The sequence below is a fragment of the Aedes albopictus genome, chromosome 2, assembly GCF_035046485.1.
Source record: "Aedes albopictus strain Foshan chromosome 2, AalbF5, whole genome shotgun sequence".
NCBI classification, from domain to species: Eukaryota; Metazoa; Arthropoda; class Insecta; order Diptera; family Culicidae; genus Aedes; species Aedes albopictus.
The window spans coordinates 421,149,924-421,272,165 of record NC_085137.1 but is presented as its reverse complement, the minus strand read 5'-3'; the positions used below and the strand labels follow the sequence as shown (position 1 = coordinate 421,272,165).

Here is a 122,242-nt window from a genome sequence, read left to right as displayed (position 1 = left end):
GATTCGCTGGAAGAATTCAAAGAAAGAATTGCGGGTTGGAATCGAAAGAGAAATCCCAGATGAAATGCAAGTGAGGATCGTAAATAGTATTTTTAGAGAAAATTCGGAATGCCGAATAAATTTCCGAGTAAATTCTTTAAAAAATCTTTTAAGGAATTCCTTTTCCCCTGAAACAGTTGTTGAGATCGCATTTTTCTCAAGAGTTAAGTGTACGTCTGAATAGTCAGGATAATCGATACGACTAGTTTGGGTCTAACCACTCAAAACTTGCAGTGGATATTACTTTTATTCATACTTAATGCTTTGCTTGTAGTGTAGCAAACTCGTTTTCATTCGTACAAACATGTTCCACACATTGTAAACTCAAGCTAATACTTGAAATTAGGTCGATCATATTTTAATACGTGAATGTAAGTATACAACCTATTTACTATAAGCTTACCATTGCTCAAAAAAATATCTAAAAAAATATATTTTGTAACTAAACTATTGATTTCAATCTACTTTGCCATACAAACACCCGATTAATCGTACCATTTGGTTTAAATCTGAATTTTTGTAACACTTCTCATATGAAAACGTGATCTTGTTGGCTGCCTCCAAATCAAATAGAAGGCATTAAGGCTAGATTCCTCTGTTTATGAAACGAATAATTAAACTCAGTGTTCCTTCATGTAAGTGTACATATGCGTACTGTTGTTCGTTTATTTATAGTGGAAAATTTTGAACATAGATTTAACAATCGCTCCTCTCATCTCCCCAACATCAATGCTTGATTGCACACTCAACGGAATGTTTCAACTCTCGGATAACCGCTGCCTGATCGTCGGCCCGGATAATTGCCGTTCCTGCCACGATCATATTCGCTCCGGCCTTCGCACAGGCATCAATTGTGCTCGGCCCAACTCCACCGTCGACCTCGATGTCCAAGTTTGGATAATTCTCCCGCAACCATTGCACCTTCGGCATCATATCGTTCATAAACTTTTGTCCCCCGAAGCCGGGTTCCACCGTCATTATGAGAACCATATCAGCGAGCGGAATAAACTCCTTCACCGTCTCGACCTCGGTGCCCGGTTTGAGTGCAAGCCCCACTTTCATTCCGGCTTCCTGTACCTTGCGGCAAATGTCCACCACACTGTCCATCACCGGCTCGATATGGAACGTGTACTGATTCACGCCGGCATCGGCCATCGGTTCGATCCACTGCTGCGGAGCCTGCACCATCATGTGCGTTTCGAAGAAGGCATCCTATAAACGATTTTATTTGTGATGAAATAAGTTCTTGTTGAGTTCTCTGAAAGACCGACAACTAACCTTAATCTTGTTCCGAAGGCACTTCACGACCGGGTGACCGAAGGTGAGATTCGGGACGAACGTGCCATCCATCACGTCCAGGTGCAGATAGTCGGCTCCATTATCGAGCAACCGCTGTGATTCCTCGTGCAGTTGCGATAGGTCCGCGTTCAGGATCGATGGGCCAATTTTCGCACTAAGGGAAGACATTATGTTGATGGAGTTTCTAAATTGTAGATTCAATATTTGATAAAACCAGAAAAAAAACAATGTTGTAAAGGAATGAATTAGTAGCGGCAACGGCAGTGATAGCAAGGGCGTAGCCAGCTTTTCGGCCAGGGGGGGGCGAGCACCCTTACACTGAAAACCACTTTGCAGTAACAAGGAGCTCAAATACTTCATCATTTAAATAAAAATAAAAGTGAAGTATGAAATATGGGTGATTAACAGGAATGGTTCAATGGAAGAATCATATATGATTATAATTTTGAGGAATTTCTCAAGATATTGCTTCAGGAATTTTTTAACAAATGCCATCATGAATTTGAATTTATCCAACAGTTTCTCCAGAAATTTCTTTAATACTTTTCCAGGTTATTTTAATGTAGATATTCCAGAAGAAACTACCTTCGGAAAACTTGCAGTAATTCCGTTGGGAATACCTTCAGAAATTTCTTCAATAATTCCTCCAGAAGTTTTATTACAAATTTCACCATGCATTCTTTTGAGAATTTCCCCAGTAATTCTTTACAAATATCATTCTTAATTCCACCAGAAATCCGTTTGAGAAGCTCCAGAAAATACTTTAAGAATTTCTCCGGGAATTCTTTCAAAAATTCCAATCAAACTAAGATTCCTTTCCTTGAGGAATACCCTAAAAATTTTTTGGAGAAATTTCTTCGAAAAATCCTTTAATGAATTCCTTCGGAATTACGGGAAAAAATTCGTTGAAAATTTCTAAAGGAATTCCTTCGGAAATTCCTGGAGGAATATCTTTGGAAGTTGCTAGAGAAATGCATTCGGAAATTTTTAAAGGAATCAATTAAAAAATAATTTCAGGAATTTATTTCGAAAATTCATGAGGAATTCCACCTGAAATTCCTTGACAAATTCTTCAGAAATTTCTTGAGGAATTCCTTCATTTCTAAAGCTCCTTGAGAAATTCCATAAGACATTCCTTCGAGAGTTCTTCTACGATTTTCTTTAGAAGAATTCTTCGGGAATTCCTTGAGGAATTTCTTTGAAATAGATTTAGAATATTCCTTGAGGAACTCCTTCGGAGTTTTCGTGAGGAATTCTTCTGAAAATTCCTTGAGGAATGCCTTCAAAAATTCTTGGAGGAATTCAAACGGAAATTTCTGTGAGAATTCCTCCCAAATTCCTGAAGCAATTCTTTCGAAAATATTGAAAAAAAAAATCACTAAAAGTCTTTTGAGATATCCCTTTTGAAATTCCATAAGGAATTTCTTTAAAAATCTTTCAAAACTTCCTTGAAAAAATATTTCGGAAATTCCTGAAGAAATGCTTTTTGTGATTTTTTATTTCCTAGAGGAACTCATTCGAAAATTCTTTGAAGAGTTACTTTAAAAATGCCTTGATAAGGAAAATTCGGAAATTGTTAAAGGAGTTCGTTTGGAATTTTTTTTTACATGTGTCTGAAATGTCTTATGGAATACCTTCGGAAATTTTGTGAGAAATTGTTTGATAAGTTCATTGAGGAATTTTTTTCGGTTTTTTTATAAATCTTTACGAAATTCCTCAAGGAATTCCAGCGAAAGATCCTTGAGAAGTTTATTCGGAAATTCCTCAAGAAATTCTTTCAAAAATGTATTGCGAAACTCCTACGAAAACTTGAGAATCTTCTTCAAACATTCCTTCAGAAACACGTTTGGGGATTATGTGAGAAAATCCTAAGGAAATTTTTTGAGGACAACCGTCAAAAATTTTTGGAGGAATTCATTCGGAAATTTTTGGAGGTATTTCAAAGCAAATCCATAAGAAATTTCTTTGGAAATTCGTAGAGGAATTCCTTCGAAAATTCAGGAGAAAATCCTTTGAAAATTCCAGGAATTCCTGGAGGAATTCCTACGGAAATTCCTGGACAAGCTCGTCCGGAAACTCATGGAGGAATTCTTCGGAAAAATCCTGGAGGAATTCCCTCGGAAATTTATGGAGGAATTCCTTCGAGAATTCGTGGAGGATTTCCTTCAGGAACTCCTGGAGCAATTTCTTCGGAAATACCTGGAGATATTCCTTCCAGAAATTTCTGGAGGAATTCCTTCGGAAATTCATGGAGGAATTCCTTCAGAAAACCCTTGAGCGATTCCTTCGCATAAGTCCTGGAGGAATTCCTTCTGAAATTTATGGAGGAACTCCTTCGGAAATTCGTGAAGGAATTCTTGGAGAAATTCTTTCGAAAATTCCTGGTGGAATTCCTTCGGACATTCATGAAAGAATTCCTTCGGAAATTCCGGCAGAAACTCCTTTGAAAATTCCAGGTGAAATTCCTTTGAAAATCCCTGGAGGAATTCCACCGGAAATTACTGCAGGAATTCCCTCGGAAATTCCAGGAGGAATTCCTTCGGAAATTGCTGGAAGATTTCCTTCGGAAATTCCTGAAGGAATTCCTTCGGAAATTTATGAAGGAATTCCTTCGGAAATTTCAGAAGGAATTCCTTCGGAAATTGCAGAAGGAATTTCTTTGAAAATTCCTGGAGGATCTCCTTCGGAAATTCCTGGAGGATTTCCTCCGGAAATTTCTGAAGAAATTCATCCGGAAATTCATGGAGGAATTTCTCAGGAAATTCCTGGAGGAATTCCTTTGAAAATTCGTGGAGGAATTTCTTCAGAAATTCGTGAATGAATTCTTTCGGAAAATTTCTGGAGCAATTCCTTCGGAAATTCATGGAGGAACTCCTTCGGAAAATGCGTTAGGATTTCCTTCGCAAAATTCCTGGAGGAATTCCTTCGGAAATTCATGGAGAAATTCCTTCGGTATTTCCTGGAGGAATTCCTCCGGAAATTCCTCGAGGAATTTCTTCGGAAATTCGTGGAGGGATTCCGTCGGAAAATTTCTGGAGGAATTCCTTTGGAAATTCATGTAAGAATTCCTTCGGAAAATTCTTTAGAAATTCCTTCGCAAAATTCCTGGAGGAATTCCTTCGGACATTCATGGAGGAATTCCTTCGGAAATTCCAGGAGGACATCCTTTAAAAATTCCAAGAGGAATTCCTTTGAAAATTCCTAGAAGAATTTCTTCGGAAATTCTCGGAGGAATTCCTCCGGAAATTCCTCGAGGAATTTCTTCTGAAATTCGTAGAGGAGTCCCGTCGGAAAATTTCTGGAGGAATTCCTTCGGAAATTCATGGAGGGATTTCTTTGTACATTCATGAAGGAATTCCTTCGGAAATTCCAGGAGAAAATCCTTTGAAAATTTCAAGAGGAATTCCCTTGAAAATTCCTGGAAGAATTCCTTTGGAAATTCCTGGAAGAATTCCTCCGGAAATTCCTAGAGTAATTGCTCCAGAAATTTGTGAAAGGAATTTTTCCGAAATTTTCTGGAGGAATTTCTCCGGAAGTTCCTGGAGGATTTCCCTCCGAAATTCCTGGAGGAATTGCCACGGAAATTCCTGGAGGAATTCTCTCGGAAATACATGGAGGAATTCATTCGGAAAATCCTACGCAAAATTCCTGGTGGAATTTCCGACAGAATTTCTCCTGGAATTTCTGATGGAATTCTTCCTGGAATTTAAAAAAAAATCCTTCAGGAATTTCCAAAAGAGTTTCTCCAGGAATTTCCGAAGGAATTTCCAAAGGAATTCCTCCAGAAATTTTCAATGGAATTCCTCCGGGAATTTTTAAGAAATTTCTCCAAGAATTTCCGAAGGAATTCCTCCAGGAATTTCCGAAATAATTGCTCCACGAATTTCAGAAGGAATGCATCCAAGAGATTCCGGAGGGATTTCTCCAGGAATTTCCGAAGAAATGCCGAAAGAATTTATCCAGAAATTTGTGAAGGAATTCCTAACGGAATTTGTAAAGAAATTCCTACATGAATTTTCGAGGGAATTCCTCTTGGAATTTCCAAAAATAAAATCCAAAAAGACTTTCCGAAAAAAATCACCAGGAATTTCCGAAGGAATACCTCCAGGAATTTCTGAGGGAATTCTTCCAGTAATTTCCGAAGAAATTATTCCAGCAATTTCCGAAGCAATTCCTCCTGGAATTTCCAAAGGAATTCGTCCAGTAGTTTCCGAAGAAATTCCTCCAGGAATCATAAAAAAACATTCCTCTAAGAAATTTAAAATGATTTTTATTCCAGGAATGTCCTAAGGAATTCATCCAAGGATTTTCTCAGGAATTTCTCTATAGATTTCTGAAAGAATTCCTCCAGAAATTTCCGGAGGTATTCATCCAAGATTTTTCGAGGGAATTCCCCAAGGAATTTCCGAAGGAATTCCTCCAGAAATTTTCGAAGGAATTCCTTCAGGAATTTCCGAACGAATTCCTTCAGGAATTTCCGAAGGAATTCTTCCAGGAATTTGCGAAGGGATTCCTCCAAGTATTCTGAAATTTTTTAAGGAATTCCTCCAGGATGCTTTGAAGGAATTGCTTCACGAGTTTCCAAAGCAATTCCTCCCGGAATTTCCGAAAAAATTCCTCCAGGAATTCCATAAGAAATTCATTTTGGAATTTCCGAATGAATTCCTCCAGGAATCTCTAAAGGAATTCGTCCAGCAATTTCCGAAGGAATTACTCCCGGAGTTCCTGAAAGAATTCCTCCAGAAATTTCCGAAAGTATTCATCCAAAATTTTTCGAAGGACCTCGCCAAGGAATTTACGATGGAATTCCTCCAGTAATTTCCGAACGAAGTCCTTCACGAATCTCCGATGGAATTTCTCCAGAAATTTCAGAAGGAATTCTTCCAGGATTTTGCGAAGGGATTCCTCCAAGAATTTTGGAAGGAATACCTCCAGGAATTTCCAATGGAATTCCTCCAGCAATTTCCGATGGAATTCCTTCAGGAATTTCCGAAAGAATTCCTCCAGGAATTCCCAAAGGAATTTCTCCTGGAATTTGCAAATGAATTCCTCCGGAAATCTCCAAAGGAATTCGTCCAGCAATTTCCGAAGGAATTCCTCCCGGAATTTCCGAAAGAATTCCTTCAGGATTTTCGGAAGGAATTCTGCTAGGAATTTCCGACGGTAGTTCTCCAGGAATTTCCAAAAAAAAATCTAAAAAGAATTTCCGAAAAAAATCCTCCAGGAATTTCTGAAGGAATTCCTCCAGGAATTTCCGAAGGAATTCCTCCAGGAATTTCCAAAAGAATTCGTCCAGCAGTTTCCGAAGGAATTCGTCCAGTAATTGCCGAAGAAATTATTGCAGGAATTTCCGAAGGAATTCCTCCTGGAATTTCCAATGAAATTCGCCCAGCAATTTCCGAAGGAATTCCTCCCGAAATTTCTGAAAGAATTCCTCCAGGAATTTCCGAAGGAATTCCTCCAGGAATTCCGCTAAGAATTTCCGATGGAATTCCTGCAAGAATTTAAAAAAAAATCCAAAAAGTATTTCCGAAAAAAATCCTCCACGACTTTCCGAAGGAATTCCTCCAGGACATTCGGAAGGAATTCCTCCAGGAATTTCCAAAAGCATTCCTCCTGGAAGTTTGGAATTATTTTGTCCAGGAATTTCGTAAGGAATTCACCTAAGGATTTCCTCACGAATTTCTCTATAGATTTTTGAAAGAATTCCTCCAGGAATCTCCGAAGGTATTCATCCAAGATTTTCCCAAGGAACTGCCCAAGGAATTTCCGAAGGAATTGCTCCAGGAATTTCCGAAGGAATTCCTTCAGGAATTTCCGATGGCATTCTTCCAGGAATTTGGGAAGGGGTTCCTCCAGGAATTTTGGATGGAATTCCTTCAGGAATTTCTAAAGGAATTCCTCCAGGTATTTCCGAAGCAATACCCTCAGGAATTTTCGAAGGTATTCCTCCAAGAATTTCCGAAGGAATTCCTGCATACATTAAAAAAATACGAGGATGCAGGAGAATTTTATTTTTACTAGTCAAAAACAGCTCTGATCATCTAAGTTTTTCGGTTAAGTTAAAATATAGTTGATCGGTCAGGGGGGGTGGGCACGCCCCCTCCCCCTGCCCCCCCTGGCTACGCCCTTGAGTGATAGTGCGGTTTGAGTGGTTTGAAACTGAAACTGATGGCTGATGTTTATCAGCGTCTGCACATACATCTATACAACAAAAGTGCAGCAGAAGGTCAAACAGTTCATTATTGGGTTTGGAAAAGTATTGTTATTCGATTAGAATGACCCAGTTTTAGCATATGCAAATATTTGCGAACAGTTATCGGTAAATTTAAAATATGTTCAAAAAAACCATTATACAGGGGATAGACAAAATGATCGAGACAGGCAAAATTTTTACTTTTCAAAAAATGTTCAACTAGCTGTAACTTTTCTTAAAGTGCATCAAATATTCTCAAATTTTTACTGTAAGTTCATCAACTAGTTGTGTATCAGTGGTCCAAATTTAGAAAAGATCGGACCATTCTTTAGAAAGTTATAAAGATTCTTGAAGAAGGTAAAATTATCCGATAGCCAACTTTGAGCTGTTATATCTCCGGATTCAATGGACCGAATGCAATGCAATTTTGACCATTTATGACTTATATAATGAGCTATGAAAAACCGTTGACTTAACTTACAGTTCTGAACACGGAAGAAAATTAAAACGATTAGATTATTTTTATAATAAAACACAAAATTATCCAAAACATCAACATCGTTTCAAAATTCAAGAGGCAAATTTTAGTTCATTTAATTTCCCTCTGATTGATTTATATATAAATGTGTTTTGAAGGAAAGTTACAACATAGCCGCCAATAAATTGAAAAAGTAATGGAATGCATATTAAAAATAGACCAATTAGCTAAAATTTGTCGTGAAAAAAAAAATAAATCGCTATAACTTTTTCTTCTGTTAAAAATTTCAAGTTTAGTCTAATGTTTTCCAGAGTTCATCATATGGTCATGAATGGTCAAAATTTCATTGCAATCGGTTCATTGAACCCGGAGATATAACAGCTCAAAATTGGCTATCGGATAATTTTACCCTTTTCAAGAATATTTATAACTTCGTGAAGAATGGTCCGATCTTTTACAAATTTGAACCACTGATGCACAACTAGTTGATGAACTTACAGTAAAAATGAGAATATTTGATGAATTTTTCGAAAAGGTACAGCTAGTTGAACATTTTTTGAAAAGTGAAAATTTTGCCTGTCCCGATCATTCTATTACCTGTATATAATTTTCCTACAGCCAGAAACATTGTCCCTTCCAGGAAGAAGAAAAACAAGATCATTTCGCCCCCTTAATGCTAGAACTAGGTAACTCGTTTTGGAAAATGCGGATAAAAATGGCTGGTAAAACTTTTCCTGGTACAAAACAAACTCTTTGTTGGTCTTAAAAGTTGAATTATTATGTGTTTCGGATTTTCAATTGACAAACTTGTGTTTATTGTGGTGTACGTTCAGATATAAATAAATTTCTTGCGATTTCGCAAAACCAGTTACCTAGTTCTAGCATTAAGGGGACGATTTGTGGTGTATCGTTAATTATAAAATCAATAACATAAATAATTAAAATAGTAGGGTAAAAGCACTAGACTTCGCCACTGCTCTAGTCTTCGCCCCCTCCATACAAATTCCATTTTTTATGTATGAAGTGGCGAAGATTGAAGCAGAATTTTAGGGGGGCGAAGTCTAGTGTTTTTACCCTACATGATACTTCAAATTCGAAAACTCTAGAAAATTTCAATATTTTATAGCATAAAAAACACAAAATAAAATAAATATGCACCTTAAATTAATAGTACGCAATTCATCAATACATTTACAGCACAATATCTACGTAATGGTATTTTAGGTGTTTTCTGAAGAAAATCAGTGGCACTATAATAGTGAGCATATGAAGTGAAGGTAGGGTGCCTGCACCAATTACGGCACTACCTAAGGAAAACTATTTGTAAAAAAATATCGAGAAGACCAACGAATGTCATCAATATGGCCAAAGATAGCTTAGTTTTCATACTTTACAAGAAAAATATAGAAACTGAGCCAAAACTACTGTTAGTATTGCTTACAGCGTGTGCCTGCACCAGTTGTAAATTCATTTCAAACTTCGGTTCCGTTTTGCACTATATTTGCATGAATTCCTTATGGGGCTAGCCATACAGGGTGCGGCAGGAAAAAATGCGAAAAGTTCAAGGCACTATTACACGCTAAATATGGGATATATATGGCTATTTTTTCATGACAGTGTATCAGTCAATGTCTATATTCTAGCACTGAAAAATAAAAATGAACATATTTGATGTTTAACATGTGATAATGTAAGCCTAATAAGCGGGTATCAATAAACTGCGCGCCCAATGGTCTTTAAACAAAATGACTATAACAGTAACAAAATTAGCTTAAATTCAGTGAACAACCAGACCACACTAATCCAGAGACATGTAGTTTCACATACTAGATGAAATAAGTACATATATTTGATGATATTGTAGAGAAAATTAAAAATTTTGTTTTATCAGATGCGAAATTTAGCGACCTGTGTACTTTTCTGCGGTTTGAAAATTCTGATTGTCTTCAGCTTCAGGCGCCGCCCTGTAAAGGATAGTGACCAAAATGGAATAATTTTCATTAAACTTTTCAGAAAACTAGCCTATTAGAGATCATGGAACGTTGAAACATAGATTAGCTAACGTCAAATGGACGAAAACGAGGTTTGAAGTTGAAAAACACTTTCGCATTTTTTCCTGCCGCATACTGTAACTGGTACACTATGGCGTAAAGTACAAGTATTTATTTTTTTTTTTAATTTTAGCTCTATATAGCATACAGAAAGTTTAAGTCTTCGCCTAATTTGTTCAGCAGGCCGTTGAGATCGAAAGGTAAATAGTGGTTCAGAATTCTGTCGTTAGTGAGCATGTGTAGTTGAACATTTTCATCTAGTTACCTACAAATTTTAACAAATTTGAAAATTCATTTTCAAACGATTAGGATTAGGAAGAAGGACAAAGGACATAGAAGTATTACACACATATGTATACATATATTATATTTAGCCTAGTGACATAAACATGTTTCATCAAACTCGATATATTTTGAAATTATGTGGTTTATTCAACCAAACAATTTGGTCAATCAAACTTAAAATTTTTATTTCTCAATCTGTTATTTTTAAAATATTTCAAAAGCATTTCCAAAATTCAATATATTTGTCTTCATGTACAACATTTTTGTCTGGGAAATTGATATACCATCAGTCAAGGCAAATAGAAATTCACACAAATTTAGCATAATATGAAAAGACATATCACACTTATATGTGTATTTGCGTTTATCGATCCCTGAGTTCCACTCTGCGAGAAACACGCATGTCAAGTCAGTCTCACTATGGCGTGTTTCATTTTCATTCGTTCGTCTTATACCGGTGGAACAACAAATCAATACAAAGAATATTCAGGAGAAGCGCGTATACAACTAGCAACCACTCACAGACAGAGGACCCGCTCCGTTTGGCTACGTCATTCGCAGTTCAGTTTAGAGAGAGTTTAGAAACTAGAAGTAATAGGACAAAACATCAGTATAATTTGTTTCAGCACAATTATTTGATGAGCCAAAGTTACTGAAGAATCAATTAACAATGAACGATAAACTCCTGATCGTACTACTGATTGCCAGCTTGAGCTGTTTCGTGGGAGCGAAAAAGTTCAAAGAAGGCGAAAAACCGGCTTGGGCCAAGAAGGATATTCGTGATTACACGGATGCTGATCTGGAACGTTTGTTGGACCAATGGGAGGTAAGTGCTATCCACATCCAACATCAATTTCCTTAACGTTTTACTCAAACAACTCACCCTCAATCAACAGGAAGATGAAGAACCCCTCGAGCCGGACGAACTGCCGGAACACCTCCGCCCATCGGAACCGCTGGATATGTCCAAACTGGACATGGCCAATCCGGAAAGCATTCTCAAACAGTCCAAGAAGGGCAAAACGTTGATGGCCTTTGTGACGGTCAGTGGCAGTCCTACCCGGGCGGAATCGGAAGACATTACCAAGCTGTGGCAGACGAGCCTGTGGAACAACCACCTGCAAGCCGAACGGTACATGATCGATGATAATCGGGCGATTTTCATGTTCAAGGATGGTGCCCAGGCGTGGGAGGCAAAGGATTTCCTGGTGGAGCAGGAACGATGCCTGCAGGTTACCATCGAGAACAAAGACTACAAGGGGAAACATGTCAAGGAGGAGGAGGAGAAGGAAGACGAGGGATCGAAAGATGAGTTGTAAATTTGTGTTCGATTTTTTTCGTGCATTTTTGGAATGATCTGAATTGTAGTTTTTGACTTTTCAAATACATAGTTGTATGTAATTAGGAAACACTTGTTTCGTAAAATACTTGTCCATTATTTATCTGCAATTCTATGAATTTGTTAGTAGTCATGATTGCAATCAATGTAACCTTCAGTAATATTTCTAATATTGATCAGGTCTTGAAATGAAGTGTATTGTGCTCTTGAGATAAATAAATAAAATTGAATAACTTGTGTAATTTTGTTTCCGTGTTTGTGTGATAACATACAAGGAATAAACAAAAAAATCAGAACAAGCTCTCTCTGAATCACTCTAACTTAGCCCAATCTTGTCCGAATTTCGATCATAAATAATCAAATAATTAATCAACTAACAGTGAAAATTTGAGAATGTTATGAGAACTGTTATTGCTAGTTAACAGTAATTGCTAGTTAAACATTTATAAAAATTGATAATTGTACCTGTCCCGATCAGTTTGTCTATCCCCTGTATGCAAATGCCACGTCTGCACTATGGCGAAAATGTATGGAGTACATTGTTGGAATCTGTTCCAATTGACGAATTAAAATAATTTTTACTTAAATTTGACAGTTCTCCTTAGGAAATAATTATGGAACTGTCAAGTTTAAGTGAAAATTAATTTTAATTCTTTAAATGGAACAGACGCTTAGTAGAGGCAGGCGGGGCAGTATGGACACCCTTAATATTTTCATACATTCGAATTCTTTTGCACTTTCAATGCAGGGAGCATATACCCCATTTAACCGCAATGTAGTATCAGCAGAGGAACATTCGAAATTAGAATTATATCTAACTTTACACAAAAAAGTTGTGTTGGGCAGCATCCATTTATTACGTAACGCTAAAATCGGCATTTTTTGACCCCCTCCCCCTCGCGGCTCCGTAACGCTTTTTTGGATAGCGCCTTGCTTGTATCGATAAAGAACAGCCTATATACAAAAGAAGGAACATTCCCCTTTTGGAAAAAAAATAAATTCATGGAAGCAAAAGGTTATTTCAGAAAATGAGAGATCCAATATAATGCACCACTAACAAGTTTGCCTTTTTTCCATTGAAGGCTGTTCTTTATTTTTTTCTCCAGAGGGAAAATATATTTCTCATATGCTTTATGTCAAACGTCCTTTGTGCCAAACGTCTTTATGCCAAACGTACCAGATCCGTATTTACATACTTAACCTGTTTATATTTACTTATTTTAAATTAAAAAAACCCGATTTAATCCATCTATGGTGAACTGAACCCTTGTTACACTTATTAAAGTTATTGTTGTATTATTTGTATCTATATATATAAAAATGCAGTGGCATACGTGGGACCGCACATAACTCACGAACGGAACGTCGTCTTTGTTTGTTCTGTTAGTTTTCACCCAAGGAAGGTTTATGAGGCAAAAAACATGGAAAATTCGATCTTTCATACATTTTGACCAGGGATTTGGGCTTGGCTAGAAACTTGAAACATCAAAAAACGCAGTTGGCAAGACAAAGTTTGCCGGGTACAGCTAGTTTAACATATTTATTTTGTGTTATTGACCAAAAGTTCTAAAAAATATTGTGGATTTGACATCTAGTGGATTGATTTCCAAAATAGCATCTTGGCCATGGACTAAACAAATTTTAATCTTGCTATTTTCCAGTCTGGTTAATTTAAATGCAGGATCAAGATTTGGTTTACTTTTTTTTACTGTTTTTTTGTTTATTAATTGTTTTTTATTCTTTTTTTTGTAATTTGTTTTTCACTGCTAATATACCGTTTGTTTCAGAGGAATGCAGGTAAATTTGTCCTATGTGTAAATAACACAATTTACAAAAAATATAACTGTTGTGAACGTATCACCATTCAATACCTACTATTTTTTATTTCAGATTTACAAGCAGCGATCAAAACGGCAAGGCATCTCTTTTTTAAAAAAGATTAAGATTACCGTACGATTCAGTGGCAGGTAGACCACGGTATCCGCGTCGATTTCTTCGAGCCGAGTTTCGTAATTTCGCGTGTTCTGTTTCTTCGAGTACAGTTTCGTAATTTCACGGGTGTTGATGTGTGTTTCTTCCGTTTCTTATTTTCGCGAACCTCGTTTTACGCAAACTATTTTTGATATATAAAAAAAAATGAAATGTCTGGAAGCCATCCGGTAGTTAAAATATTGTGCGTTTAGTACTAAATTGATTTCCGAAAAAACTTCATTGACTTCCGCTGCCTTTCCTATGCGTTAAACATAACGTCGGAAGTAGTGCGCTGTACAGTAAATCTGGTTTTCTATACAGCGCACTACTTCCGACGTAATGTTTAACGCATAGGAAAGGCAGCGGAAGTCAATGAAGTTTTTTCGGAAATCAATTTAGTGCTAAACGCACAATACAGTGATCGGGGCGTGAGTGTGGTATCCGGGATCAGCCGTACGACGCCAGCTAGCAGTAGATGCAGTTTTGTTTTCTCGAATTGATTGTGCGGTGGACATTATTCCCTGACATGTCGCGTATGTGAGGACGTATTCAATTTTTCGCGAGTGCATCGTTCGTAGCAAAACAAAAATCGGTCTGGTGATTGTAGCAATTTGTTTACCAAAACAAAGCCCCTAACAAATCATCCTTCCCGTATCCAAACTCCTAGTGATTACTCGTAGTAACGCAGAGAATTCCTCGGTTATTGGCCTAAGCGAGAATCACGTCATCACTGCCGGCGCTGGTATTGCTTTTTAAAAAAAGTATTGGGATGCCAGCATTTACACAATGAGGAGAAGGCTAGTCCCAAGCATTATCTGTTGGTTCATTGTGTAAATGCAGATGTCCTTGCAATAACAGAGGAGCAACCGCGGGCGGTCAATCATGCTCATGCTCATCTCTTAACCCTCTACTTCCCATGGTTGCTCTAGAGCACCATCGATTTTCGACGAACTCGAGACAACCGGAATTAGATGCATATGATGCAAAAGTTTTTAGAATATGATTGTAATCTCATTAGGTAAACCCAACTGTCAACTACTTGTTTCAATAGTGGAACTATTGATAAACAATCAAAATACTATTGATTTACAACTAAAATTTTTTTCGTTGATTTCGAAAAATTAGGCCAATTTGCAGTAACTTTTGTTCCAGCACTTTGTTCGGAAACGCTTTCTTGGCATAGAAATCGTTGTTCAAAGTCGTGGGAAGGAAAGGGTTAATCAGTCGAATAAATTAGCTCCGAAGTAAATACCGTCCGTGTACCAGTAGCCGCTCAGGACCCAATAGCCGCTCACTGTTGCAAAAATCAAGTTTACACACATAAATACACTCTTTTCGGTGCTGATATTCTTGGACAATATAAATTATACGAGAGCAAAGCCATTTTATGCAATATTTACCGGATAACATAAATTTTAAAAACAAAACAATGAAATTTTTTGAGCGGCTATTGGGATTAAAAAAGCTGTAGGTAATTTCATGTGTTCCAATAACCGCTCACGCAAAAAAATACGTCAAAATCGTAAAATCTAACGATTTTAGAACACAGTGTGTTTAACCCCTATTATACACTCCTACGGAACAGGAAAAAATAATTGTAAAAACATAGAGTTGCAAAAATAATGCACTTCGCAAAAGTCTATTTAAAAAATGGCATAAATTTGTTCGTGAGCGGAATAAGGACCACTTTGGTCTCACACCAAATGTAATAAAATCATACTTTTATGAAAAGTTCTACATAAGTCTTGATTTGCATCTGATTGTACTTAGATTGAACTAACATAAAATGGAAAAACATTACAAATTGGCTTAACGGTCATTCAACAGATGATGTTTTTCTGCGAAACTGGCCTTAGATGAGCGGAATCTGGTACCCTGATGGTACTTGGTATTCATGTTTATGGTTTAAAAATGATATTTCTACTATGTAAATCATTTTTGGCATTAACTGGTTATTTTGGGTGTCCGGTTCTTGCATTTTTCCCACAATATATAAATTGAAAGCTTTCATTTAACGTATTGTTAGTTTTCATAGAATTCCTGTTTATTTGTAATTTGTTATGTATAATTTTATTAAAAATAATAACCAGCTAGTATACACATTATATGAAGTCAGCATTATTTATAGAAAAATAATTTTCCTCAGACTGGTCAAAAGCTCATGCAAGATAACAAGCGAATATAATAATAAAAACCTGAATTAATCCACCTATGGTGAACAGAACCCTTCTTACACTTATTAAAATTATTGTTGTATTATTCGCATGTATGATTGTGTATTTTGGTCATTCTCATTCTGCTTTCCATAATAAAATCATCGACCATGGGCTCAACTACCAGATTTTTTGTCTCAAAAGCGTAAATTTTATTACTCCATAGTACTCCTGGAAAGATATCTCGGAAACAAAATGTCCAAACGGCATGAAATTTAATAGCATACTACTAGGATGCTGTAGCTTTCATTTGGTGCTGAGAGAACTCAAATCGATTGACACACGGCTGATTCATTTATTATAAAGCATTTTGTCAAAGACCTCTTAAAAAGTTAAGTTTATTACTCCAAAGTACTCCCCGAAACATATCTCGGTTACAAAATGTCCAATCGGAATGAAATTCAAAAGCGTCCTTCTAGGATGCAGTAGCTTTCGTTTCGGGCCTTAAGAACCCGAATCGGTTGATAGACGGCTGAGAAATTTATGGTGATACACTTTGTCAAAAATATCTAAAATAATTAAGTTGTACTACTCCCTAGCACTCTTTGAAAGATATCTCGGTAACCGAACGTCCAATCAAAATAAAATTCAATAGCGTTCTACTAGGATGTAGTAGCTTTCATTTGCTTCCAAGAGAACTGAAATCGGTCAACAGACGGCTGAGAACCGTGAGTGACATTTTTTTGTAACATACATACACACACACACACGCACATACAGACATTTGCTCAATTCGTCGAGCTGAGTTGATTGGTATATGTGACTCGGACCTGCGGGCCTCGGATCGAAAGTCGGTTTTCCAAGCGGTATTTATACCCTTCTTATGGGTGTAAGAAGGGTAAAAAGGCTTTTCCTACATACATTCCGTGATATTTTTGCTACTGTTTATTAAGCTCAAATATTACAAAGAGATAGTAGCTTTTATGTATTTGATGCAATTGAATTTTCATGTATAACTAACTTGTGTAACCAAATATGATAATAAAAAATCTGTTGACAGACGGCAGAGAAATTTATTATGATACATTTTATCAAAAATCTCTCAAAAGCGTAAATTTCATTACTCCTTAGTACTCGTGGAAAGATATCTCGGAAACAAAATGTCCAAACGGCATGAAATTTAATAGCATACTACTAGGATGCTGTAGCTTTCATTTGGTGCTGAGAGAACTCAAATCGATTGACACACGGCTGATTCATTTATTATGAAGCATTTTGTCAAATACCTCTTAAAAAGTTAAGTTGTATTACTCCAAAGTACTCCCCAAAAGATATCTTGGTTACAAAATGTCCAATCGGAATGAAATTCAAAAGCGTTCTTCTAGGATGCAGTAGTTTTCGTTTCGGGCCTTAAGAACCCGAATCGGTTGATAGACGGCTGAGAAATTTATGGTGATGTCAAAAATATCTAAACTTTGTCAAAAATATCTAAAATAATTAAGTTGTACTACTCCCTAGCACTCTTTGAAAGATAACTCGGTAACCGAACGTCCAATCAAAAAAAAAATTCAATAGCGTTCTACTAGGATGTAGTAGCTTTCGTTTGGGGCCTTAAGAACCCAAACCGGTTGATAGACGGCTGAGAAATTTATGGTGATACACTTTGTCAAAAATATCTAAAATAATTAAGTTGTACTACTCCCTAGCACTTTTTGAAAGATATCTCGGTAACCGAACGTCCAATCAAAATAAAATTCAATAGCGTTCTACTAGGATGTAGTAGCTTTCATTTGCTTCCAAGAGAACTCAAATCGGTCAACAGACGGCTGAGAACCGTGAGTGACATTTTTTTGTAACATACATACACACACACGCACATACAGACATTTGCTCAATTCGTCGAGCTGAGTTGATTGGTATGTGACTCGGCCCTGCGGGCCTCGGATCGAAAGTCGGTTTTCCAAGCGGTATTTATACCCTTCTTATGGGTGTAAGAAGGGTAAAAAAGGAATTTATAGAAATATTCTACGAAAGATATCTCAGTAACCAAATGTCCAATCGAAATAAAATGTCAGGGCCTTTTACAAGGATATTGTACATAGCTTTCATTTGATGCTAAGAGAACCCAAATAGGTTGACGGACGGCTGAGATATTTATTATGATGCACTTGGTCAAAAATCTCAAAAAGTTGTATAAATCCTAAGTACTCTTTGAAAGATATCTCTGTAACCAAATGTCCAATCGAAATTAAATTTCTGGGTGATTTGCTAGGATGTTGTTGCTTTCATTTGGTGCCAAGAGAACCCAAATCGGTTAACATACGGCTAAGATATTTAATATGACACATTTTGTTAAAAATCTCGCAAAGTTTAGTTGTATAACTCCTAAGCACTCTTCGAAAGATATCTCAATAACCAAATGTCCAATCGAAATAAAATTGCAGAGAATTCTACTAGGGTGTTGAAGCTTTTGTTTGGTGCTAAGAGAACCAAAATCGGTTGACAGATGGCTGAGATATTTATCAATATGCTATATGTCAAAAATCTGTCAAAAAGCTAACCTATATTACTTCACAGTACTCTTCGAAAGATATCTCGGTAACCAAATGTCTGATCGTAATAAAATTCAATCGGGCACCGTCCACAAATTACGTAACGCTCTAGGGGGTGGGGGGGGGGGGGGGGTGTCGTATGGCCGAGCGTTACGGTTCATACAAAAAATTTAGGAATTTCATACAAAAAAGCGTTACGAAGGGGGAGGGGGGTCAAAAAATGTCGATTTTAGCGTTACGTAATAAATGGATGCTGCCTAGGGTTCTACTAGGATGTTGTAGCTTTCATTTGCAACTAAGAGAATTCAAATTGGATATCAGACGGCTGAGAAACGTGCGTGACTTTTTGTAACATACGCAACACACACACACACACACACACACACACACACACACACACACACACACACACACACACACACACACACACACACACACACACACACACACACACACACACACACACACACACACTAGAGGTGGGAGCTAGGGGCTTGTTCCCTAGCGCCAATGAAAAACCACCAGTTGGCACTTTCTCTGCCCCCTACACCCTCTAGGAGGTGGAAAAGTGACCGAGCGCCTAACTCCATAGGTGGCTCAAAAGAAGGCGTGCCGCTGAGCACATTAGGACCGATACCAGTTAGGTCCTAATTACGGTATACTGGCTGCAAAGACTAGGATTTCCCAAGGATTTAATCAACACGACGCTATGGAGCTGGTTTGCGTATTATTCCACTTCCTTACTAAGAATGGGTGACACCGTTCTGAAACGGCATTTGGGCTAATGGTACGTTTGCCCCCGTCCCGTTAAAACCGTGGCAGGCCTCCTAGTACGTTCAAAACTCGCCACCTTAGCTGGTGGAAAGTAGGCTCAGTTGAAGATTCCTGACTAGCGTCGATCGGCTCTGATCACGGTACCCCATGAAGGACCGTGACAACCTTATCATGGCCTCCCTGTTACATAGACAACCATGAGATCAATAGACGACTACTTACGACGAGTGGAGATAGCGGCTCGGAGGGGGGACCCGAAAAGCATGGATAAAGATAACGACAACAACAACATCAACGGCAAAGGTGCGGAGAATCCGTTCGCAAGAAGCGGTCTGGCGAGGTCGCCGACAGAACAGAACCAGCAGATGCAACAACAGCAGCTGGAGCAACAGGAGCGGGAACAAGAGCTGCACGAGCAGCAGAAGCGAGAGCAGGAGCTGTGTGACCAACAGCAGCGCGAACAAGAACAGAACGAGAAGCAGCAGCAACGGCAGCTGCGAAGCGCATGGAATGTGCTTCCAAAACAATCAAAGGTGGAAGCTGCGAAAACTGTAGCGGACGAACTCCGTGAGTTCGTTGACAAAAGGCACAACGTGCACAAGGATATCAAGGACCTCGTTGCAAGGATCCAAGGTAGCCTTGGGTCAGCCATCAAAGACTGGAGAAGGCTGTTACAGAGAGCGGAAGCTGCTGAATCCGAGTTGGCGGCGACTAAGAACGCCCTGGCAGCAGCGGTACTACAACAGGCGAAAACCGGAACAGCCCCCGGTAGAGGTACCAAGACGAAAGGAAAGCCATTGGGGATGGATAGCACACCAGCATTCACCCCAAAGAGAACCAGATCATCACCTGGAGATGAAAGGCTCGCAGCACCCAAAAAACAAAAGAATGCGGATGCAAGACCGACGAACGAAGTGATTAGCGGCGGAAAGGGTGATTCCCCCTGGCGCGAGGTCCGGAACAGGAAGGACAGAAACAAAAAGGATAGCGCTAAAACGCAAAAACCTATCAGGAGGAGGAAGAAAGGTGAAGCGGTCATCGTAAAAACCAGCGAAGACACGTACGCCGACGTCTTGCGGGCCATGAGAACGGATCCGCAACTCAAGGAGTTTGGTGATGACGTCCAGAAGATCAGACGAACCCAAGCAGGAGACATGATCTTCGAGTTGAAAAGAGACTCGAAAAACAGAAGCTCAGCGTATAAAGAGCTTACAGAGAGAGTAATGGGCGAAAAGGTGCACGTGAAAGCCATGTGTCCCGAAGCGACGCTCCAATGCAAGGATTTGGACGAGATCACCACCGAGGAGGAAGTGCGACTCGCCATGAGGGATCAATGTAACTTGGAAGGCGTGGAAATGACGGTACGCTTGAGAAGAGGACCGTTTGGAACGCAGGCAGCGTCGATAAAGCTTCCAGTAGACGCAGCCAACAAAGCGATGACAATCGGCAAAATCAAAGTCGGTTGTTCAGTTTGCCCACTGAGGTTCTCCCAGCGACCGGAAGGGTGCTACAGGTGTCTGGAATACGGCCACCTGGCGCGGAACTGCAAAGGAATCGACAGGAGTAAGCTGTGCAGGTGGTGCGGTCAGGAAGGTCACAAGGCGCAAGACTGTAACAACGAGCAAAGATGTCTGTTTTGTGTCGACAAAAGTCGCAACAGACACGCGACGGGAGGCCCTAGATGTCCGGCCTTTAAGCAGGCGAGAGGTACTAAACCGCAGTGGAGGTAACTCAACTAAACCTCAACCATTGCGACACAGCACAACAGTTGCTGTGGCAATCCGTATCGGAGTCGAAGTGCGATGTGGCTATCCTTTCTGAGCCGTATCGTATACCAGCTGGAGACGGTAACTGGATCGCAGATAAGGCGAAGACAGCTGCTATATGGACGATGGGGAAGTATCCCATCCAGGAAGTAGTGTACCAGGCAAACGAAGGCTTCGTGATCGCCAAAATTAACGGAGTTTTTGTTTGTAGCTGCTACGCACCTCCTCGGTGGACTACAGAACGGTTCAACCAGATGCTAGACGAGATAACCGACAAGCTAGCCGACCGGAGACCAGTCGTAATCGCCGGTGACTTTAATGCCTGGGCGATTGAGTGGGGCAGCCGCCTCACCAACCCAAGAGGGCGTGTTCTGCTAGAAGCGCTAGCAAAGCTCGACGTGGACTTGGCCAACGTAGGAAGCACCAGCACCTACCGAAGGGATGGTCGAGAATCAATAATCGACATCACCTTCTGTAGTCCCGTGCTGGCGCGAAACATGAACTGGAGAGTTTGCGACGGATACACTCACAGCGACCACCAGGAGGTCCGGTATAGTATTGGATCACGGCCAGGGAGTACACTAACTGGCAGTCAACCTCGCGATCGAATGTGGAAGACGAAGCAGTTCAACAAGGAGCTGTTCGTCGAAGCTCTCAGAAGAGAAGATCCGGGGTCGAATCTAAGGCCGGAGGAGCTAACGGCAGCGCTGGTGCGTGCGTGCGACACAACCATGCCTAGAAAGTTCGAGCCGAACCATAGACGTCGTCCGGCATACTGGTGGAATGGAGCGCTTCGGGACCTCAGGAAAGCCTGCCTCAAAGCCAGGAGACGAATGCAAAGAGCTAGAACCGACGGCGAGAGAGAAGAACGTAGAGTAGTGCTGCGAGCCGAAAAAGCTGCTCTGAAGGAGGAGATCAAGCGGAGCAAGAAAACAAGCTTTAAGGAGTTGTGCCGGGATGCTGATGCAAACCCATGGGGAGATGCATACAGAGTGGCGATGGCCAAAATCAGAGGCCCAGCGGTACCCGCTGAGACATGCCCAGAGAAGCTGCAAGTTATCGTCGAAGGGTTGTTCCCTCAACACGAGCCTACGATATGGTCACCGACTCCATACGGCCATACAGGCGAGGAGAGAGTGAGTATCACCAACGACGAGCTGATAGCAGCGGCCAAGAAAATGAAGGCGAAGAAAGCGCCCGGCCCGGATGGTATCCCCAACATAGCGTTGAGAACAGCTGTCGAGGCCAACCCAGATATGTTCCGGACTTCTCTGCAGATCTGCCTAGATGAGGGTTGTTTCCCGTCTCAGTGGAAAAGGCAAAAACTGGTACTGCTACCGAAACCAGGCAAGCCACCCGGTGAACCAGGTTCATTCCGGCCGATATGCTTGCTGGATACGCTCGGCAAGCTGCTAGAAAGAGTCATCCTCAATAGGCTGACAACTTTCACGGAAGGAGAGCATGGTCTGTCGGGGATGCAATTCGGATTCCGAAGAGGGAAGTCAACGATAGATGCTATCCAGGCGGTTGTTGCTACAGCCGACAAAGCAAGGACGAAAAAACGACGGGGTAACCGCTTCTGTGCCGTCGTCACGATCGATGTGAAGAATGCATTTAACAGCGCAAGCTGGGAAGCCATCGCTACAGCGCTGCACGAGATGAAGGTTCCGGACTACCTCTGCAGGATTCTCAGTAGCTACTTCGAAAACCGGACTCTGTGCTACCATACTAGTGCAGGGCAAAAGAACGTCACGATAAGTGCAGGCGTCCCTCAGGGGTCTATCCTAGGTCCGACGTTGTGGAACGCAATGTACAACGGGGTGCTGACACTGCAGCTACCGACAGGCGTCAAAATCGTCGGATTCGCGGACGATATCACGTTGGTGGTAGTTGGCGAGTCCCTAGAAGCAGTGGAGATACTTGCTACGGAGGCGGTAGATGCTGTTGAGAGCTGGATGCAGATGAAGAAACTATCCATAGCCCACCAGAAAACGGAGCTGGTGCTGATCAGCAACTGCAAGGTGGTGCAGAAGGCTGCAATCATAGTCGGGGAACATGCCATAGACTCCAAGCGGGAATTGAAGCATCTCGGCGTTATGATCGACGACCGGTTAAATTTCAATAGCCACGTCGATTATGCCTGCGGAAAAGCAGCAAAGGTGATCACAGCATTGTCGAGGATCATGCCGAACAACTCGGCAATCAGCAGTAGCAAGAGGCGGTTACTAGCTAGCGTGTCCACATCGATCCTAAGGTACGCTGGTCCGGCTTGGGCGACCGCAACAAAAACTAGGAGGAATCGCGTTCAGCTCTGCAGCACGCACAGACTGATGGCCATGAGAGTGGCGAGCGCCTATCGCACGATATCATCAGATGCGGTGTGCGTGATCGCCGGAATGGTCCCTATCGTCTTCGTTCTGGAAGAGGACAAAGAGTGCTACGAGGCCAGGGGCGCTAGAGGAGCTCGGAAGGCAGCGCGAGTCGTCACGATGGCGAAGTGGCAACACGAGTGGAATACCACAGCGAAGGGAAGGTGGACCCACCGGCTTATTCCAAATTTGGTAGAATGGGTAAACAGAGATCATGGGGAAGTGAATTTCCATTTGACGCAGTTCTTGTCAGGTCATGGCTGCTTCAAGAAATACCTGCACCGGTTCGGACACGCAGGGTCGCCGTTCTGCCCTGAGTGCGGAGATGTCGAGGAATCGCCGGAACACGTTGTTTTCGAGTGTCCACGTTTCACTGTGGAGCGCAGCGAGATGACAGCAATCTGCGGTGCTGGTATAAGGGCCGACAACATTGTGACTAGAATGTGCCGCGACGAAGCCTGCTGGAACGCGGTGAATGCTGCGGTGGTAAAGATAATGTCGTTTCTCCAGCGGAAATGGCGAGAGCAGCAAATGAATGATCGTAGAGACAATCCGGGGCAAGCGTAGTAGTTCCGTCCGCGTGTGGTAGATCCGCCGTCGGGGACTACCGGTGTCGTGAGCGATTAAGGTGTGGAGCTTACTGGCTCTCGGTCGGTATTCGGGAGAACTTCCTACGTCGGGGAACTCTCTGTCGGAGTAGGATAGATCCACTGCCGGGGAGTATCCGAGTAGTGCGCGTGAAGTCATTGTGCTCAATGGCACACGGGCGGTAACGGGAGAACGTCTTTCGTCGGGGACTTCTCTGTCGGAGTAATACAGATCCACCGCCGGGGACTGTCAGAGTAGAGCGATCGGGAAGAAGCACCGGAGCATGGTCGTCAGGGCGCCTGTGAACCGGAAGCCGTCTCCAACCGGAATCGCAGGACTGACCTTGGCATCTGCCCGGGAAGTCGGTTGCGGGAGAAGTTTCAGTGTCGGGAAACTCTTCGTCGGGTAGGATATATCCACCGTCGGGGACTATCCGAGTCGTGCGCGGAAGCCTCGAGTGCTGATTGGCACTCGGGCGGCACCGAGAGGGCATCGTTCTTCGGGGCACATCAGTAGGAGCCGATGAACTCAGCGTGGCTTTAGAATAACAAATTTGTGGTACTAACATAGAGTTTGCCGCTCAATGGCGGTACGTTAAGCAATAACAAGCTAACAGGAGCCGAAAGACTAAGAACGAATTAGAATAACAAATTTGAAAAATAGCATGCATGTCGCTTAGTGGCGATACTGTAATATTAACAGCATACTAATGAAGCGGTGCGCATAGCATGAAGAAAACTAGGATAACGAATTGGTGATGGTGCACAAGGCACATAACGCCTCCCCTCCGAAGAAATACTGCATGGTGGTACCGGAGGGGAATTTAAGGTGGAGGTGAACGAGGAGAGTGTTTTTAGTGGGTAGGCGCACATTCGAATCCCACACAGCGTCTTTAGAAGATTTTTGGACTCCTAGAATAAAAAAAAAAAAAAAAAAAAAAAAAACACACACACACACACACACACACAAACACACACACACACACACACACACACACACACACACACACACACACACACACACACACACACACACACACACACACACACACACACACACACACACACACACACACACACACACACACACACACACGCAGACATTTTTTGCTCAGTTGATCGAGCTGAGTTGATTGGTACATATATGAGACTCGGCCCTGCGGGCCTCGGATCGAAAGTCGGTTTTTCGAGCGGTATTTATACCGAAGATAAGAAGGGTAAAAACATATTTTTTTTTTTCGGAGCACTTGCAAAAAATTTAAATACCATGTGAAATTGTTCAAAATAATTGACTATATTTGTAGTTCACTGTCAAAATTTTAACTCAATAATATCATATGAGTCATATGGTCATATGAAATCAAAGTTATAGCAAGTCAAAGTTGGCCATTTAGTATGCAAATTGTCTTTCACTGCCATTTTATGAACACAATTTATTGTATGTGTTATTTGAATTTTACTGCTACTTATTAACATCTTATTTCAGGAGGATGCAGGTAAGTTTTATGTATGGATAAATGCTAACCATACATTCTGCTTTTCAGATAACGAAAAGGTAAGAATGTTCTATTATATAATAAACAATCAAACTTATACACACCACACACACATATCCCATCATATATGGGGGAATGGTCCCTTTAGGACATCCGATTGAAACGATTCAGACATGAGCCTGGGACTGCCTCCTCCTTGTTGTTAACATTTCGTAGATTGAGGGCTGGCTCTTCGATCCCATCTATTGGGAGTATTCTGTCAATCGTCTGCTTGATTTTGCAGTGGTTCGTGAGAACTTTCTTTCGAAAGGATTTTTTTTCCCCCCTGACGTGGGTTTCGCACAAGTGTCTCTGCTTGCGGGTCCGCACAACCCTTTTTGGCCCTTCATACACAACTAATCGCGTTCGGTATTTTTTACCGAAATCTCAACCGCTGAGCGTTCGGTAATGGGTTTGCAACGAAATTCTGTAAAAATAAAACAAATTTCGGTAAAATGTTATCGTTTATCTGTCAAACTCTAACGAACTTCGGTAAAAGTTGCTACCTTTACCGATTTTTTCCTGTAAAGCAAACTTAACGGTTGAGATTTCGGTAAAACATTACCGAAGTCGGTGATTTTTTCTAACTGTGTACAGGAGAGTGACTGATCACTAACAACAGCACAATCGTGATCAAATCGCTTTTCAAATTATTCCAGTAGTGCTATAGGCAGATTCTTTTGCTACCTTGTGTACCCTGCAGTACAAAACCGAACACTGTTTTATTTAGTTTTATATTTTTCACAGTAACGTTTTCACATATGAAACAATTTGTGAAAGTTTCATGATGATCACAAAAGTTTTCAAATCATGAAATTTTTTTTAAGTTTTACAAGGTTTCACATAGAAGTTGAATTTGAAAACTTCAGAGTCCATTTTCTCAATGCCTACTTTTTACATATGGGACTGACTTGCGATTCACGGCAGCATAGTGGCTCAGAAAACGTTGTTCTTTCGTATAAAATCGAAAAATTAATACATTTTTCACAATTTAACAATCCAATAATACAATAATTACAGCTTTTTTTCTCTAATTTATTACCTCTCACATCAAATTATTAAATTTTAACGAAAATTTTAACGAACGCTTTCTCTTCCAGCCCTCTTTAAATACCGTTCGATGCAATCCGCATGGCCCACTGTCAGTGTCCACTACGCACGCCTACAACGGTACTCATAGTACTTTTCATTCATGCCGGAGCACATGTTACTCACCAACACACAGGCCACGAAGCAACAAGTACCGCTCGTTCGGGTGTTTATTTACCAAACGCCGGCCTCCGATTGGTCGCTGGCCGTCGTCGCCAGTGCTTATCAACAAAAGTTCGGGCCACCGGCGACCGACCATGCGGTTTGTTTACGGCGACATCGTGGCTTACTACGCAACATCTCGCACCCGATCGCACGAACACCAACGGACCGATCCGTGTGACATCCGTCCGCCCAGCACCAAAACAGTTACTTTCGCTAGTCGCTGTCATCAGTTGTGAACGAGAATCGCGGTGTGATTGTTGTGCAGCTATTTTCCTGTCTTTTCAGTAGGTTGACGCAGAAGAGTGTCAGATTTTTTTTTTCTTTTTGCGCTGTTTAGGCAAAGGTGAAGGTGAAACCACTGCCAGCGGAAAGTGAAGAAAAAATGTGATTAGGTGCCATTATCGGGGGCATTCGCGTCTGTATTGTTGATTAATCGTTTATTCGGTAGTTCCGGTAATCGCTGGAAGTGGAAGTTATCGCAATAGATAGTTGGGGAGGTGGTTTTTCGAGCTAGAGAAAAAGTGGATGAAAATGATGTCATCGGCCATGATTATCGCCAGTGTTGTTTTCTTCTGAAAATGATGGTTCAATGCAGTAAAACAACGTAGTTGGGTGGCACTGATGTGGCTGTGGCATGCGGAATGTGTGGATAGTAATAATAATTTGTGATTTTTACTAACGGATGGTAATTACAGAGTGAATATTGTTGTTGAAAAAACGATACCAAAGGAAGAGGATGAGAATCTTGTTTTTGTTGCATGACAAGGTGAAACATGTGGAAGACGTAGCTCGTAGTGTGTAGATAAAGTAGCACAACAGCTGTGTTTTACTCGAATAGTGAGGTAAAAATAGAAGCAAAGTACTAAGCGAAGTGATTTACATATTGAACCCAAGTTCATCTTCCTGGTGATTCAATTTGGATTTATCAGTGCGACCACAGTTAGCGGAACGTCTCCACGATGGTGTTCGAGAGCATCGTCGCCGACGTTCTGAATCGATTTGTCGGCGAATATGTGGAGAACTTGGATAAGAAGCAGCTCAAGATTGGAATATGGGGAGGTAAGTCTTTGATAGCTTCTCACACTTAATAAAATAAGTCTTAGTACATATTACCTTTGTACACAATGATAAATATCGTTGCCACTACAAACAACAATTGCAAGTAAAGATAATGCAAATAACAATGTTATATCACTCTCATTAGACTGTGGTGTGGCCCGTATATGTGCGGCTAGTTGTGCGTGCGTGCGAGCTTCATTGAATACCAATGAAAGTGAATGTCCATGGGGAGAAACAGGTTGACCGAGTTGCCAGGCCTTGAAGGTTTTAAAATAAAATCATCTTATGATTTGTTTATTTGAAGCACATTTTCTTATAAACATGTAGATTTAACTGCATCGTGGATTGCAATGACTCATCCATGTATGTTTCGTTCCAGATGGGTAGATGCGAACGAAAATGTGTATACGTATGCACATACTGTCATTCTATGGATAGTTGCCCATGTATAATATTAATTTAAATAGAACGATTATTATGCGAAGAACCGTCGTTTTTGCTTCAGCTGAAGTTATGCTATGCACTATTGTTAGTAGCGCCAATCAAGCGTGGCAACATACTGCATCCGTCTTGCCATAATCTCTGTAAGAACGTGATTCGAAAGAATCATGTACATAAATCAAGCATAACTTTTCAATCCGACGTAACTCGAGAATGTAAACAAATCCGGGTTTTCAGCTGTATGTATGATTCATAAAGCAAATTAAAGAATCCACATCACTGTTTGATGATTTATTGCTTAATTTGTTTAACTAAGCATATTATTCGAAACGACGTATCTAACTATTTTGATGTTTACAACTTTGATATATGAGAAAACCAAACGACGTATCTAGCCAAAATCAAAATCAACAGATACACCAAACTGGCACCATACAAAAGCGACGTATCTGGCATGACGTATCTCTAACCAACCCGGTGTATGTGTATTTTTGTCAAAATTCATTGTGAAAATGATATGGAATGAGTAGGTTTTGTTTCTTACCTAGTGCGTGCTATATCCCTGGTGATGTTAAGCACAAAAAAACTTATGAAAAGTATTTTTATAAAAAAACTATTTTAGTGAAATGGTCGTCAACATTGACCATGAATTTATTCAGATCAGTGAAAAAGTTAGATACGTCGATTTGAAAAATTATGCTTGAAATGTGTGAAAAAAAGCTAGCCTAACTTGAAACATCACAGTAATTTTTTGTACAATACATTAACCTATCTAATAGAGCTACCGCCGTATGTGGAATCTAATTGCCATTTATATGAGATGGTATGTAGACTTGTATGTAGATATGGAAAGAGTCAGAAGGTACGGGTCACAGGGTTTCCTGAATATTGTCTAAGAATATTGAACAGCTCATGTTTTGGACGGTGTGTACAATGGAGAACTCTAAAACTTTCTTGGCACAACTGGTTGTACCCTTTACCCTATAATTCCAGTAGTTATGTAGTCCTCCAATCGCCTGGGTACTCTAGAGTATCTGGTTGGGCCGTTGTCAATACGTTGAGATATTAGTGCTAGTGATGGATGCAAACACAGTTTGCGTTTTTGTTCGTATGGTCTCAGGCTATCGAACGAGTCATCACTGCTAGACTAGAGTTGACTGTAATTTTGATTTGTAGTATTTCAGTGATTCAGAAACGGTGAAACAGTAGCTGACAATCCCATTTTTTTTTAATATGTCCAAGTGTAACGAAAGATGATTGTATTACTGCTACTCTTCTGGAATGCCATTTTCAGTTGATTATATTCGTTTGGACCTGGGTGATGAATAGGCTCTTGTTCATGGCGATATGGCACTAATCTTGAAATGGAGGAAAACGTGCCTCTGGAGCCGACCTACTGATATCTGATACTATCAAGTGCTGAGAATGTCCTACTGATCACCTACAGCTCAATTCAGAAGCTGAGCGTGAAACTATAAAACAGCGCAAAATTTTTTTATCTCAAGAGCAAACTTTTGTGTCTCTGACATATTTTAGGCAGCTGAATCCGAATCTGGGCTTGGATTTGTTCCTGCACGTCACAATTTTGAGCTATACCTCAATTTATAGGGCAAAATATGTGGTTTGGGCGTTTTTAACTGCACGCCATTAAGCATGGAACTATTTTTTTTTAACAATCAAAGGGTAAATTGGTCAACCTTATTAATGACTCATGCAAAATATTTCGTTTTACCAAATCAAATTTGACAGATTGAAGCATTTTATGTTAGTATCAGTGAAGAGAATTGTCAGACAAAAGAGGCACAAAACAAGCAACAAAAAAGGTGTGGCGATTACTCTTTATCCCTACTGGTAACAGATAATGACATGATCTCGAAAATTTTTGTTGCAGATAAAACCATTTGGGCAGGGGGCCTATTTTGGGTAATTGTTGCTATAACTCAGTCAATTTTTAACCGATTGACTTGATTTTTGGGACACAATCAGATACGTACAGTATCTAGCCTTGATCAAAAATTTAAGTCAATCGGATTGATATTGACTAAGCTATAGCAACAAGTGCCCATAATAGGTCCCCCTCTCCAAATGGTCCCAGACCCTAATTAAGGTCATCGACTGTCGTCGAAAACGCCAATTGATATTCTTTAAATCAGATCGTAGTGTGGCATCGTCATATCTTCACTTTAAGCTAAGAAAGAACTTTTTAAAGTTCGATGTCCCTTATTCTAGTGTATTATGTAATATGTAAGAAGATGGTGTCATTAGAGCTAAGTCTGATAAAATGTTCAAGGCTGTTCGATGATCGAGACGTTTGCTTACGTTTCCTTACCTAAATCTCCAACGAATCGCGATACGCCAAAGTTGGAAGCGGTGCTTCCGTCAGTCAATTATACGTAGTAAATTGAACGATAAATGAGTTGGTACAGATTAAGCTCCCTTGTCTGATAATGTTTACCGATGATAATCATCCATATGTGTACACTCAACTTTCTTGACTCATTTAGCACTTTTTACTTTTTGCTTTTTTTCCTGATAACACTCCAGCCATCACTGCCAGTGTCGTCGTCGTCGCCTGTGTTGACCGGCCTTTGTTATCAGTTTCGAATACCGCTGGAAAGCGCTAACTAGTTGAACCACACCAATTTGCAGCGTGCTATTGAAGTCGATTCCGTTTTAAAACAAATCCGTAATAATTAGCGAAAAAGCCGTAACCAACAAAATGTACACAATTTGAGTAATTGCAGGAGTGAAAAGAAGCTAGATTTGTCTTCTAAATGCTCACAAAGTTTCCTTGATATCACTTTTCTAACTATTGAAAATCACTGATTGAGTGAAAGGCGTAATCCCATTCTATTCCAAACGAACAAAAACAAGAATTACGCCTTCTACTCCTTTGTTTTGTTTGGTGTTTTGTTTACGAAAGTGAAAGGCGAAACTGAAATCAACACGTAAACACGGCGATAGTAGAAGGCGAAACTGAAATCAAAACGTAAACACGGCGAAAGCAAATGGCGAAATTCTGTCAAAATCATAAACAAGGCGAATAGTAAAAGGCGATTCTGAAAATAATATCGATTTGAGGCGCATAGTATTGGGCGAAACTAGCATTCTCAGGTATCAATTCAGGCGTAATTAAATGAATGCAAGTGCAAAAAATATCAAATTCGTGCAGTGTTCTTAGAAAAACAAGAAACTATGTCAGGACTGTATCAATTAACCTTATTTAAGTTGAATTATTCTGTATTACTTCTAAATAGGAATTAAAATTTGATCAGCAAAATTCGGTTGTTGTTTTCGCATTGTTATTGCTTTGTTAGTTACGCCCTATTCGCGAATTACTCCCGAAATGACACAATTTGCCGTTGTTGACATTGTTGTTGTTTTTCCCTAACATAACATTGTTAAAATTTGCAATCATCATGGCGGGAAGTTATCGTCGCTGTTGACTGGTGGATGGCTGAAAACGACACACGGTGAGGTGAGCCAGTCTGAGCAGCAAAGAATTTATATGGCTTTGTGCCCCCTAAAATGTGTGCTGCTGTGCGCTCAGCTGCAATGACATACAGCATTCTTTCTCGCTAGAATCGCTGTTTGTTTTCCGTGCTTGGATGAAACCTTAGTCAAAGTTGTCAAACAGCCGGACAAATACATTGATCATTAGAATTGCTTCACCGCCAAGTTTGTCGCTGTGGATAAACTTGGTATGTATTGCATCAGCGGAGAAGCGAAGATAATTACACAAAAACGCGTGGAAGAACGGTCATCATAAAATATAAATCAATACTATTGGTTGACAAATTTATATCAATCACACTCATTCCTGATCGTAAATTCCGTATTCGAACGTAAATCGTTGGCATTCCCGTTTACGCCAGCAAAATCAAATGAGTTACGTACGGAATCGAACGAATCAAATACGTTCGAAAGTTGATACGTCCGTAAACACAAGAATGAGGGTGAATATTACAACTGTTTACGTTAGCGGAAAGATAAAATTTCGCATGGCTGGATTTTTTACATTTGCGAAGCTCCAGTAGATTTTTCGTCGAATTTCATTACGTCATGGCGGACCTCAAAATAAATTACTCATTATTGTTCTATTGTTAAAGGTCGTAGAAAGTAATGTTTGAGATTGTTGAACACCATGCTTGATCGTATAGGGGAAGACGGAGTAAGAAGGTAGCCCAACTCAAAATTGACAAAGATTTCCACTATTTAGAGGGTGCATAACAGATGATTCTGGGAAACGATTTATTCAGGGGATTGCCATTCGAAGGAAAAGTACCTAACGAATATTGGTCCTTCGTTTTTTTATAAACTGCAATTTAACTAGAACTTAATATCTTGGCACGGTAAAGGCTGGGTATGCTGCGCAATTCAGATCCCGTTGTGATCCACTAGCCTCTGCCCAGCAACTCCTATCCCTACCTCCACGCGGTACCGGCCGGAAACTATGAGCAACCTTAGGGAAGATCGGGTAACCAACCCCGGTGGGAACTTTGGTCGTAGGCTGACAGGGAAGGGGGGGTTTGCTTCGGCAAACCTGAGCGTCTGTTCTCCAGGAGGAGCGGCTCACAACAGCGTCTGATCCCCATGTTAGGGGCGGCTGATCTACGTCCGAGTGCCAGGGAAGGACTCTAAGCTCAACTGTGCACTATGGTCCTCCGGAAAGTAGGGGGTTGGTGTCAGGCCCTACGAGCCAGCCGTAAAAAACCATTGTAACGGAAAATCAGCAACAGAATAATACGAACCGAGACCAACGGCAACGACCCCAGCGAACGAAAAGGACTTGCGATTGGAAACTCGGTACGTGGAACTGCCGATCTCTCAACTTCATTGGGAGCACCCGCATACTCGCCGATCTACTGAAGGACCGCGGGTTCGGCATCGTAGCGCTGCAGGAGGTGTGTTGGACAGGATCCATGGTGCGAACGTTTAGAGGTAATCATACCATTTACCAGAGCTGCGGCAACACACGCGAGCTGGGAACAGCTTTCATCGTGATGGGTGATATGCAGAGGCGCGTGATCGGTTGGTGGCCGATCGACGAAAGAATGTGCAGGTTGAGGATCAGAGGCCGATTCTTCAACTTCAGCATAATAAACGTGCACAGCCCACACTCCGGAAGTACTGATGATGACAAGGACGCATTTTACGCGCAGCTCGAACGTGAGTACGATCGCTGCCCAAGCCACGACGTCAAGATCATCATAGGTGATTTGAACGCTCAGGTAGGCCAGGAGGAGGAATTCAGACCGACGATTGGTAAGTTCAGCGCCCACCAGCAGACGAACGAAAACGGCCTACGACTCATTGATTTCGCCGCCTCCAAAAATATGGCCATACGTAGCACCTTTTTCCAACACAGCCTCCCTTATCGTTACACCTGGAGATCACCACAGCAGACGGAATCTCAAATCGACCACGTTCTGATTGACGGACGGCACTTCTCCGACATTATCGACGTCAGGACCTATCGTGGCGCCAACATCGACTCCGACCACTATCTGGTGATGGTCAAACTGCGCCCAAAACTCTCCGTCATCAACAATGTACGGTACCGGCGACCGCCACGGTACAACCTAGAGCGACTGAAGCAACCGGATGTCGCCTCAGCATACGCGCAGAATCTCGAAGCCGCGTTGCCAGACGAGGGCGAGCTCGATGAGGCCCCTCTAGAGGACTGCTGGAGTACAGTGAAAGCAGCCATCAACGACGCAGCCGAGAGCACCATCGGATACGTGGAACGGAATCGACGGAACGAATGGTTCGACGAAGAGTGCAGAACGGTTTTGGAGGAGAAGAATGCAGCGAGGGCGGTAATGCTGCAGCAAGGGACTCGACAGAACGTGGAACGTTATAAACAGAAGCGGAAACAGCAAACCCGCCTCTTTCGGGAGAAAAAGCGCCGCCTGGAAGAAGCGGAGTGTGAAGAAATGGAACTGCTGTGCCGTTCCCAAGAAACACGGAAGTTCTATCAGAAGCTCAACGCATCCCGCAACGGCTTCGTGCCGCGAGCCGAAATCTGCAGGGATAAAGACGGAGGCCTTTTGACGGACGGACGTGAGGTGATCGAAAGGTGGAAGCAGCACTTCGATCAGCACCTGAACGGCGTGGAGAACGTAGGCGCGGGAGCCCACGGCAACGGAGGAAACGACGACGTCAGTGCAGCGGAGGACGGAAACGAACCAACTCCCACGCTGAGGGAAGTTAAGGATGCCATTCACCAGCTCAAAACCAACAAAGCAGCTGGTAAGGATGGTATCGCAGCTGAACTCATCAAGATGGGCCCAGAAAAGTTGGCCACCTGTTTGCATCGGCTGATAGTCAGGATCTGGGAAACCGAACAGCTACCGGAGGAGTGGAAGGAAGGGGTAATCTGCCCCATTCACAAGAAAGGCGACCATTTGGAATGTGAGAACTTCAGGGCGATCACTATTTTGAATGCTGCCTACAAAGTGCTATCCCAGATCATCTTCCGTCGCCTGTCACCTAAAACAAATGAGTTCGTGGGAAGTTATCAAGCCGGCTTCATCGACGGCCGGTCGACAACGGACCAGATCTTTACCGTACGGCAAATCCTCCAGAAATGCCGTGAATACCAGGTCCCAACGCATCACCTGTTCATCGACTTCAAAGCGGCATACGACAGTATCGACCGCGCAGAGCTATGGAGAATCATGGACGAAAACGGCTTTCCTGGGAAGCTGACTAGACTGATTAAAGCAACGATGGACGGTGTGCAAAACTGCGTAAGGGTTTCGGGTGAACTATCCAGTTCATTTGAATCTCGCCGGGGACTGAGACAAGGTGATGGACTCTCATGCCTACTCTTCAACATCGCCCTGGAAGGTGTTATGCGACGAGCCGGGCTCAACAGCCGAGGAACGATTTTCACAAAATCCGGTCAATTTGTGTGCTTTGCGGACGACATGGACATTATTGCAAGAACATTTGGAACGGTGGCAGAGCTGTACACCCGCCTGAAACGCGAAGCAGCAAAGGTCGGACTGGTGGTGAATGCCTCAAAAACAAAGTACATGCTGGTAGGCGGAACCGAAAACGACCGGATCCGTCTGGGTAGTAATGTTACGATAGACGGGGATACTTTCGAGGTGGTGGAGGAATTCGTCTACCTCGGATCCTTATTGACGGCTGACAACAACGTGAGCCGTGAAATTCGGAGGCGCATCATCAGCGGAAGTCGGGCCTACTACGGGCTCCAGAAGAAACTGCGGTCGAAAAAGATTCACCCACGCACCAAATGCACCATGTACAAAACGCTAATAAGACCGGTAATCCTCTACGGGCACGAGACATGGACCATGCTCGAGGAGGACCTGCAAGCACTCGGAGTTTTCGAGCGACGCGTGCTAAGGACGATCTTCGGCGGTGTGCAGGAGAACGGTGTGTGGCGGAGAAGAATGAACCACGAGCTCGCTGCACTTTACGGCGAACCCAGCATCCAGAAGGTAGCCAAAGCCGGAAGGATACGGTGGGCAGGGCATGTTGCAAGAATGCCGGACAACAACCCTGCAAAGCTGGTGTTTGCAACTGATCCGGTTGGCACAAGAAGGCGTGGAGCGCAGAGAGCACGATGGGCGGACCAGGTGGAACGTGACTTGGCGAGCATTGGGCGCGACCGAGGATGGAGAGCGGCAGCCACGAACCGTGTATTATGGAGAAATATTGTTGATTCAGTTTTATCTTGAATTTGATGTAATACTAAATAAATGAAATTAATATCTTGTCATCGAATAATGTTAATTAAAATGAATCGTTGGTGATGTTTGTAAAATCTACTAGATAATATTATGATGGAAACATTGATAGACACATTTTTGACCATTCTTCTAGAATTCTAGAAATTTTGGTAGGGTAAATCTTCAATTGTTGAACGGTTAGTACTGATCTTTTTTTGTGCGTAATTGTACGGTACTAGAAAAATCGAGGGGCGATTCACTCATGTATTTTCGATGCAGCCCTGTGTATTGAAAATCGAATTGGTGTATTTTTGGTGCATTAATTTGTATTTTTTGTATTTTTGCATTTTCCTGCACTTTTTTGAATAAAATGGAATTGATATGTATTGATGCAATAATTGAGCATTTTTCGAACAATTGTGTATTTTAAATCGATTTTCACATTTTGCAATTGGGGCTATGTCAATATGCTGCATTTTATCAAAATCCCAAACATTATTTATTGACAAAACTGACAACCGTTCCTGACCGAAGATTCGAGGAAACAAAGAAGTAGGAAAAGTTTATTTTGAGCAGCGATTTTGAGATTCCTCCGGTACTGAGGACTTCTCTAGTTCTTTTTGGGATTCCTGCATTTTTTCTCAGATACCTTGTAACCTACGTACCTACTACTGCTGGCCTCGCGTGAGTTTGATTGTAACTCTACAAGGTCCACCATATGAAATGGAAGTTTAAATTCTCTTACCATATGTAAACCACTACACTCACAACATATACAACAGAACACATCTGCGGCTCACCGGCTCGAAAAGATTGGATTGCTTACGTAGCCATCAACGCATCATCATCCAAATAACCATAGTCAAAACAGCACACTGATAGCGAGAACGTTAGGCCGATCGTTCTACTCATGCGCCGATAAGAGAGCCATAATACCTTATCAGTAACCCTACCTCTGTATGAAGATGCTCTCGCACTATCTCATCTCTCAGGCTAACTGCGAATTGCTCATTATCGCCACCCACTTCTCAGAGATGAAACTCGAATCTGCACCATTACCTACCAATATAACTGAGGCAGAAGATAGATTGATCAGTAGTCAGTTAATTATCAAGCAGGCCACAAGGTGTACCTGACGTTAGTGAAGTTTGCCTGACTGACAAAGCGGGATATAAGTGAAGTGCAAATTAGTGCAGAGTTAAAGATCTTTAGTTCCAAAATGAGCTCGATAAAGGGTAAACTGTGAAGTGTCTGGATAAGGGTGTGAATACTCATTTAAACTGCTTTTCTCAGTTCAGAAGATTCACATGGGTGTGATATGAAATCCTAATAAAGAAGCGGCATGATGGAGTAGAGTTTTGGTAGTGATGAGATCGGTAAGCGCTTAGGAAATGGTGATTTCTAATACCAGTCCCAAATCCACCCCAATAGTGATGGACTGTGGAATTAAAGTGCCCTTTTTGTGTGTTGTTCAGGCCTTTCTATTTGTGCATCCAACATGACGGTGGCAGCCATCCATTGGTCCACTGTTGAGACCCTGGCATCTGTGCACGACGTAGCCAGCGATGGAGAAGCCGGCATACCGCTGGTCATTAGTCTGTCCGGGCAGGCTCGGAAATGTGCAGTCGCCGTGGGATACACTTCCTCACACTGACGCCCACACAACAATAGGATTAAGTATTCAACTAACAAGTAAGTAATAAACCATTTAACCATCATGCATGTAAAATCTAAGCTTTTGATTTCTCCATGGAAGGACCCGAGTAGTCTTTTTTTTGTTGGTTCCACTAATTCGAACCAGATTGTTGGTTAGTAAGGTGGATACTTGGGAAACCAATTCCTCCACAGCTCTTTCAATCGTTTTGTCCCCGTCTCATGCGACCTTTCTTTAGAGAGGTGACAAATGGCGCCCAACGTAAATGTAACTGTACAGTGGATTACCAATTTTGACGAAGTTTTTCTATCATGGAGTCATTCGCTTATAAGAAAGCAACTTTTGAATTTTCATATGCGATGGTGGATGTCTTTTGTAAATATGTACATAATAGTTTTTTAGATTTCTTTAGATTAAGTCCATTTTGAATTTTATACTGAATTTCTGAAATCGTCATTTTGAAGAAATTAGAAAATGAATTCTTGCAATCCTTTTAAATTTTTGGCAAGAAATTGTACATATGTAAATAGAATAATAGTTTTAGCACAATGAATTGAATATTGAAATAAGCTGAATTTTAAACAGATTTTATCAATCATGAATTATTATATTTCGTACTGAATTTCATTTATATTTCACTGAACTTCCTTACATTTTTAACATTTTACACACACACACAAACACAATTTTTAGGATAGTGAATAGATTGGCCGATCTCATATACCATCGTTTAAGTGATTTCAAAAGTAATCGTTTTGGATATTCGTTAATAGAGAAGAAGAAAGTGCAATTAAAGTGAAAGGACACTAATGGAGCAAAGCGTAGAAAGTGATAATACGAATAAGTTAATTGATTTTGATGAAGAAGAGGATATTAGTCCGGTTATGAGCATTAAGAAAATGAGTCAACGCGAAGTAAGAAGGCTCACAATCTCTCCCACATTTAGGGACAGATTGAATGAGGTGTATGAACAAAAAGCGAGACAAACTACGGATTCGGTAATAGAAAATGAACGTGATAACCGCGCGCGCAAGAATAATGTTGAACCTGAGAGGCAAACGATTCCTCCTCCGCCGCCGCCGCCGGTAATTCCACGCGAAAACGTAAATCACGGTGAAAATGTTATTACTAATCGCGAACAAATGAGATCGCTTGAAAAGTACACGGGTACTAAGAAAAAGATCTCCACCGATAAATCATCGGTTAACCAAATGCAAAATGGTGCTCCTGATTTGGATTTAAATTTCGATCCTAATGTGGTACTAATCGAGGATGAAAATGATTCGGTTCAATTTCTTCCACCGGGATTCAACATAAAATCTCAGTTTTCGAATCCTGCATTGTCAAATAATCCCTTATTTTTCAACCTTCCAAATAGTACTCCGAATAGTAGGAAATCACTGCCAGTTTCACAATGGCCAATCAAATATGCCGGAAATGACAATGGAATTGGATTGAATCTTTTTCTTCGAAGAGTGGAATTCTTTGCACATTCTGAAAAGATGTCAAAAGAGGAACTTTTTGAATCAGCCCATTTTCTATTAGTTGGACCTGCCCAAGATTGGTTTGTTGCAAAATGGCCGACCTTACGCAACAAAACTTGGGATTACTTCATCCAGGCCTTGAGACACCAATTTTTGCCGAGTAACATTGATCATTACGTGAAAGTGCGTTCATTTTCAATGTTCCAAGCTAAATCTGAACTATTTTCGAACTTTTTAGTTCGAATGGAGCAGTTCTTTTTGTGCAGAACTACTCCCATGTCTGAAGAAGACAAATTTGATATAATGTGGCACACAATGAGGCCCATCTACCGAGACCGACTGGCCTTAGTAGACGTCAAGGATTTGCACACTTTAGAACAACTGTGCACTCGGATTGATAATAATAATGAATCGATTATGAACAAATTTGTGCTTTCATTTGAAAACCAAAAAATTAATGAAGTAAATTTCAATAATAATCCCAACAATTCCAATGTCAGGCTACCAGCAACCAACAATAGTCACAATAATCAACACCGAATTCAGCAACCTAGTCAAAGCAATAGTAGAAACAATCAAAACAGCTCACAGCAAAATTCAAACCCACCGAACAATAGACCAAGAAACAATCCCAACTACAACAGTAACCAAAACTTTCAACAGGAATATCAGCCAGATTGTGGATGGAGGGAGTTGTCCTTAGATGAGATTCTGAGGCATTACAGAGTTCCTGATCGACGAGTTTGCTTTAATTGTAGAAGATTTGGTCATCATTTTACAAAATGTTTTTCAAGGCGCAATGTATTTTGCTGCATATGTGGACTTCCTGAATTTCATTACGAGGAATGTCCATTTTGTGAGGCAAAAAACCAGAGAAGGGGAAATTAAAGGAGGTGATTTTCCCAACCTCAGAAATTCCTCCAGGTTTGAGTCAGAATACACAAACCGCAAACATATTTCAACAAATCATTTCGGAATTTGAAACCAATACAGATTGTACCATTGAGAAACATGAAGGTGCTGATCCACTTAACTACACTGGTTATTTTCATAAAATTGAAACTGTTTTTGTAAATTTAAATAACGATACCAGATATTTTTTGAAATTTAGTGTTTTAGGATTTCAGTTGCACGGATTGTTGGATAGTGGAAGTAATGTGTCATTAGTTGGAGAACACTTTGGAAATTTAACCAGCTTTTTGCAAATTCAAGATCTGGACAAAGACATCAAAATTTCAACTGCCAGTGGGGAACCAATGCAAATCAATGGATTTGTTGACGTTCCATTTACAGTCAACCAAACAACAAGAATTTTGCCCTGTTTAGTTGTCCCTGAGCTTGGAACTCGTTGCATTTTAGGAATGGACTTTTTTAAACTTTTCAACATCAAGCTAACTTTTGATGACGTTGAAGGGATTGATAAATTTAACACTTGTAATGTGGAATCAAGTAATGAAATTCAGCCAGCTTCTCACACCCTCGATGCGGAAGAGACTGAATTACTAGAATCAGTGAAGAAAAGCTTCAAAGTATCAGAGCCTGGCACTCTAGAAGCTTGCAATGTTATGGAGCATAGCATTGAGCTCACTGATAGCAACGCAATTCATTTGAACCCCCATCCATGGTCTCCTACAATCCAAGAAAAAGTCAATGTTGAAATCAACCGTTTGTTAGACTTGGACATCATCGAACCGTCAAATTCTAACTGGGCTTTGCAAGTGGTACCAGTTACCAAAGAAAATGGCGATATGAGGCTTTGCCTAGATGCTCGTAAACTTAATGCTAAAACTGTTCGAGATGCATATCCTCTTGCCAGCTCAATGCGAATTTTAAATAATTTAGGCAAGAATCGCTACTTTTCGGTTCTGGATCTTAAGGAATCTTTTCTGCAGGTTAAGCTTGCGGAAAGCTCAAAAAAGTTCACGAGTTTTAAGATTATTGGCAGGGGTCTTTTCCAATACAAAAGGCTTCCTTTTGGACTTATAAATAGCAGTGCTACAATGTCTCGGATCCTTGACAGAGTTTTGAAAGAAGGACTCTATGAACCATTCATTTTTTCCTATCTGGATGATATTATTATTGCAACCAGAACCTTCAAGGATCACATAAAATACCTCAAAATTGTTGCAGATTGCTTAAGAGAAGCCAACCTTTCCGTAAATTTAGCCAAATGTAAATTCTGCCTGAAAAGAATAAAATATCTAGGTTTTATTCTTTCAGAGAACGGTTATCAACCGAACCCTGAAAGAGTTACTGCGATCTCCAAGTTTGCTCGCCCGCAAACTCCAAAGGAGATTCGCAGATTCTTAGGGATGGCGGGATACTACCGCAACTTCATCCCGAACTTTAGCGGTATATCAGCTCCTATCTCTGACTTGTTGAAAGGCAAGCCCAAGAAGATTAGGTGGAATGATAAAGCCGAACAGGCATTTATCAAACTGAAAGAATGTTTGATCTCGGAGCCGGTCTTAGCCAATCCAGACTGGAGTAAAGAATTTACCATTCAAACCGACGCCAGTGATGTAGCAATTGCTGGCATACTGACGCAGGAGTTGGATGGTAAGGAACACATAATTGCCTACTTTTCACGAAAGTTGAGCTCCTGTGAAAAGAAGTATGGGCCCACCGATAAGGAAGGATTAGCTGCTCTTGAGGCGATCGAGCATTTCAGATGTTACGTGGAAGGCTCACACTTTACACTGATAACTGACTGCTCCGCAGTGACATTTATCTGCAATTCAAAGTGGCGTCCGAGTTCGAGGCTGTCACGATGGTCAGTAAAATTGCAGGAGTTTGACATGACTATTAGACATAGAAAAGGGAGAGACAATGTAGTTTGCGATGCGCTTAGTCGTGCTGTTTGTGCAATTTTTGAAAATTCAACATCTAAATGGTTCAATGATTTGAAAAGGAAAGTTAGTGACGCTCCAGACAAGTACCAAAATTTCAAAATTGAAAATGGCGACTTGTATAAGTTCGTCACTTCCAGATCCCCTTTTGATATGGGACGACTGGAATGGAAAATGGTTGTGCCACCTGACAAGATGGCGCAACTAGTTGAAGATGAGCATGCCAAATTAATGCATCTTGGGACAGAAAAGACCCTAGAACGAATTAAGTTAAAATATTACTGGCCTAAGATGAAAGTCGATGTCAAACGAGTTTTATCTAAATGTGGCATTTGCAAGCAGTCGAAGCATTCGACTATTGCCACAATTCCTCCAATGGGAGAGCAAAAGAATGCTACTCGCCCATTTCAGATGATTGCTATGGATTATATTAGTGGTTTTGTCCGTAGTAAGTCTGGAAATAGTGATTTGTTAGTTTGTTTGGATGTGTTCACTAAATATGTTCGTTTGTTTCCTGTTAGAAAGATTAGTGTTGAAAGTTTAAGTCAGTTAATTAAATGTGAATGGTTTTTGAAATATGGTGCTCCACAAGTGTTAATTTCAGATAATGCTGTAACGTTTTTAGCTAATAAGTTTCAAGATTTGTTGTCTAAATTTCATGTCCATCATTTCAAAAATAGCAGAAGACATTGTCAAAATAATCCTGTTGAGCGAGTGAACAGAGTTATTTTAGCTTGCATTCGCTCATATTGCCAGGACGATCATCGTGTCTGGGATTCTAAGATTCCTGACATTGAGTTTGCTATTAATAACACCAAGCATTCGTCTACGGGATTCACACCCTTTTTCTTGGTGCATGGTTATGAATCGATAGTTGATGGAAGGGACCATCTGCAAGATAGGTATACTTCTGATCCATCAACTGATCAGTTTATCCAACGCAGGAGAGATGCTATGGGTTCTGTATACGAAGAAGTAGTTAAGAATAATAAAAAACAGTTTGAAAAGTATAAAAAGAATTATGATAGCAAACACAAGGGTTTACCACCCACTTTTAACATTGGTCAAAAAGTTTACAAAAAGAATTTTAAAATTTCAAGTGCGGTTGACCACTATTCAGCCAAACTTGGTCCCGTTTATATTCCGTGTAAAATAATTGCTAGAAGAGGAGCTACATCATATGAGCTGGAGGATGAGGAAGGAAGAAATTTAGGAGTGTTTGCAGCGCAAGATTTGATTCCGGAATAAGTGAGATTTAATTTTAGTTGCGTGAAAATGTCGTCGGGTAAATGCTTTTTGTGTAATTGAGTAATTGTGAAATACGTGTTTGTTAAGTAGTGAGATCGCGTGCGTGATTGAGGGATTTGATAGGGGAATTGAATGTCCGAGGAAATGGTGATCACCGAGAGTTCGCGTAGATTAAGTGTAGAGTTCGTGTATAACCGAGAGACTGCGTAAGATATAATAGGATTCGTGAGCGTTTGAGTGTGTAACTTTGTGACTATCGGGCACTTGCGTACTAATAAATTCGAATGTAGATGAGACTCTCGATCGAGTAATCGCGTTACTCAATCGATACGCGTGAAAGTTCGTATGAGAGAATACGGATAAAATATCTGTCTTTGAGTATGTTGATTGAGAAGAAATAGTGTGAAGCATGTGTAGATTTAGAATGTCTGGATAAGTAAGTGAAATTTTTGTTGAAGTTTTTTTTGTATGTCTGTAATTTTGATTAACTTCCTTTCTCCTAAACTTAGAGGCTCCTCAGCTAAGCAGAAACACAACCTTCAGTTGTCTGCGAAATAAAAGAAAATAGAGACCCAAACGTAAACTAAATCTGTAGGGCCACATCGAATGACTGCGAATGGTCACAGATCGGTTCCTGGTTGATGTGAGCCACTATTGTTCAAGCAGATATTGAGCTGAAATCGAGCCAGTAAAACAATAGCCTATCTGGTAAACAAACGTCCATCAATATATGAGATATCAACATTTTGCCTTGACAAGAATGTTCTTTGTGTGGATTAACTGATTACACTTGACGACACCTAACACTACTTTACTAGGTTGACAATTGTCGATCGTGTGAGTGGATTGCTCATGGTAAGAAAGAAACTGCTATATTGGGATGGTCTCCCATATTGCAGTCTGGTGTGGGGGTATTGTAACCTACGTACCTACTACTGCTGGCCTCGCGTGAGTTTGATTGTAACTCTACAAGGTCCACCATATGAAATGGAAGTTTAAATTCTCTTACCATATGTAAACCACTACACTCACAACATATACAACAGAACACATCTGCGGCTCACCGGCTCGAAAAGATTGGATTGCTTACGTAGCCATCAACGCATCATCATCCAAATAACCATAGTCAAAACAGCACACTGATAGCGAGAACGTTAGGCCGATCGTTCTACTCATGCGCCGATAAGAGAGCCATAATACCTTATCAGTAACCCTACCTCTGTATGAAGATGCTCTCGCACTATCTCATCTCTCAGGCTAACTGCGAATTGCTCATTATCGCCACCCACTTCTCAGAGATGAAACTCGAATCTGCACCATTACCTACCAATATAACTGAGGCAGAAGATAGATTGATCAGTAGTCAGTTAATTATCAAGCAGGCCACAAGGTGTACCTGACGTTAGTGAAGTTTGCCTGACTGACAAAGCGGGATATAAGTGAAGTGCAAATTAGTGCAGAGTTAAAGATCTTTAGTTCCAAAATGAGCTCGATAAAGGGTAAACTGTGAAGTGTCTGGATAAGGGTGTGAATACTCATTTAAACTGCTTTTCTCAGTTCAGAAGATTCACATGGGTGTGATATGAAATCCTAATAAAGAAGCGGCATGATGGAGTAGAGTTTTGGTAGTGATGAGATCGGTAAGCGCTTAGGAAATGGTGATTTCTAATACCAGTCCCAAATCCACCCCAATAGTGATGGACTGTGGAATTAAAGTGCCCTTTTTGTGTGTTGTTCAGGCCTTTCTATTTGTGCATCCAACATGACGGTGGCAGCCATCCATTGGTCCACTGTTGAGACCCTGGCATCTGTGCACGACGTAGCCAGCGATGGAGAAGCCGGCATACCGCTGGTCATTAGTCTGTCCGGGCAGGCTCGGAAATGTGCAGTCGCCGTGGGATACACTTCCTCACACTGACGCCCACACAACAATAGGATTAAGTATTCAACTAACAAGTAAGTAATAAACCATTTAACCATCATGCATGTAAAATCTAAGCTTTTGATTTCTCCATGGAAGGACCCGAGTAGTCTTTTTTTTGTTGGTTCCACTAATTCGAACCAGATTGTTGGTTAGTAAGGTGGATACTTGGGAAACCAATTCCTCCACAGCTCTTTCAATCGTTTTGTCCCCGTCTCATGCGACCTTTCTTTAGAGAGGTGACAACCTCCTGAAACTTTTTCTGAGATTCCTCCAAGAGTTTCTGTTGTGATGCCCCCGTCAGCTCCTCCTGGAATCTAGCCTAGAATGTCTTCGGTAGTTCCTTCGCGGATTCGTCCAAAAGTTGATTATGCGATTCATACAGAAATACTTTCTGTATTCTCCACGTATTCTTTAAGGGATTCCTCCAAGAGTTCCTGTTCAGACATCTCCAGAAGCGCATTCTGGGACTCCTCCAGAATTCCTCTCTTGAAATTCCTTCAATAGATCCCTTCTGAGAACGAGTTTGGGATGTCTTATAGGATTTATGCGCAAATTTCTCTTGATTCTTTCCCGAGTTTTTTTTTTCTAGGAAAAACTGCAGAAGTATTTCATGGATTAATCCCAGGAGGCATCTCTAAAACCACTTATGGAGGAACTTCCGGAAGGATCTCCTAGAGGAATCTGAAAAGGAATTCCTAAAGAATCTGAAAGATGGAGTTCCCAGAGGAATCGAAGAAGGAATTCATGGAGAAATTTTAGAGGAAATTACTGAAAGAATTTCTGGGGATACACCTCACATAATTCTGATTGAGTGCCTTGCGAATTCTTGAAGCAACACCGTTGAAATTATCTTGAGGAATAGCTGAATAGGCACCGGAAAGAATTTCATCAGCAGTTTTAGTGGAGGATAACCTTAAATGCACAACTGGAAATCCCGGTCCGACTATCTCAACGAATGTGAATGAAATGAAAAGAAAAAAAAATAATTCCGTAAGGGATTCTTGGGGCAATCTTTGTAAAAAATCTTCTTAAAGGAATTACCAAGGGAATTACCACAAAAAATACTGTTAAAGGAATCTTTCGGAGAAATTTATTTAGTAGAAAATCCCTCCAAGAAGAAAGACATTCACACCAAAACAGAAAGAATTGGAGAAATCTTCGGAGGAATTTCCCTAGGAATTAACCTGGAATTAATCCTCGATGGAATTTCACAGGGAATAATATGCGTTGGACTTGCTTTGGAGCAATCTCGGGAGAAAACTATCATTATCCCTTGCTTTGGATAAAATATCCGAATACTCTCTGCAGGCCTTCCTCTTCCTTCCTTCCATCATTCTCCGGAGTGATTCCTGTCGTATGTAATCCGGGAAACTAGCAAACTCTACCTCCAGCATCACGATCGGCAATCTTCGCATAAGCTCAACACAATGAATTACCTACATCGGCTGTTTCCCTACTCTCCGCATCGACCAATGTGGCGCTAGCTTCTATGCGCGAAAAATCGCTAAAAGTAAATCGCAAAAATATTGTATGGCGAATAGCATCTAAAGGCAAATTTATCAAAGTAGAATACATTATTCGAAAAAATATTTGGTAGTGGTTGTGCACAATGGTGACCACTATTAAGCCTACCAAATATTTTTTCGGGAAAAGCTTTGTATTTCAAGTAATTCAAGTTTAGATGCATTTCGCCATACAAAATTAAATTGATTTACTCCTGCTGATCAACTGTGGCTGCGCGCAAAGCGGGTAGTCCATTGCTTTTTTGCTACTTTGTTGAGTTTGTTGAAGGATTGTGCTCAGGAATGTTCCGGAAGTTTGGATCCTTCCCCGCGTCAGGAATCGTCAGGCGTCCAGTCCCGGTGTTTGAAAACATCAACATCTGCTAAATTTTCCATGTCATTTCACAATAACAACGTATTTTCCCCGAATTCGTGTATTGAACAATGAATTCTACCGTATTTGTGCATTTTAATCGAATTTGAACTATTATTGCATTTTCCGTGCACTGGAGCATTTTTGCATTTTTATTTTGAATTGGTGTATTTTTTCGAATGTGGCGTATTTTTATTTCATTTTTCAATTTATCGTGTATTGATGCATTTTTGTGTATTTTTTTCATTCGTGTATTTTCAAATCAGTAACGCAGTACAGTGAATCGCCCCTCGAGAAAAATACACAATGATCATCTAGATCCGGCCATTACTCATACTTCCCATTAAATTTGATTTCCTGTAAATTCAGTTATCTAAGAGAAATTAGAACATTTATATATGTTATCTGAAACCCAAATGTTGAACGTATCCTTAACCCTTCTAAGATGTTAGGTTTTTCGCACCACGATGGCGTAGTGCACGTTCAGCCTGTCTGTCTGGGTCATATTGATTCCAACATCCTACTAGGATTAAGCTAACTCATCCTAATGTTGACCGATGCTCGTTAATTGTTGAACGGTTCACTTCGGTAGTCGAAATTTTAAATTATCTCTAACAAATTTATAAATTTTTTATTTTATAGTTGCATGGAAGATTCAAAAAGGATTCAGAGGAGTTCTTGGAAGTCGGGAGAACATGTACGATGGAAATGATGAGAGTGTTACACCTGTTTGTTAGTTTAGTTATGCCAGTGTTTAACATTTCGATCATGGATACATAATGAAAATGTAATAAAAAAGTATTTATTAAAATAACAATGAAAAATTATTATAAACAATTTTAAAGGACAACCTCCCAGTTCTTGTAACTATCATCTGGCTTTGTCTGCAAAGCTTATTTCGTAACAGCAATTCTTTAAACTCAGTTTAAGGAGCAGTTTTTGTGCCATCAGCACTGCGAAATTGTTATTCAATTGGTAATATTATAATTTTGTAACCAATGTCGTGCACTCATGTATACGCATCTACATCAGTCGTTTACGTTGAGCAAGAATTACTTTAGTTCGATTTATAATACAACTAAGTATCCCGAAATCCACCTGCCCACTGTGTTTTTTGACATACAGCTCTATAGGAACGTCCTCCACTAAGTCATCTGTATGGGAGCCCCCTTTCTAGAGATGGGAGAGGTCGCACACTATGCCAAGAACCTTCCCCGGCCTCAAAAAAGGTAGTGGTGTTCGTGGGTAGTGGACGCCAGTGCGATGGTGCATCTAAAATAATGTGATTTTTTAGTGCTATCGCTTATAAACAGTGCCTCGGGTAACTGGTTCAGTGGTGTTGAATCACAGTCTTTGCGGGAAAAGTGAAGTTCAGTGGCTCATACCATAAATAGTGTTATGAAATATTGTGAAATATATTTCTAATTCTAGCCATATCTGCCATCAATTTGATGTTAGATTTTCACGTACGTGTATGATATGTAAGTGCTTGTGTATGTGACTCTCATCTCCTCTTCTGGTGAGGTGAGTATTAACTCAGTCAATCTCTTCATGAGAGTCTGAGAATTCTGCGTTCTGTTACCACCCTGCGGTAGGTAAGTAAACGATAACTTGGGCTATGCTTGTATAGGTATGCCGGGTATGATGTTCTTCTGGACATGCTCTTCTGCGTACCTGATTACGCGTCTATACTGCGTAGATTGTTGAAAATTACAATATGTTATTTGTTTTTCAAATTTTATCACAATCGCAGTTCTTATATTTGTCATAGGAGCATGAAGATATTGCGAAGTAAACATCACCTCCACAGATAAAGCTGGTGATGAAGTACTAGATTACTGCAAATTCTGCGGTGCTCTCGTTTCGTTCTGTAGAGTATCTTCTCTGCAATTAGCTTGAGTCAGTATGCTCATAGTGAGAGAATTTTGTCGACGTACTCTGTTCGATTATGTCGATAGTTAGCTCGCTATTAGAGGTGTGTACTGACAATTAGTGTTCAATACTATCAAGACGGAATTGCGTGTGTTCTATAAACGTATGCAATGTACATTTAGGGGAACAGCGTTTCCCAAATATATATTTTGCGGTACCCCAGTCAAACGGTAGCTCGCTTTATCTTTACTGATTTTAGTGTGCTCTTTTTTAACTGGTGAACCGCAAAATACGTGTTTTAGGAAATGCGGAATTTTATGGTCACTATACAAACTTTTCAACGGTTGTATTGATTATAAGACCTATTTCTGTATGTGCAGATTTTTTTTTTAGCGTGAAACGCTTTTTGTTTTAACAATGGTAGTATACGTTGGAACCTTTCAGATGCACAAACTCTGTGTATTTGGGATTCCATGTGTACCGCATGTTGAATAAATGATCTGTGTTTAACACGCTATATATTTACTTCAAAGTCTCCAAGCTCTCTTTGCAATTAATTTGTATTGGTGAGCAAGCAATCTGGCTTAGGACTTGGAGGTTATTCTGATTTCAGATTATCATTCTTTTCCTTTTCGCCGCCTCCGACTACTGAGCGTTTTCGATAAACCGCATCGTCAAAATGGCTGAGCAAGTAGGTAATACTGTTGCTGGTTCAGGACTGCAAGCTGAAGATTCCTCAAAAGCATCTACTGGACGTGCAAATGAAGATATTCAGTACGCTAGAAATGGACCAGCAAATGCAAAACCGTCTACTTCTGCTAATGGCGGAAGTACCGGATTCAACGTAAGAGGTAAAAATTACTCTAAGAATCAGAGAAAGAAGCACAACCGAAAGGTGGCTTCATCTGGTAAAAAACTTACCTTGGATGCAGAGGTGAGTGATACTCGTGCTTCATTGCGTTTTCAAATAAAGTTGTTGAAAGGTTTATTTGATAACACATTGAAGGATGAGTTATTAAGGGACCTAAATGTCCTTCTTTATCAAACGTCGCCAGGCTCGTTCATTCCATCATTCTTTGGCTTCGGACTCAGATTTGGAAAGATCTGGTTTTCGCCCGAAAACCAGGAAAGCCACGACTGGTTGAAGCAAAAGCTGATGGTAATCAACGAGACGGCGAAAGATGATTTCAAGTTCGTTATAGAATCTTTCAATCTTCATCAGAACAGCATTGGCCTGAACATACCTTGCAATGCGAATGAAGATTTATCTCAGAATGATATTCTGAATAGATTGAATTTTCAAAATCCTACTATGCAGGTAAACTCCTGGAGGGTTAACAAAATCAATCCAATTGAGAAGGGTCACCGCCTGCTTTTCTGCAGCATCAGTGATGATTCTCTCAATCTTCTGAAGCAGCAAAATTTTATGGTCAACTACGGCTTCCAGAAGATTTTCGCTCGCTTTTCATCAAAGAAATGAGCCCATGTGTGCATTTCTTCTATTTTTCTCAACGTCTTTCGTAACGAACGTCCAGTTTTGGGTTGCTCGGTTTTATGGCAGATGTTGAGATATTTTAATTTATTTCCAGTATCCTTTCGGGGGTGCAAGAAGTAAAGAATCATATAAGTATCCCATTAGGGGTGCTTGTATGAAATTTAGCCTCTCTTATCCTTTTCTACGTTTTCCTTCTTTCAAAACCCTTCTTCTCCCTTCCCTGATTCCTCTTTTCCTTTCGGGTAAGTGATGATTGGCTATGAAGTGCGAGGCACAAATCTCCCGTTCGATGGAGAACGTGCCGCCTGAGCCGTATATCTGATACCTGATACCTGATCCCGAAATCCACCTGCCCACTGTGTTTTTTGACATACAGCTCTATAGGAACGTCCTCCACTAAGTCATCTGTATGGGAGCCCCCTTTCTAGAGATGGGAGAGGTCGCACACTATGCCAAGAACCTTCCCCGGCCTCAAAAACGTTCGCATACCAAATTTTACGCCAATCAGTCCAGTAGTTTCAGAACCCATAAGAGTCAGAAAGACAGACAGACAGAAATGCATTTTTATATATACCTAGGTATAGATTTCCACAAACTGTTCAACATTTGGATAGTGTTCAACAATTCATGTTTTAAAAATAATATTGTATATTAAGTACAATTTGCCATTCATAATATAATCGAAGTTAACGAAGCTTATAAAACAGTAATCAATACTCTGGTATACAACCTTGTGTGAAGAGCTTTAGTGGTAATTTGAAGCAATGTAATACGCAGGCAGCCAGTTGATACCATATAGATAGATAGATAGATAGATGTATGCTAGATTCAATAGGACGTAGATAAACAAATGTGAACAAATAGAGCACAAAAGAATAATACTGTAAATATTTGAGTATCGATAGAGTAGTATGCCCACTGATAGTGGTAGACATTCGTTTAGCCGAGGCATATTTTTTCTATTTTTTTTTCGCAACTGTAATAATTTTATTTTCTTTTTTTTTTTTAATTTTTGGAGGATCTTCTAGGTAATTTGCATTAATCAATGGGATGAAACAATATATTATTTATTTTTTGGCCGTAAAATACAAGAAAAATAGAAAATTTGCCTAGACATTCGTTTAGCCGAATTGTACAATTTTTTGAATTCTATAATAAAATCTATCAAATTTCGAAAAATATTCAACACGGTCATTTTGTATGGTGACCTGCATTATAGACCAACCTGTAAATCATGAATTTGATCGTTTTTGTAAGTGTTGCAATATTACTTTTACATGTATCTCATACAAATATGTTATCATATTGAAAATGTTTCCAAATTCAGATTTGTTGTAGTTATTTTCATCGGAAGTGGTTTAAAAGATTCTAATAGAAGTAACACGACGAGTGCAGGTTGAAAATCTACAAAAAAAAAACAATGTTTTAACAGAAAAAAATGCCGCAAACCATAAACAAAATCACGCATTTAAGTATTGTTTTGATGGAATATAAAGGTATCACTTGCATAAATCACAGCGTTTTCTACTTTTACGTTTTCTTATAGCTCCTAATATCTTCTCTAGACTGTATTCTGGCTGAAATAACATACATTGGACGCCTCACATTTTGAGAAATAGCACCAAAATTATTCAAATTTCTAGCATGAACTAATTGTATCATAATATAGACATTCTTTTCAAATAAATCGTGTTAAAAATGAATGTGATTCAAATTTAAGACTCATTTATAATATATTTTTTCAGATTGAATGAAATGAGGCAATGTTTTGACCATGTCATGCATTTTTGTATGAACATCTGCTGTAAAATAAACAGGGTTCAAAAATTCCGACTCTTCTAGCATTTCTTCCACTTGGCAGTCTTCTAATTCAGTTATATTTCAGAGGCAATACGATACGTCTTTATTTCTACACAGAACTATTTATTTTAGCTTTTATGAATCTTATTTTGATGTTTAACCAACCGAAAATCTATACACTTAATTTTCTCTCGACATTTTATGCAATAATTCAAACATTTTCAACAATAATTTTGTGCCATATTTTCAAAACAAGTGATCTAGCTTACATTATAGTGTTTACAGAAAGTATTTTCCATAAATAAAATTATTTATCATTGTTTCTCCTTATCGGGACAATTTTTTGTAATATTTCTTTAAATTTCACAAACAAAAATACTTTTAATGTCAATTATCTAGCTAACACGTCATAAACTAAATGCCTTGTGGTATATTCTCAAAAAATATTCACGAAGTTACAAAATAAAATCTATCGAAAACCAATTTTTCATTTACCTCGGCTAAACGAAAGTCTAGGCAAAAAATGGCATTTGAAGGGTTTTTTCCCCTCGTTTTTGTTTCAGTGTATATGAAGGGGTTAGAAGCAAAGGGGTGTAAGTGACAAAAACTCACTTTCGAGTAAATGAGGTTTAAAGTTTTTGATCAATTTTTCATCCCATACAAAATGTATGGAGTTTAAAAATCAACCAAATTTTCTCTGATTTATTATATTTTTTCTCTGATTTATTATATTTTTTCTAATAAGTGTGATGTATCATCTTTTCATAAAACTGTACTAGATATACTTTCACTTCAATAAAAAAGTTTTACCATAAAATCTTTTGTGTGATCTTCCCGACACTTTAACCCTCTAATACCCAATCCCGCCTTTAGACGGGGTATAGTTTGAGCATTTTTGTAATTTTTGTTTCGTGGAAAATCAATTTTTTTATATTTTTGGCTGATATTTAGGACTGTTCTGTATATCTCAAAAATGTTTTTTATGTATTTTAAAGTGTATTTACATTTTTTAAAAATCATTGAAAAATTGATGTTTTAGTCACCTTTCAGAAGTCATTGTTTATTTTGTATTTAATCGCTACAATTAACATATTTTAAATTTTTCCCAAATCATTCTATCCTTGTTTAAAAGTTTAAGGAAATCGAAAACACTCTAAAATTATTTTCCCTAAAATTACACGGAAAATAAAATTTTCTGTGAAAAAAATTTAAAATAATAATATTTCAACAATAATCATTAAATTTCAAAATGTTTTCATCTCAAAAAATCCGTTCCCCAAATTGGCTTCCAGGAAAAATATAAAAGTGTGGGGATGTTCAAAAATAAAAATTTGAAAATTCAAAAACTGAAAATCACGAAATCGAGAATTGAAAAGAATCATCTTCCAAAACATGTTTAAATCGATTTTAGATGACGAAAAATGATATTTAGATCAAAATCAAAAATTTGGGTATTAGAGGGTTAAAGAAAAATTTTGGGCCTCGGCTAAACGAATGTCTATCACTGTAGTAACCTGACAAGATGTATTTCAATAAAGGGAGCCCTCGAGGTAGCCTTTCTGTTAAACGTGAACAAAAGTTTTCTATAGTGGTTTCAACTTTAGAAGTTTCACACATATTATAACAAAACGCTACATAAAATATGAAATAGTGTATCATTGACTTTTCCGGCGCATTTCTGGCGAAGTCTCTGGGAAATTCTGATGGGATTCTTCTGATAAAGTTTCTGAGGAATTTCTTGAAGATAATCTTGATGTAATGCCAGGAGAAATTCATACCTAGTGAAAACTACTTTTTAACCATTTTTTGAAACCTCTAGTGAAATGCTTTAAAAATTCATGTGATTTCAAATAGGTATACCGTAAGGTATACCCTTAATTCGTTGAAATTATTCGGAAAAACAGATTTCTTGAGTAATCGCTGTAGGCAGTACTTATTAGATTCTGGTGGTATTCCTCGCGAGCAATTTCAGTGGAGTTCATGAATTATTTTGTAGTAAAATATCTTTAATAAATGTCTGCCGTTTTCTTTATAGTTTTATGATGTATTCTTGGATTTTCTGTTGAATTTACGAAACTTTTTGGTGAAGCGTTCACATGAACTACTGGTGATATTCCTGGTTTACTCATAACTAAATTCTGAATCATTCATAGAATACGTTTCAAGTTAAACTACCAATTGAAATTCTCGAAAGAATTCCAGTGTGTCAGTGTGGAACCAATACCGGTATTATTTTCAGAAGAATTTCTAAATAATTCCCTACTGAATTTCACGAAAAACTCTGTCTTCTGAAGAAATTCCTGATGTAACATCATATAATGCCATCTAACGCGCTTCTGAAAATTTCATAGAATATTTGCTGAATTGTTATTCAAATCAGATGCTAGGCGCTTACCTACAAAACACTGCTATGCTAGGAAAGCATCTCCGAAAAAAGTGCTCGAACAAAAGTTATTGCAAAATAGCTATTTTTTCGAAATCAGCGAAAAAAATAGTTGCAAATCAATAGTATTTTGATTGTTTACTAGCAGTTCCACTATTGAAACAAGTATTTGGCAATTGGGTTCACCTAATGAGATTACAATCATATTCTAAAAACTATTGCATCATATTCATCTCATTCCGTTTGTTTCGAGTTCGTCAAAAATCGATGGTGCTCTAGACTCTAGAGCAACCATGGGAAGCAGAGGATGAATATCTACTCTAAAACATGACATATAAAAAACGGGAAACATTTTAAAATTTCTGGAATTTAAATACTTTTCTGAATGGCCACCCTGCACTGAACACCAATTTTGCTGGGTGCGGTCATACGAGGCAGAGGCTCGAGGTGGAATTAAGATGAAAAATATAATTCGAGCTCGTTCCATACTATTCGGAAAATAAATAACAGTAGGGAATTATTTTTCATAAAATTCCCAAAAAATATTTTCGCAGTACAAGAGTGGAACAAACTACTCTTAAGCAAACTTCAGCTTAAGAAACTGTTATTCAGCTAGTTCTGTTACTTGGGTTATCAGCAACACTAAGTACGTCATATTTTTAGGTTTCTATTTTGGCCAATGACGTATTACATGGGAGGGTCCGAATTTGAAGGATCCTGGCCAGATTAAATATATAAGATCTAATTGTTTGAAGAAAACTATTGTTTCTCTCAATTCTATGGTTCACCTGTTAGTTCTAAGCAGATATCTCATTGGTTCCTTATGTGAGTTTGTGTTGATCTGGCCATACCGGAGAAGTAGCTACGGAGCTGATCGATGATCTATTGATCTATATGTTAGATATTCCCGGTTGGGTTAATTGGCAGAGTCCACACAGAATTCATTTGTAACCAACACGAACAAACTATAATTGTATGTGCCATATATGGGTATAAAAGACAGCCTGAATAAACCCAATGATCAGTTCTTAACAGTAACTTGAAAGTGTCTCTATTTTCATATCGAAGAAACTACCTTAATTAAATATAGTTCTAAGTTTTGAACAGTGGCGGCGAGAAAAAAAAAAATAAGATTTTAAATCTGTGCAGTGTTAGTGATCGAGTCCGACCAGTGATCAAGCCACCAGCTGCTTTGCGGCATATTGCGTGCTTCAATTGTGCAAAAAAAAAAACTATTGTTTCCAACGCCGAGTGTGATGTGTAAAAGCCCGATCAAGCGTAGGCAAACTGTATGCTGAAACGTAGTGGTACAAAAGTAGATTAACTTGTGCAAACTTTACCTAAATTTGTGGCTCATTCGAAGCGGTAGTGGAATTAGCAATTTTGCAAAACCGTGTGCGAAAAACACTTAGGTGATAAAGTTAAGCAGTGAGCAGTGCCGAGCGCGTACAATTTGAGTACTCTGATTCGAGTGGACCGGCAAGGACTCAGTAACCCAGGACTACACTATTGAGTGGGTATACTCAGAGAAAAGCGTAAGTTCAATTTCCTCATATTTTGTCCCTTTCTTATTTCACTCAGAGAATGTCGGCTATGGGAACGTTGGACCACTATGTGGCGGGAACTCCTTTTACCAACTATGTTGAGAGATTGGAGAGTCTTAGCCGATTTAACAAATGGGATGAAGAGAATAAGAAATGTGTTTTAATAGCTCTTTCTGGTTCGGTCGTATACGATGAATTAAAATTAATGTTTCCTGGTGTAGAACTGCAGACTTTGAGATACGATGACATGATTAAAAAGTTGAAAGAACGTTTCGACAAAGTCGAACCAGACATGATGCAGCGATATCGGTTCTACAACCGTTATCAACGTCCCGATGAAACAGCTGAAAGCTACATTCTGGCTGTTAAGTTGCAAGCTGAGAATTGTGACTTCAAAGAGTTTAAAGAAACCGCAATTCGAGATAGGCTTGTTATGGGACTTTATGACAAAGAGTTACAGAAAAAGTTATTGATGGATGAGGATTTGAGTTTAGCTGCGGTGGAGAAAAAGATTATTAGCAGTGAGGTAGCGGGAAACCAAGCAAACTCCATTTTCGGGCCGGAGAGACGAGAGTCATCTGAAATCAGCTCAATAAAGAATCGATTAGGAAAAAAAGAGTGGAATAGGAACCCCAGAGATTATGAGAGAGAAGCCAGAGGTTACGAGAGATCACCCAGAGAGTATTACGGGCGGTCTAGAGATCGCAGTCGGAACGTGAGTGAGAAAAAGCAAGTGAGCTTTCGTGAGAGATCGACTTTGAATAACAGAGATGCTAATCCGTATGCAAATGCAATTTGCAACTTTTGCAAAAAGAAGGGCCATTTGAGACGACAATGCTATTCCTATCGTAACAACAACTCTGTTAGGTTTGTTGGATCCGACTCGGGTTCAAAAACTGAAACATCTTATAGCTTTAAGCGCGACAAAGAGCACAGTGCATCTGAGGTAGAATCGGACGGTATGGAGTGCTTGTTGATAACCGCTGTAAACAAAATCAATGAGCCGTGCATGGTTGATGTTACGATAGAAGGAAAACGAATGCAAATGGAAATAGATTCAGGAGCGGCGGTGTCGGTAATTAGCGATATAGATTATTTAGACTTTTTTGGAATGGTTCCGATCAACACCTGTGAAAGACAATTATGGTGATAAGCACCAACGCGTATTAGCCACGATTTAATCTAGGATTTACCAAATCCGAGATTTAATTTAACACCCCGTTCGGTAAGCACCAAAGAGTTTCAAGAGAGGATTTAGCAAAGAAAGCACGCAGCCACTTTCTCTCTCGTGATTGTCCAGCTCGTGGAAATGTCAATTTAGTTTGCATCAGCATCCAATCAGCTGGTGTTTATTTACTCTTTTTTGGTGCAAAAAAAAAGTTTGTTATTCCTGCGTGATGGACCATGATCGGTGGGCAGAAATTGCGCGATGAGCGTTGGATGCATAACGCAATCCTAAATTACCCAAAGAGGATAAGTGGACACTATCAGACACCCCACCGCTGTTAAACACAATTCACCGGGATTCCTCGAGAAGCTCTTTCCCAGATGTTTTCCCATTGCTTCGGTAGATCATGCCTGAAATCTCTACACAAAATTCCTCCTTATTCACCAAGAGATTACAAAATTTGCCGTAAAATATTTTTGTGGAATTTCAACAAAAGTGCCTCCAAGAATTGCTCCAGGATTTTCTTTGGAAGTACATAACACGAAGCGTTCATCCAGCATTATTTTCTTTAATTAGTTCAAGGATTTCTTTAAATCGAAATTTATGTAAGGTTTTTTTAGCAGAAACTCATGTGGATCAAAATTTTGGAATTACTTCAAAACATCCTCAGGTAAAATACTAACACACATTCCTACGAAAATGCCTCCGGAAATTCATTCACGAATTCCTTCTGGAATTCATAAGGGAATTCCTCAAGAAATTCTTCCAATAATCCTTCCGGGAATTCAATTCCTCCAGAAATTATTTGAAAACTTTTGCAGAAAATCTTCCGGGAATTAATCCAGACATTCTCAGGAAATTCCTCCAGGAATTCGTCCGGTATTTCCTCCAAAAATTCCTGAAATTCTTCCAATCCACGAATTGTTCCAGAAGTTCTTTTGGAAGTTATTCGAGAATTTTCAATGGCAATTTGTCCAGAAATCGCTTGGAGAACTACTCAATAAATTCCGAGAAATTCCTCCAAGAATTGCTTCGGGGATTCCCCCAGGAATTCTTTCTTATTACTCCAGGATTTCTTTTGGAAAATCCTACAGGAATTCCTTCAGGATTCCCTCCAAGAATTTCTTCGGAAATTCCTCCAGGAATTCCTTCAGGAATTTCTTAGGCAATTCCTCCAAGAATTTACCCGGGATTTCCTTCAGCAATACCTTCGGAAATATTCTTCCAGGAATTCTTCCAGAAATTCTTTTGGTGATTTCTCCAGGAATTCCTTCGGGGATTCCTCCAAGAATTTCTTCGAAAGTTCCTCCAAGAATTTCTTTGGACATTCCTCCATGAGTTTCTTTGGGGTTTCCTCCAGGGTTTTCTTCGGGAATTTCACCAGCAATTTCTTTGGAAATTTTTCCAGTAATTGCTTCGGGAATTCCTCCAAGAATTTCCTTGGAAATTTCTCCAAGAATTGCTTCGGGATTTACTCCGGGAATTGCATCGGGGATTCCTTCAGGAATTTCGTCTGGAATTCCTCCAGGAATTTCTTCGGGAATTCTAGAATATTCCTCCGGTGATTTCTCCTTGATTTTTTTCGAAACTTCGTCCAGGAGTTGCTTCGGGGATTCCTCCAGGAATTTGTTCAGGAATCGCTCCAGGAACTTCTTCGGAAAATCCTCCGGTGATTTCTTCAGGAATTCTTTTAGGGATCACGCCAAGAATTTCTTCGGAAATTCCTCCAGGAATTTCTTCGGGATTTCCTCCAGGAATTGATTCGGGGATTCCTCCAGGAATTCCTTCGGGCATTCCTCCAACAAATTGTTTAGGAATTCTTCCAGGAATTTCTTCGGGAATTTGTTCAGTAATTTCTTTGGGCTTCCCCCAGTAATTTCTTCGGAAGTTTCTCCATTAATTTCTTCGGAAATGACACAACGAATTTCCTTGGGAATTCTTCCAGGAATTGCTTAGGAGGTTTGCTCAGAATTATATTCAGGAATATTTCTCCAGAAATTTCTTCGGGTATTTCTCCAGAAATTTCCTCGGGAATATTCCTCCAGGAATTCCCTCGGGGATACCTCCAGGAATTTCTTCGGGGATTTCTTCAGGAATTTATTTGGAAATTCCTTCAGGAATTTCTTTGGAAATTTCTCCATAAATTTCTTCGGGCTTTCCTCCAGGAATTCCTTCGGGGATTCTTCCAGGAATTCCCTGGGAAATTTCTCTGAGAATTTCTTCGGAAATTCCTCCAGGAATTTCTTCGGGAATTCCTCTAGGAATTTCTAAGGAAATTCTCCCAAATTTTTTTTGGGAATTCTTCCAGGAATTTCTTCGATAATATTCCTCCAGGAATTCTTTCGGGGATTTCTCTCGGAATTTTCTTGGAAATTCCTCCAAGAATTTCTTCTGACATTCCCCCAAGAATTGCTTAGGGGATTTCCTCCAGTAATTTCTTTGGGGATTCCTCACAGATTTTCTTCGGGAATTCCTTCAACAATTCTTCGGAAATTCCTTCAGGAATTGCTTTGGGATTTCTCCAGGAATTTATTCGAGGATTCTTCCAGGAATTCCTCCAAGAATTTCTTCGGAAATTCCTCTAGAAATTTCTTCGGGAATTCCTCTTTCGGGAATAAGGCCAGGAATTTCTTCGAAAATACTCCAGAAATTTCCTCGGGAATATCTCCAGAAATTTCTTTGAAAATTTCTCCATGCATTTCTTCGGATATTCCTCCAGAAATTTCCTTGGGAATCTCTCCAGGAATTTCATCGGATATTCCCAAAGAAATTTCTTGGAATATTTTTAGAATTGCCTGAGAAATTTCTTGAAATATTTTTTGAAGAGTTTCCGATCGAATTTCTGCAAAAAAAAATCTGGAGAAATACCCGGAAAAATTGTGGAGGAATTTCCGAAGAAATTTCTGAAGGGTTTCCTCCTGAGAATTTTTAGAAGATTTTCTGGAGGAACTCCCAGAAGAATTTATAGAGGAATTTCCGAAGAAATTTCTGAAGAGTTTCCTCCTGAGAATTTTTAGAAGATTTTCTGGAGGAACTCCCAGAAGAATTTATAGAGGAATTTCCGAAGAAATTTCTGGAGGAATCCCCGAAGAATTCCTGGAAGAATTCCCGAAGCAATTCCTGGAGGAATTCTCGAAGGAATTCCTGGTAGAGTTCCTGAAGAAATTCCTGGAGGAATTTGTGAAAACAAATCTTGGAGGAATTTTCAAAAAAAAATCCTGGAGGAATTCTCGAATAATTTCTTGGAGGAATTCCCGAAGCAAGTCCTGGAGAAATCTCCGTAGGAATTCCCTACGAGATTCTTGGATGAATTTCCGAAGAAATTCTTGGAAGAATTTCTGAAGATATTCTTGGAGGAATGTCCGAAGAAATTCCTGGAGGAATCCCCGAAAGAATTTGTGGATGAATCCCCAAAGAAATTCTTGGAGGAGTCTACGAAGGAATTCCTGGTCAAATCCCCGAGGATATTACTGGAAAAATCTCCGAAAAATTCCAGGAAGAATCCTCGAAGAAATTCCTGGAGAAATTCCCGGAAGAATTTCTGGAGGAATCCCCGATGAAATTCTTAGAGGAGTCCCTGAAGACAATCCTGGAGGAATCTACGAAGGAATTCCTGGAGGAATTCCCGAAGAACTTCTTGGATGAATCTCCGTAAGAATTCCTGGAGCAATCCCTGGAGGAATACCTGGAGGAAATTCGAGAAAACCCCGAATACTTTTAAACGTTATGTGGCCAGCAAACTTTTTGGCTTTTTTCTACACCGTGTATTTTAAATGGGTGCTGGGTACCCGGGTACCCTGCCGGCCACATAAGGGTTGAGAAAAATCTCCACAGAAACAACTGGGAGAATTCCCGAACAAATTCCTGGAGAAATCCTCGAGGGCATTTCTGGTGGAATTCCTAAAGGAACTACTGGAGCAACTCCTGAAAGAAATTTTTGCGGAATACTCAAGAGAATAGTAGAAGGAATCCCCTAGAAAATACTGGAGGAATTACCGAAAGAATTCCTGGAGAAATCGCCGAACGAATTCCTGGAGAAATCTAAAAAACCCTGGAAAAATTCCCAAAGGGATTCCAGGACAAATCCTTAAAGGAATTCCTGGTAGAATCCTTGAAAAAATCCCCAGAGGAATTTCAGAAATAAAAATTTCCTGAAGAAATCTTCGAAAGAATCCCAGGAACAACTTTTGAAGGATATTGCGATTGAAATCCTCACATGAATTCTTGGAGAAATCCCCGCAAGAATTGCTTGAGAAATTGCCGAAGGAATTTCTGGAAACATCCACTGAATTCCTGGACAAATCCCCAAAAAAATGCCAGGAGGAATCTTTGCAGAATCCCCGAAGGGATTCCTTAAATATCTCCGAATTCCTGAAGGAATCTTTGAAAGAAACTCAGAAGAATTTCTCAAGGAATTCCTAGAGCCGGAGGAGTTCGTGGAGGAATCCTCGAAGGAATTCCTGGAAGAATTCTCGAAAGAAAACTGGAGAAATCCCCGAAGGAATTCCTTGAGAAATCGCGGAAGGAATTTCTGAAGAAATCCCCTGAGGAATTTCTGGAGGCATTCCCGGATGAATTTCCGGAGAAATGGCTGGAAAAATCCCGGAGGAATTCCTGGGAAAATCCCAGATGGAATTCCTGCAGAATTATCTGAAGAAATTACTGAAGGAATCCCCGGAGTGGGGTGCAACTCTGATACATATTCAATTGAAACTTAACGTTAGCGAGCAATCCTGCTGTCGATTCACCATGTGCCTGGCCAGCAAGCAGCAATCCTACGATTATGCCTTCGAAAACATCACTGATCGTACTACAATCCACGATGCTCGTTCCCGTAGCAACATTGAAACTAACGTGATCTCTGGCGTCGTTTCCAATCACATGTGAGGAGAAAACTTTGTAGTCACTGCCTTTCAAATCTCCTCTGCACATCCAACGGGAAAGAAATTTCCCGGTTGAATTGCTAATCACGGCGCACGTCCACGTCAATTCTCAGGAATATTTGGAGGGTTCTTTCCGAAAGCATCGGTCGGCAGCACAAACTTGTTGTTTTTTAAATTTGTTTTGTTTTTCTTTGACGTTTCTATGCGATGGCGTAGTATGCGGTGCCAATTTATTCCCGCTCGCAGCCAGTTCTTGTAAATCCGAGATTTAATTTCGGCGTACTAAAGATAAATCTCAGATTAAAATCAAGGATAATACCGTTTAGTACTTAAGAAAATCGTGGATAATACGTGATTGGCGTCTAGTACGCTGTGGAGCTTACCGCCATTAGTGGTCGTGAATGGCGATCGCTTGCATATTGTAGGAGAAATAAAAGTTAGAGTTGTCTTGAATGGAACAGCGAGCTACCAGAGAATTATTATTTTGGAGTGTGAAAAACATTTCACACCACTTATCGGTCGGACATGGCTTGATTTCTATTACCCGGAGTGGAGAACAGGCTTAATGCAGAAAACTCCAGTCAATAAATTGATGCAAAGTAGAGGTACAGATGAAATTGTGGAAAATTTAAAGCAAAAATATTCAAAAATTTTTAATAAAGATTTTTCAGAACCGATTAAGGGTTACGAAGGAGAGTTGCAGTTAAAATATGACCAACCGATTTTTAAAAAAGCGTACACAGTTCCCTACAAACTGAAAGACAAATTGGATAATCACCTCGATATGCTTGAGCAGCAAAATATAATAACAGCCATCAAAGCCAGTGAGTGGGCCTCGCCGGTTATCGTGGTCGTGAAAAAGGATCAGGATATCCGCATGGTGATTGATTGCAAGGTATCTATTAATCGTGTTATAGTACCGAATACTTATCCACTACCGCTAGCTCAGGATATTTTTGCTTCTCTGGCTGGGTGTACGGTTTTTTGCTGTTTGGATTTGGCAGGTGCATATACACAGGTGCAACTCTCTGAGCGTTCTAGAAGGTTTATGGTGATAAATACACCCAAAGGCTTATATACTTATAATCGGCTTCCACAAGGTGCATCCAGCAATGCAGCAATATTCCAACAAATTATGGAACAAATTCTGCATGGACTGGAGAACATAAGTGTTTATTTAGACGACGTCCTAATTGCAGGAAAAGATTTAGCTGACTGTTTGAAAAATTTAGAATCAGTTTTAGAACGCTTGACTAAGGCTAATGTTAAAATTAACTTTTCAAAATGTAAGTTCTTTGTGAACAAGTTACCATATTTAGGTCACGTAGTGACGGACAAAGGTCTAATGCCCTCCCCAGAAAAATTGTCAACAATCGAACAGGCTAAACCACCCAAGAATATTAGCGAGTTAAGGGCTTATCTTGGCCTGATAAATTACTACCACAAGTTTGTTCCTCACCTGTCATCAAAGTTGAGCACATTGCATGCCTTGTTGAGTAATGACAAACAGTTTGAATGGACTGATAAATGCGATGAGGCATTCAATGCTAGTAAGAATTCATTGTTGGAAGCAAATATTTTGTGTTGAGAAACGTAGTAATCGATGCCTAAGTCAGGTTGCTTGGGTAGACACCTAGCAACCTGTTATTACGGAAGCTCAATAGCACCAACCATTTTTTCTTCACTCCTGTATCAACCACCAATCAATCAAGACGTTTTCAATAAAAACTTTAATTCGTTCCTCGTTAAACTACTTCGTGCTTTCTCTGAACTCAAGAGGTTATGGACCCCGCGCGGCGAGAAGTAGTCTACGGCATCCCGCAATTTTCCGGAGCTGGCTACGAAAACTGGAAGTTTCGCGTTGAAAAGTTCTTGAAGTCGGTTGGTTTACTGGAAGTCCTGAGTCAAGATGTTCCACCCACGGCTCCCGAAACAGCGAAGTTCAACGAAAAGGATGGCAAGGCGTCAAACTGGATAATTGCCTTTATTCATGATGACCTACTGGACCTGGTTCGTGAGAAAGAAACTGCGAAGGAGATTTGGACAACTCTGGCAAACGTGTATGCGAAGAAATCAGTGGCATCTCAAACGCTAATCCGGAAGCAGTTGGCAAAGCTGAAGATGATTGAAGGATCGTCAGTGAAGGATCACCTGAAGATTTTCGACGAGCTGATCCGGCAGTTGAAATCGGCTGGCGCAAAGCTGGAAGAGGGTGACCTGGTGTCTCAGCTGTTTGTCACACTTCCAGAATCTTTTGATCCGTTGGTGACCGCATTGGAGAACCTGGAAGAGGACAAGCTGACCTTGGATGTAGTGCGTGAACGTCTTCTGGCAGAAGAGCTGAAGAAGAACGATCGGATGACAGATGTCGGTGAGGAAGTACCTGCTGCTCTTGTTGGATCCAAGCAGAGAGGGCATATGACTAGAAGCTGTAAGAAGAAGAAGTCATCCGATGAACCTGTGACCTTTTGTGGAGGAGAACCGGTTGTATTTCTGACTGATCGCATACCTCGTAACAACTGTGAACAAGTAATCAGCTTCAAGATGGATTCTGGAGCCACAGATCATCTCGTGAAATCGAAGGATTATTTTACAACGTTGGAAAAGCTGCAGCGGCCTGTGAAGATAAGCGTTGCGAAGAACGACCAGTCTATCATTGCTTGGCACAAAGGATCGATTGAAGGAGTCAACCGGCACGGCGTTAAGATGGTAATACACGATGTGCTGTATGTGCCAGATCTACGTGAAAATCTGCTCGCTGTGAAGAAAATGGCGGCTGCAGGTGTGGAAGTGACCTTTAAAAGATCATCGGCGGAAATGAAATTCCAAGGAAAAATGGTTGCAGTTTGTCCGTTGCAAGGAAGTTTCTACGAACTGGAATTAGCTATCAGGCAACATTCAAACAGTTTTTCACCTGGAAGAAAGCAGAGGATCACCGTCGATGGAATGGAACCAGAGGGGGATTGCTCAGCCGATACCAATCCGTACCTCGGCATATCGTCCAAGCGAAGCAGTAAGCCTAAGCACACCAACCCCGGAAAATGGTCAAGAAGCATTAGCGCAGTGGATGATGATCCTGACATTGAAGATGGGACAGCGAAGCCGACTCGACTAAGTGGCAGATGTGTTTGGGATACATGCAAGACCGTCCGATTAAGAGGGGGTGTTGAGAAACGTAGTAATCGATGCCTAAGTCAGGTTGCTTGGGTAGACACCTAGCAACCTGTTATTACGGAAGCTCAATAGCACCAACCATTTTTTCTTCACTCCTGTATCAACCACCAATCAATCAAGACGTTTTCAATAAAAACTTTAATTCGTTCCTCGTTAAACTACTTCGTGCTTTCTCTGAACTCAAGATTTTGGAATACTATGACCCTAATAAGCCACTTGTTGTAGTATCTGACGCTAGTTCGTATGGCTTGGGGGGAGTCTTAGCTCATGAAGTCGAAGGAAAGGAAAAACCCATTTGTTTCACTTCCTTTTCTCTTAACTCGGCACAAAAGAAGTACCCCATACTACACCTTGAAGCCTTGGCGCTTGTATGTACCATAAAGAAATTTCATAAATTTCTATTTGGGCAAAAGTTCAAGGTTTTCACCGACCACAAGCCGTTACTGGGGATTTTTGGCAAGTGTGGTGCCAACTCAGTGTTTGTGACAAGACTTCAGAGGTACATTATGGAGTTATCTATATATGACTTCGAGATCGCATACAGACCTTCAGCACATATGGGCAACGCGGATTTTTGCTCGCGTTTTCCGTTGAGCCAAGTGGTACCTAAAAGCTTGGACAGTGAGCATATTTTGAGCCTCAATTTCTCTTATTCCCTACCACTAGACTACAAGAAAATTGCAGAAGCTACTTCAGCAGATTCGCATTTAGTGGAAATCCGACGTTTCGTAGAAGAAGGTTGGCCAACACAGGGAGGGTGCAGGCACGTCAAACTCGAACAAACTACGCCTACCTAACATGCATCGAGCGGGCCTTCCCAAACAACACAATGCGATTTCGCGGGCCACCCCCATCGACAAAACAAACCGATTTCCAAGCAGGATTCGACTAGGCTTCTGATCGCATTGCCAGTCACACTAACACACTCGTAAAAGATGAGCAGTAGGCCTACCTTGCCGGATGCGGGTCCCCTGGGCCAACATCGCTGAATGAACGATTTAAAGCTATGTATTCATTGAGAATTGACCTTGAAGTTATCGAGAACTGTGTTTTGTACCAAGGAAGAGTTGTTATCCCTGTGAGTTTAAGATCTAAAGTGCTAAGAATGCTGCATGCTAATCACATAGGCATTATAAAAATGAAACAACTAGCTCGTGAAACTGTTTTTTTGGCCAAGGGTAAATATGGACATAGAGGATTTTCTCAATCGTTGTGAAGTCTGTATAAAGTCATCTCCAGCACCTTCGAAATCGACAGAAAATAAATGGATCCCTACAACTAGGCCATTTAGTCGAATACATGCCGACTTTTTCTATTTTGATAGGAAAATGTTCCTACTTATTGTTGACAGCCATTCGAAATGGGTGGAAGTCGAAATCATGCTAAACGGAACGGATGCTAAACGAGTAATAGACAAATTCATGGCCGTATTTGCAAGATTTGGGCTTCCAGACGTGGTGGTCACAGACGGTGGACCTCCGTTTTATTCAAAGGAATTCACTTCATTCCTAGTTAACCATGGGATAAAACCATTAAAAAGCCCTCCTTACAACCCAAGTAGCAACGGACAAGCGGAACGACTTGTTAGAGTCGTCAAAGATGCTTTGAAGAAGCATCTACTGGATCCGGAGTTAAGGCATTTGGACATGGTGAGTCAATTGAATTACTTTTTATTCAATTACAGAAACCAAATAGCAACTGCTGATGGTTTTGTGCCCTCTAGCAAAATGTTTAGTTATAAACCAAAAGTTTTGATGGATTTGATCAATCCAACTAAACAATACAAAAAATATTTAGAGATTCCAAAACCAGCAAACAACAGCTACATCCAGGCTGAGCAAGTACTAGATCCATTCAGTAAGTTGGTAGTGGGAGATAAGATATTCTACAAAAATTTCAGGAAAACAGATCCTCAGCGTTGGATTGAAGCTAAATTCATAAAACAACTCTCTAAGAATGTCTTCCAAATATCTCTCCATAGGAACGTTTTATCGGCGCACCGAAACCAACTGAAACTTCTGAAATCCACGAGAGGCTCTAAACTGCTAGTCCCGTCAAAACACTCACGGAAGCGCAGTAGTAGGGAGCTGAGTGAGGAAGATGACACCTGCATCGGTTTCGAGGAAGAACCTAAGGATCGGTCATTTAGCAAATTCATGGATAAGCTAGAAAGATCTGTCGGTTCAAACAATCCCAAAAGACCGAAGCTCAGTCGAAGTCCAATAATAACAAGGAGTCGCTCGCGAACATGTGAAGTGTAGAATATATTATTGAAATACATTGTTAGAATTAAGTATGAATTTATTAGCTTTAAGTAGGTATCTAAACTGTATTCTAAAGAGGGAAGGATTGTTAGATATTCCCGGTTGGGTTAATTGGCAGAGTCCACACAGAATTCATTTGTAACCAACACGAACAAACTATAATTGTATGTGCCATATATGGGTATAAAAGACAGCCTGAATAAACCCAATGATCAGTTCTTAACAGTAACTTGAAAGTGTCTCTATTTTCATATCGAAGAAACTACCTTAATTAAATATAGTTATAAGTTTTGAACACTATAAATGATATTTTATATAGTAGTTTATCCTCATCTACTCACTTCTTATGGCGAATCCTGTAGATTGCCATCAAATTCTGGATAACAAGAAATATCCGGTAGATTTTTTCCTAGATGGTTACCTCGAGATAGGATAGATTCCTCCAAGATTTTTGATGAATCTAAGAAGGGATATATGTAGCTTCATTTGAAATGGACAATCTGTGTCATATTAATGTATTACCATATGATCGAGATGATATTATTTATTAAATAGACAGCAACTTATTGTTAATAATTCTTTCTTTTTGTAGGTGATGTCGTATTGAACAACTTAATTCTGAAGCAGAGCGCTCTCAAGGAGTTAGACCTACCGGTTAGCACACTCTACGGTCACCTTGGGAAACTGGTCCTCAAAATCCCATGGAAGAATCTGTACAGCGCTCCAGTGGAAGCTATAGTTGACAAGCTATACATTCTAGCCGTACCCAATACCGACATCCGTTACAATGCCGAAAAAGAAGACAAAAACTCCTTCGAGGCAAAGAAAGCGGAACTGCTCCGCATCGAGCAGGCCAAAAAGAACGAAGAAGAAAGGGACAAGCCCGTGGCGGATAAAACGTTCACCGAAAAGCTAACCGCACAAATAGTCAACAATGTACAGATCAAAATTTCGGATATTCACATCCGGTACGAAGATACCACCACAACGGGCTTTCCGTTTGCATTTGGCGTGACCTTGAGCAACTTGAGCGTCCACACCACCGATAAGAATTGGATGCAAACCCTGGTGTCGGAATCCGTTACCAAAATCTACAAAATGGCTCAGATGGAAATGCTGTCGGTTTACATGAACTGCAACACCCAGCTGTTCCAGGATCAAGATCCGTCCATGTACAAAATGTTGTTCCAGGAAACGATCGCTAGCAAGTTTCACAAGCCGGAAGGGTACCATTACATCTTCGGTCCCATCAGTTCCGGTGCACGACTGGAGATGGTTCCGAATCCGGAATCGGAGGAGCGTCCGTTCTCCTCACCAAAGATAAAACTGAATCTGTGTATGGAAACATTGGCGATTGGTATTACTAGGGTACAGTTCCAGAACACGATGCAGTTGGTGGAAGCGTTCGGCAGAATGATGCGAGCCATGCCGTACCGGAAGTTCCGTCCGTATGGCATTGGGTATAAAAACAACTACAAGGAGTGGTGGTACTTTGCGTACGTTTGTGTGCTGGAGGTGGAAGTTCGAAGGCGTCGCCGAAACTGGTCCTGGGAGAACATGAAACGACATCGGGACAATCTGAACCGATACGAGGAAGCGTACAAAGTACAGCTGACGGCGAAAAAGTTGACTCCGGAAATCATCACTCGTTGTGAAGACCTGGAACGGGTGTTGGATTTGCAGAACATTATTGTTATCAGAAAGAAGGTGGAGTTGGAAGTGCAAAAGGAAGGGAAGAAGCAAGAAGCGGAACAGAAAAGCGGATGGTTTAGTTCTTGGTGGAGTGGAGGTGCCAAGAAAGTGGATGACGCGAGTAATACTACGGATATAAGTAAGTTGGTGATGATCGAAATTGAAAGGCTTTTAACAGTAAAATTTTTGCATTACAGAGAAACAGTTCGAGGCTGCCATGACGCCGGAGGAAAAGGCCAAGCTGTTCAAAGCTATCGGCTATCAGGAAAGCGATTCTCCTACAGAGCTTCCCGAGTATTATGTGGCTCAAATTCTGCAATTTGAACTGAATTCTCTGGAGGTTTCGATCAAATCGGAAGTGTCCGTGGGTTCGCAGGAGAAATTGGGCAGCCCAAGTCGGCTACTGGAAAGGGTGATGATGTTGGAATTGAAGAACGTGAAATGTGGCGTGCAGCAAAGGCCTTCGGCTGGAGCGTTGAAGTTTGTATTTGGAGCGTTTTTAATTGTGACACACGTCTAAATATTTTAATCTTTCAGGGCCACGCTTCAAATGGAAGAGCTAACCATTTCCGGATTGAGACAAGGAGAAGTTCTTCCAATCATGGTAAGATCACAGCTGGAAGAATCCGACACCCTGTTAGATGTTTCTTTTGAAACCAACCCGGAAGATAAACTGTGTGACCAAAGAGTGGTGGTAACGTCACGGCCACTGCAAATTATCTACGACGCGGAAACCATTATCCAATTGACCAAAGTATTCACGACTCCACGGACGGCAACCATCTCTCAGTAAGTAGTCGATATATGGTTTTATTTAGCTGGTAATTGAAATGTTTTGGAAATTTCGTGAACTCACCTTGATACCTTAATGACTACAGGACCTTTACATCAGTGTCGAGCGAATAGTAGAATTCCGTTTTCGTCGGTCTTGGACGATGTTCCTCCAGTTTCCCACAACATTCAGAGAACTAATTTTCGGGATAACGGGTCCTTTGATAAAACGACATACAGATAAACATTATTTGCAGAAAAAACACAAACAATCATGTTGATCAGTATATTTGGAGGTCATCGAAGGTCAAAAACGAAGTAGATTCTTCGTCTACGATCCGATCCACTTGATTTTGATCCATCCAGCGTTTTACGTATCCACCTACCTAGTTTCGTCAGAAAACTTCAGTTAAACTACCGGAATATGATAACAGGACACACGACAGTATCTTGTACGCCGAATCAAGAAGAGCAATCCCTCTGTAATCTTGTCAAATAGGTAGATTTGAGGTTATAGGGAATCGCCTCTCAGTTGCTCGCTTTTATGCCTCAGAAGTTCTACCGGGATCTTCTCCTTTCCAGCGATATTTTTCTTCAGCTTAGGGCGTTCTAAACCTTATCGAGTGATGGTGTACATTGCATGGTTCCACAGCTTTACCGTAATCAGTAATGCTAGCTCTGTTTCTAGATACAGTATTGCCTAGATTAAACGAATGTCCAAAATGGTCCTTCCACCTGGCTGGCCAGCGCTATGCTGTCTCCCAGCAAATTTCCTTCCCGCCCAGTCATTTCATATGGCAGTCAGAAGCGCAGTCCTGTGCTGCGCACCATTGATGGTTGCATAAAACCTCCGCATATCGGTCCTAATCATACTTCAAAAATCACATGTTCTGCCGTTTCCAGCTGATGTGGAGTTGTTTCTTTTCTGCTCTTACCATTATGTACTGTTCTCTATCGAACCGGGTGCTGGACACTAGCATTCGACTCCATCGACATTCTTCGCGTTCGTCCTCGTCGAATCAATCATTAAGTTGGCGTCGCTATCACTGAAACTCAATTAGGGCCGATTTCTTCACCTTGGCTTAACCGATAATCCAGGCTTACCTATATAGTTAAACCTGGTTTAACGCTTACGCCAGGGTGAAGAAATCGGCCCTTACTAATTAAAACCACCTGCTAAGTGAAGTAGAGTGATATCCGGATTACATAAAGGGTATATAAAAATGTCTCATCATGTTTTCAGACTCACAGATGCGGCCGCCGAGAAGTTGGTTAACATCAAAGAGCGATCGGCTACCGGTTTGCAGTACGCTATCGCAAACCATCCACGTCTGGAGTTGAACGTGGACATCAGCCCTAGTTACATTATCGTTCCGCATGGAGGCTTATTCTGCCACCAAGAATCGGTGCTAGTCGTTAGCTTGGGTAAGTTGATGGTTCAAACTGAGCCCCGTCCAATCAACCAAAAAGATGTCCACACAATGCACGAAGAGGGTGCCAGTCAGGATGAAATTCTTCGGGAAATCATCCGTCAAAGTTACGATAAGTTCGTTCTGGAGATTCGCGACGTGCAGGCAATTGTCGCCACTCTGGACGAAGATTGGCAAGGGACGCTTCGCTGCAGTACCGTGACAGAGATGCATATATTGGAACCAACGTCGTTCCGGATTTCCGCCCATCTCTCGGTGCTGGATGATGATCCGAGGCTTCCCAAGTGCAAAATTTTTGGTGAATTACCGTCGGTCAACATTTGCGTTACTGAACAACGCGTTCTGGAAGCGCTCTCGATCGTGACGAGTCTGCCCTTGCCGGAGAGCGACGAAATCCAGCCAGCTCCAATTGCGAAGGATAGCAATGTGTTTAGCTCGAGCTTGTCGCTGTTAAAATATCTGGACGAAAAACAACAGAAGCTGACCAAAATTCAACGACCGGTAGAGAATTTGAATACTTCTGATGCGTTGGACGGCGAAGTGGTACAGTTCATCGATCTGGAAGTGCGATTTGTACTGAATGGTATGTGCGGTTGTCGAAATAATAAAAATTACCAAATGAATGCATGATCCCTTACAATTAAATTTTCATCCACAGAATGTTCTCTAACCATTTTCAAAATAAGTGGAACTGGAACCAGCTCGTCGGAAGTTTTCACCACCCCAACCGAAGAGTTCCCACAGTCACCACTGGATCAAACCCTAATGCAGCGGAAGAGTGTGACGTTCAACGTTCCGTTTACCCACGTGAATTCCCAGAAAATTGTGGCCTTCAAGGTGAAACAGCTGGAGATGAACATGGTACAGCGAACGTACGATCTGAAGGTGGCACTGAAACTGGGTGCCGTAACGTTGGACCAATTCCGCGTTAGGAACGAACAGGAGAATGTGCTGAATGTGATCCAAACGCCAAAGTATGAGGATAATGATGATTATCTGTTCACACTGAACTACACGAACGTGAGTATTGTTTTATATGAATTTAACTGATTGATAATCGTCGGCTTGATTTGATAGTGCAAGAAAAACAGTCCGGAGTTCACTACCAAGTACGAATCCGTGGAACAGGAAGTTGGAATAAACTTTTCTACGTTGGTACTGTTGCTTCACGAAGAGGCATTGAATGAAATCATTAGGGTAGGTACCCACATTTCGCAAAGCAAAATCCTAAAATTTATCATTTAAAATTTATTGTTCCGATCAGTTGGCAAACGACTTCCAAATGCGTATGGAAGCAGTTATGAATAGTAAAAAGGAACAAGAGATGCCGCCGCGCGATCGAATTGCAACTATTTACGAAGAGGAGAGCACCGCTTCGGTGTTGCTGCACGCAGCGAAGGAGAAGCTGCCTACCATCCTGGAGGATGAAACGGCCACTGCTGAGCAGTCCACTAAAGGTGAGTTATTTTTATTTTGGTATTTTTAAACTTGTATGAGTGAGATTGATTTATTTGGGTTAAGTAGAAAGTAGAAGTAGCTTGGCTCAATGTAGATTAGTAAATCAAATGTTACGAAATGTTTCCCGTCAAGTATTATCAATTTGTCAAGAAATCATCAAACAGAATAAGATACACTGAGCGAAACAAGAATAGCACCACCGAGTTTTTCGACAATATTTTTGAAACTTCCATATCAGTTGTGCTATTTTCAGTCAGGAATGATAGTATAAAGCGCTTCGTAACTTTTCAGTTCACTACATTCAAATTATTATGCACCATTTATATTTCAGCCGAAAAATTCATGAAAACAGAGCGAAATAGAAATAGCACCACCATGAGACGGAAGCATCCTGTGCAAATTTTGACAGGTGTTTGTTTTGGTTTTGCGTCAGTTGCAGTCAGTTCCTATCGGGTGTGAAGTTGTGGTTCAAATATAGTCGAAACAAACCTTTGTTTTTCGGTAGTCTAGCAGCAATGGGTCGTGCGCAACATCTTACTTCCGAAGAAAGAGTAAAAATTAAAACTTACCATGATGCAGGCCTCTCTTCTAGAGAAATCGGTCGAAGAATCATGCGATCACATTCCGTAGTCGTGCGGTTCCTGAAAAACCCCGAAAATGGCCGGCGCACAGACAAACGTGGGACGAAAAGCAAGCTCACGGAGAGGGATAAGCGACGGATTTATAGAGAAGCAGTGAACCAGAAAAGAACAGCATCACAAATTCGAGCAGAATTACAACTTCCGGTGACAACAAGACGTGTGCAGCAAATCCTGTCGAGCAACGAAAACTTGAAGTGGCACAAAAGGCTCGGCAAGCCCAACTTGACAAAGCAGCATAAGCTGCATCGATTTCATTTCGCTGAAAAGTATATTTCCTGGACGGACGAATGGAAAAATGTGATCTTTTCGGACGAAAAAAAGTTCAACCTTGATGGTCCAGATGGTTGGCAATGCTACTGGCACGATCTCCGGAAAGATCCGGATGTTAAAATGAGCCGGAACTTTGGTGGTGGTACTCTGATGGTTTGGGGAGCTTTCTCATTCCGGGGAAAGCTTTCATTGGCGTGGTTCTCAACAAAAATGAAGTCGGAGGATTACATTGAAATGCTGGAAATAAGCCTAATTGAGCACGGCGAGGTATTGATGGGCCCAGACTTCGTTTTCCAACAGGATAATGCCGCGATTCACAACTCTAAGATGACTAAAGCGTGGTTTTCTGATAAAAACATAGAAGTTCTCGAGTGGCCGTCATGTTCTCCGGATCTGAATCCAATAGAAAACCTTTGGTCTATTCTTGCTCGGCGCGTTTATGAAAACGGGAAACAATTTGACAACGTTAACATGCTGAAACGTCGTATTCGTGAATGCTAGGAGCAGATCGAGCAGAGTACGCTGGAAAAGTTGATTTTGTCTATGAAATCACGGCTCATTGAAGTCATTCGAAACAATGGCTCGTACACTCACTACTAAGTTACTAAAAATTTGATTGAATTTGTTTTTTGTTGGAATATAAATAAACGTTGATCAAAAGCTAAAGTGGTGCTATTTTTATTTCGCTCATTTTTTCATGAATTGTTCGGCTTAAACGAAAATGGTCCACAATATTTAGAACGTTATTAACAGGAAAGCTGTAAAACAGATTGAAATAACTTCCTACACTGCAAAAAATTGAATTGGTTTGGATATTCTAAAATTGCTATGGAAAAACATGATGGTGCTATTCTTGTTTCGCTCAGTGTACACAGTTTTGAAACCCCAGTATAAGAACCTATCAAATATGAACGGATTTGTATTTTTTGCGAATTCATTTATCAAACCATTGATAGGTACCAGACCAACTGTACATAGACAATACATAGGATTTATTCTATTCTTACAAGTTTCACCTCAAGGTCCACGATTTCCCCTAGAGTCATTTTAATCTGCATCGTGAAGGAACCATATTTGACGCGATTAAGGTAGTTTTGAATTCAAGTTACATCAAAATAAAAAGTTTCCCCACACGTATAGGGGTTCCCAGGTCGTCTTCAAACGCATGATGTCAGTATGTGACAGTGAGTCACCCATCAAATTGCTAGATAGCTCTTCAAAATCGCTGCCCTCATCTTTTGAGGAGACAAAGCTTCCTTCACTGCCCTACGATTGATGTCCATTCGATCAATGAAACGGTCCTTCATCGAGGATCTTGATAACCATGCTGGCAAGGTGGCAGACGTATAACGTGGAGTGGAGGACTGTTAAAGCCGAGATTGAGCGAGCGTAAATACGTGGAGCCAAAGTCACAACTCGAAGTATATCTCAGCAGAGCTAGGCCGAGATGCGGACGCAGCCTCAACAACAAATATCGCCTCTTCCATGGCCCGTCGGCCGATCCTGTTGATGTCGATATCGTCCGCGAAACCCAGGAGCATATGCGACCGCATGACAATGGTTCCGCTCCTTTGCACACCAGCTCTCGTTATCGCTCCTTCCAGTAAAAATGGGCCTTTCAGCAAATAATGGACATCATGTTCGCTAGTCTCACGTTCACCGTTGTTGGTTACTGTAGGCCGAACATCAATGAAATCTACAAAAAGTTCTCGCTCGCTCGCAGGAGCTCGGCTTCACGGCGCGCATCGAAAAATGTAGGTTCAGCATGCGTCAAGTGAAGGGCGCAATGCCATTTGGCATAAGGACGTTTGGCATAAAACAGATTTCACTAAAAAGAATAACTATATAAATACTTAACGTAAAAGTTAATTACGTAAGTTAATTGCTCAGGATGCAATATGCCGACAAGGATGATTTGCTGGTAAGAACCATTACCGGAATCCAAATTGCTTGAACCGATAAAGAACAGCCTATATACAAAACAAGTAATTGCCTTTCGGAAAAAATAAAATCCATGGAAACAAAAGATAATTTTGAAAATAAGAGATCCAATATAATGGCACCACGAACAAGTTTGCCTTCTTTCCATTGAAGGCTGTTCTTTAATTTTTATCCCGAGGAAAATATAGTTCACATATTCTTTATACCAACACTCTTGTATGGTGAGCGGCTGGTCATTCGTACAATCTGTCAGAAGAAAGTGTTCCAGCAGCTGCACAAGGGGCACCCTGCAGGGCCCTGGTGTGGACTCCATAGCCCGTCAGTATGTTTATTGGCCAAATATCGATGATTACTAGTCCGTTCATCCGTTCCTGCAACGAGTGCGCCAGTGTAGCCAAGACAGATGCCAAAACGAATCTGGAGTCTTGGTCCAAATCAGCGAAGCCGTGGCAGCGTCTACATATGGATTTCGCCGATCCAATATATGAGAGCTATTTTATCATTCTGGTCGATTCGTTCACAAAGTGGTCAGAAGGTCAGAAGTAGTTTGAACGAACAACATCACCACACTGACAACCTTGCTAATAGTCCGTGGCATCTTCGCAAGATACGGACAACCGGAAACATGGTCACCGACAACGGAACTCAACTTACCAGTGACAAGTTCGAAGCATACTGCCCAGCAAACGGAATTGTCCCCGCCGTTCAACGGACTTGCGGAGCGGTTTCTGGATACGTTCAGGCGAACCCTCAAGAAAATCACCGTAGGGGGGAAACCCTCGATGAAGCCATTAATAGTTTTCTGCTGTGCTATAGATCAACACCGTGTCGAATCGCTCTAGATGGAAAGTCGCCTGGGGAGCTAATGTACGGAAGGCCGATCCCCGGAACTCCTTCAGCCACCGTCACCGTACAATGAATCAAGGACAATACAAGGACCAAGAGAAAAGCAATTCAACCGGAAACACGGAACTAAAGCGAGAGAATATCATCCTCAAGATCTCGTTTGGACTAAAGTACTAGTACTCTGCAAATAGTTGGACCTGGCCTCCTGGAAAAGTAATCGAACGCATCGGTAGTATGATGTAGAATATTTGGCTACCATTGAAGCAAAACCAACTACGGTCCCACTAAAACCAAATGCGGAAACGTTACGGGTACGAAGACAACACGCAAATAAGCAGTACACCGATACACGCTCACAAGTTCCGCTAGCAATTCTCCTTGACAGCTGGGACCTACAGAACAGCATACCTGAATCGGAAGTGGAAAGTAGACAGTCATTATCTCGATGTTACGGGTATTCCAAAAGGTGTCAGACGTATGACAATTAGAGAAAGATAGTGGAGCAAAAGACAGCCAAAGCCAAGATTAAGCTAGCGTAAACACGTGGAGCCAAAGCCACAGGGCATTGCAGAAGGTTTACAGTACTAGTATATATTTAATAAGCGGTACAAAAGTGCGTCGTGTCAAATATGGTGCTTCAACGGTGTTCAGTTGCAAAGTCTAATCTAAATGATAAGGTACATAATCTAATAGCTCAGAACTCTATGGCTACAAAGATTTATTATAAACGTGGCAAAACACATATATGATATATCCCGCCATTTTTATACCATTTCTGTTGTAGAAGATAGTACAAGTAATTCATACGTTTGTGTTTTCTTCCGTTTTCCATTCCCATTTCTAACTGTGGTTTTATTTAATGCGTGGCTTAAATGTCGTCGACACGAAACATGAAATCCATTCCGACCTGGCACCGCATGTGGCTGGATCATGGATCATTGAACGCTACCCGGATTGGACCAACTCGTCAATCGCCGAAATCAATTGTGTTCCTTGCCTGCCTGCATTTTTTTCGGTGATCTCTTATTATGCGTTTGTGTGATTACTGACGTTGTGCTACCCTGTATCCCGTTATGATTTTCCTTTGAAAATTATATGACACATGACAACAAACACACAACGAATTGGATCTCGTCCTTCACCCCCAAAATCATCATCACACAAAAAAAAACTGCACACGATCAACTCTCAAAACGATTGCAATCGAGTAGCTAATCGTAAACGACTATCAATTGTAGACAGCATTAAGATCAGAGTGAAGGCCAAGCTGGAGGATGTCACGGTGGAGCTGCAGAATGATAAACGTTCTATCGCTGTACTTGAGGTTGGTTCAAATCAAACAACATCATTCTATGAACAATTCCTAGCTGATCTTCGTGTTTCTCTCTTGAATCAAACAGGTTCAAAATCTAACCAGCAGTGCGATTGTGAAGTCGTCATACACTGAGGTGAACATCCGTCTGGAGGATATTGTTCTGACTGATATTAATCCTGCAACGATTCATACGAAGGTTTGTATAGGGTCCTAAAAGATACTTTTCCATTAAAAAACGTCCCCGAACGCTGTTTCCCCGAATACCTCATAACTCCGAAAGTCATTTTCGCAAATGACCTTTCATTCGAAAAGGACATTGGTACTTTCGGGCAAAATCATCACTATCTTACATGTATGATATTCAATCATGTGCTCAATCAGTGTTACTTTAGAACCTATTATTTTATTTTTGCATAATGTTTGTGTTGTTTCCAAAGAACTTCATGAAGTATTTTTGTTTGTTACGGCTGTTATTATTTCACACAGATTCTGTCGATCATCGGAGACAATGCCCTACAGGTTCAGGTTGTCCTGTTTGACCTGGCAGCGACCTCGGACTACAATTCCGATGACATGCGTGTCGAAGTGACGATGGGTTGTGCTCGCATTGTGTTCCTGAATTGGTTCGTAACGTCGGTGTTGGCCTTCTTGGACAATTTCCAAGCGGCACAGCAGCGAATCAAAGAAGCCAGCGCGGCAGCTGCTGAGGCTGCCAAGAACAACGTTGTCGAAGCGTACAGTAAAGCTACCCGGATGAAGCTGGACATCAAGGTAAAGGCTCCGATTATAGTGATACCGGTGGATTCCAAGAGCTTGAAAGCGGTGGCCATGGACTTCGGTCATTTGAGCATAACGAACAACTTCCGCGATATTGCCACGGAGAACACACACGGTCCGGCGGTGATCGACGAGATGAAGATTGAGCTGAAGGATATGAAGCTTTCGAAGGTCGATGTTTGCCCGTCGGAGGAGAGTCAGATGTCGCACGTGTCGCGGTACGGATCGGACGATATGATTTATGGAATTGTTCCTGATCAGAGCGCAGTTCTCAGTCCAACTAGTTTCACGCTGATTATGAAGAGGAATCTTTCCTCCGGGTGGTACCGTGATCGACCGGATATGGAGATATCCGGGCGGCTAAAAGCGGTTGAGGTAAGTGATTTGAGCTTCCTGTAAACGTTTGTCAGGTGGATAAATTGGTAATCTTTGTGTCAGTTGGAGTATAGTTTTTAAGAATTGAAAAAAAAATATAAGAACATGAAAGTTGTTGTGAAATAAGACTCTTCAACTAATATTCAATATCAAATGACGTTATTTCAGCTCAACTTTATTGCTACGGATTATAGCGTGATCATGCAAATTCTGTCCAAAAACATGACAGAAGGTCAGAACGAGTTCAAAAAGCCTGTGCTTAAAACGGAGAAGTCACCCATCAGTCCTCAAGGTATGTGATCATATCTAGAGTGACTGGAAGGGAGAGTGGCGTCAATATCAAAATTGGAACAGCGATCATCTGTCAAATCCATACAAATTCCCGTTCCAAACGAGCAGGAGACCTGTCAAAATTGGAACATGTCGCCACTCTCCCTTCCAGTCACTCTAATCATGTCTTATTCTCTAATTTTCATCGAGAAAAGTTCCCCATTATCAAAAACAGTATCTTAATTTTTCATTTTACGTTTGTTTCTTTGCTTTTTGCATTGTATTTTTTCATTTTACCCGGAATCGGCTCATATCCGCTCCCTGCGTGATGCCTTCATCCTGTTTTGAAATTGTTACCGTTTGCTGCACCATCCATCCATCCTGCTTTCGAACATCCACGTGCACCAACTTTTCGTATTGCGCCCATTCAATCATCGCTTGCAACTTGAACCAAAAAAAAAACATACGACCAAAATGCGTGTCCAGTCATTAACTATACTACTTCCGCCGCTGGCATATCTGCATCATCCGATGGTAAGCTATCATACTATGCTACTTTTAGACGTAGAACCGTTTGCACCTGATTGAACAAAGTGTGGTTAGATCCTAAAAAAACATTAATGTGCTCGATGCAGTGTTGTAAATCATATGCGGTTTCACCTGTGAATAGGACAACAACAATTATCGAATGTGATACGACGCAGCGCGGTGCGGTGGTTCTCTGGCTACATATTATAATTTTCTAGTAAAAATTAACCATGGATTAGAGAGTTTTTTTCGTGAATACCTCCAGGATTTCTAGTAATTTCCCTCAAGACTTTTTTCGGAGTCGTTTCCAGAAATACCTTCAGGAATTCCCTCGGAAATTGCAGAAATTTTCTCGTGGATCTTTTGAAGTACACCTTTGGGAATTTCGTCCGAGATTTTTTCAGGGATTCTTCGAAATTCCTTCGCAGATTCCTCTAGGAATTCTTCTGGGAATTTCTTCAAGATTTGCTTCAGTGAAGCCTCCAGGAATTCCTTCGCGAATACCTTAAGGGGATTTCTCCAGGAATTCTTTTGGGGATTCCTTCAGAAATTCTTTCGGGGATTTCTCCAGGAATTCCTTCCGGGATTCCTCAAGAAATTCCTTCGGGGATTCCACCAGGAATTCCTTCAGGTATGTCTGCAGGAATTCCTTCGGAGATTTCTCCAGGAATCCCTTCGGAGATTTCTCCAGGAATTCCTTCGGAGATTTCTCCAGGAATTCCTTCGGAGATTTCTCCAGGAATTCTTTCGGAGATTTCTCCAGGAATTCCTTCGGAGGTTCCTCCAGGAATTCCTTCGGAGATTCCTCCAGGAATTCCTTCGGAGATTCCTCCAGGAATTCGTTCGGAGATTCCTCCAGGAATTCGTTCGGAGATTCCTCCAGGAATTCGTTCGGAGATTCCTCCAGGAATTCGTTCGGAGATTCCTCCAGGAATTCGTTCGGAGATTCCTCCAGGAATTCGTTCGGAGATTCCTCCAGGAATTCGTTCGGAGATTCCTTCAGGAATTCCTTCGGAGATTCCTCCAGGAATTCGTTCGGAGATTCCTCCAGGAATTCGTTCGGAGATTCCTCCAGGAATTCCTTCGGAGATTCCTCCAGGAATTCCTTCGGAGATTCCTCCAGGAATTCCTTCGGAGATTCCTCCAGGAATTCCTTCGGAGATTCCTCCAGGAATTCCTTCGGAGATTCCTCCAGGAATTCCTTCGGAGATTCCTCCAGGAATTCCTTCGGAGATTCCTCCAGGAATTCCTTCGGAGATTCCTCCAGGAATTCCTTCGGAGATTCCTCCAGGACTTCCTTCGGAGATTCCTCCAGGAATTCCTTCGGAGATTCCTCCAGGAATTCCTTCGGGGATTCCTCCAGGAATTCCTTCAGGGATTCCTCCAGGAATTCCTTCGGGGTTTCCTCCAGGCATTCCTTCAGGAATTCCTTCGGGGATTCCTCCAGGAATTCCTTCGGGGATTCCTCCAGGAATTCCTTCGGGGATTCCTCCAGAAATTCCTTCGGGGATTCCTCCAGAAATTCCTTCGGGGATTCCTCCAGGAATTCCTTCGGGGATTCCTCCAGGAATTCCTTCGGGGATTCCTCCAGGAATTCCTTCGGGGATTCCTCCAGGAATTCCTTCGGGGATTCCTCCAGGAATTCCTTCGGGGATTCCTCCAGGAATTCCTTCGGGGATTCCTCCAGGAATTCCTTCGGGGATTCCTCCAGGAATTCCTTCGGGGATTCCTCCAGGAATTCATTAAGGGATTCCTCCAGAATTTCTTCGGGGATTCCTCCAGGAATTCTTTCGGGGATTTTTTCATGGTTTCCTCTTGATCTTTTGGTATTCATCCTGGAAGAGAATCACCGCACTAGCGTTCATCATATTGCCATAAGTGATTTAACAGTGTAAAAATTGTGCACCTTAGTTTGTTATCTATCCTTCGATTGAGCGACATTGACATGTGCGGATTTTAAAACATAATCAACCACTTGCAGCTAAAACCAACTGGTCCGCTGTAGCCAAGCGTGCCACTGCTAAACCTTTCGGCGTGGACGTGGCTCAATTGAAGGCAAAACAGGAAGCCGCAGCACGTGAGAAGGAAGCTGCCAAACAAAAGGTGGACACATTCCTGAAGTTCAGCTTCCAGATCGATAGTATCAACATCAAGTTGTACACTGGTAAGTAACGCTCAGGAGTTTAAATCGAGTTTTATCTCACTAGCTTGTGTATTCCAGCTCCGGAACAAGGACTGGCCGGTTTCGAAATCTACTACCTGTCCCTCCAGGGAAAGAAGTTAACCGATGGCTCGCTGAATACGGCCATCATTTTGTGTGACATTCGACTGGACGATATTCGTCCGCACCGGGAGAATATGTTGACGCGGATGATGGAACGACGGTCGAATGATCCCAAGATAAGCATCGCCAGTGGAAGCGATGATGAGGAAACGGCTGCCTTGATGGCTCCGCTCCACTCGATGATCGATATCACGTTCAACATGAAGGAGAACGACATGTTTGCTGATGTGAAGGTTTCCAGTTTTAATTTAATTTTGTCGGTGGACTTTCTGTTAAAATTGCAACAGTTTTTGCAACCGGAAGAGCTGGTGGAACAGAAGGCGCTGCAGGCAGCGGAGGAGCAAGCCAGACGAGAACGGAAGTCTAGCACTTCTATTGGTAAGTGGAGTAGACTGTATGAAACTGTTGTTGTGTTGATACAAACATCTTGAAAGTATGACCACGATTTATACCTGGGATTCTTTCAAGAATACTTATTCAGAAATTGTTCTAGTTTTTATAAACTTCCACGCATTTTCTTTCAATAACTCGTTCGTTTTTGAAATCTTACGTTATGAAGGTATGAATTAATGGTGACCTCGTTTAATGTTGATAATCTAACATTGAAATTGAGGACAGAAATGAGTCCTCATGCACAATATATCTATGGACTATTTCATTTTCTTAGAGATCAAGGCACCACATCAACTTTGGGAAGTTTGAAATTGACTATTTTCATAATCCTGGGAAACATATATTCATATAATCTACAAACATTCTCAGCTCCCACGGAAAAATCCGAAGTCGGTCAGATGACGTTCATAATCAAAATCGAACAACCCGATATCATTCTGGTGGAGCAGATGGACGACATCAACTGTCACGCTCTGATTCTGAACAACGAAATCTCCCTAAACGTGCGCCTGGTGGGCGAACGTCAAGTGATCAAAGGTGAACTTAAAGACTTCTGTCTGTACTACGCGGAGTTCAATCCGGAGCGACGCAACGATACCAAACACTTTGTGATCAACCCTTGTTCGATTAGTTTGAACGGGTCGACGCCCGAGGGCAAGGGTCTGCATCTGAGTTTGAACTCGACCAATATCAAGATCAGTGTCTCGCCGGCCGTTATTGAACTAATGAACAATGCTTTGCAAACGCTGACGGCAAACGAACAGGCTAAACTGGATGAAACGCAAGCGCCGGAGGATTATAGCAGACTTTGGGATATCAAAGGGTATGATCCGGATGATTTCTGGTTTATTCGGCCGGAGTTGGCCGAGGATGCGCTGAGTTTGGAGTCTTTGCGTACGATCGACATCAAGGAGGAGAAGTGTATGGTTGAAGTACCTTCCATATCTCTGATCATCGAAACGGGCTTGGGGATTAATACTATTCCTATGCTTTTCATCGAAACTAGCATGCAGGCAGAGGTTTCCAACTGGAGTTCGGATATGAACATTAGCAGCTCTCTGCGGTTGAGCATGTCGTACTATAATCAGGCGTTGGCGCTGTGGGAATATGTTATTGAGCCGAATGAGGTGGAACAGCCTAACGGAGCAATCGAGAACGTTCCATGGGAATTGACCTTCGAGCTTGAAGTGGATCACCACGAGGATCGCTCGAGAGATCCCACCACCAAAATCAACATAGCCTCCAGAGATAGCTTGGAAATGACGGTTAGCAAGACCTGTTTGGATGTGTTCCAAAATTTGGGGAAGGCTTTCTCAGAGGCGATCAAACGAGAGGGAATAGTGAAGGCAGAGATTGTTGCCCCGTATACGGTTCAAAACGATACCGGTCAAGACATTAAAATTAATTTTGTCAAAGGAGATTTCGTTATACACGCATCTCACTTGCAATCGAACAAAGTGGACGAACTGATTGCTATCGAGCAGACTGGTGAACAGGAAGTTAATAGCTGTATTGTGATGCCGAACGGTCGACTGCATTTGGAACCCCGCGAAAAAGACTGTGATCTGTCAATGCTCACTGTGATGCAAGACAACGAAAATAGCGCTAAGAAGAAGTTCCTCAAAGTGATCATCGGAGATACGGAGAAGGAACTGAATCTTCCGGTCTACAAGTCCGACAAGCGATACTTCCCCATTTTCCGCAAGACCGATCAGGACCCTTGGGCCATCATCTCCGAGGTAAAGATCGAGCACGGCGCCACTGTCGTGGTGTTGCGAGGAATCGTCCAAATCTACAACCACTTCACTGCCCCCATCTACGTTCATCAGTTCATCGACCACGAGAAGTACGTGGTCGGTGAAGTTCGCCCGGGAGGATTCTTCAACGTGCCGTTGTATTTCCTGTACAACCACATGGATCTGCACTTTTCGATGAAGGGTTACCACTCGTCGGCGCAGGGAATCAGCTGGAAGGAGTCGCCCAACAATTTGAACATGATCAAATCGTTGCAGTGCGACCCGATCAGGACGTTTGAGCCGTTCTATATTAATGTGAGTATTTTCCTGGTGTGTCATGGTTATGATCAGTGTTGATTTAATTTGGGGCTTTTACAGGCCGTTCGCGAACGTCACGACGTGTTCCACGAGGTCACCTCGAAGCACACCATGCTAAGCGCTTGCTTCGAGATTCACCTGCGGCCACCGTTGATGCTGCGGAACGCATTGCCCATCGGGTTGACCATTTCGGTGGCGGGATGTTCGGTACGGCGTGAGCTGGAGGCCGACATAATAACCAGCACCGAGAGTCTATCCACCCAGTCGACCATCGTTGGTGAAGACTACCTGGACTATGGAGAGAAGTTGCTCCGTCCGGGAGAACTGCTGCACCTTCCGACGGTGAAAACAGCGGCCCGATCAGCTACGGAAACATCTTACATCGTAGCAAGGGTAAGTGAAATACATAGGTTTGGTATGCAATCGAAATATCGAATTTGTAACTTCTTTTGATAGCTCGTGAATTACCTGGAAAAAGATTGGTCCTGTACTACGGAGATTCCAGCGCAACCGCCGGAGTTTGGCGTATGGACTTTCAATGCCTACGATTCGGTGGAAGTTATGTCCCTGCAACTTGGTGTTAAGTAAGTTACAAGTGGATCATTTTTTTGTAACAGGTGATTTTATTGATTTAATTTTCAACAGATACGAAAATCGCACGGATGGATTGACACTAACAGTATACTGCCCCTTCTGGATGCTCAACAAGACGGGTTTGATGCTCAGCTATCGGGTAAGAATTCAATTAAATCGTTTTTTTCTTCCATACAGTTTTTGTTTAAGAAACCGCTGCAAAACTTACAGTATTTTGTAAATTTACACGAAGCAATCGAAAAACACCTTGAGAAAGTGTAATGGATCATCACGGATTTAAAACAACTTTCGCTCAATCATTTGTTATAGGTTAACGTTCACCAAATCCTGTGTACATGTGATACTCGCAACATTCACGGAGGTTTTGGGATCATTTCCCACAAATTGAGCATAAATTTAGATCCCTTGTGGGAGAAAATCCTACTCCTACTGCTCTCTCATGAAACAGTCTGGTCAGATGAATGCAAATCTATATAGAGGATATTGTTTCCTATTGTCTCCCATTTTCATCCTAAGAAAAACAAAAGTTTGAAGTGCTGTTTGTTTTGTTTCTTATTTTTGTATTTTTGTTAGAAGTGAGCACGGATGAAAACAAAAAGAACGGAATCAATCGGTGCCGTAATCGCTTGTTTTCGAATAGGATGAATTTGGGAGCAGGAGATTACTTAGAACACTCATATCCTAATTTATCTGAATTTTAGTCAAATCCGTGAATGTGCTTTTTGATATTGTTGTAGTAACACACATGTGAGAAATTTAGTATCGAAATCAACGTAAGTTTTGGAGCGGTTTATCATTTGCATCGATCGTTTTGCCAGTCTCGTGTTTTGTTTTACATGATTTTGTTCCACCTTGATTTCGACACACATACACAGAGTACGAGTTGTAAGTTTTACATACGCTTCACTATAATACAGATTATGCTACAGTAACTTTAGTATATTAATGATATTCGATAAATAAGTTTCTTTAGGGTATTTCATGCATACACATAGTTGTCTATTATCATCCATGCTCTCTTCTTATCATTGTCTTTTTTTTCTTTGTTCTACTTTCATATTTATTCTTCTCCCTCTAAACGTATTACGGGTGCTATGTCATATTTGCGCACGTCATTCTGTATGTACTGTGTGCATTTTGTATTACCGGTCGTATCCATTTGCCAAAAAACACCGGCTCTTATCGGCTACGCGAATCCGTTGAACTAGAAATCGCGTAAAACCGAGAAGAAAGAGCTGGCGGGCAAAAACACCACGTACAAGGTATTTTCCGCGGAAAGTGAATCTAGTTTTATATTTCTAGTTTTTTTCCGGTTATTTCTTTGGCTGGAGTTTTCAAATTCTGCTGGTTCGATGTTGTTAAATGTTTCTAATTTAATTTTATTTTTCTAATTGGATGGGTTTTTGCCTTAGCTTGAAAATGGTCCTGCACAATTCAACTAACACTTTTTTACGTAGCTGGTTGGGATTCTGGCACCGATGTTCTATTCTCACTTCCGGATTCTTATTTGATGAGCTATGTTGCCACGCATTACAGTTCTGCGTTATTTGTTTACCTGGTTTTTCAATAACTTCTACTGATGTGTTTCTCTCTGTAGAGTATGTATGTTGCTTGTTTATTTCCCTCCTTCTTTTTCATATAGCAATTACAGTCGTATACTCAGTCACTATAGCGGGATACTATCAAATGTTATATCATCACACTTTAGATTACACCAGTAGTGTTTTAAATGGTCTATCCCACCACCAATCTAATACCACCTCTTACAGATACGAAGAACAAGACTTTGTGAAGAGCTTTCCAAGATCAACTGCGGATCCCGGGTGAGAAATGTAGGTGTCCATTGGGGGAAACAGTACCAAAAAATCACAGATAAAACCCTGCCAAGATTTGTATGGTATCTCGAAGTTATTCATTTACACGACATGAAAGATACAACTCAGTAATAGCTACACACATTGCATGTTATCAAATAGATGGGGGGAAACTGTATATACTAAATTTTACACACGTTGGTGTTTGGAGGTTACATTCATCAGGGAAACGGTCTTTTGAAGCATACCCTAGGTACTATATAACATTCATCATGTTTATTGTTCATGTGGTATACCGGAAATACTGATCAATTAATCAATCATATGGCTATGGTATCAATCAATGTGGTTTACATTTAGTCTACCCTTACTCTTATCTTCTACTTCAGTTTCAGAAGACCATGAAACTATAGCACTATCTACATCTATTGGCAGACTGTTAGTGTTAGAATTTGATTATTTTTGTTAAATATAGTTTCAAGCATTCAAACGGTTGACGTAGTTTTTTTGCTTCGAAACAAATAATTAAGGTGTTTAGAAAACAGGTTGGGGTCAATTGTGTTCAGTTTCTTCTGTTGTTGTTTGCTCCTGCATGATTATCCCATATTTAAAGGTTAAAAAATATCCAACTACAATTACAAATACAGTAGCATATTGAATGCCATCACTCTCCGACACAACATCAAGGTAACACAAATAATCTCAATTAAAATCCTGCAATGATCTCGGTTTTCAGTGTTTTAAAGGTATTCGTTTACTACACCGTCACGATGGTGGAAGATGTTTTTATGTATACCTGTTTGTTCTTAGATGTTTCTGTTCTGCGTTACTAATTTCAACCGAGCACTATAATTATACCGTTCCATTTTGTTAATAGCATTTTATCTGCTTTAAAGCGACCTTTCTCTAAATGCAAACGACATTTATTATAGTTTCCTTAACCTTCCTTCTATTGTTTCTGCTCGTATACCACAGCCCAACGATGAGAACACCAACATCCTCTACCATCCGCCGGAATACGAGGGACCGATTCTGTTCTCGTTCCGGGAGAAGGCATTCTTCGGCAAAAAGAAAGCCGCCATCCGGGTCGATACCGGCGAGTGGAGCGAGAAATTTTCTCTGGACGTGGCTGGATCGAGCGGGGTGATCGATTGCCACGCGAACCATATGACTTATCAGGTAAGTTTAGTTTTTGTTCTTCAGTTCGGTAAACTCGTCTATAGATATCAAAAGAAGCAGAAGATCAATTATAGTAATTCCATCATATAACTGTACCATATGAATAGGACTTGTCTATAGTTTATGAAAATGTTGGTTCCCTAATAGATCAAAACCGTTTTCTCTTACCTCTATATTGCAGATTGGAGTGCACAACACCCTGACAAATAACTCCCTGACCAAGCAGATCGTGTTCATGCCGTACTTCGTGCTAATCAATCGGGCGGATTTTGACGTAGAAGTGCAAGAACATTTGCGCCCGGGTGATCCCTGGACCCGGGTCAAGCGTGACGATTGCGTTCCCCTATGGCCCAAAACGGAAGAGAACCGAATGCTGCGGGTGAAGGCAGTCGACCAGTCGCAAATTACGGCTCCCTTCAAGTACACCGAAGTGCAGTGTACGTTGTTGCAGTTGAAGAACCGATACGGTGGGATCAGTGTTGATGTACACGTTACGGAAGGCGCCATCTACATTACGTTTACGGGGTACCACGCGGGTGATGCTCCAGCAATGCTGATCAATCACACGGTTGAGGCGTTTGCTTTCAAGGAGAAAGGGGATGTAAATGGTAAGATTTTGATGCCGAACCAAATGGTATTGCACACGTGGGTCAATCCAGCCGGTGAGAGGAAGATCGTTTGGGACAGTGGAGCTAAACTGGTTACGATCGAGAACGATCTACGACGGGACGATATTAGTGAGTTTAAATCTCCAACGGATAGGGACATCTATTGGGTATCGTTCTTGAATGGTACACAACGGGTGTTGCTGATCACCGATAATGCCAATATCGCATACGGGGTACACAGTGCCAGTCGACTGGATCAGGTGACGCAAGAGATAAAACTGGAAATTCACGGCGTTGGTCTATCGCTGGTGAACAACGTGATTCAGAGCGATCTGATGTACATAGGAATCGCGAGCTCCGGAGTAATTTGGGAGGAATGCAAGCGTTCCGGTCGCTTCAAGCAAATGAAGATCCAGGAAACGTATAACGTGGAAAATCTGTACCAGCAATACCTCCGGGACGTGGAGGTTGGCGCCGCCTCCAACAAGAAGTACTATCTCGAAGGCGAACGGCGTGCCGAAATAGACTTCTTCAATCGGATCATCAAAAAGTCCACCGATAGAGCGATCAAGCGAACCTTCTACCCCGGTCTGTGGTTCGAGATCAAATCGTCCTCTCATCAGATGCAGTTCCACGCAAAGATTAACCGCATCCAGATCGACAACCAGCTGGCTGATTGTATTTTCCCTGTGGTGCTGGCACCGATTCCACCTCCTAAGAGTGTAGCCGCAACAACCGAGTTTAAGCCGTTCATCGAGATGAGCATGGTGCAACGGATCATTCCACACTCCAACGTCAAGCAGTTCAAGTATTTGCGAGTACTGATGCAGGAATTCCACGTCAAGGTGGATTTGCTGTTTGTGAATGCTATTTTCGAGATGATCAGTACGGAAATCACGGAGGCGGAAGCAGTGAGTAGTTGAAGATATTCATATTGTAGCTTTCCCAGTCGTATACTCATATCATTCACATTCCAGAAACGTCTTTTCACAGAGGATCTGAAAGTGCAAACGCAACCGTTGCACGCACATGTGGCCATTCAATCGCAGGCGGAAGTGAAGAACTTCTACGATAATCTCCACTTGGGTCCGCTCAAAATCCACGTGAGCTTTTCGATGGCCGGCTCGGAATCGAAGGCCCTACCGGGCATTCTTTCAACCATCCTGCAAGGCGTGGGTGTGACACTTACCGACATCAACGATGTAGTGTTCCGGCTGGCTTTCTTCGAACGGGAGTTCCAGTTCCTGACACAGCGCCAGCTGGTGTCGGAATGCGTCACTCACTACAGTGGCCAAGCCGTCAAGCAGCTGTATGTGCTGGTGCTGGGATTGGATGTGATCGGAAATCCGTACGGTTTGGTGGTTGGCTTTACGAAGGGCGTCGAGGATCTGTTCTACGAACCATTCCAGGGGGCCATTCAAGGTCCGGGCGAGTTTGCCGAGGGGCTGGTACTCGGTGTTCGGTCACTGTTTGGCCATACGGTTGGCGGAGCGGCTGGTGCTGTATCCAAGTAAGTACCTATGTTTCATGGTATTTGTTGTAACAAGATTAAGATAACATGTAATTAGGACGGATCAACCATTGCGAATTTCAGCTTCTTTAATCTCTTATTTCCAACTGTTCTGTAATCTCTTACCATTATCAGGTAGAGTTGATTTTCCTTCATCTGTAACTATACGATACTTGATAGGCTACAACTCGTAGCGGTAAGTTTATGCCGAATGATGCAATCGCCTCTACTCTGATCTCGGTCCTGGATCGAACGCTTCCAGTCGCCCTGAACGTCCAGACCTTAGGTCTTCCTTAACTGCCCTATCCCCGCAGTCTCCTTGTAATTATTATTATTATTTATTTTGAGCAAAAAATTTGGAAGAGGAAAAAGCCTCTTTGAGTGATTTTTTTCGAAATCTTTCTCAAAAAGAAGCAGTGTTCTTGTGAAAACGTTGAGAGATCTACCGTTGGGCAGTGGAAGAGGTATTTATACCCTTTAGAGTATTAATACTTCTTCTACGGCCCAACGGTAGATCCCAAGGATGTCATAATCGCCCGCGAATATTCGCGAGCATATGCGACCGCGTGATAAAAATGGTTCCACTCCTTTGCATATCAACTCTCTTTATCGCTGCTTCCAGTAAGTTCGAAAAAGCATCGCCCTGCTTCATTCCGTCTACTAAAGTTACGAACGATGATAAAATTTGATCCGCAATCCGTACATTTGATCTCGATTCGTCAGGAGTCGCACGAATCAATCTGATCAGCTTCGTCGGAAAATCATGTTCGATCATAATCGTACACCGCCTTAAGGCGAAACTGGAAGCATTTTCTTTTTTTTCGGTTTTCGATTTTTTATTAAATAACGAAGCAATATTTTCAAAATCGGTTTTCGTGCACATGTAGAGCATGGATCAAGGTATCTTCTGATTTTTTTGAGGTGGAAAATGTTTTCCATTTTTGCAGAAACCATTTTTTTTTGTGAAATTTTGTTCAAAAATGGTTTCTGCAAAAACGAAAAACATTTTCCACTACAAAAAAAATCAGAAGATACCTTGATCCATACTCTACATGTGCACGAAAACCGATTTTGAAAATATTGCTTCGTTATTTAATAAAAAATCAAAAACCAAAAAGTGAGGAAATGCTTCCAGTTTCGCCTTAAGGCTTCTTACGGCATCATCATCATCGGCAGCCATGTTGGATATGCCGGTCAAAATTTCAAAGGGATGATTCTCTGCAACCAAAGCGAATATTCGTATGAAAAAGTATCACTCTATTTGCTCACTCGCAGTGATTACGATGATACTTTTTCTGCTGCGTTGCTGCAGAATTGACAGTTTTTATCACTTCAAAAACGCGAGGCAAACAATCATTGAAAAGCAAAAAGTCAATGATTCGTTTGAAAGCTTCGTGATGCATTATGACACCTTAAAATCAATAAACAGACAATGGGTTTGCAAGTTGTACTCCCGAAATTCATCGATAATCTGCCACAAGGTGAACATCAGATTCGTTGTTGAACGGCCCCTAAACCCGCCTTACATTCACCGACGAAGAACTCCGCATTCGGCCTCAACCTGTTAAACAGAAGTCCGGATAGTATTTTGTACGCTGAAATTCAGCGGCTGAATTGAGAAGCATTATTTCTTTGTAATTCGGGCACTCAAGTCGATGCCCTTTCTTGTATAGAGGGCACATTAAACTATCCAACCAACTCGCAGACAGTTGTTCCTTTTCCAATATCCTCAATATAATACGGTGTAAGAGCTGACACAGCTGCTCACTACCATGTTTAAGAAGTTCGGAACGCTGGACGATCAGGATCGGGTTCGAACTTTTGGCTGTAAAATGCATCAGGGCACATATTTGTTCAGGGAACAATCCAGTGCTTCGAAGGCCAATCATGATTGTTGGGAAAGCCATCCCCACGAAGAAATTAGTAAAGGTTTTAGGGGTGACCTTTGACTGACACCTAAACTTTAAACAGCACTTAGACTTAGCGAAAGAAAATTGTAGAAACAGAGTAAACTAGAAGTGATAGGAAAGTTAAACTGCGGGTGGCCGATGCAGTGATTGGATCCAATTATTTTATGGAGCGAGATTAACAGTCTTTGAAGATATGTTTCTCAGACTGGGGTTGTTTACAATAATCCCAAGTAACCAGTAAGCATTTAAAATAGCATTCCTTCAGCATTATAGTAGCCTTTACGGCAAGGCGTTTAATGCTAATTAGCCGTATATGCGCCTATAGTGCTACCTCACAGCAGGTTTTGGCAAAATAACGGGCTGTCTTAGTGCTATCCCTTCAGGAACGTCGTGACGAAATGTCAAAGAAGCGTAACGCCTCGTCGAGCAAAAAAAAAAAAAAATAGATTGACGTCTGCTTCTCGTTCTCTCAGCCTGCTTCCCCGCTTCATCGTCCTTCCATATTCCAGCCGGTGCTAGGTGGTACTTTTTTGCTGGTTTTTGTAGTGATGTAGGTTTGAACTTACGATCCGGAGATTGAATCATCATATCTGCTTCGGATTCTGTTGCTCCTGATTCACGATGCTAAAGCTGTCCCGGTGGCGTGCATTGATTTAATCGTCAATATAAAGAATGATTCGATAACAACTTCAGATTCAACATCCAAAACTTGTTTTCATTGAGATATTTTATTGTGGTAGACGTAATGCTCCCTTCTTTTAAATATCTGTGGAATATGATTGTTTCTTCCCTCTTTCAAACAATCCTATGATCCACCAAAGCATCCACCTATTCGGCACATATTTTCCGACGAAATGATAAATAACTGGTGATTTTTTGATGGACAAGTTCCCAATCCAATCCAGCTGCAGTAATGTTTTCTTTGGTGCTTTTGGATGAGTAGGGGAAAATGAAGAAACAAATAAGATGCACAAATTTGTAAACAGAAGCATAGGCTCTGTAAGAGAGAGACAAAATGTGTTGCCAAATGCGTAACATATCTCCCAACCTTTTTGCTCCTAGCATTTAAAGAGCAGTTGAAAAGCATTCTGTATGCTCCCAAGTGAAACCACTTCAAGCAGTTGAAATGCTAATTAACAGCCGAAAGCTTTTGAGCAGCACAGCTTATGCTGACTCAAGGCAGCTATGCATTCGAACTGCTTATGTAGGGCAGCAAGCAGTTTAAATGCGTAATACGGGCTGATACACGGCTTATTCAAATGCTTAGTGGTTACCTGGGATGTCAAAAAGTGTAATAGTATCAACAGCATAGTGGCAAACTCGCCTCGAACGAAAAGCCATACGAATGAAGGAAAAAAATCCTCTACGTTCCATATAATACGGTGTAAGAGTTGGTACGCTGCTCCAACCGGGAGTTCGTCTTTTCCAGCAGCCTTGCCTTCTTCAATCCTCTAATGGTTATCTTGGCCTTGGCATTGAAGGTTCCACAGCCTGTCCGTCGTCATCAATTCGAACTCTGACTTTCGCTTTTCCATTCCCACCGTTCAACAATTACACGAAGTGCTATTTTCACCTGGCAGCCAACATTATCTTATCTGTCAGTAAGTTTCCATCACGGTCGTTGCACATGACAAGAACAACATACCGTCTTATTTTTCTCTGCACACCATCGACAGTTTCGCAAAACCTTCGCATATGATTCTGTTCCATACTCTCTTGCGCCTAAGAAATCTCATTTTCTTCATGGTATTTTTTCCTGTTGATTAGTTTTTAGGCTACTATTGCTTTCCTATATATCGCTTGCTGCTTTGTCGGATCTTCGACACCAGCATCCGGCTTCTAACAATATTCTTTCTTCCGCCTAACACCTCCCGCGCTGCCGTACTCATCATTCTGTGGATAAAATAAATGTTGGGACCCCTAAAAGTTCTAACATGAATGGCGTCCGAATAATGTCGGCCATCTACCACCACATGGTCAACTTGGTTGCAAACTTAGCCATTTGGGTGTATCCAGGTGTGCTTGCTGATATTTTCATGCGTGCAAAGTAGGTGCTTGTAAAGGCCATTCCGCTGACAACAGCAAATCTGACTAATCTCAGTCCGTTGTTAGGGTCCGTTCATAAACCACGTGAACTTTTTTGGGGTGGGGGGAGTCTACGAGTGGGGTCTACGTGGTTTATGAACTGCCCCTTATTAGTGCCGGAGAGAAGGCTCTTTATATTGAACGGAAAAATACTTCTCCTCTGTGACCTGTGCGTTGGCGTCACCGATGACAATCTCAACGTCGTGTTTTGAACATTCTCCATATGATAGGTCTTGTCCAATTATTCGTAAAACACATCCTTCACGTCATCGTTTTGCCGTTGGTCAGCTCATAGACATTGATCAGACTGTGTAGTTGAAGAATTTGCTGCTAATCCTTAATCCGCAGACTCGCTTGTCACCGAAGTCATAAGGACAACAGTGCCCAGGCTGCACTACCAGCTATGCGCACAACTCTCAGCTGGCATCTTTGTGATCGATTGAGCCGTGGAAGCATGAGGTCGTAGGAACTTGTGAGATTCAGAACTATGTTGGAAGCTCCAGGTTGTCGACTTATCATTTTCCAGGAGTAAGTTTGCATGGATGAGAAGAAATACGTCTAGAGGGGACAGGAGAAGCTGAGATTTGCAATGATTGTTTGATCCCATGTTGATCTATGTAAAGACATTTTCTTTAAGGAAGTAGATCCAAACAAAAAGAATGATCTGCAGCATCAGATACATAATGTCTGAGCATGGTGAGCGCAAACGTACAACTTTATGACCTACGACGTTACCTATATCAAGTATAAATAATAAATCTTATATGTTCCCCACAGGATCACCGGAGCCATGGGCAAAGGTTTGGCCGCGCTAACGTTTGACGATGATTATCAGAAGAAACGACGGGATGCATTGAACAAAAAGCCAGCCACCCTGCAGGAAGGCATTGCTCGCAGTGGCAAAGGGCTGGTGATGGGAGTATTCGACGGAGTGACGGGTGTTTTCACCAAACCCATCAGTGGAGCCAAGGAGGAAGGCGTCGAAGGGTTCTTCAAGGGCCTTGGCAAGGGAGCTGTGGGATTGGTGGCTCGTCCGATTGCCGGCGTGACTGATTTTGCCAGTGGAAGCTTCGATGCGGTGAAGAGGGCCACCGAACTGTCGGACGAAGCTGCTCGATTGAGGCCACCGCGGTTCCTGCACAAGGATGGCATCGTAAGGCCGTACAACAAAAAGGAGGCCGAGGGAAATAAGCTGTTGAAGTAAGTTGTCTTGACAGTACTCATTTCGATTTAGGAAGAACTCTAACAAGAACATGGTACATATTTTCTTTTCTTGTTATTTTTTCAGGGATATTGACAAAGGAAAATTTACGGCGACTGATACGTTTGCGTACTACGAGACTGTTGTTGACAATAAGGATGTTGTAGTTCTAACAGATTGCCGCATAATCTATGCTACGAAGAGTGACTTATTTGGTGGATGGCAGGTAGTATTACAATTGTTAAAGTCATTCGTTTCCAAAACTTACAATCACGACTTCATTTCGCAGTGCGAATGGACCCACCGGTGGACCGAAATTATGAGCATTTCCACGCTAAACGACGGCATCGAGATGATTCTACGCAGCAAGGATGGAAAGTCAGCCCTGAAGAAGATGTTCGGTTCGTCTGGGCATCAGAAGAAGATCCTGCTCATTCCGACCGCGTACCGCCGGAACCGTTTGGCCGAAGTGATGGAACGGTTGCGGCAGCGCGCTGAATGATAACTGCCCCTGTGTATAGAGCCGGATTCTCATACCAAGTCTAGTCACATTGGCCCAGTTTGTTCGGAGCGGGATGTGAACAAACGATCAACGATGTGCGTATTGTTACACATTACATACTTATATCGTCTACATTTGCTTGTGTGGCGACCATCAAATTCACTGAGACGCTTTAGCTCGTACCATGTTTGATTATATTGAACTGTTACATTTATAATCGGTAGAAGTTAGCAAGTTTATAATTCAGCGCAGATTATCTGCCCGTGAATAAACTGAGGTGATATTTATTCCAGTTATATCAAACAGAAACATATGAACGATTAGATGGCTTTAGGCTTTATATTATACCATTGAATATTCGCGTCCATGTAGTTATTGAGGATTTATTTCACCATCGGACAATTAGTTTTGCAAATTAGATAGCTGACGAATTTTTTTTTCTTTCTGCGTTAGCATACCTAAGAACAGACTATTTTACATGAGTTTGTCCCCACTTAGATAACCCAATCTTATCCGATAGTAAATCAAACCCTCTATTGTTATTCATATTCGTCATTTCACATGAATCATGTGCTACAGATAACTCGTTTTGATTTTACGATTATCTTACCCTCACACTGAGTGGTTGATGACAGAATCGTACGAAAATTGAGACCAAATAGTTGATAGAAATGATCAGCATACCACACACGTGGGGAAATGCTTTGATAGTAATCTTATCTGTATGTTAACAAAGCCGAAGCAATCACTTTTATCCACTGAAAACACGACACGCTACTACCGAATACGTTTATCCTACTTTTGTATCATGATGGGTTCGTTCGTTTGTATGGAAAGTACAAATATTCGACTGTTAAAGGGAAACGATTTAATTAGATCGGGTAATAATATATTAGAAACCTCTATTATTGCTTAATTGCTAGATTTTTATTCATATAATTACGATGAACCTCTTCTTTTTCGGTATTTTTCTTTTTCTACATAAATTCAATAAATGTAACAAAATTAAAACTCTAACAATTAATTGTGAGAAATCCAAGAACATTGTAGATATTTATAATAAGCATGATATGCATCTCGATGTGATCGAATCCGTGAACATTGCAGTACCTTTTTTGATTGAAGCCAAGCCAGAGTTAAAAATCTATAATAATCATAATTCAGTAATGAAGAACACACCGTTTGTGTTTGCATGAGTGAAACACAAATTTTCCTTCGTACAATGAAGAATGTAGGGTGGCCACTTTATTATACGTACCCCTATACATATAGCAGTGTGAAAATTTTTGTTTTCTGTTTTACCGATTGTTGCTTTTAAATTAAGTTCTGTATTGCCGACTTCTCATGTCAAGTACTTGGTCTGAGTGCAACAAATTAGACATGTTGCGCGACATTAATGGCGTTCACGCTTGTCAAAAAAATCTCAGCTTGGCTACGTGTAAATAATTATAAATACCTAGCTTTACGCTCTGCACAACAAAAACAAGCAGTTGATTGAGAATAGGGCACTGCACTGTTTTGATTTTGTATGGGATTTTGACGTTTCGTGGCCTTGTTGTTTACAAATTTTCAGTAAGAGTGAAAGAGAAGGAAAGAATATCATGCAGTGCCCTATAGGCTAGAAAAAAAGCATCTGTTGCGAATTTGACAGCATTCGTTCTTTTTCAGATTTGGAAGGAACTTTGCATGCTTCAAGCTTTAATTTAGATATCGAATAGAAATTTTTCAACGTTCGATGCCAAAATTTTAGTACAGCTATTTTGAGCGCTGGTACCGTGTGCCTCCGTGGCGCAATTGGCTAGCGCGTTCGGCTGTTAACCGAAAGGTTGGTGGTTCGAGCCCACCCGGGGGCGGGAACCTTTTTTGCTTCATTGTTTCTTTATTCGATAATATGTAGCCCTGCTGCGAGGCGGACGTATTTTTCTTGAGCTGCGCTGACTCCTATCATTAACCTTCGATAGGTATGCTTTCTGAACATCTCGTGCATTCCTGAACCTTCTGAAGGAAGGTGGAAGTGATATGTACTTGGAGCCAGAAGACAACTTTGCCATGTGGTAAACCTGTGTGAAAATCAAAAGCTCATCATAAGTTTATAGATAGGAATTTATTTACCAAGACCCGCCTGACGGAACTATAGAGGCTTCCCATGGATTACGACTGAAGCCCATACCTGCGAGATACAATTGGATTAAGTTTATGATTGAAAACTTGGTGAGAAAATTCCATTTTATCTTATTTTATATATTATCATTAGGAATTTCATATCCATCAGACTAATACCATCTAATTTATAGTGAGGTATTTTCATTATATTATGTATGTGTTACTGTATCTTGACCATTTAATTTTTCCCAGCACAACATTTCTCTACACAGAATCCAAATTCCAACTTCAGATAGGGGGAATCAATCCAAAACGCGTCACTGGCGTGAAACGACCCATCTCAATATCTCCCTGATAAAAAGAGTTTTGATGTAAAACGGTCCTCAGCTATAACTCTAAAGCAGGCGTTGGTGTTTAAATTATGATTGCAGCAACACAGATCAGAAAACCAGAACCTTTCAAATGTTTATTAATTCCGCTGCAAACGGATTACTTGGGCAACTGACAAGACTGATAAAAAGCAACGATGAACCGTGTACACAACTGCGTAAGAGGTTCTGGTGAACTATGCAGTTCATTCGGATCTCGCCGGAAACTGTGACAAAGTGAGGGACTCTCATGCCTACTTTTCAACATCGCTGTGGAAGGTGTGATGCGACAAGCCGGGATCAACAGCTGGATTGCGATTATCACGACACGAAACCCGGACCTTTCAAATATCCATTAATTCCTGTGAATGGTAGCCAATGACGTCGAGTAAACGCCGTGATGCATGCAACACTCAAACCACTTATATTCTTTGCGCGTTGTGCTAGGGCATTTTTTTAATGTCCGGACACATGTGAGATACCCTATTTTGTCAAACTAATTTAAAAAACAAACATAGTTGTGCTTCTACAACGTTAATTGAGTTACAAGAGTACAGGAAGTGTAGAATTAGCATTAGTTAAAATACACAGAAATAAAAACCAAAATTTAATTGATTTACAGTTTTCAGTGATAGGAGAAAGTAAGCATATTAAATTGTTGGATACCGGCATCTAGAATGGACATTTTTGTGCATTTCATTTTATGTTTATGGAAACAAGGGGTCAGAGTGTAAAAAAAGATTCCCGCCCCCGGGTGGACTCGAACCACCAACCTTTCGGTTAACAGCCGAACGCGCTAACCGATTGCGCCACGAAGGCAGATGAATGTTGAGGAGCACAAAGCAAATTTTCTTCGATCTGTCTACCTATTGTACTTGAATAAATCAATAATTTCATATAATATTTAGATAGCATTACAGTTATCATTGTTAATCTGGCTATCGCTAAAATGATTGGTAACTGCATCTAATAAAAATAGGGGGAGTGCCAAAGATGTTGAAATGGATTCGTGAGGCATTTGACGCGACGTAGACATAGATTCGATTGTTATACCTATCAAAATTTTGTTAACATTAAATGCTATCAGGAAATCATGTTGTACCCAACTGTTGAATTTTGTTTGTTTTTGTTAAGCAAACGTACTGTTATCATATAAACAATATGTGATGTCCATCGATACTTTGATGCTTTTGAAAGTGTCCTACGGCCTTACGTTTATCGCTTTGGCTTGTTTATAAGACTACTGAGCAAGAAGCTTGCTAATTGATTTACTAATCGGGAGTCGGATAAAATATTATCTACCTACTAATCTAGTTGTTCGCACTTAATTGTAGGGAAACGTAAGCCAATGTACCTACTCTTTGCTGAAGTTTGAACAAAACGTAAATCAAACTTCAAACAACCGCAAATTGATTATTTTAAAGCTGTCATCCAGACTGGATGATCCAGTACCTAAAGGGAAAGTAACAAGTAACAAAAAGAATCAGTTAGCAGAGCGTAGTTTCGATCTACGGACCTCTGGGTTATGGGCCCAGCACGCTTCCACTGCGCCACTCTGCTCCTGAAGGTAGGCACTCTTAGAGCAATATTGGTTCTAATAATAGCAACCATAGTTCAGATGGCATGGAAGGTCAAAAATGTTGCAGTTATTGTTGTTGTTGTCCTTATTGATTTTGCATCAAACGACGCGGGCGCTAGAGATGCTCAGGTAAATCCTCTAAAAATGTCTCATATAGGTCTCAACGCATTCGCTTAATTGGGTTTTTAAATTAAGAAAAATGTATTGATTTTTTGATTTTAAACTAAAGAGCACCTTTTTTTGAACCACCATGATTTTTTTCAGATTTTTAGAACTTCATTTTGGTACCTAAAATCGCTTTCGAAGAGATTTTTCGAAATCACCTTTTGACAGCTGGCCAACTGCTTGACAGCTCCGCCCAGTACAGAATGCGACGAGGGGTAATTCGACAAATCGCTCCCATACAAAATTCAAACTGATTTTTAAATAGGTTCCCGGGCACCAAAATTCATGAAAATTTGGATTTCGGCTCAGTTTTGCATGCAGATTCTGAATATGTAATTATCTCAACACCGCTAAAGAAGCCAATTAGCATTAGCAGCGAGTTGCACAAATTCGTAGGTGGTACAACAGTCTTAGACTGCTGTTATGAGGGTTGCCTCTTTCCCGTCCGAACCTAAGTACAAAGATTTGGAACTAATCTCTAACTCTTAGATAAGACTGACGCAATCCTCCAATGGTCGAGAATCTTGAGAACTGTCCTGGCCACGTCCTTGCGACTGCTGAGGGAAAGGAAAGGATGGGTAGTTGGACGATTCTATAATACTACTCCGAATGTCACTAGCCCGAACACGGGCCAAGTTTTTTTTTACGCGGGGGATACGTACCACGTAAATAAAAACCGCGTTAATTAAAAACCCGCGTAAATCAAAACCGCATTAATTCAAAAATCCGTAAATCCAATAATCAATTATAAATCTGGGAGGATGAAAAGATACTCAGAGGCTCTAGGCGTTTCTGGGTGTTCAATGGGAATTTTAGAGTATTCTGGTGTTCTACCGGGCCTGAGGAAGTTTCTGGGGGTTTCAGGAGCGAGGTAGCGCAAGAGAGCAAACATTTCTTGTATTTCATATAACTCAGGACTCTGATCATATGATCATATCTCTGATCGAAAGTTGTTTTCTTTAGCAAAGTTGTTCGGTAGGTCAAAGATTTGAAGTTAAATGACCATTTATTTCGAAATTTCGCCACTAGGAGGTGCTAGTTACACATTTGCAAATGATTGAAATTTCTCAGAGAGTATTCATTAAACTGATTTTTTTCCTTTGAACATATTTAAGTCGAGTCAAATGTATTTCAAAGACCAATATATATGCCAATTCTGAATTATAGCACTTTAACGAACAGCACTCTAATACATGGGGAGTGTCACTTCCTTTGCTAACCGCAAAAATCCGCATTTATCCGTTGCTAATCGTCGTTAGCCGCATCTAACCGCTGCTCAAGTTAGCAGCGGTTAGCGACGGTTAGGAACGGATAAATACGGATTTTCCGGTTAGAAAAGGATATGTCATTCCCCTTGCTCTAATATAAATTATTTTATCAAAAGCGCTCTAACTTCATGTGGAGTTATCCAATCGAGCCCAAATATGTACCATTAATAGCTAACTAGTTGAACCCCTAGATAGTTAAAATTAACATAGTAAATGGTCGCCATCTTGGATTCCAAAATGGTGTCAGGCATCGACTTTAAGCTTTTAAGCTAGGTATCTTATGAAAAAATAATAATGATTGATATGCTCCAAACTTGGTATCAAAATCTACAAAAAATAACCATTTCCTCAAGGGAATTAGCTTACTGTTCAAACATACATGAAAACAGCAGAACATTAGCCATCTCGTTTTGAAACAAATAAAAATAATATGTCGAAAATAATTTCCAGTGCCGTAAATTTGCACAAATATAAACCGCGTTAATTAAAAAATCCGCGTAAATAAAAACCACGTTAATTAAAAAATCCGTGTAAATGAAAACCACGTTAATTCAAAAATCCGCGTAAATGAAAACCGCTTTAATTCAAAAATCCGCGTAAAAACCTCGTAAATGAAAACCGCGTAAAAAAAACTTGACTGTACAATAAAACACGAACGATTAGCCGATGTTCCAAAGAAGGAGAACCCGCTGCCAAAATATGTTCATTAACTCTGGCGCTAATCATGCGGCTCTAATAAGTTTTGCGGCAATACATCTTGAAAGAATAGCCGATAACTGAAAGAAGGAAAAATCTTTGATGAATTTATTGATCAGTTTCCTCAAAAATGCGTTTTATAGCATTCGGGCTTGTGGCATTCGGGCTCGTGTTACAGAACCGATCTCTTCTGCTTACCTTGATACTCTGAGCCTGGGATACTCAATTCAATGAATATTTTGAGAACGTAGATAACGAAAGAAACAGAATTAGAACATACCAAGCATTAGCATTATGCACACAAATTAGCATTATGCTGTCAAAAGGTGACTTCAAATATTTTTTTTTTAAGTTTATTTTTAGGTACCTACCAACATAAAGCTCTAAAAATCTAAAAATAAATCACAGTGGCTTAGAAAAAGATGCTGTTTCGTGTAACATCAAAAAATCAACACATTTTTAAAAATTTAAAACTCAAATGCAAAGTTAAAGTGTGCAAAGCTGTTCCGAGAGATTAAATATAATTTCATGTCATAAACAACATGAAGTCCCAATTTGGAAGAGTATTTTCATGCTAGAATATTCTGAGTCTAATTTTGAGTATTTTGAGAGCAAAAGTTAGTCAGAAATATGAATGTAATTTGAGAATTCCGAGAACAGAGACTTATTACGAAAATCTCGTTTTAAGTACAGAGAAAGCATGCGGGTTCTAGAGGTGTGCGCCGCCGCGCCACGCCGGCGCCGCCGCCGATTTTCGGTTCACGCCGCCGCCACCGATTATTTTTCGGCGCGCCGCCGCTTACGCCGCCGATCTTCAATTTTCTACGCCGATCTTAAAAACGCATTGACAAATTAGGGTCTGGTACGTTTGGCATAAGGCCGTTTGGCATAATGCCATTTGGCATAAGGACGTTTGGCATGAAGGACACTTGGTATAAAGGACATTTGGTTTAAAGGACGTTTGGCATAATGGACTTTTGGCATAAAATCATTTCAGTAAAAAATGAACCACATACATACCTAACGTCATAGAAGAGGAAGTATTCTAAAGAAGGGTAATACATTATAATGCATTTATTTTTCTGAATATAATATGCAGACAAGGATGATTTGCTGGAAAGAATCATTACCAGAATCTAAACTGCTTGTATCGATAAAGAACAGCCTATATACAAAAGAAGGAACATTCCCCTCCCGAAAAAAAAAAACAAATTCATGGAAGCAAATTGTTATTTCGAAAATAAGAGATCCAAAATAATGCCTCACTAACAAGTTTGGCTTCTTTCCATTGAAGGTTGTTCTTTAATTTTTCTCCTGAGGGAAAATATATTTCACATATTCTTTATGCCAAAATATCCTTTGTGTCAAACGTCCTTTATGCCAAATGTCTTTTAAGCCAAACGGCCTTACGCCAAACGTACCAGACCCGATAAATTAATTTTTTTCTTGATTTATTTCATTATAATATTTCAAGCAAAAAGTCATCTGCATACATAGCAACGACCTTACAACGTTTTCAGCGGTGGTCCATTTTTTTGGTCCAAATTTATAACAGTTCTAAAAAAGTGAAAGAGGTTGTCCTTCGAATTAAAACGAGTTTACAAAGATACCGGGGGTTCCTGAAGATAATTGATGTCTTAAAAAAGAATCTAGGGATTCCGAAGATTGAAGAAAATGCTGGTGATTCTGAAAAAAAATGTTGTTGTCGTGTTCAACTCCAGAAGAGATGAAATTTCTCCAGCAACTCTTTTGAGGATTCTTCCAGCAGTTTCACCAAGCATTCCGCTAAGAGTTCCTCCGGGAACTCCAGAAGGTCCTTCGGGAAATCCGAGGGTTTCCTCCGAGACATCCTCTAGGAGTTTCTTTGGGCATTGCTACAGAAGTTTCACTGAGACTTTTTGTAGTACTTCCTCTAGAAACTCCCCTAAGAGTTACTCCGGGTATTTTTTTAGGAGATCCTCCAGGAATTCATCTAGCAATCTAGAAGTTTTTCCTGGGAATTCCTGTAGGAGATCATCCGGCAATTCCTCTAGGACAGATGGGCGAATGACCACTAGGTTAAAGTCCCTCTTCAAAACCAAATACACACACAATTCCTTTAGGAGCACCTCCGGGAATTTCTCCACGAGATCTTCAACGAGTTCATCCAGGAATTCCTTTACGAATTTCTACGGGAATTCCTTTAAGAGTTCATAGAAATTGCACTGGAAATATCAGAAGTTTCCTCCGATAATTCTTCTAGGAGTTTCTCTTGTAATTCTTCTAGGAGTTCCTCGGGGAATTCTTCTGGGAGTTCTTCCGGCAAGTTCTGTAGCAGTTCCTCCTGGAATTCTTCCAGGAGTTCCTTTATGAGTTCGCCTGGAAATTCTTCCAGAAGTTTCTCCGAACATTCCTCTAGAAGTTCCTGTGGGAATTTCTCTAGGGTTTCCTCTAGGAATTCTTCCGGGAATTCCTTCCCTTCCGAGATCCTTTGGGGATTTCTCACCATTTTTTTTTCCGAGAATTACACTAAGAGTTTCACCGTGACTTTCTCTAAAAGTTCTTCCGGGAATTCCTCTAGAAGTTCTTCCGGGAATTCGAATATCTTCGGAAATACCTTCACGAGTTTCACCGGGAAGAAGTTCCCCAGGCAATTCCACTACGAGTTGCTATATAAGTTTTTTTCTAGAATTGCACTGGGTATGCCAGGAGCTTCCTTCGAGAAGTCCTTTAAGAATTTCCCCGAACGTTCCTCTTAGGAGTTCTCCCAGGAATTTCTCTAGAAGTATCTGAGTTTATCCGGGAATTTCTCTACGAGTTCCTCCGGGAATTTCTTCACGAATTTCTTGGGAGTTCTTCTAGGAGTTCCATCGGGAATTGCTCTAGAAATCCGGCTGGGAATTCCTCAAGAAATTCTTCAGGGAAATCCATTGAGAGTTCATCCGAGAACTCACCTACGAATACCTCTGGTAATTTCTCTACGAGTTCCTCCTTGAATTCCTTTTCGAATTTCTTAGGCAATTTCTCTATGAGTTCCTCCGAAAATTCCTACGAAAGTTCCTCTGGCAATTACTTTACTAGTTGCTCTAAAAATATTTCTGGGAGTTGCACAAGGAATACCCGGAATTTCCTCCGAAAATTCTTCTATGAGTTCCACCGGTAATTCCCCTAAGAATTCCTCAGGTAATTCCTCTGAGAGTTCTTCCGGCAATTTCTCTAAGAGTTGTTCTAGGATTTGTTTCCGGAATTCTTCCAGGAGTTTCCCCAAACGTTTCTCTAAGAGTTCATCAGGGAATTCTTTTAGATGTTTTTTTTTTTGGAAATTCGTTTAGAAGTTTATCCGGGATTTCCACTAGGTGTACCTAGAGGAATACCTCTACGAGTTCATCCGGGAATTTCTTAAAGAGTTTATTCGGAAATTCCTCAAGAAATTCTACCGGGAATTCCTCTAGAATTTATTCCGGGAATTCGTTTAGAAGGTTATTCTGGATAATTTTTTGGTCAGCTGATTCACCATAACAATTATTTCAATAAATTTTCAAAAAACATGTGAAAATAAAATAAAAAAAACCTAAACCGTAACCATAAACATGTCATTGCATCTTCAAAATGATGAGTTACTAAAAAATAAAACAATGATATTGATTAACGGAATAAACAAAAATTTAAAAATTATGACCACGCCGTTTCACGCCGCCGCCGCCGCCGAAAATTCATTCGGCGTCACGCCGATCACGCCGCCGCCTCCGGCCAAAAAAGTGCAAAACGCCGCCGCCGTCAGATTTCAAATCGGTGCACACCTCTAGGGTTCAAGAGCTTGAAATTGTTTAAGTAATTTTGAAAAAGGAAGAAAATCAGCCGAAGATGCGTGCTAAAAGCCTTGAAATTAAAAGCACATGAAATGAGCAAAACACAAAGATAATTATGCAGAACGAAATAGGGTAGGACGGGGCAAGATGGTCACTCGGGGCAAGATGAGCACCCCTCCGTTTTACTACTTTTATCATGAATTTTGCCCAAACAACTTCATAATCCGTTAGAATAATGTTGATCCTACTTGTAAACCTGATAAAAAATACTTCATAATGAAAGAATTAAAAAAATATCGTCAATCAATAGCATGGATTTTTAGCATTTTCTTATAAGAAATCATCAGCATAAAATAAGGTTTTTATGTCAGCATCATATTTTTACCATAGTTCTGGTTATCAGCCAACATTACTAGCTTACAGCAAGGCATTTTAATTTACATTCGAAAATATTTTCTAAAAACAAACATTAAAATTTATTCAATTTTAGTTATTTATGTACCTATAGTGGGGCAAGATGAGCACTCATTATTCCCCATCAGGGGAATATAGAAAATATTTTGAAATTATTGTAATCCACTCAATAGTGCCGATATAGGTTTCCGTGACCTCTGCAACTTTTTGATTGCGTAAATCCCTAAAAATAAGCAACTTAACAATCGTTCATTGTTTTTCGGGTCATTTTGTATAAAGTATTATAAAACCGCACTTTTTTTTCAATAATCGAAAAAAATGATAATTTTAAAACGTGATACCATTGCTATAAACAAGGTTCACTATATCAATCACTGTATAGCCAATTTAGTGTTAAAATATTGGGATTTTAATGAAGTGCTCTTCTTGCCCCGTAAGGGTGCTCGTTTTGCCCCGTAGCATGTTCGAACTGACCATAAAACATCTTTTTTGTTTAGTCAAATAAATCATCCTTTTTGTGAATTTTGAACCCTCCCATGTTTATGGGTGATAGAAAACATGATATAGAAAAGAACTACTGAGAGGTACTTTGAAAAATTGTGTTAACTTTCAATAAACTAAACGTGATCCTTAGGGTGCTCATCTTGCCCCGCCCTACCCTACTCGTAACCTCGCTCGTAACTAATATAATATCAAATGATCTCATATTTTAAGGCTTCATTATTTATTTATTTAACATTAAAGCATTAGGATATCGATTGAAGTTCAATGAAGTATTTTTTTCCGTGCTGCAGTTGCGACGAGACAACCGAAATTTGTTGCATTGCTGTGCAACATTTCAATGGTTGTCATGCTACAAAATAACGTCGCATCATAACATCAACACGCTAATTAATTGCCATTCAGGATTTCATAATTACTTTTTCAAACAGATATCGAAATTATTCAATGGTGAATATTAATTGTTGTTGTTAACTCTGGTTAAAACAGTATGCTAGAAGAAATTTCACCTATATCGGTGTAACAGCAATGATCGATTTCTCTTTTTTGTGGTTGTTTTCCTTTTCGTTACCGGCTAAAACATTCTGATTGTTTTTGTTGTTTTTCCTGTTAGCTGTTTGTTAACATAATAAAAAACCAAGAGAAAATCGATGAAGAGCAATCGTTCATTGCAGTAACGCCCATATGCTATGAAATGCAAAAAAAATATTTCGAAACCAATTATTTTTAATTATTTCGAATAAATTAAAGTATGAAAATATTTCCAGACGATGAGTAGTATTTTTTAGCGTGTGTATGATACACAGAGAGTGTCTCAGCTGTATTAATTTGTTAGCAGATGAAACATGATTGGGCCACAAAGTTTTTGATAGGCTTTTAGCAGCTTCTTCCTCATCAGCAGAGTGGCGCAGTGGAAGCGTGCTGGGCCCATAACCCAGAGGTCCGTAGATCGAAACTACGCTCTGCTATCTGATATTTTTTTTTCTTTTTTTTTTGTAACGGGTCAAAATTAATACGAATTTTCCCACAAAGTGTTGTTGATATACAGTCGAGTATGTAGGTATTAGTTGCTGCCACCCACTTTACACCCACCGCGTTTTCCATGCTGGCTTTTCACCAATTTAGTTCATTTTTTGTATGTGATAATAGGGTCTTGTACCATTTGGGCAGGTGTACCTATTTTGGACACTTGCCGCTATAACTAAGTAAATTTCAAACCGATTGATTTGAAATTTTGTATAGACTTAGGCACGTACAGTATCTAACTCTGTACAAAGATTCAAATTAATCGGTTTGAAATTGACTTAGTTATGGCGGCAAGTGCCCAAAACAGGTACACCTGCCCAAATGGTACAATACCCTATAATAAGCACTAACTGCTCTAAACAAATCAGCTGGATTGGATGCAGCTGAGAAATTGAGGTGGGCGTAAAGTGGGTGGCAGCGTTTAATAGAAGACCCGACTGTAATTGGTTTGGCTAGTTTTATTAGTCGTTTTTCTTTTATCATTATGAATGTTTGCATTACCCATCAAAAAATTAATCTGCAAAAATTTCAAGATAATACTAGAGATTAAATTTGATCATTAATTTGAATATTTACTTACCATGTCACAAGTTCAAGATATTTGAATGATTGTGAAACTTTTATCTGCAATGGTGTCTGTCTGTAGTATAAATCTTGTTGGTTATTTATCGTAGGTCATGTATAGACGGTAGACTTCGGCCGGACCACCCCCTCCTCCCCCAAAAGGTTTTCATAGTTTATGGCCTCATGAAGTGCTTTCTAAATACTGTTGAAGTTGGTATCAAATCATTCCTTACCAAATCGAATTATTACAAATTCCAGGCAATATGGTCGATACAAACCCGTCATGATAAATAGAACAAAACAGCCCAAAATATCAAATCCACCCTATTGGGTTGTAGGTTCCTGGGAGCTTCGCGCCTTGATGATGGAACGACGAAAACCAGACACTGTGATGCCGGTGTTTCGACGGCAAACTCGCGCGCGCGTATCGTGTTCTAAACCGCGACGGCGACGGCGGGCGGCGTGGAACACAAAAACACTAGCAGAAGGCTGGTGAAGAATTGTGCAGTCGTTCGCTGAACGCGCTGAACGAGAACCATCGTTCGTTCACGAAACCTGATCGCCATTTAGCAGGGAAATCGAAATGTGAAGAAAAAGATTAAACCTATATAGTGGATGTATAGCAAGAAGGCAGGCTCAGCCAGTAGCAGCAGCAGCAGCCTCTCTCTAGATCAGAACGTGCTCTACATGCTGCTGCTCACCTTGGGAACATATATTTCGTCGACCGACCGACGTTCGTTCATTCGGTGGTTGGTTGTTGGATGGTTTTGTTCTGATGCCAGATTACCTAGGTACTTGTGCTGCAAACCGATAAAAGTATAGAGGCGAATCCATTGCTGATGCTAGGTTGCCGTTGAGAGTAAGAGACACTGAGAAGTAACGGTTAGCAATAATTTTACCATGGAGATCTGAGTTAGTAACAACGGTAGGTAACCATGGTTTGGTGCCTTCTTATCTTCAGTTCTTGATATGGTATACCCACCCATCCAGCCGACGACTACCGAAACAATATTCACTTCTTATCGGTGTAGAATAAATGATTCTACGACTTCTCTTTCGTAACGTTTAAATTAAGCGTAAAAAGCTTCTAAGTTGGAGCTCCATACATGCCTTTAATTATGATGTTTTCATCACGAAATAAAGCTGATACAAATTTCATTTTGACTTTTTGTCTCCTCTCTCTTCACAATATTTTGACTTGATTTTTCATTTTAAGGGGACAGATAATAGTTATTTATGTAACAAGTTGCAAATTGATGAATTTTTCAGCACGAGTTGTACATTTATCCAACGAGGCTTGCCTAGTTGAATAATTACGACGAGTGCTGAAAAAATCGAGTTTTGCAACGAGTTGCATACAACATTTTTTGTAATTACGGAAAACACTCATCGAGTACAATCTTTTCTAACTACACACGTGCATTCCGAGCAAACAGGTAAGCGGGCGTCCACGTGCATAAGCTAATTTTCCGATCAGGTAGGCAGTACAGTAGGCCAACAGGCCGATTTGACTGTCACAAATTTTCAAGTTTCTGTCCAGTGCAATCTGGTACCTTTGCTTCAAAGAGGAGATATTTTGTTTAGGGCATATAGTCAAGTTGACTGTCGACGAGTTGATGTGATCCCCATCAGCCCGCACAGAAAGAAGAAGAAGAAGAAGAAGAGATATTTAGGAAGAAAAAATACCAAAAGTGATCCGCGGCACGTACCTGGATATGATATTGATATACTTCCGGCAGATAATTTTGTTGACGATGGAAAATCGTGCAAAATTAGAATCATGAAAATTAGAATGAATGGGGCACGTTCGGTGTAGTACTAGATTTGTAGTAATGAGCTGAATTTTTGTATGGTGAGAAGGTCAATTCTCCGTTTCTGCAAAGAAATGGTGCAAAAAGCGTGGGTATTATGATTCCTTGCCTAATTTGATGCTGTTTGAGCAAAACTTCGGATAACTATGTTGTTTATGTTGCAAGAAATGGAGAAAACAACAACACTGTTGCCCAAAGTTTTGCTCAAACAGCATTAAATTAGGCAAGGAATCATAATACCAAGCATAATACCCACGCTTTTTGCACCATTTCATTGCAGAAACGGAGAATTGACCTTCTCACCATACTAAAATTCAGCTCATTACTACAAATCTAGTACTACACCGATCTGTCCTATTGGGGCAAAATAGGTCACATCCCTTGCTCATCCATGGTAAAAATAAACTCTATCTAGTTTTATATAAGAGTATTTGCATAATAATTTCATATTATTGCATGAAAACTTCGAAAACAGCATGAAAATATATGAAAAAACTAATTTTTCATAGTTTTGAAGGAATATGGGGCAAAATGGAACATTATCGTGATATGGGCAACTTGAAAATGCTCCACCCTCGTGGTGGATAATCTTTGCTAAAATATTGAACGTTTTTCATGGATGTAGATCATCAGCGGAGATATTCATATGCTTTCTGGACATATTTGGCACCGAAACATCAAAATTAGAGTGAATTGGGGCAAAATAGGTCACATCTCGTGCTCTTCCATGGTGAAAAACAAATCTATCTAGTTTTTTTAATGAGTATTTGCATCATGATTGCTATGATTTGCATGGAAGCTTTGAATACATCATGAGAACTTAAAAAAAGTCATTTTAATAGATTTTAAGGAATATGGGGCAAAATGGGACATTATAGTGATATGGGCAACATGAAAATGTTCCACCCTCATTTTGGATCATCTTCCCTAAAATATTGAACGATTTTTTATAGATACAGATCGTTAGCGGAGATCTTAACACCGCTAGCCATGATGGTCTCCAATAGCGGAAGGTCCGAAAGAGCTTGAAACTATTGAGAAATCATCATGTCTACAGGTCGTAAGCCCTGATAAAGTGTGGAACGTTTTGATGGCTGTGATCCCTGACCATCATGTCAAAACCCAGGCATACCCAAGTGACCATACTGTTAGGGTGTAGGGGTTGCATGTGTGAGGCGCATATATTGACAGGCATTGCTATGGACCGTTAGGGCTGAGTAGGGTCGAGGAATGGATCTACGATTGCTGAATTATACTGAAAAAGTCGTGATTCAGCAGTGGTGGCACCGCTTTCCGCTTTTGTTCGGCCTTGGTGGTTTGTGTGGGGTGTTGCGTGTCGGTGTGTGTATGCTTTGTGCGTGCGGTGCTTACGGCTACAGCAGGGTGGTTACTTGGGTAGTGTGGGATAATTGGGTTTGGGACTGAGGGGGTCGTCGTTGATAAGGCCGACATCATTGAGTGCTCAGTGTTGGCGGTTGTATTGGTGACGATTTCTTCAGCCTTAAGATCTCATTTATACCACGCACAGATTTTTGGGAAGAGGGAGTACTTTGTAATGCAAGAGAGGGATTTAAACTCTGCGTTACGGGTTGGGCGAGGTCATGCAGATAGACTCAACCCAGGTGACCGGCTCGGACAGTGATGCATGGATGAGTGCGGTGTGGGTGAGGTGCGCTGCCCTGTGGGTGCATTTGAGTCCGGGTTGGAGTGGAAAGAGACCCTTCTCTACTCTAGGTCGGTTTCGGTTGTACGGGCGTGGTAGTGTTTGTCTTATTTGTGCCGTGTTGTGCGTGATTTGCGGCTCGAGCTGCGTGGTTACTTGGGAAGTATTGTGCTCTGTAATCTAGATTTTGGTTTTAAGGTGAAGCTAAGGCTGGGCTGTGCCTCGGATTTGTTGGGCGTAGGTCGGGAGAGCTGGTGGCAGTTTGTGCTGAGGGGTTTACTCGATTGGTTATTCACTGATGGTGGCCAGTCGATCGACTTATCGGCGCTGCCTGTCATTTGGTTCTTGGGGTTTGTGCTCTCGAGGTTCGGGGCGTTGATTCGTTGTTTCTTCGCTTTAATACTAATATTCCTTGTTTGATTTAACTGACTGTTTTTTTTACAGGCGTTTAACTCATTCTATTTCATAGATTGCCAAATTTAAGGGTAATGGTTCAATAGGGTGTTAGCTATCAGAGTGGATTAGAACGAGTTGGCGCCTACAATACACCAACACTGACACACACACTCCAATACTTACACGCACACATGCACCTACAACTAGCTGTAAAAGACCAGTGGGCGGGACAATGGTGCCTACCCAACAGTTGTACACTGATAAAATACTTTCGTAAAAGCTCAACGAATATGCTTCGTAAAACCAGTTTTCGTAAATTGAAAGCAATTTGCGTAAAATGTACGGTTCATTCGTACCACCACGCTGAAACAGTACAAATGGAGTTGTATCATGTACGAAATCACGAATCCGACAGACGTCAAACTTGCTCATTCGTAGATTTTAGCTCCCACTTTGTAGAATGAAACAAAATAAACAAATGTCAAACGTTTTTTACTAACCATGCGTAAAAATAAAATTTCGTTTCGTAGAATGCATCAAAGCTTTGCAGTCATCACTGATGTTTGAGTGGAGCGCAGAGACAAAAAAGCAACCCGTTTTCATGTGCATATGACGGTGCGTGTGCGAGAAGAGGAAAGGAAGCATGCTCTCAGTTGGAAGTAAAAGTTATTTATAAATTGAATCATAGTGGAAAGCGTTCTGGTTGTTTCCGAACGGTTTCAACAAGCGCCTACAGATGGATGTCTAGCACTGGTAGGTATCAATCAGAAGATGCGTGTCCGGAGCCTGTGAAAACCAAGCTGATATAGGGTATATGGATCATTCCTTGGCCTAATTTGCAAACCACCTTGACAATTTTGACCATAAGTCATGAATCAATAACACTAGAAATAATATGTTGACCCTATTACGTACTCTAGGCAATGCATGTTTCACCAATTGGAAGTAAACTAATGCAGATATTCAAGAATTTACTTAATTAAGTTGAAAAGATTCGATGCGATGGTATGCAACGTTGGTCTATGGTACAAAAATTGGCCTATTAGTGGATACAACGTTGGCCTATTGCTTTCCATGCACTAGAACCACTTATTATCTCATTTTTTCAATATTTCTGCTGAGGTATTATCTCTGTTTGTTCACCAATCATACTTTCAAATTACATTTTCGGAGCCAAATTTTCAAAAAAACTATAAATAAATCACTTAAACTAAAGTTCTTTCTTTTTTTAGTAACGAAAACAATGCAACCCGATTATTGTGTTATATTTTTACAGTCACCGCACACAAAATCTATTTTTCTGTTCGTTCTTTCTGGTTCTTACGCAAGCAATGTTGTTGGCGTCACTTTATCGGTATTTTTGACGTCACTTTACTGATGGGCCAAGATTTGGGTACATAGTGAAAAATATGTCCTCAATATTCGGCCCACATGTAATTTGTAAAATAGTTATTATTCGTTAAAAACAAACATACAAATTCAAACTAGCATCTTTGACCGTCGCATAAAATGTTCAGTTATTGAAAAGGCAATTCGAAATATTCCAGAATCATGCCATTTATGATCATGTGTATAGACTACCCACTAAGCCGAAGAATCATGGCTTCTACAAAAGCTAAACAAAGTGACATTTTCATACAATTTTAATACTCCAAAGTGATAAAATTGAAACGAAATGTTGCAGTTGTTTGGCGCAAAGCTTTTCCGATATCCAGTTCGGCATGTTTGTTTGAGTTTTTGGGTAACGTTAAGATAGGCCGAACGAGGGGACTATGCCAACGAAGCATCCCGATACCCTACGCGTGCTATTTTTTTTAACATGATTTATGTCGGTCCGAAAAAAAAAGAGACAGAAAAAATCTGTTTTATTGTGTCGGAGTGTTTGTTTTACGAAACGAACTTAGGCACACTACGAATCTTTTCGTTGCAGAAAACAACGAATGGCATTCGTAAACCGGACGAGCGATTTCGTACAATGCAACAAAATATTTTTTCAGTGTAGGTGGGGTGTTTGGCTTAGCTACATGACTTGGTCCGGCAAGCCCATAAACATCAATTGGTAGACGTATTGCCTAGTGAAAAGACAACGCAGATGGGCGAAAGCCAGGGGATGCGTTGATAATAGCAGAATAGCAGAATAGAATACAGATCGTTAGCGGAGATCTTCATATGCTTTTTGGTAAAATTTACCACCGAAACATGAACATAAGGGAGAATTGGGGCAAAGTAAGCCACAACTCGTGCTCTGCCATGGTGAAAATCAACTCTATCCAGTTGTTTAAGAATATTTGCATCATGATTGCTATGATTTGAATGGAAACATCGAAAACTGCTTGAAAATCCATGGATAAAACTATTTTTTTCATAATTAATAAGTAGTGTGAGGCGAAATGGGGCGTTATAGTGATCTGGTCAGCACGGAAATGTTCCACTTCAATTGAGAACAACCTCTACTATAGTGTTTAACGTTTTCCCGGGTTATATGTCGGCGGCAGAGGTTTATCTTTGATACTTTGTTATGTTTTGCATTAAAATAGTGCAAAAAAGGGCAAAATGGGGCGAAATGGGACCTTTCCCGTGGTCTGCACAAAACGAGACCACCACCATTCGATTGCTTGTCATTTTTTACATAGAAATAGGTATTTGATGCTTTTCCAAACCAGCGGCTTCTAAAAGTTGCGATTTTGGGTCCATTTTTTCCCACTGTGCAGTGTATCAAACAATTCTGGAGCTCGATTTGAAAAGGTCGTATGTGCTTTTGTCGATTAAAAATTCGATCAGTTGGATTCACTTATTATAGCAAAAACCGTTGAAATTGAACAAAGTTAATGCATACAGCAGAATCATCACAAAACAGGCTTTCCGTTCCATCATTAAAAGTCTCCAAAATATCTTCCATATTGCTACAATAACTTAAATAAACTGATCGAATTTTATATCGAAAAATGTACATACGACCTATTCAAATCGAGCTCCAGAATTGTCCGTACAGCATTTTTTTTTCAAAAAAATTTTTCATTCAAATGTTAATAACTTTTTTATACGTCAATTCAAAAACGCTGAAATTTTTACCAATCATGAATCATATATTTAAGCTCCATTGGTCAAATTTTAAGCGAGATCGAATAAGTTTTCTGAAAGTTATAGAACTTTTAGTAAAACTTATAAGATTTTTGAAGACATTTTTAAAACATTATATCTCAATATGTACTCGATGAAACTTTTTCATTTTTTTTGTGATACAGCTTATACCTAAGGCTTTCATATGCAGCTTCGTTGAGGTTTTATATTCACTACAAAAAAATATGAATATTTTCAGATAAGGGTGATTTTCCAATTGTTGCACGGCTAAAAATTCGCCAACTATTGCACACCTCATAAGAATAACATGGAGTGTACAACAATACCGTCGTGCGGGGCTTCTTTTTACACTTTTTCATGGTTTTCAACTTTATGACATAACTCCCAGAGTAGTGAATGGATTTCCACAATTTTTACACATAATAATCATGAGTATGTATGTAGGATGTATGCAAAATTTGCACTAAATCCATCAATATACAAAAAAGTTGTTCATACACCAATCGGACACATCTCATATAGAACCGGATGGGGGCTACTTTGGACATTTGTATCTATAACAAAACTGCATTTCAAATTCCAAGGGTATTTAAAAAACAACTTTGTACCAATACTGTAGTATACTATATCAGACATGATATCAATAAAGAAATGCGTTTTAGGATGGTTCTGGGCTACCTTTTGTATTATGAGCAGCGTGATATTGCTATATAGATAGCCTGAAAAAAGGGGCCATCAATAATTTATTTAGGTGAAACGGTCATTTATAATGTACTAGCTGTCCCGGCAAACTCTGTCTTGCCTATCTTGTGGTGGTTTGACAGATTTAAAGCCTGTATCCGCAATAATCGGGACACAGAAGTACGGCTGTAGCTTTGTAGTAAATCGGTAAAATTGGTCAAATAATTGGCTGCAGCCTCTCATGAGAACTCTTTGGTGTATGTTTATTATTTGTGCCAAATTTAATTAAAATCGATGCATTACTTTTAACAGTGGATGAAAAACAAACAGACGTGGTTTTAAGCATTTTGTACAATCATGACCAATTTTCATTTGCATGGTAGATGGTTAATTTACGCTACAGTTCAAAGTTCTGTGACGATAATTATGAAATTTCGTTAGCAGTTATGATACTTATAGAGACACTTTCTTGCAAAATTTCATAAACTTTTATCATCTGGTTTGAAAGCTACTGGTGTTGATAGAGGTGAGTGTTAGGGAAAATTTTCCGGGTTTTTCATGTGCGATGTTTGCCTATTCATAACTTTTGAATTTCTCTGCCAATTTTCATGAAATTTTCACAGAAGGTAGTTGATTATGTGTATATTATGTCTGCGAAATGTTATGATTATTGGTATATTACTTTCAATAGTACAATCGAAACAGTAAAGGGTGCTGATTAATTGCTGTCTGAGGGGCTAAAATCGCGTTCAGTCCCAATACATGTTTCGACTATAAAATTGTTGATAGTGCATCGATTTTTTTGAAATTTTGCCTATGCAACGAATGTAGATTGAGAGGTTTGTGTTCAAAATTTCAACCATTTCCTTTGCCAAATTCAAAAGTTGCAGTGCTGGCAAGCAAAACTAGGGGCTGTACAAAATTCAATGGCGCACGTTTTACTCTTTCATTGCTACAAAAAAAAAAGTACTGTACGATTCACATGAAATTTTGTCGGTGAAATGAACACATTATAAGATGTTATTAGGCCAAATTTGAGCAATTTTAATGTATCTATTACATATTTACAGCTGTATTTCTGTGTCCCGATTATTGCGGATACAGGCTTTAAGCTCATTTAGGCATCGCACTCTAGATTGGTTTGATTTCGATCATGTTGATTTTCTTCCCAGCTCATAAAAATCAGTACTTAATCAATTTTCCAACTTTTTGAGTTGATTTTCATAACTTTTTATACATATAAACACAGCCACCACGAATACGAATCGAACTATGCAGGACTCATGCTGATCGGTCCACCCGTTCTTGAGTTTTGTTGCCTCAAAGGAACTTCAAACTCATTTTTATATACAGGGTGTTAGGTTCCTGAGTGCAAACTTTTTAAAGGGCGATAGAGGACCATAAATGGTGAAAAAAATTGTTCTACGCATATGGTCAAATCTCAACCGTTACGTAGTTATTGAACTCCCCATGTTTTTTACTCTTATTGCCTTAGCTGGCTATAACTTTAAAATGGTCAAACTTATCGCTGTTTTTTTACCCTTATTCGAAAGATTACTGAATTTTCTATCAAATGGCATCTTTCAACCGATTGGTTAAGTTAAATAACTAAGTTTTCTAGAGCAAATCGCCTTAAAGTTGTGTGCTTTAATTTGTTTTTGTCAATTATCTTTGAAAAATGTGTAATAAATTAAAATTCTTTCTTTGGCAAAGTTGTGGCCCCTGTTCCACTCTACAATTCGTTCTTTGACATTAAACTGCTATCTCTTATCGTTTTCTTGCAATTTTGATTTAAACGTCGCATTTCAGATCATAAATTTGCAATCGTCATGGTAAGCACCTTTTTGCGCACTGTGCCGCACATTTAAATCAAAATTGCAAGAAAATGATAAGAGTAAGAAGTTTGGCATCAAAGAACGAATTGTAGATTAGAACAGGGGCCACAACTTTGCCAATGAAAGAATTTTAATTTATTACGCATTTTTCAAAGATAATTGACAAAAACAAATTAAAACACGCTATTTTTAGCTATTTTGCTCTAGAAAACTTAGTTATTGAACTTAACCAATCGGTTGAAAAATGTCATTTGATAGAAAATTCAATAATCTTTCGAATAAGGGTAAAAAAACAGCGATAAGTTTGACCATTTTAAAGTTATAGCCAGCTAAGGCAATAAGAGTAAAAAACATGGGGAGTTCAATAACTACGTAACGGTTGAGATTTGACCATATGCGTAGAACAATTTTTTTCACCATTTATGGTCCTCTATCGCCCTTTAAAAAGTTTGCACTCAGGAACCTAACACTCTGTATATAGATAGATAACGATACAAATATTCGATTTTTTTTTTATTTACGACACTTTACACCAAGGGGTGCATTCGTGTCGGTAATCCCATATAAATTACATTCTTTACATTTCACGGTATTTTTTAACATTAATCAATTATTTATTTTTTCTCGATCTGGTGTTGTAAATTCTCCATTCTGAATCGGGGCCACCCTGACTGCAGGTACGCTTTGATTCGTTTTCGGCTCTTTCTCCATCTGCTTCTGTTGACAACCGCCGCTTCCCATGTTCGAGCTCGTTATGATGATCGTCGTCGTTGTCGTCGGTGTTATTGTTTTTCTCATGTACGCTGTCCGATTCCGATTCGCTGGAGTCTGATTCTTCGGTCCGCGTCGATTGTGGTTCAACTGTATTGCAATGAACGGGTTGAGAGTGTTGGTTGTTGTCGTTTCTGTTTTGGTCATTGGTATCGTTTGTTGGTGTTCGGTTTTGTTTCTTTCTATCGACACGCACAGTCGGTGCCGACCGGTCAGGGGGGAAGTTGATAAGTGTGCTGTGGTTGTCGATGACTATTGTTGACGGTAACGCTTTCTCCATCCGCATTTGGACTATTTTGACTCCATTAGGTACTCCTGGGAAAAAGTCCTTCCAGACTTCGTTTTGGATGGAAATTACCTTCCCGTACTGCTGCATGTGCTTGGTGATCGTGGTGTTCGATACATCGGGTGGAAGATCGAGGATTCTCACTGTCGTGGTGGCCATCCACGTAAACAGGGACATAGTGTGATACCCCTTCGTGGGTGAAGCAGTGCTGAAGATGATGCAGCTTGTGCAGGCGCGGGGCTATTCCGTCGTTGATCATTTCAATGTAGACACAATTTTTTAGGTTGTGCAATTGAATGCTCTTTACGTCGGCCATGTCAATCTTGATGAATTCCTTTAGGAATTTCTCGATCTGATCCAAATACGGACGTTTTGGAAGACCGGAGAAATCCACGACCAGGGTGTTCTTCCTGAACGAAGACATTTTGCGTCGAGTGCAAAAGCCTTTCGCAACAATTTCGCAACAGGGGCCACAAAAACTTGATTTACGAGTGAACCGGTATTATGCGAAAAGCCGTGTGTCGCGCACGAAGGGCAGTTGTCAACTGAAATATTCGATTGTATATGCTACGTTAATACATTTTGAATAAATTGATCAACCCTTTGAAATTTATGAACTGTAGAAACAATGCTTACAGACCAAATGTTCTGATTCGTTATGTATATTTTATTGGTTTATTCGATGGTTTTTTGCGTTCTGACAAGCAATAAACAGTCTGTTTGAAAAATAATTTCAACCAAATGAAGGGAAAACTATTGCTTCATAATAGTCCCAAAGACATCAAACCATATTTTGAATGCAAAAAATTAATATTCAAAAGTGTCCAAAGTAGCCCCGCATTTCAAAAGTAGCCCTGCACGACGGTAGGCGAGTTTTTAGCCGTGCAACAATTGGAAAATTACCCTATATGCTTTTTATTCCCCCCTCCCCTCGATCAGTCAAAGAGTGATGGGACAAAAAAGAAATGAATAAATGTAATTATAAAAAAACAGGTTTGATTTAATTTAATAAACATTTTCTAAACCTTAACCCTTTATAAGGCAGTGGCAACTATATTGCCACCTTGTTTGTATTTTTATCTGTGTTGTAACAATTTATTTCGAACTTTTTTTTTTGGTTTACGCAAAATTGGGATTACCAACAACGCCTGGTATTTTTTTGGTGCTAAACAAAGCTTTAACAACAATTTGGGAGCCATTTGTATTCTCAAAAATGGCTAAATTTGACCGCGAAGAAAATAAGCTCAAACTTATTGAAAAGTTTTAGATTTGGTAAATATTTTAAGAAATAATCAAATTATGGGTTGACATGAGCTGAACAACACAGTTTATATTATGGGTTAAGCCCTAATCCACTCTAAAACCTCTTTTGTCGAAGTCAAAAGAAGAAAAGTACCCTAAACGGGCAGTGGCAAGAATATTGCCACCAGCGCTGGTGGCCTGAAAGGGCAGTGGCAACTATATTGCCACCTAGATTTTTGAGAGTTTCTTTCAAATAATAGTTATTTATGTAACGAGTTGCAAAATGATGATTTTTACAGCACGAGTTGTACATTTATCCAACGAGGCTTGCCGAGTTGGATAAATATGACGAGTGCTGTAAAAATCGAGTTTTGCAACGAGTTGCAAACAAAATTTTTTGCAATGATAAAAAAACGATAGAATCTAATTTACTTTGGTTTACAATCACACAATCGCATTATGACTCATAATGCAACCCAAATGAGTTGCATTATGAATCATAATGCAACTCTTTGATTTAGTGAAGAAAAGTAGGCCGTTACGACACCTAAAAGGCAAGTATAAAAATAGAAATCATAGGACGGAGTAGCAAAAAAATTGTTTTGTACATGTAATCATGTATATTGTATATAATCATTTCTATGATAGTATGCGTTGACAACTCTTCTAGCACAGACAAACAGACGTAGCTCTTAGAGGAAATTCATCAAAAACTTTTGCCCGGTGTCATTTTCATGAGCACACTGCCCCTGGTGGTAGAACCGCGCGCGACACTGTCGGCCATGATGGATTTCGATTTGCCGTTTTATTGACACGCACACTGCTACACAAATTTCCTGTAATTTTCGTTTGCATCATTCAGCAGCGTGTACACTGGCAAACGTCAAAGCGATCGAACACTAGCGCATCTGGTGGGACTATCGCGCAAATCAAATGAAATTTGAATTGATCGTTAAATGCATGTGCCAAGCCGTTTTGAAGAGTGTTACGTATGTTTGTCTGTGCTTCTAGTTTTCTCGGCCTTATAAAGGGTTAATGCAATTTATTCCATTCATATTTACCGTCGTTGGGGGTGAGAATGGGTCAAAAATGCATACTTCCACATTCATTGTTCAATATCTTTTGCTTCTTTGCATGAAAAAGTGCTTTGCTCACTGGAATATGATCCTTGGTAACGCATGCACAAGTAATGAAAACATATTTGGAGTTCATCAATTTTCCTTAAAATTAGAAGTGCATAAAAATTGACCCAATGTCACCCCTTCGAAGGGGTCAAGAGAACTGAATTTGTTCCGCATTGACAACGAAGCACGTAATTTAAGTTCTGGACAAGGTTGATACTACTGACGCATTTCGCGCCAACTCGAACAAATGTTGGCAGCACCCTCTCAGATTACAACGAAACTTTCTTGGTGTGTAGACCTTGCCCAGATAAGCCACTTTGCATACTCATTTTTCTATTTTTTTTCTCGACTGACTTTTGAAAAGGGCTAAACTTTTTTTATGGATTTTTTAAAAATGTTTTTAATCAAAAAATGACTACTCCTACAAAAAAGTGTTGTATGGGTGATTATCACAAAATAAGTCAAATTTTAAGAAAAAAATACTGAAAAAAATCCAAAATGAGCCCTACACTGAAAAAAATCATTTCTAAAAATTCAAAGTTGATTTAAAAAAAAACACCATTTTTGATTTTGATGAAATTTTGTCTCAAGACAGGTAATTATGTTCCCTACCAACCGTCCATACATCACAAGATGGGCACTTTTAAGGAAAAAAAGTTTTTCTAACAAAAACTTTTTCTTGTTCGAATGATTTTTTTTTCAGTGTATTTTGTTATCAACAATAAAACCAGTGAAGGCCATAACAATCCCAGAATCCAATGAAACTCAATTTTCTAGGAGATTTTGTGTTATTTATTCAATCATTTGGAAGGGTTTTCCTATACATGAAAAACTTCAAAATATTACAAATGTATTTTCTTAGGAAATGTAATGTTTGATCGCAATATGTATTGAAGTGCACTTTTAAATATACAATTACAGTAAAACCTCCATGAGTCGATATTGAAGGGACCATCGACTCAAG

At 40.4% G+C, this 122,242-nt stretch overlaps 3 protein-coding genes and 4 non-coding genes across 13 annotated transcripts; 4 read left to right on the top strand and 3 right to left on the bottom strand.

The window, feature by feature from the left end:
* Positions 1 to 669: 669 nt before the first annotated feature.
* Positions 670 to 1,608, bottom strand: LOC109417788 (ribulose-phosphate 3-epimerase). Its single transcript, XM_019691951.3, has 2 exons — positions 1,318 to 1,608; positions 670 to 1,251 (listed from the first exon to the last, which is right to left on the bottom strand). Exons 1-2 carry the CDS (start codon positions 1,504 to 1,506, stop codon positions 766 to 768), a joined length of 675 nt encoding a protein of 224 aa, XP_019547496.2. The 5' UTR covers positions 1,507 to 1,608; the 3' UTR covers positions 670 to 765.
* Positions 1,609 to 10,814: 9,206 nt separating this feature from the next.
* Positions 10,815 to 11,929, top strand: LOC109426690 (LDLR chaperone boca-like). The gene is made up of 2 exons (XM_019702241.3): positions 10,815 to 11,174; positions 11,245 to 11,929. The coding sequence occupies exons 1-2, from the start codon at positions 11,019 to 11,021 to the stop codon at positions 11,665 to 11,667; spliced, it is 579 nt and encodes a 192-aa protein (XP_019557786.2). The 5' UTR covers positions 10,815 to 11,018; the 3' UTR covers positions 11,668 to 11,929.
* A 14,866-nt stretch (positions 11,930 to 26,795) lies between these two features.
* Positions 26,796 to 96,927, top strand: LOC109417792 (intermembrane lipid transfer protein Vps13). 7 transcript variants are annotated; one of them, XM_062853550.1, is made up of 27 exons: positions 26,796 to 26,932; positions 27,344 to 27,707; positions 68,061 to 69,299; positions 69,358 to 69,640; positions 69,698 to 69,949; positions 71,175 to 71,944; positions 72,020 to 72,381; positions 72,439 to 72,558; positions 72,626 to 72,818; positions 77,729 to 77,841; positions 77,918 to 78,028; positions 78,319 to 78,984; positions 79,153 to 79,276; positions 79,741 to 79,788; positions 81,764 to 81,946; positions 82,004 to 82,444; positions 82,829 to 84,510; positions 84,574 to 84,906; positions 84,970 to 85,097; positions 85,159 to 85,246; positions 86,877 to 86,939; positions 87,897 to 88,100; positions 88,282 to 89,619; positions 89,686 to 90,218; positions 94,991 to 95,413; positions 95,502 to 95,640; positions 95,704 to 96,927. In XM_062853550.1, exons 2-27 carry the CDS (start codon positions 27,608 to 27,610, stop codon positions 95,914 to 95,916), a joined length of 10,149 nt encoding a protein of 3,382 aa, XP_062709534.1. In that variant the 5' UTR covers positions 26,796 to 26,932; positions 27,344 to 27,607; the 3' UTR covers positions 95,917 to 96,927. The 7 variants fall into 7 exon arrangements, with proteins under 7 accessions (XP_062709534.1, XP_029725510.1, XP_029725509.1 ...); XM_062853549.1 differs by having other exon boundaries at positions 26,900 to 26,932; positions 27,097 to 27,707; XM_029869650.2 differs by having other exon boundaries at positions 26,868 to 27,707; positions 77,756 to 77,841.
* A 768-nt stretch (positions 96,928 to 97,695) lies between these two features.
* On the top strand, positions 97,696 to 97,769 carry Trnan-guu (transfer RNA asparagine (anticodon GUU)). The gene has a single exon. It is a non-coding gene; the product is annotated as a tRNA-Asn (tRNA).
* Positions 97,770 to 99,132: 1,363 nt separating this feature from the next.
* Trnan-guu (transfer RNA asparagine (anticodon GUU)) lies at positions 99,133 to 99,206 on the bottom strand. Its single transcript has one exon. It is a non-coding gene; the product is annotated as a tRNA-Asn (tRNA).
* A 669-nt stretch (positions 99,207 to 99,875) lies between these two features.
* On the bottom strand, positions 99,876 to 99,947 carry Trnam-cau (transfer RNA methionine (anticodon CAU)). The gene has a single exon. It is a non-coding gene; the product is annotated as a tRNA-Met (tRNA).
* A 7,747-nt stretch (positions 99,948 to 107,694) lies between these two features.
* Trnam-cau (transfer RNA methionine (anticodon CAU)) lies at positions 107,695 to 107,766 on the top strand. Its single transcript has one exon. It is a non-coding gene; the product is annotated as a tRNA-Met (tRNA).
* Positions 107,767 to 122,242: the final 14,476 nt, after the last annotated feature.

Excerpts from the sequence above, each read along its gene's own strand:
- LOC109417788 (XM_019691951.3), bottom strand. The coding sequence starts at position 1,506 with ATGTCTTCCCTTAGTGCGAAAATTGGCCCATCGATCCTGAACGCGGAC. Across the intron at positions 1,252-1,317 it reads GCCTTCGGAACAAGATTAAG|GATGCCTTCTTCGAAACGCA; the intron begins GTTAGTTGTCGG and ends AATCGTTTATAG.
- LOC109426690 (XM_019702241.3), top strand. The coding sequence starts at position 11,019 with ATGAACGATAAACTCCTGATCGTACTACTGATTGCCAGCTTGAGCTGT. Across the intron at positions 11,175-11,244 it reads GTTTGTTGGACCAATGGGAG|GAAGATGAAGAACCCCTCGA; the intron begins GTAAGTGCTATC and ends CTCAATCAACAG.
- LOC109417792 (XM_062853550.1), top strand. The coding sequence starts at position 27,608 with ATGGTGTTCGAGAGCATCGTCGCCGACGTTCTGAATCGATTTGTCGGC. Across the intron at positions 69,950-71,174 it reads CGGACGGCAACCATCTCTCA|ACTCACAGATGCGGCCGCCG; the intron begins GTAAGTAGTCGA and ends TCATGTTTTCAG. Across the intron at positions 84,907-84,969 it reads CATCTTACATCGTAGCAAGG|CTCGTGAATTACCTGGAAAA; the intron begins GTAAGTGAAATA and ends TTCTTTTGATAG.